The sequence below is a fragment of the Malaclemys terrapin genome, chromosome 1 (assembly GCF_027887155.1).
Source record: "Malaclemys terrapin pileata isolate rMalTer1 chromosome 1, rMalTer1.hap1, whole genome shotgun sequence".
NCBI lineage: Eukaryota > Metazoa > Chordata > Testudines > Emydidae > Malaclemys > Malaclemys terrapin.
The window spans coordinates 211155451-211260851 of record NC_071505.1 but is presented as its reverse complement, the minus strand read 5'-3'; the positions used below and the strand labels follow the sequence as shown (position 1 = coordinate 211260851).

The 105401-nt window shown below is 41.7% G+C and overlaps 2 protein-coding genes across 7 annotated transcripts; one reads left to right on the top strand and one right to left on the bottom strand.

Annotated features, from left to right (window-relative positions):
* Positions 1–5917: 5917 nt before the first annotated feature.
* Positions 5918–46775, bottom strand: KLHL15 (kelch like family member 15). 6 transcript variants are annotated; one of them, XM_054005972.1, is made up of 5 exons: positions 46701–46730; positions 45819–45899; positions 40103–40171; positions 34549–35260; positions 5918–13202 (listed from the first exon to the last, which is right to left on the bottom strand). In XM_054005972.1, the coding sequence occupies exons 4-5, from the start codon at positions 35251–35253 to the stop codon at positions 12093–12095; spliced, it is 1815 nt and encodes a 604-aa protein (XP_053861947.1). In that variant the 5' UTR covers positions 35254–35260; positions 40103–40171; positions 45819–45899; positions 46701–46730; the 3' UTR covers positions 5918–12092. The 6 variants fall into 6 exon arrangements, with proteins under 6 accessions (XP_053861947.1, XP_053861938.1, XP_053861955.1 ...); XM_054005963.1 differs by lacking the exon at positions 46701–46730 and adding an exon at positions 46402–46624; XM_054005980.1 differs by lacking the exons at positions 40103–40171; positions 46701–46730 and adding an exon at positions 46402–46624.
* Positions 46776–52254: 5479 nt separating this feature from the next.
* On the top strand, positions 52255–73628 carry EIF2S3 (eukaryotic translation initiation factor 2 subunit gamma). The gene is made up of 12 exons (XM_054005948.1): positions 52255–52362; positions 56721–56784; positions 57456–57583; positions 57702–57823; positions 59405–59499; positions 61486–61644; positions 64298–64432; positions 66940–67034; positions 67787–67931; positions 68467–68636; positions 70172–70344; positions 73117–73628. Exons 1-12 carry the CDS (start codon positions 52294–52296, stop codon positions 73178–73180), a joined length of 1419 nt encoding a protein of 472 aa, XP_053861923.1. The 5' UTR covers positions 52255–52293; the 3' UTR covers positions 73181–73628.
* Positions 73629–105401: the final 31773 nt, after the last annotated feature.

The window sequence follows — 105401 nt, the reverse complement described above, 5'->3', positions numbered from 1 at the left end:
GCAACCCCATCCATGCGGCCTTAATACTAAAACACACACCTAAAACCAACATTAACCAGTGGCAAAGCAAGCTGTGGGATCCACATGTTGCGGGAAATGTTACCAGCACTGGCAACTGCCGAGTGCTCTGCTTATTCTATCTATTGTATGTAGAGCAGCACTGACATCTAGCCCTCACTGCTTGCCTCAGTTAACTGCAAAAGAGTTGTGCTTACCCCCCCGGAGGGAAAAATTAGCAAAGGATACTGATTTTTTGAAAGTGCCAAAATACACACACAGCTGTAGAAAATAATATGCAGTTTCTGAAAAACTACATCTTCAAGTACAGTAATTCCTCACTTAAAGTCGTCCTGGTCAGCATTGTTTCGTTCCTGATCAATTAGGGAACATGCTCGTTTAAAGTTGTGTAATGCTCCCTTCTGAGGTCATTTGGCAGCCGCCTGCTTTGTCCACTGCTTGCAGGAAGAGCAGCCCATTGCAGCTAGCTGGTGGGGGCTTGGAACCAGGGTGGACCGGCAGCCCCCTATCAGCTCCCCGCTCCCCTAAGTTCCCTGTGCAGCAGCTGCCTGCAGTTCAGCTGTACCCTCCCCCCACTGCCATGTGCTGCTCCTGCCCTCTGCCTTGGAGCTGCTCCCTGAGACTCCTGCTTGCTGTGCCAGGGGGGGAGGGAAGGAAGAGGGGGCCTAATGTCAGGGTGTCCCCCTCCCCCCTGCTCCTGCACCCCACTTACCCCATCTTCCATAGAGCAGGGCTCAGGATAGAGGGAGCTTGCAGCAGCTGTGGTCTCAGCAAGCTGATCTAATTAACAAGTCAGTGTACTTAAAGGGAAATGCGCATGTCTCCCTCCATTCCTGCTGCCTTGCAGAGTGAGAGAGTTAACCTTTGAGGGCTCAGCCAATTGCTAGTTCATCATTTAGCAGTAAGGGAAATATCCCACCCTCTGACTCCTCCACCTCAACCAAGCGTTACAATCATCATCACTGTGTACCAGTATTAAATTGTTTGTTTAAAACTTTCTGTGTGTGTGTATATATATATATATATATACACACACACACACACACACAAACATACACACACACACACAAGTCTTTTGTCTGGTGAAAAAAATTTCCCTGGAACCTAACCCTCTCATTTACATTAATTCTTATGGGAAAATTGGATTCGCTTAACATCGTTTCGCTTAAAGTTGCATTTTTCAGGAACATAACTACAATGTTAAGTGAGGAGTTAGTGTAGGTGCCTGTCTCATATACAACAGAAAGTATCTGAGGTCTTTTGTATTAGCTATGAAAACAATCTAAGGGAGCTCTAGCAAAAGACTTTACCACTTTATAGTTTGCTTTTCTGTATCTTCCCTCCCTTCCAAATAATTTCACTGGTTCTTATTTTGAATGAGGTTAGGGTTACCATATTTCAGCAAGCAAAAAAGATGGGAGGAGCCCCGCCCTAGCCCCACCCCCATCCTGCCCTAGCCCCGCCCCTGCCCCTCCCACTTTCCACCCCCCTCAGAGCCCCCAACCCCCCCTGCTCCTAACTGCCCCCCAGAACCCCACCCCCTACCTAAGCCTCCCTATTCCTTGTTCCCTAACTGCCCCACCCTAACTGCCCCCCAGCACCCTACCTCCTACCTGTACCCTGACTGCCCAAAACCTTATTCACACTGCCTCCCCAGAAAGCCCCCCCCCGAACTTCCGGACCCCCCCCCGTCTCTTGACTGCCCCCTCCAAAACCTCCCTGCCCCTTCTCCGACCCCCTGGCCCCCTTGTTGTTGGCCTTCGCCTAACGTCTCTGTGAGCCATTCGTCCCAGCAGGCTGGCTGGCAAGGGAGGAGGAGCGGGGGAGGAGCTCCAGACTGCCGGTGCGAACTGCCGGAGGCGATCTGCAAATGCAGGGAGGGAGGGATCTCTGCTGCAGGAGAGGTGGAGGACGTGCTCTCTCTGGCTGTCAGAGCCCCATGTAAGTGACACCATCCGGCCGGCTGCTCTGTTAGCCGCACACGCTCTGCATGGGGGGAAGTCCGGACATTTACAAATTCCCCCCGGACGCTATTTTTAGCTCAAAAAGCTGGACATGTCCGGGGGAATCGGATGAATGGTAACCCTAAATGAGGTAGTATTATTTAATAGCGTAGTTATGCAAATTTCTCTTCTCTTTCAGAGGGGGAATAGCAGAAGGGTAGGACTCATTATGTCGGTTTCTAATTTCAGAATTCTAGTCTCAGCCACATATAAACAATATACTGGAGTTGTGCAGGCATAGTTGAAAGAAGTTAGTCAATTAAATTTATGTTCAGTATCAGAGGGGTAGCCATGTTAGTCTGGATCAGTAAAAAGCGACAGTGTCCTGAGGCACCTTATAGACAGACGTACTGGAGCATAAGCATTCGTGGGTGAATACTAGGGTTACCATATCTAAAAAATAAAAAAAGAGGACACTCCACGGGGCCCCGCCCCTTTCCCACCCCCAGCCCCACCCCAACCCCACCCAATCCCCGCCCCTTCCCCAAAGTCCCCATCTTAACTCCCCCTCCTCCCTCCCAGCCACACGAAAAGGGCTGCCCGAGCGCTACCAGCTTCACGGTTTGCCAGGCAGCCCCCAGACCTTGTGCCCCCAGCTGGCGTTTCCCCAGCGCAGCTGGCGCCCGGGAGGGAAAGCGCCCAGCCGGGGCCGCAGGGTCTGGAGGCTGCCCGGCAAACCGTGAAGCCAGTAGCGCTAGGGCTTCGGGCAGCCCCTATGCCTCTGGATCCTGCACCCCCGGCCGGGCACTTCCCCTCCGGGGCTCCGGCTGCTGTGCTCCTCCCCTGACTCTTTGGCTCTGTTTAAGAGCCGAGCTGCCCGAGCGCTACCGGCTTCGGGCAGTCCCCTTGCCTCTGGACCTTGCGCCCCCAGAGCCCAGGAGGGGAAGTGCCCAGCCAGTGGCTCAGGGTCTGGAGGCATGGGGGCTGCCCGAAGCCGGTAGCGCTCGGGCAGCTCGGCTCTTAAACAGAGCCGAAGAGGAGCACAGCAGCCACGGGAGGGGAAGTGCCCGGCCAGCGGTATTTTTCCCGGACGGGGGTTTGATTACCAAAAAGCCAGACATGTCCGGGAAAAACCGGATGTATGATAACCCTAGTGAATACCCACTTTGTTCATCTGACGAAGTGGGCATTCATCCACAAAAGCTTATGCTCCAATAAGTCTGTTAATCTATAAGGTGCCACAGGACTCTTTATATTTATGTTGTTACTAATAATAGATAATGCAGCATTGTCTCTGAAGTTGCATTACCACTAAAATAAGTACGGCTATAAGAAGTGGCTCTGACCACTCAGCTTTGTTTTTCCACCTGCAGTCTACAACTTTTAAGTAACTAGATATGGAAATAAAGGCAGTAGATTAGTGTTTGTCACAAGACATCCAAATATTCTCTCCTGTATTCTATTTATAGCAGTATTGTTATTGTTCAAAGATTCCCTTCTACATTATAACTAATGATTATTCCACCTCTGAGTTCTTAAATTTTAAAAATTAACCTTTCAGTTCTTTTGTTGAGATTGTGATTCTATGAACAAACAATTAATGTTCCCAACAGCATGGAAAAGAGCAGAGATGGAGTGAGCCAGATTGCTTGGATGCAGAAAGCATCAGGGCCTGTCTCAGGGGATTCACATTTTTTCCTGCATAGACAAAATCTGCACTGTTGAAGGTAGCTGGTGGAGTTCAGAGAGAGTGAACCGAGTGAGTTAGAAGTATGTCTGATCTAGGCTATATTTGTAGCATAGTCTCTGTGTGTGGCTGAGAGTGTCTGCCCTTGAAGTAGAAAGACACATGCAAAGGTGTAATATCACATCTATTTAAATAAAGGAGACAAGTAATGATGCCCCTGATAAAGCACAGCGTGATATGGAGAGGGGAAGAGAGCTGACAATTGTATATACAAACTTATCAAATATGAGTTTCCTACAAATAGAACATTTCTATTACCGTTTCTTGATATTTGCTCAGCATTTCTGGAAATCCCTAACTAACACGTGTTATCAAGATTGTCTTTATACAGCTTAGCAGTCCTTGAGGAACATAAACTAACCTTGCAATGTTGGTCACACAATACAATCCTTTGAGTTTCTCTTACAATCTCACTTCATTCTAGTTTATCAATGCAAAACAGATCAGTGGGGATAAACAGGTGCCCATAGATGCATTGGGCAGGGCAGCACCCACAGCCTAAGGTAGAGAGCTGAAGTGCTCTTTGGGGCTGTAGCTCCCTTTCCGACTTTATGTATGACATACATGGAGTGGGAAACAGAGTGCTAATCACAAGAATCGCTGATGGACCAGATTGGGTGGTTTTGGAATAGCATGGAGTATTCCCAAGTAGGGAATAAATACTGATCATGAGTGTGAAGTATTGTATAGAAGAGAGGAAAAGCAGCATTCAGTTCAGACACTGCACTTTATTGTACTGGAGATTGGGGTTACATCTACTGAGCTGCTGCAGTAGGGTAAATATACCAAGTAGCTGAATGAGACTAGCAGGCAGAATGAAATTAAGAAATGAGTGGGATAAGACAAAAGGGGAAGAATAAATCCCAAGAGGGTAGGAGAGAGTAAAGCTAAAGAGAAAGGGAGAGTTCATCCTGCTACATGTCAATCACAAACAGGTGCGTGCCCTCCTTAAGAGGCAATTCAGATATCTAAATGACATGAAAGATCCAAGGGAAGAACATCGGAAAAATTAAAATGGAAAAAGTTAAGATGAAAAAGAAGGATGAGGAGAAAGGAAAGGGGGCAAACAGAAGGGACACAGACAAAAAAAGGAGTTGAACAGAGTCTGGTAAAATACTGTGGGGTTTGTTTTGGTTTTGGACAGGGAGAGATAAGGTTTGGAAAGTGAAGTGAACAAGACTGACAGGGAAGGCCCCTAATCAGGCTACCTGAGCAGACAAAATGGCGAGACCATGATCTTTACTTTTAGTAAAGTAAATTTTGATCCTTATTTTCCAACACTGACAGAACATTGACCTACTTTAACAAATTTATTAAATTAATGCTGAAATGTACATGGAATATTGCTGATGGAAAATCTTCAGTTCTTTTAAATCAATTAGACCTCTGTGATCTTTGGGGCTCCAAAAACTTGGTATCCTAAACCAGACTGAGCATATTGATAACTAAGAACATTGTTAAGTGATAGATTCTCTTCCCCTCTTGGCCTCTGGTTTGAATATCCAGGTTGGCTTTATTTATTTATTTAAGTTATTAAAGTACTTACAGGTCTAGACATTTAGTTACAAATGTAGTCCTTGATAACTCTTTTTAGATATTGTTGTTCAATATATCTTATTCAGATAGATTCCTGTATATTGTCCAAACCCAGGATACAATTTTTGTTTAAACAAAAAACCCCAAAGGCAATAATGAGCCATGACGACAGTCAAGAGAGCTGGGCTCTAGAAAATTTCAGCAGTCACATCCTACAGGAGCAATCAGGGATGAGGAAACAGCAACTATGAAAGACACATTAGTCTACACTTGAAAAAGCTGGTCTGAACTGGTAGAGCTTTTGACACAGTAGAGGCCTGATCCAGTGCCTACTGAAGTCAACTGAAAGGCACTATTGTCTCAAATGGGGATTAGACTAGGCCCTAGAGCACATGAACACACTGGAGTACGTCTTGGGTTGTGGGGAGGATTTGAAAGGGGAGAATTATAAAAAAATTGCCAAAAGGCAACGCCTGTACTCTGTACAAACATATCCAACTTGACTTATTGAAACTTCTTAGGGTGTTAATACAGCTTTGTGAATTGCATTTTCCTCTCTCTCTCTTTTTTAAGATAGTACTTACCCAATTGGATCCATAAGTCTTGTGGGCAAAAAAAAAAGATCTCCGGGTATACTGCATTTAGATATTGCAGAGATTACGCAACTGTGTGCTTAAAGATGAAAAATATTTTATTTACACTTTTCTTATACACACTTTGTACATTTTTTCAGTTTAAAAACAGAACAGAGCACATACACGTCTGAACATATTGTATCCATAGCTAGGAAAAGTTACCTTCTGCCAAAAACCAAAGGCTTTTTAAAATAGTTATAAAAGGCAAACCTTAAATTATTCTAAGAATGTTATAGCAGCCTTGGGGTGAATATTAGACAATTAACCAAAAATGTACATAAAAACTCTCTATATTTGTTTTAAATAGGCAGAATACTTCCAATTGCTAAAGCACACACAGAAGAATTTGCAAATAACTTTCCATTAACTTACAGAAACATTCTTTTAAAAACACAACCATCTCAAACAGGACTGGAAAGTAATGAAACTACAGTGGAATTACATTCTTCAACTTATGAGAATTCATTTTTTAAAGCTCTGCAAAATAATACATAGGAAAAGAGAAAATCAGACTGGGAGGTTTGCTCCATCTAGTCCCATAACCTGCATTAAATGTTAGTTAGGTGGGTTCACTGAGGAAATAAAAACCTTCTATAAAATATAGCTACCACTGCAGTTCTATGTAACATTTCATTTTTTATGCTTACACCAATCTTTCTTCCCCCCCCCTCCCCGTGCACTATATAAGGAATAGCACTTGCAAGTAGAAAGTGGTTTTCTCCCAGCTACTAACTCAATTATAATCTAAATATTATTTGAATTTGATCCTTAAATTTTTTTTAAAAAGCACAGAAACATGAACTGAAATTTGGGGAGAGGGGAAGTCCAGGGAAGCAGTGCTCAACAGTCTATTTTTCTGCCAGCTGTTTAACAGTACTATATTTTGTTAAGATTACAGATGCCATCAACATAATTTCTTTAGGTTTACTTCAAACACAGTATGTACTTATTTTAACATCTTACACATGCTGAAATTGTAGATTATTTAGCAATCCAAGAAAAATAAAATACAGATGCCATAACAAAAGTAGTCACTAGTGTTTATTTTAAACATTTTCAGATTGTCTTACAAACATTAAAATCTCAAACTGTTACTTATAAAACATTGGTAAACTTAGTTTTACATAGCTGACATCTCTTTCCTTTTGTGTTTCCTTCTTTACCCTTTCCACACTACTTGAGTGAGTGTTGCAACTGTGACATAACATGCTTATTAGAATAAATTCACAAGATACTATATTGGATAGAGGTGGGGAGAAAGCAAGTTTTCTCTAAGGCCCCAATCCTACCGACATTTTAGCACACACTTAACTTTACATGTGAATAGACTTTTAAATAGTTGGCACAGCTTTTCATTTTATTTCAATGGACAACTCATCTATGTAAAGCTAAAAACATGCCCATGTCTGAAGAATTGGAGCCCAATTCCCTATTTTTTTTGACAAGAAAAAAATATTTCAATAAAGGCAAAACATTCCTGTAAATGACATTCCTATTTTAAAAATGCATGATTTTTCTTCAGTTAGTCCTTTATGAAACAAAAGACATAAGGTGCAGAATTGTGTATTTCAGAAAGAGCAGCTGATATACCCTCAAGCCAACTCTCACTTTATGAAGAAGTGGTCACGTTGAGTTAAAGACCAGTATTGGTATATGTATGGTTTTTAACCTAATTTAATTTGTACTTGTTTAATCCTTTGCTTCGTGAGTGTACGGAGAAGCTCCATCTATGATGTGGATGATTATTATAGTATCAGTAAAAAGGCAGCATTTGCTGCTGCAGAAAAAAGGTCTCAAGAGCAAGACGACAGGACTGCAACTCTCAGGGGCCAAACGGTATGTCTATGCAGGGATAAAAAAACCTCACAACTGGCCCAGGTCAGCTGACTTGGACTTGCGGGGCTCAGGTTCCAGAGCTGAACAAAATCTCTGTGTAGAGTGGAAGGTCCTAGAGCTCGGGCTTCATCCTGAGCCCAGATGAATGATTTTTACACAATGATTTTTAGCCCCGCAGCCTGACCCCGAGTCAGCTGACCTGGGCTAGCTGCGGCCATGCTATGGGTCTTTTATCCCTATGTAGACATCCTCCAAGAGTGTTAAAGTCACAAATCACCAGGACTAGGAATTACTGACTGCTATACATCACTGAAAAAGCAGGGATTCTGTTTTCCAATGGCATAAAGCATATGGAAGTAGACAGCAAATCATCAGGCCTTGAATTGCCACAGGTCCCTGAGGCTAGTGAGCTTTCTGAAATAGTAGCTGCCTCTTTCTGCAGTATCAGTAATTGCCTCCCTTCAGCTGAATCTATACAGCCAGACTTTCAAAAATGCTCAACGCACCCAGTGTGAATGGCTTAATTTTGAAAATCTGGCCACTTACTTTGGTGCTTAACTAGGTGCTGAGTTCTTTTGCAAATCTGCCTGAACTGGCAAGGGACTGCGCATGCTGGGCTCCCCATGAGAACTGATGGTGCTCAGCACATTTCATGAAGTGCTCAGCACTCTGCAGCTTCTGACCCCTAACAAGGAAACAGGGTTCCTCTTAGGACCAGGAAGGAAACGGAGATAGCTAGACAAGAACCCAACACTGACTTTTTTTTAAACTGAGAAACAGAGATTGGACTAAGTATGTCTATCCCTTTTTACAACACGAGTACTGTTGCTGTTTAAAAGCAGGCTGTGTGCCAAGTTTTAAAAAGTATAAAAAAAAGGAATGGGAGAGATAAACGAGCAAATTTACTAGAAAGGGTTAGGGTTTACCTTTTTCCTCATTAACTAGGAGTACATTTAAGTGGTAAAAAATCCTCAAGTTAATATAATAATCATATTCAAAAGATCTCATAGGTGATATGCAAGTCTCTGATTAGCTAGCCTTGATTTTTTGTTCGGTTGGTTTGTTATTGTTTAAACACTGACTACGGAGCATAGCTACTAAAGGCAAATGCACACAAAATGGTTTAGTGAAAAAGAAAACATCCCTCTAAGCTATCTCAAAAATGTAACCTTTTTTTTTTTTCAAAAGCTACATCACAATTTTAGATAATGTGGATTAATTATGTATTTATTGACTGAAATAATGAGCATGGTAGAAATGTACATTACAAAACATTCCCAGCCTTCCAGACATTATGAACCAAGCAAATTCCAATAATTCTTAATGCGCAAAATGGTTACGGCCAACACATCAGCTGAAGCTGAAACCAATAATTAGTTCAAGTTAGAGTTTCACCAAGTAACTAGTATTACAGGCCTTAAGCAAGATTTTTAAAACTGGGTTCCTGAAGTTAAAGGGGGCATAGGCACCTAAATAACAAGCCTTGTTTTCAAGAGTACCAAGCATCCAGCATTCCCTTTCCCTTTAGTGGGAGCTGCTGGGTGTTCAGTACTTTAGAAAAATCAGGTCACTTACGTAGGTGCTGAAGTACAGATTTAGGAACATAACTTTAGACACCCATTTTTGTAAAATCTTGGCCTTCTCTCTTTAATCTGTTATACTTAAATCATGGAAGACCAAATTTCCAGATCAGCAATGGTTCCCCAGCTCACCCCTAAATAGCAGGGTGAAATGCTCAATATTACTCATGATAGGCTTGCATAAGCCTACCTAGACTGCAGGACTACTAATCTTTGCTGCCCAATTCACGTAACATGCCAGAAAATGGGCTAGTAACAAAAAGAGCAAAACAGGAGTAAAAATAAGATAACTTGTCTTGAACCCTGATTCTGCAATGAAATATACAAACACAGAAGCCCTGCACCTGAGCAGGGCCCATCAAAGTAAACGGTGCCCCAACTGGCTGCAGGGATCCATCTGCACACATCTCATGGTAAGGTTGGTGCCTTGTCTTATATCAAAAAGATTGTAGTTCAGATTACTAAAATAAAACAAATTAAATTCTGTACTTGTAAATTGAAAAATATAGGAAAATAATAAACAAAGAATTACATTGAACTGCAACCTGTGGTCTGCACCAGAAGACTGAATGTGATCATTTGGTCCAGCCATCTCTGGCTTAGACATCCTTTATCATTCCAGCTATGGTGGTGTAAATTCTCTCTTTTGAACAAAGATTACAGTAATCAACTCTGCTTTGCTATATTATTGCTAATTAAAAAAATAAAATCTGCTAACTTGCAATACAACTCCATGTCCTCCCATCTCTCTCAATCCAGAATTTGAAAGAACATTACTGCAAGAAAACAAAGATACCATTAAATGTGAGCATGGTGCATTTCGCAAAACATTTTAATATCCATTATTAATTTCTAATTTTGTTTAGCCCAACAAACTTGTTACCATTTATCATAGCAAATTTAGGGTGTATTTGGTCCCTTATAAGTGCATTCTTTTGAACTCCCTGAGTACTGTACATTCCTTTTCTACAGTGACTTCTGGCTGGGAGATGCTGAAACAGAAATGGATTCTCAACCATTACTGCATATCTTGTAAAATCTAATGCTAGAGTTTCACGTAAGCAGATGATTTTGCAAGCTTATATCTCAGCAGTTTGTCCCTGCATATTTGAGCTCAGTGTTGGCCTCAAATTTTAGAGAGGAAATCTTTTCCCTCTTGACTCCAGAAGAGGCTAATTTCACACCAGTGTGAAAGAACTAGGATTTTAATGCTTTACTTTTATAATTGTGTTTATCTTGGTGGATTGTCTCACCAATCTACAGTCAGTAAAAGTCAACAAGTTAACAAAGTGCTCAAACATGGTGCAGTTATTCAAGCCCTCTTGGATCACAAGTCTTATTTCAGGAAGTATGAGGTCAGTAGCTATAGTTTTGTAGGATTCTATTTTAAAGATTACAGAAATGGTAAACATTGTCCCCAACTGCCTAACCCCACATTTTTAGAACACAGCAGTTCATATCAGTTGATGCTTCAAAAATAATATTAGATTACATCACTTCAACACAACTACAAGCGATGCCATTGCTAAAAATAATAGTATATCCAGGTCTGACAAAAAAACTGCATGTTAGTGCAGTGTTCATGCTTGCTTACTGATACATTTCTGATTTTTATTAAAAACAAGGCAACACATTCAAAAGTGAAGAACTGTTACTGGGTAAGATGTATTTACTTTTTTAAAATAATATATAAAATGTCAAACTGTTAACAGTTCATTACATATTATTAATATAAAGAGTTTAAATATTACTGAATGAATCAGTGTATACCAAAGATAGGCTTCTTTGATACCAAACTAGGCCTCCAGTTACTTAAGAATTTTGTAATATTTAATTCAAGAAAGAATGCTACTATATCTAAAATTCAACAGATATGGCTGAATCTGTGCCCTAGTTAAAAATATAATATCCTAATTGCACATAAAAAGATGCATTATATATAGATCTTACAGTGTATGCATGTGTGTGTATATATCTTACTCACCAACAAACACAATGCAGACAATAGAAGGCAGCATAGAAATAATGTTGGAATATAAAAATGCTTCATTTTCAATGTAATAGAAAATGTATAACTTGCATTTTTTGGCAGACTTACTGATACTACTGTACAAATCCAGGGAAAAGCCATGCACAAAGGTTAAGATAATTTTAAAATGTATTTACGGGAAAACAAAAAACAAACAAAAAAAAATACCAAACTGGACTGTGAGTACTCATAAATGGAGAAAATAAAAATGTCCACCACAACTTAAAGGAACAAAATGAAACCCTTGTCATTAGAGTTTAATTCAGGTATTTCCCCCAGTAAGGCTGCTGAATCCTATCTTGACACTTAATGAAAATGCACAATATATATTTTTCTGTCCCCCTTCTCCCCATAAGTAGATCATTATATTCAACTGGTTCCAAGAAGGATGCTGCTGTGATGGCCATTATACAGAATAAACTTATTGCAGGGACATAAAAGGCCACAAAGAAAAAGGGAAAACAAGTAAACACAATGAAAAATAGATTTTTCTGCCCCCTCTCCCCCACTCCACCCCACATACAGCAATATTTGTTTAAAAAAAAATAAAAAGCAAAACTTTTACATTACCAGACCACAGTTATTGGCATTTCTAATAAACTTGGTAGGTGCATTCCCTGTACATCCCGTTTCTCTATGCATCTAATAGCTGTTTTACCTACAAGTCAACGTCTTTAAATGAATTAAATCTGCTTTGTTTTCCTGTCAAATTAGAGATAGTTTTTTGTGTTTCATTGGGGTTAGAAGCGGTTTTTTTTGTTTGTTTTTTTAGTTGCAACGTCTAACATGCTCCAGTACATATTCAGGAAAGTGCAGGCTGCAAACTTGTAAACCATCCAGCTTGCAGGGCATTCTTGGGTATTCATCTTCTTTCCATTTGTTTTCCTCTGGATCAAAGGTGAGAATTGAATCACTGTAATGACCATTGTAACAAAGGCCTCCAAGAACCATTATCTGTTTGTCCAAAACAGCTACACCATGACCACTTCTTCCAATTGGCATAGAAGCCAAAATAGTCCACTGATCAGTGTCTGGGTCGTAAACCTCTGTAGAAGGACACCCTTGCGACTCAAAGGAAGCCCTCAAGATCACACAAACACCACCAAAGACATAAAGCTTACCATTATAGGAAATCATTTTGTGAAAGCATCTTGCATAATTCATTTTGCATTTGTTCTCCCAACAGTTAGTGACCACTTGAGTTCTCCTCGTTCGCTGTTCTACCGTCCCTTCTTTACTGGGGTCAAACACACACACTTGCTTAGAAGTGGAAGATGAAGTAATTCCCCCAGTGATATACAACTTGTTACTGAGTACAGTTCCTTCATGTCCATATTTATTGACTGGATAGGGATCCACAAATTCCCATTTGTCTGCAGTGATATCATACCGTTCAGTCGAGTAAAATGTTTCATCCCTTGTTCTCCCAGCCACCGCATAGATGTATCTCCCAATAACACCAACAGCAAACTCTGAGCGTGGAACAGACATGTCTGCCATTCGCAACCAAGTATTTTGTCTAGGGTCGTATCTAAATACTTTGGAGGAAGCATGAAACTCACCATCTGGGCCCAGTTCTTCCCCGCCTAACAAGAATACAAAGTTATTGACAATGGCAAGGCAGTCTGGTCGTAAAGGTACTTGAGGGCCCTCTAGCTCCCACCAGACCCTTGGTTTGTGCAAGAGAAGAATTTTGCTATTTACCATGCTGTGTCCTATCATTCCTCTAAATACTGCAGTCTGGGGTTTGGCAGAACGAATACGGTTGGATTTCATTTCCATCAAAGGCTGTTGGTGAACACTATGAAAGTAATTCATGGCTTGGTCAACTTCATGCCGCAGCTGCCGAGAGTATCGATAAAACTCTGATGTTTTTACCTATGGATACATTTTTAAAAAAAAGTTAAAATTTTGACCAAGGAAAAACTGCATAGAGAACCATCTAATTACTGTAAGTCGTTAAAAGATTATAATGCTTAATTTTATTCTGAGAAACCTGAAGGACAATTATGTTCAAGTATTAAGACAGATAAGCTACATAAACTGTGTTCTTAAAATGTATGCAGAGGCAACACATTATTTCTTCCCCAAGATATTATTGAGGTTGGGGCAGAGGCCAAAGATTTCAAACCTACTCCCTAAATCCCAGGTGCATACCTAAATAAAATTGAGTTGATTTTCAAAAATTCTGACCACCTTCAATCCCACTGACTTTGACTGGAGCTCTGGAAAAAAAGGCAGCCCACTTTTATTTAAGTGCCTAAATATAGGAGATAAGCATCTAAATTTGAAAATGTTGATAGTTCCAAGCTTCAAATTTTTCTTACATAAATAACTGCAAGGCAGTGCTATACTTCACGCCAGACTAGAAAGGAAGAAAAAAATCAGTGTCACCACTGGATTACATGACATGAAATGCAATTTGGAGACAAATGTTGTTATATCTTGAGAATCAAGTAGATGTTCACTTCATAATTTTGTTAGCTTTATATTACTATTGTATCTCTTCCTTTCATTGTAAATAAAAAATGCCACTACAAGGGGCATAATTGTTTTTTCCAATCTTTTGGGTCTTTAATAGATTAAATTATATGGACATAGGTTTCAAGTGTCTGTATAATATACATATGAGTAAATTATTAATATTGAAATGCATGCACACAAACATCTGTAAAATAGCAATATTACTTGCCTGCTTTTGTAAAGCACTTTCAGATCTAAGAACTATAAAGTGCTGAGTTTTTCTACTTATGCACACTTTTTTATCAAAGAAAAACAACCTACATTAAAAGAAAGTTAAGGTTGCAAAGTCAAGCCCTGAAAAATTAGAAAGTGCCATAATTGAAGTTTCCTGTTCAACTCTAATTCACTCTCACTGTGAGTGTGCATTATGATATAGTCTGTAATTACATGTTCACACTTTTTTCCTCCCCAGAGACAACCTTAATTCTGGCTTTTCTTAACTTTTGCATATTTGACTTTGCAAACATAATAATGTTCTTGTAACACGTGTTTTTTTTTTTTTTTGGGTGAGTTCCAATGATTTTTAAAGAAGACTGGAGAAAAAAAAAAAAAAAAAACACACCTTCCATCATGTGACATAATACATGGGTCTTCAGAAGGGTTAGAACTTTCATACCCACAGCAGAGATCTCTACCACTTCAGCAACTAGTAAAGATTAATATATACTTCTACTGCTATGTGGACCACCCATTAGAAAGAGATGAGACACACTTTGCCAGTGGGTTTCATGGCTATTTGCTGATAACAAAGGAATGTTGGAACTCAGGAAATCTTGATTCTATTCCAAGTTCTGGAAGAGAGTATTCTAGTGGTTACAGACCCTACTGTCCTGCCTCAGCCTGTCCTCTTTTCTTCTATCCTTGCTTCCTCTGCTGTATCACGCCTACAGCCTATGCCTGTCCCACTTGTTCCTATCTCCCCAAAGCCTGCACCTACTACCCTATCTATCCATGTTCTCCTCTCACCTATGCATTTGAGCAAGTCAGTCTGACTCCTTCTCCCTGTCGCTGCCTAGGCATCAGCAGGGGTAGCCTTAAGGGCATAAGACAGTCATTCTCCCTGTTCTCAGTTTTAAGGCCTGCCACCACTGTGGCCCTCAGTTGTTGGAAAGATCAACTGCAGAAAAAGTCTCGCTCAGCCTGGCAGCCCTGGAATGGACTGTGCTCAGTCACTTTGTGGGGATGGTGCATTCTCAGTCTGGTCAGCACATAGAAGCCATGTGGGAATGAAGCATGTTCAGTGCTGATAATCTTAGGAAAATAATGCTGCCAACCTTTCACAAACTTCTATTGAGCATCTCCAAACATTTTTCAGAAGCCAAGCCTGACCAAGTATAGGTGGATTTTTATGGGGACTGCAAAAAGCACATCCCATGTACCAGAATGACCCCTCTGCTAAGTCTCATGTCCCTCCTCTCCTAAGTATGGAGGCTTGAGGCCTTCCTTAATGAAATGGCTGTATAATGTACTTTTACCTAATCTCATTGTTGGAAACAGATGAACTATTTTTGTTAAAACATTCCAAACAAATTTAGCCTGGGGCAGATATACAACATGGAAAACAGTTTGTCAAAGTTATAAGCAACTAAAAAGCAAGGTCTTACAATGGAAAATGTTAGCTAAACTCAACTATGAGCAGTGCTACCAGCTCTACCTATAATTTATATATAACACATGTATGTAACATATAGACACATGATGACTAGATCCATATGATAAACTGCATTTATCATGCATCTTCACCCGCCTCACCTTCACTTTGCCATTTCCATCACTACTTCTACTGAGATTTCAAACTCTGAGCAGCTTCAAACAGAAATTAAAAAGTCAGCCTAACATAGAATTTTCTCTATCCCTTCCAAAATTATACTAACCCAAAGCGGGCAATTTTCAGTCCACAATCAGAGACAGATTTAAGGGTTTAAGGTCTGATACTTGCAAGCCCCTTCAGGGCCGGAAATCGGAGAGATTCCCAGCTTTCCATTGAGGGACACAGCACTTGCAAGGTCCCAAAATATCAGACTTAAAAGTTGTGACTTGTTTTTCCTGTAAATAAGTTAGTTTAGATTAGAGTATTTCATAGACATTTTAAGCGTACTTGTTTTATTTTTTCCTCTCCCTCTGTGCTGTGTATAATTAGACTCATGGTAACTGAGGCACCAATAAAAATAGTGCCAATACAATTTTTAAAATCCTCTCCAAAATTGTTTTTCAGCAACAGATGTGGAATATAGAGAATACATTATGACAGGATAAAGATTTTATCAGTACTCATTTGGATGACCTGCATAGCTCACCTGTAGTTTCCTCATATTCCTGAGTAATGTGACCATTCCAAGTTAATGAAACCTTTATACCACAATGCCATGTATGCCATTTTACATAAGCACATATTTATAATATGCATACATAAAATAACTGAACATGAACATTATGCCCATTACAGAAGAATTTAACTTAAAAATGCTATTCAGAGAGATGGATAATACAAAGAACAAAGGCCCAGATTTTTAAAGATATTCAGATGTTGCTCTATTTGGCGCTGTAACATTTAACTGACTTAGAAGCCCAATTCCCATTTTCAAAAGGAGGCTAAGTCTCAATGAAAGTACCTTAGTCCCCAAGTCACTTTTAAAAGTGAGACAGGCCCCTAAATCAATTAAGCAATGCAATACTAAAAGGAGCAATGCCTAAATACCTTGAAAAAAATCTTGGTCAAAGAAACTTTATTACGAAACTCCTTTGCTTGTTTCTATAGTAAGTAATTATTATCTCCAAGCTGCATGTCCAATCATCTTGTGACTACAGAATTACAGAATGCAGAAGCTACAAAACTTACATTTAGATAAATTCAAGAACTTGGATCCATGCTGATCCTACCTAACTCAGTATGAATAATCTGACATCTAAATGTAAGATATGAGATTTTATAAAAGCTAATATATATAAAGTCAGATCTAGAAAATGCTACAGATTTGTATAGAGTACACAGAATAGCTATATTTTGTACCAAAGCTTAACCTCAAAGAAGCAGTTTTTCAAAACCAATATTTCAATACCAAGTTATCTTTGCTATTTTAAAAATGTAAAAAGACCAAAAAAATGAAACTCTCAGATACTTCCCTCATTCTTTCAGTACTATGGCTGAGTTTAAAAAAATAATTTTTCAGGTAAAATGAATATATAATGTGCATTAGTTGCTCCTAATAATTTTAAAAGAAAGCTGAGAAACAACAAAATTTGATTAGCAATGCATTTTTTAACAAAACCACAATTATGCTGGAGTAGTTAGTGTACTTACTATGAGAATTTGAAGAAAGGTAAAAATAAGTTAATACCAACAGTAGGTATTATTGTTGTTGTATTTAAAAACACAGTGCTATCAGATTATCCAATGTTTGGATAATTGCACACTGATAAAAGATCACAAGAAATAAAACACCTAGGAATACTACATTTTCTTCTTATTTCCTCTCTGACCCTCATTATTTCCTTTTAAGCAATGGAATAAAAATACTCAAAGGATATTGTAAAAGCAGCATCTTGTTTAACAGATTGTAAATTGTGAGGTCTGTTACAGAAAATATACCTTCCTCCCATTCATCTAAACAAGAGGCTGGATTATGAGAACAGTTTGGATTGATGATGTAAAATGGTCTGTGGTGACACTAGCTTCCACAGAAGATACCTCCCTCCCCTAAATTTCAGTATAGATCTAGATAATTACAGTGCTACTTTTGATCAATAAGTCAAGAGAAAGGAATATTTGGGAAAAAATTAGTATCAGAAATAAAACAGGAAAAGGAAGACCCTGCAGGATCAACACATATGGATTAAAAGCTGCAAAGCAAAGACTGACAAAAATAAAACCAGACAAAGGTTAATAAATTTGTCATACTTATACTATAGAGTAAGTCGAGAAAATAGGACATACTTGGGAAAACCTTCATTTAGCCACTCTCTTAAAAGGAAACAAATTACAGGTATACATAACCTACAAGATGGCTTTACCATATTTTAAAAATACTTTTGTATATAGTTAAAAAAGGAAAGCGCTGTACAAGTATTAATTAATTTATCCTACCACTACTCTGAGAAGAATTATTATCATTTTACACATATGGAAACAGAGGCAGAGATAATTAAGGGTATGTCTACACTGCAACGCAAGCCTGCACTTAAGCTCTGACTCAAGCCTAACCCCCCTGGCATCAATACCACAATTGCGCTAACCCAGGTCTCGGACTCAGGGTCTAAGGACCCTGCAGGGCTGGAGGGTCGAAGCTCAAGTTAGCCAGGAGCCAGGGTTCAAGCCCTTTCGCTTTGTAGCGTAGATGCAGCTTGCTTGACTCAGATTCTGGGAGTCAGCCAAAAGTAACCCAAAATTCTATGGGACAACTCTCTTAGTCCTCTCTAGCCCAACAATCCGCAATCCACTCAATTGAATACCGCAGCCACTCCCCTTTGCCAACAGCAGAAGCTCAGGTCAGCGTTAACCCATCCTCTTCTGATCACACCTAGATACTTAAAATAAATAAGGAATTGAAGATTGAGTCAAGTTTCTGGAAAATTAGTTTTCCTTACACTTGCAATGAACTCTCAGATTTACTACAGATGAATCTGAATCAAAACTCCAGATCCAAATAAGCCACTAACTGTGAAAATGTTTGGGTCTGGATCCTATCTGTGTGTCTCAGGCCAAACTCTAGATGCACTTATTAACTTTGATGTCACAATAATACGGGAATTGTTAACATACCTATTTAAGTTTAAATTCAGTTAAAAAAAAAAAGTCTCTAAAAATATAGTGTCCAATATTCTCTTGCAACCACAACTGTCAACCTAAGGGGCTTTGGGCAAGTCACTTCACCTCACTTTCCCCATTTGCAAAATGGGAATACTTACCGTCTTCACAGGAGTCCTATGAGGATTAGTCAATGTTTGTACAGGGTTTTGAACAGAAAAAAATTACAGCATTTTGTCACTGTTAAGCACTATCATCGTTGTTGCCAAGTGTCCCAGCTTGAGGACAATGCACATTGTAATACCATCTCCTCCCCATTCCTTTCCTTAAAACTTATGGAGTTCTGGACATCTTCCAAATAAATAACATTTAGAACATATATAATTCATAACAATAAGTAAGCCAAAAGTTGTGATTTCCCACCCTCTCAATTTTTCTTTAATTTTCCTCTCGAACCCCAATCTTTGTTTCATGTCTTGCCACTTCTTTTCTGCCTCCCTTATGTTTATTTTATCTTTCCAGCCTTTTGTTTATTCTCTCCCTGAGAATAATTTTTATTACTATTAATTAGTTATATTACAGGAGCACCTAGATGCCTCAACGGAGATCAAGGCCCCATTGTGCTAATTCCTGTAGAAACACATAGTAAAAGTCTCTGCCTTGAAAAGCTTACAGTCTAAATAAGTGAGGGGGGAGGAGAATAGAAACTAAGGCACAGTGAGGTGAAGTGACTTGCCCACAGTCAAACAGGATGTCAGCAGCAGAGTCAGAAGTAGATCCCTGGTCTCCTGAATCCAAATCCACTGAATGCTGCTGCCTCCCCACTCTTATTTTAAAAAGGATTCCCCCCCCCACCCCTTTTAAAGACAGAGTGGCATCACCATTTCAATTTTTGTCTCTACCCCTTTCTCCTCAGTAATCTTATCTCCTTCCCTCATTCTTAGGCCTTGTCCACGCTACCAAGTTTTGTCACCAAAAAAACCTGCCCTTTGTCTACCAAACAGTGCATGCGTACACACTGCAACACGACTTTTGTTGGGAAAGATGACCGGTTTTGATGACTAAATACATCCACCCCAATGAGAGACTTAAGCCTTTTTCCTCTACGTTTTACTCGACAAAGTGCCAGTGTAAACACCACACTTGATTTCATTGCTTTAATTGGCCTCCAGGAGGTGTCCCACAATGCCCATCCCAATCATGACCGTCCTGGTCAGCGGTTTGAACTCCACTGCCCTGCAGCCAGGTAAACAACCATCTATTCCTCCCCCTTAGAAGTCCTGGGAATTTTTGAAATTCCATTTCTTGCTGGCTCAGCATGGAGAGGTCTCATCGCATCTTCCCAGGTGACCATGGCGGGTTATCGCACCAAACGCTCTCCCGCTTGGATCACTGTGGAGCTGTTGGATCTGATCAGTATATGGGGAGAGGAGACTGCAGTCTGAGCTGCGCTTGAGCAGTAGGAATTGGGATACCTACGGGCACATTTCTCAAGGCTTCTGTGAAAAAGGGCTGTGATCGGGATTCACTGCAGTGCAGAATGAAGATAAAGGAGCTGAGGCAGGCGTATCATAAGGTGAGGGATGCAAACCGTCGCTCCGGTGCTTCACTTAAGACCTGCCAGTTCTATAAGGAGCTGGACGCTATCCTCAGTGGTGACCCCATCTCCATCGCCAAGAGCCTTGTGGATACTTCAGAGGGAATGGAGGCAGCGGAAAAGGACCTAACCCAGTGGACGAAGTTATTGAAGAAGAGGTGGAGTTAGATGAGGATGTGCAGCTCCTGGCGGGGTATTTTTAAGTAAATCATGGTTCTCTTTTCAAGAGGATATAAATTGAGTTTTAAAAAAAATGGTTTCCCACCAATGGGGGTGGCCCTTCCAGGAACAGTTCTTCACTCCAGAGGTATCTAGCCAGTCTCAGCAGTCACTCTCTGGGGAGCAAGAAGCAGGAGATGAAACACCTGGTAAGTGGCTGTAGCTTGTGTAGTGCAAGAGTGGCTTCAGGGCATAGAAATGTGGGAGGCTGGCTGTGTTTCTGTGAGGTGGGCATTTCCCTGTGTAGCTAATCAAAACAGCGGAACAGGGTGTTGATGCATGCAGAGATCACACGGGAATCCTCCAGACAGATCTCCAGGAAAGTTTCCTGGAGGTACTCGGTAATCCTCTGCCGAAGGTTCCGCGGCAGAGCAGCTTTGTTCCTTCCCCCATTGTAGGAAACTTTCCCACACCATTCAGCATTATAATCATTTCTTACAGGAATACGAGACCCAAAATGACACCATTGCGTCCTAGGAAATCTAACACCAGTGACGGAGATATACATTACTGGTACTCATTATAAAAGGGCTGACTCAAAGCCTCCCTGATTCGAAAAGCCCCCCTCTGGGCTCCTCTGACAGCCCTGGTATCTGGCTGCTCAAAATCAGCGGCTAAGGGTCTGCCTCAGCCCTGCACCCCTGAGCAAACCTTTCACCCTTAGCTTCACAGAGTTTATGCAACGTACAACACACAGCTATGACCATTGGAATATTATCCTCATTAAGGTCTAGCCTGCCATAAAGGCATCGCCAGCATGCCTTTAATCTGCCAAAGGCACATTCAACTGTCATCCGGCAATTACTTCGCCTGTTGTTGAACCGCTCCTTACTGCTCTCTAGGTGTTCTGTGTAAGGTTTCATGAGCCACTGCCATAAGAGGTACACCAGACCTCCAAGGATCACTATGGGCATTTTTAAACATCCCCTTCGGTAATCTTCTGGTTTGGAAAGGAAGTCCCTGCTTGCAGCTTTCTGTACAGGCTGGTGTTCCTAAAGATGCGTTCGTCATCCACCTTCCCAAACTACCCCGCGTTGATGCCAGTGTAACGTCCTCGGTGATCCACAAGCACGTGCAATACCGTGGAGAATTACCCCTTCCTATTGATGTACTCTGTTACAAGGTGGTCTGGTGCCAAAATTGGAATGTGTGCGCCATCTATCGCTTCTCCACAGTTAGAGAACCTCATTTCTACAAAGCTGTCCACTATTTCATGCATATTTCCCAGAGTCAGGCCTTGGCTACACTTGTGCTTTATAGTGCAATAAAGCCGCCAAGAGTGCTCTACCTCACTCCCCGTCCACACTGGCAAGGCACGTAGAGCGCTCTGACTCCGCGGCTGGAGCACTCCTGGTACTCCACCTCCCCGAGAGGAATAACGCTTGTTGTGCTCTCGCTGGAGTGCCACGGTGCCAGTGTGGACACCTAATGCGCTCTGATTGGCCTTCGGAAGTGTCCCACAATGCCTGTTCTAGTCACTCTGGTCATCACTTTTGAACTCTGCTGCCTTGTTCTCAGGTGACCGAGCGTCAGACCAGCCCTTTAAATTCCCTGGGAATTTTGAAAATCCCCTTCCTGTTTGTTCAGCCAGGCATGGAGTGCTCTCAGCGCATTTTTCCAGGTGGCCATGCCTCCACACGCCAGGCGATCCCCAGTATGGAGCAATGGCGAGGTGCTAGACCTCATCAGTGTTTGGGGGGAGGAAGCTGTGCAGTCCCAGCTGCGCTCCAGCCATAGGAATTATGATACCTTTGGGCACATATCAAGGGCCACGATGGACAGGGGCCATGACCAGGATGCGGTGCAGTGTCAGGTTAAAGTAAAGGAGCTGCAGAATGTCTACCGCAAAGCCCGCGATGCAAACGGCCACTCCGGTGCTGCCCCTGCAACCTGCAAATTATACAAAGAGCTGGATGCGATACTTGGGGGCTATCCCACCTCCACTGCAACGACCACCATGGACGTTCCGAGCCCAGCACAGCGGGGGGGGGGGGGGGGGGGAAGGGGAGGAAGAGGAAAGCGCAAGCAATGGTGCTGAGGTGGGGGGAGACACCCCAGAATCCCTAGATGCATGCAGCCAGGAGCTCTTCTCAAGACAGGAGGAAGGCAGCCAGTTGCGGCGTCCGGTGCTTGGGGAAGGACAAACAACAGAGGAGGTTACTGGTAAGCGGCTTTCTTTTCGGGAAGCAAGTTTTTAGGTACGGGCTCTTTGGGCGACGAGGGGGGACCATTGCTGCACACAGGTAAGCTGCGTATGGGCCAGGGCGGAAGCCGCATTGTAGGAGAAGACCGTCTCTTGCTTCCCTGGGTCACCCTCAGCAGTGAGATATCTTCCAGGACGAACTCCTGTAGAGAATGTTGAGACAGTGTTCAGTGTAGGTGCCCCCTGCAGCTGTTGGCTCTCCCCAAGACACAGAAACCCAGACGACAGTACAGCCATGAAACAGTCAGTCCCCATGAACCCTGTGCTTACTCATCATTTCTGGGGCTCCCGTGGGTTATGTGCGCTTGCTTTGGGACAGGCAAAGTATGGTGTTTGTGATTGCCCTCCTTAAGTGCGGGGGAATCATTGCTCTGTTTGGTGTGTACAATGCTGCCTCTGTTAAGTGTTGCATTTTGCCTGTATAGGTGCAACCTTGAGATCTCAGCCATCATTCTTATCACCAGCCGACAGACTGGGAAGACTCAGGAAGAGGCCGCGTAAAAGCAAAGAACACATGCTGCATGAAGTCATGCAACAGTCTGTAAATGAGAATCGAAAGGCACAGAAGTAGAAGGAGAGCGAAAGGAGGATCTGCCAGGAAAACACGATGCACCGGAGGCAAAGCACGGAACGGTTGATTAGCATAATGGAGCGCCAAGCAGACTCTATCCAGGCGCTCATCGCAATGCAGGCGGAACACTACTGCGCTCGCCCCCCCTGCAGCCCTTGTCCCAAAACTCTTCCCCTTGTGCCCGCATGTCCCCTCCAACCCACTTTCCCCAACATCTAGGTTCTTACCACCCCCTGCTGCCTCCTACACCCATACCTTCACCACCCACCCACGAAAACTACAACCCTTATCCACTGCACTCAACCTCCCCCCCGCCCCAACCCCAACATGCCTTATAGCCAGTTCTTCTGGGCAGGATGCGATTAATGGCCCTGCAAACTTGCATCAACACAATTCCAACTGTCGACTTTCCCACTCCAAACTGGTTAGCGACTCATTGGTAGCTGTGTGGAGTTGCCAGGTTTCAGATTGCAATAGCCACCTGCTTCTCCACTGGCAGAGCAGCTCTCAATCTCGTGTCCTTGCGCCGCAGGGTGGGGGCAAGCTCAGCACACAGTCCCATGAAAGTGGCTTTTCTCATCCGAAAGTTCTGCAGCCACTGCTCGTCATCCCAGACTTGCAGGACGATGTGATCCCACCACTCAGTGCTTGTTTCCAGAGGCCAAAAGCGGCGTTCCACCGTGGAGAGCATGTCTGTGAATGAGACAAGCAATTACTTGTCGTATGCGTTACGCGACTCGATATCATCTTCGGACTCCTCACTGTCATTTTGGAATTTAAGCAATAGCTCGACTGCCAAACGAGATGTGCTGGCGAGACTCGTCAGCATGTTCCGCAGCAGCTCAGGCTCCATTCTCGCAAACCAAAAGGGAAGACAAAGCACGCTCTGCACAGAAACTGTTGAAAGATGGCGCCAAATATGGACAGAAACACAGGGATTGCTGGGATGCAAAGCGATACATCACGGGGCATTGGGACAGGATCCAGAATGTCCCGCACCCCACAACCCCTTCCCACAAGCCACAATGCCAGAATGGGAAGAGATGCTCTGTGGGATAGCTGCCCGTAATGCATCACTCCAAATGCCGCTTCAAGTGCACGAATGTGGCCACACCAGTGCGCTTGCAGCTGTCAGTGTGGACAGACTGGAGCGCTTTCCCTGGTGCGCTCTCCGAAGGCTGGTTTAACCCAAAGCGCTCTACATCTGCAAGTGTAGCCATGGCCTCAGTGTCCTTCATAGCAGGATGCCACTTATTGCCTTGCACACTTGCATTAATGCAGCCCCAACAGTCGACTTCCACACTCCAAATTGATTTGCGACCGACCAGGAGCAGTCTGGAGTCGCCAGCATCCACACAGTGATTGCCACATGCTTCTCTACTGAGAGGGCAGCTCTCATTATGGTGTCCTTGCGCCACAGGTCTGGGGCAAGCTCCACACACAGTTCCAGGAAGGTGGCTTTCCGCATCTGAAAGTTCTGTAGCTACTGCTCTTCATCCCACACCTGCATGACGATACGATCCCACCATTCAATGCTTGTTTCCCAAGCTCAAAAATGGCAGTCTACCTTATGCAGCTGCTCTGTGAATGCCAAAAGCAATCTAAAGTTGCTCCTATCCATGTCACTCAGAATGTCGGGCGCCTGCAAGTCTTCTTCAGTTAGGAACTTGACGATTAACTGCACTGCCATCCACGATGTCTTCATGACAGTTAACAGAGCCTAGGAGGGCAGTGCAGGGTCTATCCCTTCTCACAAAGATGCCAGGGTGCATCACATTTAGCCAGGTCCCAAGATCCACCTTTCCACAACACCTAGTGACAGAAGGTGTCAAGCTGGACTGTGGATAGGTGCCCACAGTGCAATGCTCACACTGTTGATGATGATGCCCCCAATGTGTACGCAATCTGCCAACAGAGGGAGCAAGCGTGAACATGACATTCCGATTTTTATTATGTCACCTTTTGGGTGTCAGCATCACTTTTGTCGACAAAAATTGGTAGTGTAGACATGGCCTTAGTCATTGTTCCCTTCTTTGTTGCTTGTTTCTCTTTCTTCCAATATTCCGCCCTCATATCTTTAGTTCTCTCATGCCCCTATTTTCTGTGGTTGTTCAAGCCACTCTGCCCTGAATGCCTAAGATAACAGGGACAGGAGAGCTGAAGAAAGGCAAAGAAGGAAAAAGGGGCTATTAAAATTAAGTGAGTTTTTACTAAGATGCTCTTCTGGACAAAAATATTTTAAAATAGGCAACTTGCTAAAAAACACTTAAAACTGAAGCATCTAGTTCACAAGAATGCTAGGCCCTGGAATTACTGTTAATATTTACATTTGCAATGCTGGCCAAGTATCTTTATAAAGAAAGGAAGATTTCATTAGGTTATTTTCTAAATCATGGTAAAGTCTCTAGTTATATAAATAGATAGCATATCTCTCAACACAAACTATAAACTGCGACATTTGGGAAGAAAAACAGGGACACATTTTTTAGTTCTATCAAAACATATTGGGCTGGGAGAGGTTCTCTTGAAGGCGTAGACTGGGTTAAATGATTAGTGTTCTGCTTGTAACATGGGACTGAGACTTAAATAGAAGATGTTGGAGAGCAGATATGCATGAGAATTGACACAGTTGCTTTGACGTTATAGCTTCCATATTCATCCCATTTTAGGGTACTACCACCAAATAAATCATAATTTTCCTGGCCATGAAATTTCAGTATCTAATTGACATCATCCTTTGAAACACTGTATATGTTACTCATACATTAGTTAATACAACAGAAGAATATTTTCATTCATAGTTGTAATATTCCTAACAGTGACCTGACTATTAAGCTTTTTAAAAATCCATTCTAAGGATATTCATCTCCTGTATGTATAAATATTGGATATTAATATTTGCACATAATACACAGAAAAAACAACATCTATACTGAACTGAATGACATCCTGCTTACTCTAAGAACATTTCTCATTGTCAACTAAGTTTCCTGCAACTAGTCTGTTTTATCAATTACAATCTTAGAAACGCACTAACTGAATGATATCTCCGCTTTATCTACGAGAAATCAGTAATGAGATGCATCAGTTTGTACTTCCAGATTGCCTGTTTCATGTCCATCCCAAGTCAATGGTGAGCTAAAGTTGCTGCCATCTAACGACTGTTTTGTCATCTGTGTGTAATGAGATGATGGGTGGATTCATTTCAGCTCCTATAGGTGCACACCAAAAAATAATCACCATTGTTTGTACTATTTGCCTTCTTTTTAGCATACAGGCCAATGGTTTAGTGGGTACAGAACTACCTTTCTCATACTAAAAGGTGGTCCTCCAGGACAGGGTCTAGCCACATTAACAGGTTAGAATGGGAAAACACGCCACACCTGTTCCGTGGGGAAACAAAAGAATGTCAAGCCAGAGTTCTTCAAAGCATTAGAAAACTTAAAACAAACAAACAAACAAACAAAACAAAAAAAACCCTACATTACTAGAGATCTGTTATTCTAGAAATACTGATGACATAAGAAGAATAAGTAGGGCTGGTGGGGCCACTTTACCAAGTATCCTAACTGAAACTTACATAATTGAGTTACATAATTATATTTTTACATACTACAGAGATAAGAACTTGGGGAGAGGGATAGCTCAGTGGTTTGAGCATTGGCCTGCTAAACCCAGGGTTGTGAGTTCAATCCTTGAGGGGACCACTTAGGAATCTGGGGCAGAAATCAGTACTTGGTCCTGCTAGTGAAGGCAGGGGGCTGGACTCGAGGACCTTCCAGGTCTATGAGATAGGTATATCTCCATATATTTTTATATTTATATAACTCTAGAAATGCATATAGTGACAACAAATTAATTTCAGACAACTGTACTGTTGTGTAATGTATAATAAGGAGCTCCATGTATGAGATTATGTTGGTTGGTCAAAGCTTCAAGAGGAAACTGTGCAAGCTGTATTTGCCCCCTCCACATAAGAGTTTCCTTTCTTTTGTTTCGAGGGGTGTTTCGTTAGATCCTTTGATGCTTTCTGGATGTTCTGATAGAACAGTGGCCATTTTTTTCATGTATGCATAGGTAAAAAATTGTCCTAAGTCGGGTGGATAAAAATTAATGATTTAAAAAAAAAATATTTTTTTTTTTATTTAAATCTGATTTTTTTGTTAAAATGCTTTTTGAGGAAAAAACCTATCTAAAGATATATTATAGCTCAAAGATATCTCATCATGGAATCGGGATTATAAATTCTAATTCTATAGTATGACACAATATATTCATGTAATGTTTAAGAAAAGTTTTGTAAATGAGTTCCAATAGTTCATGGATTAGGGACCCAATCTTATGGGGTTCCACAGGCTTCATTATAGATTATTTCGGTTAATCTTTCTATCTACCCAATGGGACTCAGTGCTCAGTCTAGAAGATACCATCAGAGATGCTTAGTTTTGCAGTTCTCAAACTGTGGATTTGTGTCTCCAGAGGTAACTTGCTTGTTAACAGCAAATATGTTTTAAAATAAATAAATAATATATAGAGGTGAGAAATAACAGACCTCAACTCTATTGTCCCTCTGCAAATTTGTGTATACAGAGTCAATCCCTTATCTCTCTCTAAAAGTGTAAAGTTTCAAAATGTTCAATGAATAGAAGATTATTGGGGGTGGAATAGATCTGGACAAGGAGAAGTCTAGAGATAAATGTGAGAAGGGAGGGACATATGCTTGTTTTGTTAAAATATTATATGTTTGCTGTTGAAGAAAAAATTCAGAATACATAATAATGTTGTTTTAGTTAAATAAAACAATTTAAATGTCTCCTCCTAATACAGCATGGCAAGAAAATCCTCCAAATATTAATGATTAATCTGTTGAATTGGAGATAGTTTACCTCCCAGTAATTTCATAAATATCGGCTTCAATTACCTTTGGTACATGAAATAACCAAACAATCATTCATTTTCTGATATAGCTGTAAAGCTAATCTGAAAAGTTTTCAAAATAAATCACTGTTTAAAAAATGTATAGTGTGTACCTTCTAAAACGGAAACCTCCATCTATCTCTGAATTGTGAAGAATATGTATTAAGGTTATAACAACCAACAAGAATGCAATTTTATGTAAAAAAACATGATTAAATCGAGTCTTCCTGACTCATGATTTAAATAATGATTTAAATCAATTTGATTTAAATCAAATCCACCCTGGTTCTAAGCCATTAATATAACAATATAAATTTACATTTTTTTTTACACATAAAAGATTGCAACTTATTTTTTACAGATGTCAACCTCGTCATAATTAGCTGAACCTTTGTCACTTGCCTGCTGGATTATTCACTGTTATCTAATTGGTGCTACAGACAACTAAAACTCCAGCTGATAGGTAAGAATGCCACTGTATTGTCTAACAGTGAAAAAAAGATGTTAGGTTGTATTCTGGAAATTTACATTAGTTTCTAGATGCAGTTCATGGAGTTGGTTTCCATGAAAAACTATAAAGCGCGTTATTATGCTGTCATGAATGCCTTGGAGATGGCCTCTTTCCTTGTATTTTATTATGGCAGGCGTTTGTCAACTGACAAGGTAAAATATAAAGAGGTCATATCTACAGTATGCAGAACACATACCATGAAAGTCTTTATAGATCACAACTACCAGCAGCAGTTACATCTATAAATGTATTTGAAGGCATGTAAACTCTGGGGCACAGGTGTAAGGTGCTCTCTGAGGGCCACATGCTACTCAAACGTACTTCCCTGAAAGAGTTTGATTGGGGGAAGAGCAATTTCAGTGGTGAGCCCTCAAATCTAGTATTTACTTTCCCTGGGTCTGACAAAGCCCAATTCTGCTGACTTACAGGGTATACAAGGCTTGACAAAGCCCTGACTGGTATGCTTTAGTTGGGGTTGGTCCTGCTTTGAGCAGGGGATTGGACTAGATGACTTCCTGAGGTCTCTTCCAACTCTAATCTTCTATGATTCTATGTCTACACAGAAGCTAGACACCTGCGGCTGGCCTGTGCCAGCCAATTCGAGATTTGAAACTGTTTCATTGCCGTGTAGACTTTCAGGCTTGGGCTGGAGCCTGAGGTCTGGGACCCTCCCACTTCGCAGGACCCGAAAGCCTGCGCTCCAGCCTGAGCCCAGAAGTCTACACAGCAATGAAACAGCCCTGCAACCTGAACCCCACAAGCCCAAGTCGGTTGGCATTAGCCAACTGCAGGTTTTTCTTTGGTGTGTAGATATACCCATAGAGCACACTGCAAACCCTATCAGTTGGTAATCAATGGGACAACTCGTAATTAAAGTTAGGCTTGTACATAAGTGCTTTGCAATATCAAGACCAGACTGCTCAGCAAATTGTAGAATCTGACCCTTAGTCTTCAGTATTAGTGGGGTGGAAATGCATTAATCTAACATGGTTTTACAGTGTTGTTGTAACAATGTTAGTCCCAGGATATTACAGCGACAAGGTAGGTGAGGTAATATCTTTTATTGGACATCCTGAAAGAAATCTTTCCTGAACCCACTCTTTTGGCCTTCAAATAATCCCCCCCCAACCTTGCCAAGCTCATCATCAGAAGCAAGCTCCCCACATACCAGGACACACCAATTCAAAACGGCACCAGACCCTACCATAATGGATGTAAAACACGAACACATATCTACATTGCTATGAAATTCAATACCTCCCATAACGTATCTTTCAAGATCCATGGGTCCTACACATACTTATCAACCTGTGGTATACCTTATCCAGTGCACTAAATGCCCCAATAACAACCAGACAATTATTACACTCTTGAATGAACTCACAGAAAAATAATAAAAGACAAAAAAACACACCCTATCACCCGTGGGTGAGTACTTTTCACAAAACATTCACTCCATCTCTGTCCTCTCAGTTCTCATTTTCAAAGAAAACCTGCACAACACCTTCAAAAGAAGAGCCTGGGAGCTGAAATCCATAACGTCGTTAGGGTTTGTACACACTAGCGCTTACTTCGGTATAACTTAAGTTCTTCAGGGTTGTGGAAACGCCACCCCTGGCCCCCGAGTGACATAAGTTACACTAACCTAAGCGCCAGTGTGGACTATGCTATGTTGGTGGGAGAAGCTCTCCTGCCGATATACCTACCACCTCTTGGGGAGGCTGAGTAATTATGTCAATGGGAGGGAGAGCTGTCTCCCACTGGCATAGTGCATCTGCACTAGCAGTGCTATAGCTGCACCGCTGTAGCGATTCTAGTGTAGACTAGCCCTTAGACACTGGAGTAATAAAAAACACCCCCCACGAGGGAAGTAGTTACCAGCATTGGGTGCACTGTCTATACTGCCACTTTACAGCACTGAAACTTGCAGCACACGGGGGTGGGGGTGGGGGGTGTTTTTCACCCGCACCCGAGCGAGAAAGTTTCAGCGCTGTAAAGTGGCAGTGTAGACAAGGCCTAAGGCTTTGTCTACACTGGTAAGTGAAAGACAAAACTTCTGTTGTTCAGAGGTGTTAAAAAACAAAACAAAACAAAAAAACACCCACCCACCTGTGAAAGACAAAAGTTTTGCCAATGTTTGAACAGCGCTTTGTCAGCAGGAGCCCTCACCTGAGGACAATGCAAACGCCGCTCATTGGGGGTGGAAGTTTTTTTTTTGTCAGCGGGAGAGCTCTCTCCTGCCGACAAACAGCAGCTACACCGAGTGCCTTTTAGCGGCACGGCTGTAGCTGTTGCTAAAAGCTGCGTAGTGTAGACGGATAGCCTAAAAATCATGGACTTAATAAAGGACACTGGATTTATGGCTCCTTACAACAATCTATAACCCACTAACCCTCCTTTGGGCTACAATTGCAGATGTGTTAACTGCCCACTTCACCTTGAATTGTCTTTTATAATCTGTTAACTCCTTATGCTAAACAATCTGTTCCACCTTGTATTTAGCTGCCACGCTCTGTTTCCCAGACCTGATGAAGAGCTCTGGGTAAAATCCAAAACTTGTCATTTGGTCCAATAAAAGGTATTACCTCACCCACCTTGTCTCTTTAATCTAATGCAACATTTAAGTCATTTTTAAAAAACTGTATTTAAGTTATATTTATTCTATATATGCCTACAGGTTAGTATAGGCACATGCATCCGACGAAGTGGGCATTCACCCACGAAAGCTTATGCTCCAATACATCTGTTAGTCTTAAAGGTGCCACAGGACTCTCTGTTGCTTTTTAATGTAAAGTAAGTAAACTACACAATTATTACAATCCGTTCAGAAGAAAACAAAATGAAAATGTAGCAAACATCTCTAATGTAATTAGCTGCTTCTTATACATAAAAAAAAAATTCTGATAAATTTAGGTATTAGTGCTTAAATATACATTTTTACACAGAAAGGGCCAAATCCTGCAAACCTCTGTTCACCCATGTACCTCCACTAAAATTTTGGAACTACTTAAGTGAGATAGCCTAACTCAGAACAGGTCTACTGGATAAATACTGTATTTACCAGATGCCAATACCAAAGCTGAACTACAAAGCAAATTACATACCCCCCCCCCCCCCAAAAAAAAACCACCCCAAAACACCACATTTAAATATATTAATCCAAGGAGAATTTGGCAAAAACAACGAAACTCAAAGTTATGACAGACCGTACAAAATTCATGTCATGGTGAAGAACAAAAACCCTCACATTAGCTTAATTAAAGGATTCTTGTTTTGCATACCTGTGCTTTCACTAACTTGTGTCCCTTGGCTACACTGAGATGCTTTTTTGGGGGGTAATTTTCTATTATTGATAAATACTTGCTCTTTCAGAAGCTTGAAATGTTTTTTACACTATTTATTTGGCAATTGACGGATCCTCTTCTGATCTTTGAGGCTATATAGGATATCTGATTTGATCAGTGAAGCACTTTTGGGATCCAAGGAACTATAAGTAATTTATAGACAAACAACAAAATTGTTAGCAAATGTCAATGGGACTACATGTAGCGTGCAAAATTAAGCGTGTGTGTAAGTCTTTGCAGGATCAGGACTCTTACTCCCGATTTCTGAATATTTACTACAGGTGCTGATGCACAAGACAAAAAACCCACTGCAAGTGTTAGTTTTAAATTGCAGGTTAAAAAAAAAAAAAAATCTACATTTTATTTGTAAATTGAACAAATCCAATATGGAAAGGAACACCAACTTGTTATTTCAAAGTTTGTTTTCAGAACTGTACACACTTTGTGCAGACAACAAAAGTTTCAATATTAATGAAGACCCATTCTGTATATACATTTTTATACAGCAATACAAAAGAATATTGACTTTAACTGCATAAAAAGTATAGATTAAGAAAAATATTTTTTACTGTTATGGAGTAGAATAATAAGTATTTTGAAATTAAAATCTGGCTGTAAGAACAGTGTTTATTCTGTACTGGACCCTTTAGGCTGATAAGTGGTGACTGAATTTGGAAGAAGTTGCTCCTTGCTGCTTGTTTACCCAAAATTTTATTTCCTGAGCATGCATAACTGTGTTTATAGTGAAATAAAAATCAACAGAGCAAAGTGGCAGCAGGAACAGATATCACTCTATAGATCAAATTCTACTCACTACATTAAAATTGCACTTGCGTAACCAAGAGGAGAATAAGAGCCCAAGAATATCAGTTAATTGTTGAAATAGGAGCTCTCTAAGTATTTTTTCTGCCCAATCAAAGCAATGGCTTTTTAAAATTCTCTCAGTAAATGAATTTTTTTTTGAAGTTATGCTAGTCCAGATCTACTGTCAATCTCTCCAGCTCCATTGAAGTTTGTGGAGTTATACAAAAGAGGAGGATCAGACATTTGCATGCATGCATGCATACAATCTCAAAGATATTCTCCTACAAGAAGTGCCTTAGTGACTTTGGAGCCTAAATACCATTGCCTTTCAATGAGACTTAGGAACTTCTGAAAATTTCACCTTACTATTTTAACATAAACCAAATGTTGAGTAATAGGTATACAGTTTTCTTCTTTTATAACATTCATTTATAGCACCCATCACCAAAGTATCTAGTGACCTCAATTAAAGTGTAGATTTTTAAAAAACATGTACACAATATCTATCTAAAACTAAAAGTCAGTGAGAATTGATTTTGATTATGCTGATGCCCAATTACAATAAAATACCGTATATACTCACTCATAAGCCGAATTCTTTTAGTAAAAAAAGGGAAGCACCAGAGAAGGGGGTCGGCTTCTGAACGGGTATAGAGAGGGAGAGGTGGGACATGGCCCCTCCCCCCAACAGAGGGAGCAAGGAGAGGCAGCACAGCCAGCAAAGACAGAAGGGAAGAGGCGGGGCCAGAGTCTCTCCGCTTCTGGCCACACTGCTCTCCCCACAGCCTAGGAAGCAGCTGCAGCTCCGGGGCTGGCACGCTGCAGCCGTGCCGCTCGGCCCTGCCCCCCAGAGCAGCTGTGGCCGTGCCACCCGGCCCAGTCCGCTGGAACATGCTGCGGCCGCACCGCCCAGTCTGGCCTGCCGGAGCAGGCTGCATCTGCGCGGCCCAGCCTGCCAGAGCAGCTCCAGCCAGGCCAGAGACATCCTCCCCTGGCCCTCCCCAGATAAGGTGGAAAGGGATGGGATGGGGAGAGCGTGGGGGTCCCGGGCTAGGGTCACGTGGGGGGTGGTCACAGGGGTTACTCCCCTGACCTCCAACTTCTCCCCCCCAAAAAATTTCCCCGCCAGTTGCTGTCCCGGCCCGTCAGGGTAAGAAGCTGGCGCACTGGGACACTTTGTTTATTTAGGTTTACCCCGGTGCCTTCGGACGCTCGAGATAAACAAACCATCTTGGCCCACCAACAGCTTATCCTGATGGCCTGGGAGCCAAAGTTTGCTGACCCCTGAATTATAGGGTCAGCTTATGAACGGGTCATAAAATTTTTCCATTTTTACTTATCCATCTTGGGGGGGGTGTCGGCTTATAAACAAACCACATTATGATCAAGCATATACACACTAGGTCCTATCCACTTTGGGCCTCCCAAGACTTTTTAAAAAAAAAAAATATATCAAGATGTGGACAGCAATAAGAATGACTGAAATAAACTGAACTTCATATGGATGAACTTACTTAAAATGTCCTCATTATAAGAAATCATTTACAAACAAACACGATAAACCTACAAGTTCTCCAGTTATAAAACATGCTATTTTCTAAAAGTAGAAGACATTACTTTCAGATATTAGATCCTCTATATATGTTATTTGCCAGAGAAAAAAAATATATATATATATCAATGCTCTGTCTTTTTTTCCCCCTCCTAACAGGTTTGGGAATCTTACCTATTTAACGGCATGCTGCCCTAGCTAAATGATGAATCCTGCCTATTGCTTTCAAATGCACCAACCTTCTCAAAAACACTGGATGGTGTCATCAAACAAAACCTGATGTTCTGAATGATGGTGTCGGTATGTCTCCAGCGTCTTCTATCATGCCGCAGCCAAGCCTGAACAGCCTCGTACAGCTCTATCTCTGGAAACCTGCTCAGATGATCATTATCCAAATAAGACATAAGCTTTTCAAAGCTCAGATAGGACAAGAAGTCAGGTCTGGACATGAGTGGCACAAAATTTTCTAGAAGAAAAGAGTCCAACTTTTCCCTGACTCCATCGATGTTTACACCAAAATCATCTAATAGTCTCATAATTTCTGCACAGTTTTCTAAGCAGATTTTTGCTAAAAGAAAAGAGCAGCAGAACTTCACCACCTCTATAAGCTGAACATACATGGCAGCCTGCAGAATCTCATGAACAGTGTTCATGCTCAGTTCAATGTTTCCGTAGTACATGAATTGGAGGACGTGACTGAAGCCTGTGGCAGTCAGACCTTTCAAATGGATTTTATCTTGATCTCGTTCCCTCATGTCGGCTGTGAACATAATCCTGAAGTAATCACTCTGGGTGGCAAGCAGGGCTTTATGGGCCTGAAACTGGTGGTCTTCAATGACAAGAGTGACGTCAAGAAGCAATCCCTCCTCATACAGTGCTCTGAACCCAGCAGAGACACTGGTATCATGGATGGCGGAGCTAAACCCTTCCACGTCCCCTGCCATGAATCACCTGAAAAAAAAGGAATCAAAGCAGAAAGTATTATTTCTAAGAGTTTACAGAATACAAGCTTTTCCAGACCAGATGAACCTTAACATTAATATCAATTTGTTAAATGTTAATGAAAATAAATTATCTACAAAAAAAACCCTTCGGTGGGCCACCCTTTGCAGAAAACATCCCGTTTTAAATCACTTGTTTTGTTTTACAGCCTTGAAAATCAATTTAACCAACAAAAATGCAGCTAGAACAAGTTTCTAGATATCAAGTGTAAGATGATACATTTATTTCAAATTTCTGGTGCTAAAAGCAGATTAATGTGCAAATGAGATAATACTATATATATTCTATTGATTTTATATCACTCTATGGTCAGATAATTATGTAATGCCTCCAAAAGCTAGTCACATTGCATGTTTCTTTCCATAGTGATCCCCATAAGAACATATAACTGGAGAGCACAAAACAAACACTTAAGATATTAAAGGCATCTGAAAGGAAGAGAAACTTCTTTATCTTAAAAAAAAAAATAAGACTCAAAAGGCCTTTATAAAGCAATAATTTTTAAAAGCTTGTTATAGTAGAAGGTGAAAGTATTTCAATTCTCTCTAGTAGGTTGTTCATGGAAACAAAGCATTTTGATCAAGTGACTTAGTCTATATCTTCCCCCACTGTAAAATGGTGATAATTATTTTTTATCTACATCATAGTGCTATTTGTGAGGCCTAACTAGATAACAAGTCTGATGAAGTGCAAAATATACATGGGAGTGCAAAATATTAAGGCCATCAGAAGCACAGTTGAGCAAATACTTCCGTACGTGTTGGGGGGTTGTTAAGGTTCAACTGCATATTAAGCACTTGGTGCTTCTCAGATGGAAGGCATTACATATGTGCTAACTATTTAATGGCAAAATATACATGAGAGTAGGAAATTGAAAAATAAGAGTATGATGGGACACCACCTTATATGGATTTGGGAAGACACCTAATCAGGAAAAAAAAAAAAAAAAGAGACCTTATTCAATATCTAGGATTTACTTAAATGGGTAAGCGTTTCAGCCTTAACACTGAAATTTCTGGCTTTTTCCAGTTTAAGCCAAGCCATTAACTTTGAGGTGTGAATGTTTTTATATTAATTTAATAAAATTGCCTTTAACTCTGAATTTCCTGCAACAGTCATTACATTAAATTAGTTTTCTGTATTTAATTTAAAAACTAAATGGGTTGTTGGCACAAAGTATTTAAAACTTAAATATATTACAGTGGTGATAAATTTAAGAAACCACTAATTTTCGAAAATCATTTCTATAAAACTTAAAAATTACCAAACTGATTATATTTAAATATTATGAAGACACAAAAATGGCTCATACCTGGTATGCCAAGTGTCACAGGTTTAAGACAGTGGTCATAATTAGGGCCCTACTAAATTCGTGGCCATGAAAAATGCATCATGGACCATGAAATCTGGTCTCCCCTGTGAAATCTGACTATTTTAGGGGGTTGCAGTATTCCCACCTTTCCTTCTCTGCTGCTGGTGGTGGTAATGCCGCCTTCACAGCTGGGCGTCCGGCCAGCAGCCGCCATGTACTGGCCACCCAGCTCTGAGGTCAGTGCAGAAGTAAGAGTGACAATACTGCAATCCCGCTACATTAGCCTTGTGATAGCCCCCTCTTTCCCCCCACCCCATATACCGTCTTTTGGGTCAGGACCCCCTCAGTTACACCACCGGGAAATTTAAGATTTTTTAAATCCTTTCTTTGTGAAATTTACCAAATGGATTGTAATCTGATAGGGCTCTAGTCATAATGTTGTCCCCACTCTAAGCCTCACATCTTGACAACTATCATTTTAACTGAAAATTACTAGAGGGGATTCTGTATGCAGCTCATTCTCCTCATTCCTTAACTGATAGCACAGAAAGGAAAAAAAATGCAGCCTACCTCAAGTTCAAATGATGAGTGGGCATTTACAGCCCTGTCCAAAAACATTAGTGCCATTCCCACATTGTTGGATCCTGCTGGCAATCTTCAGGCACAGCAGTACTGACACAGAAGTGTGCTCTACATGAAGTACAGGTTAATCCCTGAACCCTACTAAAATTTCCATAAACAGGAGTAGCAGCAGCAGAGTGAAAATAGCAATTATTTCAGTAAGTTTCCTTCCACATTCATGTTGGGGACAGGCTACATTCAGGGTCAATCTAGAGAGAGAAGAGAAACTGTCCATCGTCACCCCAACACCTATAACTGTGAGACATCATACCTCTGCCGCTCCTGCATACAGCATGTCCCTACCAGCAGAATGAAAACAACTGAAGTCATGTTATTTTCCCTCCTCTGCTGCTCCTACTAAGGAAAACTACTATGACAAGCACTTGAGAATGAGCACTATTGGGCGTGGGAAGGGGGGAGAAAGAACCATGCCCCAAGCTCCTCACCCCCAGCATCACCAACACCTCAAAAGAAAAGGAGTAGAAAATAGAAACAACAGAAGTCCTCTTCCCAATGAGGGAAAAGGATTTGCCTAGCAAAAATTAAGGAAAGTTCCACTGGATGGTCAATGGCAGCACATATTTGTCTGGTAACAACCTAATCTGGGGCAGGCAAACTACATCCCGCAAGCCTAACCGTTTTCAGTCGGCCCGCGAGCTCCCGCTGGGGAGCAGGATCTGCGGCTTGCCCCGCTTCAGGGTGTCGAGTCGTGGGTTGCACCATGTCACTCGGCCCCGCTTCAGCGCTCTAGCATGGTCAGAGGCCGCTCCATGCGTAGGAGCCAGAGAAGGGACGCCACTGCTTCCGGGAGCCACTTGAGGTAAGCGTTGCTTGGAGCCTGCACTCCTGAGCCTCTCCCCACGCCCCAACCGTCTGCCCCAACCCTGATCCCCTTCCCGCTCTCCAAACCCCTCGATCCCAGCACGGAGCACCCTCCTGCATCCCAAACCTCTCATCCCCAGCCCCATCCCAGAGCCCACACCTCCAACCAGAGCCCTCACCCCCTAGTAGGCTCTACGGCTGCATCAGGCTCACCCTCCATGGTTTAATATATAGGTATCATGATGTAGGGTCTCTGGAGTTAGAAAAGGAAAGAAATGGGTAACAACAGGGTGCCTTGAAAGACTGCTTCATAATGCTCTAAAGAAAGTTGGAAGACAATTAAACAAGAAGGGTGAAAATGCACAGGAAGAGATTGGCAGAAAGAGGAGGGACAAAAAATGCACCACGTTCAAAGGAGCATTTGCTGATTTGCACTGCTGCTCTTTAGACAGAGAGATTCAGAGAAGAAAAGAGGGAAACATGCTCCTTACATTTTAGCATAGTGATTACATTCAAGATTTTCATCCATCCATCCCACTGTGACTGTTAAATAGTTAAGTAACTGAAAGCACTTGGAAATAAAGTACCCCCCCTTAAAATTCTGAATTTACTCTATTTGAAGAATAGGATGGCTGAAGGTGAGGTGGAAAACATCCTCACAATACATTAAAAAATAACCCTGTCTTCAAAGAGTAATTGCTAAAATTCCACTGACATCTTTGGGTCTCCAAAACATCTGCCATCCTGTGAAAATTAGAGGGTTCATTTCCATTTCTAGCCTAAGACTCAATAATGTTAATGCAAGCTGCCAAACACTAACGTTTCAAAAAGAGTTTAACATTATGAGTGCTGCTTTTAAAAGAAAAAAAAGTAGAGCATTTAACAAAGACAGATGAAGGATTATTTTTAGTAAATCTTCATTTACCTATCCCAAAATACTTTGCCTTCTGCGTGTCAGATACTATTAAACTCACTTGTCAAGTTTGTAACCAGATTTTTAAGAAATGTGGGAGAAAAGATATTGAAGGAGACTCCTCCATCTTAACACAATGTAAAGAATCCTCAGAGCCCCTCTAGTCTCACACAATTTGTACTGAGAGAGTGGAAAGAAAAAAAAACGAAAGCTATACATCTTCTACCCTATTAAATACATCTCTTGCCACATAAAGACACAAGTCAGCAGCACTGCTATGAGTACCCGCATGGCCCCAAAGTATACCAACATTTTTATGGCTGACTTAGAACAACACTCCCTCAGCTCTTGTCCCCTAACGCCCCTACTCTACTTGTGCTACATTGATGACATCTTCATCATCTGGACCCATGGAAAAGAAGCCCTTGCGGAATTCCACCATGATTTCAACAATTTCCATCCCACCCTCAACCTCAGCCTGGATCAGTCCACACAAAGAGGTCCACTTCATGGACACTACAGTGATAATAAGCAATGGCCACATAACCACCACCCTATACCGGAATCCTACTGATTGCTATACTTACCTACATGCCTCCATCTTTCATCCAGACCACATCACATGATCCATTGTCTACAGCCAAGCTCTAAGATACAACCGCATTTGCTCCGATCCTTCTGACAGAGACAAACATCTACGAGATCTCTATCAAGCATTCTTAAAACTACAATACCCATCTGCTGAAGTGAAGAAACAGATTGACAGAGCCAGAAGAATACCCAGAAGTCACCTACTCCAGGACAAAGAAAGTAACAGAACGCCACTAGCCTAGCCCCCAACTAAAACCTCTCCAGCACATCATCAAGGATCTACAATCTATCCTGAAGGACGATCCCTCACTCTCACAGATCTTGGGAGACAGACCTGTCCTCGCTTACAGACAGCCCCCCAACCTGAAGCAAATACTCACCAGCAACCATACACACACCACACAACAAAAAACACTAACCCAGGAACCTATCCTTGCAACAAAGCCTGTTGTCAACTCTGTCCACATATCTATTCAAGGGACACCATCATAGGACCTAATCACATCAGCCACACCATTAGAGGCTCGTTCACCTGCACATCTTCCAATGTGATATATGCCATCATGTGCCAGCAATGCTCCTCTGCCAAACCAGACAGTCTCTATGCAAAAGAATAAATGGACACAAATCAGACATCAAGAATTAGAACATTCAAAAACTAGTTGGAGAACACTTCAACCACCCTGGTCACTCAATTACAGACCTAACAGTCGCAATTCTTCAACAACAAAAAACCTCAAAAAACAGACTCCAACGAGAAACTGCAGAACTGGAATTGATTTGCAAACTGGACATCATTAAATTAGGCTTGAATAAAGACTGGGAGTGATGGATCATTACACAAAGTAAAAACTATTTCCCCATGCTAATTTTCCCCCTACTGTTACTCACACCTTCTTGTCAACTATTTGCAATGGGCCATCCTGATTATCACTACAAAATTTTTTTTTCTCCTTCTGATAATAGCCCACCTTCATTGATTAGTCTCGTTAGAATTGTTATGGCAACACCCATTTTTTCATGTTCTCTGTGTATATGTATCTTCCTACTGTATTTTCCACTACATGCATCCGATGAAGGGGGTTTTAGCCCACGAAAGCTTATGCCCAAATAACTGTGTTAGTCTCTAAGGTGCCACAAGTACTCCTCGTTCTTTTTGCTGATACAGACTAACAGAGCTACCACTCTGAAACCTGTCACATTTGAATAGGTATCTAGAGACCTATTTTTTTAGCACAAGACCTACAAAAAAAATTCTCTGTACCACTAACTTATAAATAGCAATAAACATGGGGTGGACTAATGGGTGGAGTCAGGGACAATTCAAAGACAGTGAAATTGCTAAAAATTTCATTTATATTGCTGATAGTCTCAATCTAAAGCAAAGAGCAATAATATACCGTATATATTTGTTCATAAACCGAATATTTTTGGTAAAAAGGTGACGCATCAAAAAGCGGGGGGCAGCTTATAAATGGGTCTACACCAAAATTTGATGATTTTAAACTCTATGGAATCACTGAATTGAATATCTAATACATTGTCATTTTGTTTACCTGGAGCGTTTGCAGGCATGGAGCCCCTCAGCTCCCTGTGGCCGCGGTTCGCCATTCCCAGCCAATGGGAGCTGCCTCTGAGGGGCTCCATGCCTGCAGATGCTCCAGGTAAACAAAACGTCCCGACCCACCAGCGGCTTACCCGGACGGTCGGGAGCCAAAGTTTGCCAACCCCTGAAATATAGGGTCAGTTTATGAAAGGGTCATACAATTTTTTGCTATTTTTACCTAACCATCTTGGGGGGGTTGGCTTATAAACGAACGGGCTAATGAATGAGTATATATGGTAGTTTAATTATAACAAAGTGATATAAAAATTCCAGATGCAAGTATTTTTCAAAATAATTTTTCCATTCCTCCCACACACATACTTGCAAACTTATATATAATTCTATATGCTATTAAAGTGCTACAGCCAATTTCTCAGAAGACAATGACAAAATGATCTTTTTCACATTTTCAATAAAAATGCAAAAACTTAGATTTCACATTTCCTCCACCTAAACAAATTGCTCTGTAATGTGAATAGGTAGCGGGGAGCTTTCTTTTCCCCCCCATGAAACTAGTGTGCTTCTGTCTAAAGGCAATATGTAGTCTAATATATTCCAATATCATTTTATCACATCAAATAATTAATCCTCTTTTCTGAAGTAATTTCTTCCCTTTCCCAGTTATTTACAAAGGTGCAATTTTCAATTCCCCCATCAAAGAGGGGTCTGTGCTATCACAGCAACTGACCTCTAAATGTAGCACAGGAAGTAAGAAAATCAAAAGGGAAAAACCCTTCACCTTATTAGGTTTTCAGACATTTTTCTCCTTTTGCACATTATTCAATACATGGACTAGTTCACTGTGACTGGAAAAGCATTGTCTTTCTTGGTACACCTATCACAGCTGTAGAATATAGATGAGAAGTCAAGCACTGAAGGCATTGCTCCAGATTTTAAATTATTTTGCTGCTGATTGTAGACAATTTCCCTTCATCCCAATGACTCTGGAGCTCATAGTCACAAGTGAAAGAAGAAATGGAGATTAATTCCATAGAGTCTACTGACAAGGGAGTTCAACCAAGGATGAATTTGGCCTACAATTTGTTTTGTCTTCAAATCCTTCAAAAACCAAAGTATTTTTTCCTAGAAGTCAGTTTACAATAATAAAGGTTCATGTTTTTTAAAAATTTGTAATCCTGAATGTATTTTCCAGGGAAATTTCTTGTTTTAGAAAGGTGCTAACAATGGCCAGTGTAGGATTGTAACGCTTCAGTTGAAGGGCAGATTTGCTTTCCCCTTACTTATGTATTTTATAACAGTTCAGTTGAGTGAGGCTAAGGAAGAACTAGTAAATTTCCAGTTTATAAATTAAGAGGGAATGTTTCTTCTTTCTACCGCTAACAAATTCTGAAAAAGCATCAATTTGAACACTTGAATATGATTAACACCAAAACTCCCTTTTATTATAACATTATGCCCAAAACCACTACACAGAAAGATATTTTACTAGTCATACTGTTAACCATATTTGTTGGAAAACTGAGTGGTACAACAGATTTAGAGTCTGTTCTATATTTCTCCACCTTCCATCAAAAGCCATCTAGTAAAATTTAAATATACTTTATGATATACACACAGTGAAACTGCTTTTGGACTAACAAATTTATTTGGGTATAAGCTTTCGTGGGCTAGAACCCATGTCATCTAATGAATGAAGTGAAAAATACAGGAGCAGGTATAAATATATGAAAGGATGGAGTTGCTTTATGTATTTATACCTGCTCCTGCATTTTTCACTTCATTCATCTGATGACGTGGGTTCTAGCCCACGAAAGCTTATGGCCAAATAAAACTGTTAGTCTCTAAGGTTCCACAAGGTTGCCTCGTTGTTTTTGCTGATAAAGACTAACATGGCTACCACTCTGAAACCTGCTTTTGGACTTAAGACTTGGGCCCAGTTTTCAAAAATCAATGCATTTGCCTAATTTGTCAGCACAAATGCAGTATTTCCTTGAGTGAGTGGTCAGATGTATACAAATGTATGTGAAAATAGGATGTGTACAGTTATATTTGTATGTGCAAATTAGGCATTCACAATTACATACATCTTTGAAAAGGAAGCTTGCGTCTGCTGTAAACTAATAAACATTAAAAATCCAATTACAAGTACATAAAAATTAAGAATTGATCTGTATTTTATCATTGGTGTATTTGTCACTATAAAGCATTGTCTACACTACAATTTTTCTTCAAAATTTCTCACTGGTGGCAGCAATAGCTGGAGTGACATAGTAGGAAAAAGACGGTAACTGGTCTACACTAGTGCTCTTCATTGCTACACAACTGAAGAACTGCACTATTTACAGTGGCAGGAAAATTGAATTAAAATGTTGCATATACACAGCCTAAGAACCTGTGAAAATTAATTTACATTTCAGGGACAGTTCAGCCTGCACGCAATAGGGTTCTCTAATAGATTTTGGCAAAATACACATTGACCATGTGTAAAATTTTCAAATGTGCCTAAGTGACTTAGGAGCCTACAATCCCATTTTTAAAAGCAACTTAAGTATTTAGGAGCCTAGATCTCACTAAAAGCCAGTGAGACTAATGCTCCTAAATGCCTAAGTCACTTTTGAAAATGGGACTTAGGTGCTTTTGAAAATTTTACCCCCATCTTATAACACAGATTCAGCCGAATTAAAGTTAGTAACGGTGGAAAATGTTCAGATAATTGCCCAACTGCACATGGGACCATTAGGCTTATGTCTGAAGTACTTCCAAAACTCATTACATAAACTTAACATGGATTGTGTCCAACATGGTTATGTATCATAAAACTACTATACTAGAACCCTGCTGAGGGAGGGAATAGTCTTTGATATTATCTGAACAACTGTAAGAACTGGGGGGAAAAAAGTTGTTTAAAAATAACGTTGGTTGCAATGGACACAAAATGCTACATTCCTAGGGGTAAAGTTTTCAAAAGACAAGCAACTTAAACATTTTAAAAAATTTTACACATTGAAATACTTGGAGTTTCATATTATAACCCAGTTTGGTCTTGCCTGCACAGCTGAAACTAAACCATGTTATAGTCCCAAAAAAATCAGAACTGCAATACTGTTTGATAATATGGTTCTAATAAGTCTGGACTTCGGGTAAGAGAAAGCATATGCCCTCCCATCTTATAACATGATTCACAGTGCATTAACATTTGCTGCAATAGATTGGCCTTTCAACCCATACTTTAAGATTATAATAAAAAGAATGAACCATTTCTATCACAACCAAAACACAGCTGTAGCTATGGGCCAAACAATCAGCTGTAGTTACCAGTCCAGTCAGAACTTCCCCGAACTCTGCACCTTGATCACCCAGAGCTTCTGTCTCATTAACTTGTATTACAAGAGCTTGGCAGATATGAAATTTTAACTTGAAATGACCATGTTATTAATCTCCAACAGTGAAATACTGATCCAACTGAAGTCAATAGGAGTTTTGCCATTGATTTCAATGGGGACAGGATTTCATCCTAAATAACACGTTGTATATTACAGCCAATGGTATGTGCATTCCTTTAAATAATTTAGGTATTGGACATGGCATAAAACTGTCCAGCAATTTATTTATTTAGTGTTTGCAAATTCGCCAAGCCAGGCAATGAACATCACAATCAGATCTAACAGTACATTAGTGATAGTCAAAAAGTGATCCTTTCAATGTGAAGTTGTCATTATTAACAACAAATTATTAAAATTGCAACATTTAACTATGAAATTTGATCTAACATTAATAAAGTAGCAAGACAAACCTCTGATACCTAGTAGCCCTGAACATCTAAATTGATCAGTTTATACTGACAAACGTAAGGGTCTGAATTGTTAACATATGGAAATGTAGCATTATAATAAAAACCACAAAATTCTGAATACTACTGAAAACTCACTTTACAAAGTGCAGAACAAAATAAAGGACATTCATTCCATCTTAATTTAATGCAAACTTTGTACATAGTTTTTTCTTCATACTATAGTAGTTTTATATTTCCAATAAACTACTCTGGTATTTCTTTACATGTTTTGATAATATTTGCTAATCCTACAAGTCACATGATATAAACTAATACAATTTGTACTCCCTCACTGATTACTGAGCAGACTTTTTTTTTTTTAAAACATTTACATTTTTGGGAGACTCCTACAATTTATGTAACTGGTGTATTTAACACAATTCCTGAATCAAACCGCAAATATCAAGTTGCCCCAATGTATAGAGTAGCAGTTTTCAGAGCCAGGAGATGGGTTACTTACTGATATAAAAGTCTTTGGAGTCTTCCATCAAGGGGCAAGCATCAGACTAAATGCTAATTAGTGATCTCAGTCATGGACAAATTTTTGGAACACAAAGCCCTTCACCAGAATTGACACGAGCGGGCAACCCTGTTGCTTACTTCAGCACACAGGCCTGGACTGAATGAACATGGAAACTTAACTAGAACAGACTGCCCCAAAAGAGGATGCACATAAGAAGGATGAGCATGGGAAGCTTATACTGTATATTGCTGTTGGCCACGTGTGTTTCGTGGAAAAAAAGGTTCAGTCTATATGACTTTTCCTGTCGCTCACTAACCTCACTTTAAAACAGGGAAGGATTTAAAGCAAAAACACAAACTCAGCCTGAACACAAACTCAGCACTAACCACTTCATATCCTCCCCACGCGTTGTGCTCGCCATTGACGATTTTCCGGGAAAAAGGACTGATCACCAGGCCAGTCTCCCTCTGGAAATAAAAGGTATGGGGGAGGGGTGGGAGAAAAGAGAAAGCCCTAGAAGGGGGTATCTAGTCTCTCGCGACACCTTCTAGGTGGCAGAAGAGCCAGGTCAGAGGTAAAAAAACACCAGAGGCCGGGCGGGACGTGCGCCCACCACGCAGGCCAGAGACGCACGTACCCTGCAGCAGCCGGTTACACAACCCCGAGCATCCCCCCGCTGCCAGAGTTACACTAGAAACCCCCACCCGGATGATCCCCTTCCCTTGCGCAGCTGCTGGAGACACGCAACAAGCCTCCCGCCACCCCTCGCATGGGGCGGCAAAGGCGGCTGAGCGAGCGGGGTGTCCGCCTTTGCCCATCAGGGACGGGGTGGGGGGGGGGGAGGAGAGAAAACGGGGGCGGGTGGGGGTGTGCAAACCGGCGCGGAAGCGGCTCTATCCCTCGGGCCGCCAGCAGCGGCGGGTGGCGGGGGAGGGTGAGAAGGGGGGTCCCGGCAGCGGCGTCACCTACCTCTCAGCAGCAGCAGCACTGAAGACGCAGCTCCGCCCGCCCAGCCTGCAGAGCGGGGGGTCTCGGTGTGACATAAAGACAGGGGAGGAGGCGGCGCGCCCCGGGAGGCTGAAGTGCGGGACAAGGGCTGAGGTGACGCCCGCGGGAGGGTGGGGGGCGCGGCTGGGCCCCTCCTCCCCGCTGCGCCTGCGAGGGAGACGCCGCCGGCACTGCCCAGGCACCAGCGCTCCCGGCCCCTGGCTCGGCCCCGGCCTCGCCCCCCGGACCCCTGGCTCGCCCCCCCGCTCACACTTGTTTACCTTCTTCGCTGCCTAGCACAGCCACGGGCGCCATCTTCCCCCAACGACAGGCCCCCCGCGCCTCGCGTCACTTCCGCCGCCGCCACCTGCGGGAGAGAGAGAGCGGGAGGGGGCGGGATCAGCGGGCGACAGTGGCAGCCCCCTCCCCCCTGCGCCTCCTGCTCCGTCATTGCCCACCCCACCCTCTTCACTGCCTCTCACTGCACCGTCACTCTCACCCCTTTACTGCACCCCCACCCTCTTCACTGCCTCTCACTGCACCGTCACTCTCACCCCTTTACTGCACCCCCACCCTCTTCACTGCCTCTCACTGCACCGTCACTCTCACCCCTTTACTGCACCCCCACCCTCTTCACTGCCTCTCACTGCACCGTCACTCTCACCCCTTTACTGCACCCCCCACCCTCTTCACTGCCTCTCACTGCACCGACACTGCCACCCCCACCCATTTACTGCCTCTCACTGCACCGTCACTCTCACCCCTTTACTGCACCCCCACCCTCTTCACTGCCTCTCACTGCACCGTCACTCTCACCCCTTTACTGCACCCCCACCCTCTTCACTGCCTCTCACTGCACCGTCACTCTCACCCCTTTACTGCACCCCCCACCCTCTTCACTGCCTCTCACTGCACCGTCACTCTCACCCCTTTACTGCACCCCCACCCTCTTCACTGCCTCTCACTGCACCGACACTGCCACCCCCACCCATTTACTGCCTCTCACTGCACCCCCACCCTCTTCACTGCCTTACTGCACCGACACTGTCACCCCTTTACTGCACCCCCACCCTCTCCACTGCCTCTCACTGCACCATCACTGCCACCCCCACCCCTTTACTGCCTCTCACTGCACCCCCATCCTCTTCACTGCCTTACTGCACCGACACTGCCACCCCCACCCTCTTCATGGCCTCACTGCACCGACACTGTCATCCCCACCCCTTTACTGCCTCTCACTGCACCCCCATCCTCTTCACTGCCTTACTGCCACCCACCCTCTTCACTGCCTTACTGCACCGACACTGTTATCCCCACCCCTTCACTGCCTCTCACTGCACCATCTGTCACCCCTTTACTGCACACCCACCCTCTTCACTGGCTCATTGCACCGACACTGTCATCCCCACCCCTTCACGGCCTCTCACTGCACCATCAGTCACCCCTTTACTGCACACCCACCCTCTTCACTGGCTCATTGCACCGACACTGCCACCCCCACCCCCTTCACGGCCCCACTGCACCAACACTGTCATCCCCATCCCTTCACTGCCTCTCACTGCACCCTCACCCTCTTTACTGCTTCTTACTGCGCCCCCGGCCCCACCCTCTTCACTGCCTCACTGCACCGACACTGTCATCCCCACCCTTTCACTCATATCACTGCACACCCACCTTTCATTACCTCACTACACGGCCTCCCACACTGCATCGCTTATTGACACAACTACCCCATTCACTGCTTCACCCACTGCACCCCATCTACTTCATTGCACCACCACTTCCATCCCCACCCCTTCGCTGCCTCTCTCTTCACTGGCACCCCCGATTCCTTCACTGCCTCTCACTTCAGCCCCACCCCCTTGCCTTTTACTGCACTGTCACTGTCATCCCCACCCCTTCCATGCGATGCGCTGCACCTCCTACTACTACCCCATCCCCTTCACTGCCTCACAATGCACCTCCTACTACCACCCCACCCCATTCATTGCCTCACACAGTTTGCCCCTTTATATGCCATACTTCCTACTGCCATCTCATTATTGCTTCATACAATGAACTTGCCCCACACATCCCATTCACTGTCTCTGAGTCTGCTACTGCTGTACCTGCCCCATTTTCTGCTTCACACAATGAAGCTACTGACCCTTACTCCATTCACTCTCTCATGCAGTGATGCAGGACTCCTACCCCACTCTCAGTGTCACAGAAGGAAGCTACTGTTTCTCACATTCACTGTTTTACAATAAATCTGCTGCATCCAGCACAGACCCACATACGTTCAGTACCTCAGCAAAGGGAGACTGGAATAGAAAAGAAATAAACAGGAACTAAACAACAGAGCTGTTTCCCTTCTTCTTGCTCCTGGTACTCCTTAAATTTTGTAAGCAGGTGCATAGGAAAAACTAATTTTTTAATCTGCCTCTTACTAAGATTTTTCCAGTATCTGTAAGCTGAGATGTGAGATGCTTTTTCTGTGTCTCTCCTATATAATATGAAGGAAGAAGACCTCAAACTAGAAGAAAAAAATCTGATAAACTTTGACAAACTTCACTCATCTTTTTTTAAAATAGCTTCTCCTTCGTATTGGAAAATCCTGGACAAATGTGTGTCTCCACTTTCAAAATTCAAATATATCATTGTAACAGAGTAATATTTAAAAAGTGCCTCAAAATGAGTATTCTCAGCAATATCGGAGACTGGGCAGGTCAGGTCAGCCTATTTGGGGCCCTATCTAGCTACCAGTGAAGTCAATCTGAGCATTCTGGGCTACACTAGTGGAGGGGTTCGAACTAAGATACGCAACTTCAGATATACTATTCACGTAGCTGAAGTCGAAGTATCTTAGTTCGACTTACCTGGCCGTCCTCATGGCAGCGAGTCGACTGCTGCAGCTCCCCTGTCGACTCCACTTACTCCTGCCGAGGTGAAGTACAGGCGTCGATTTGGGGATCGATCCGGCGGCTAGTATAGACGTACAGGTTAGACTTAAGCACGTGTGTAACTTTACTAAGGTGAGTAGTCCGATTAATTTAAATGGGACTATTCAGGTGAGTAAAGTTACAGACATGTAAAGTGCTTATAGATTGAACATAACCGATTAATTCTAAAGAAGTGTTAACAAAAAAGTTTCGGGTGATGAGGAGTTTATTTGGCGTCAATGAACATTTATAGTCTCAGAATTTCTTTTTCTCTGTATTTCTTCATACTGTCAACCTCCCACAATACAATGAATCAACAATAACAAAGCAAGAATATTTAATAGTTTTACTGTTACTATGACATCTACAATATATTCATCCTTAATATATGATAACTATTTTGTACGTCCATTCCAAAATTTGATAGATACATTGACAGGGATTAAATTATTTATAATGTCTCCTTTATTCCACCAAAAATGCAGCATGTGATTGTTTCTGGAATTTTCATGCTCTATTTGCATCATTGTATAAACTATACTGTTAAATGATTTAAGAGGCAATTTTATCCATTTAGAATAGAATTCTACACCATCTGTAATATTGCAAAACAATGATTACACGTGCATGGAAATACACATTGGTAATGCAACAACAATCAAGTGTAGCATCATATTCCCACTACATTTTATGCATCCCACTTACATGTTTCAACTGTGGTTCTCCTAGCAGTGAGATCGTTTAAAGAAAGTAATATTTGCACCATATAGATTGATGAAATGTTAGATATGAAACAATAATATTTTCCATTTTTTGTACAAAATTATCCAAATGTATTGCAGGATAATATACATTTTATTATCAGTAGCAAGATCTTCACTTGTTATGATGATCATTGCTACATTTTCATTTGTTTTCTTTAAAGAAAGACTATCAACAATACACTTCCTCTATGTATAAAAGAATTAAATTTCCCACACTTATTATGGGAAAGGAGAGTGTTAAAGGGGGAGATTAAAACTTGGCTAAAGCCAGGTAATGTACACCAGCAGTTTGTGGTAGCTTCCACCACATCTCAATTTTAGAGCCTGACTGTGTATTCTCAACATATCCATATCGTCTCCATTTACTTCAGTTAGTTACACACGTGGGCCCCAATCTTATGTATGTGAGTAGTCCCATTGACTTCAAGTTAAAACATGTGTGTATGCAAAATTGGGATACAGAATACATGCAGAATCAAATTTTTCTGACTGCCAGTATAGCTAAATTATATGGTAGTCATGTAATGTAAACAAATGTCCACCTGGAATTTAAATCTCTTAGGGCCTCCCACAGAAAACCATGCAATGGTCCCTAGTTTTTGCTTAATAAAGAATGCAGGATTAGGATCTAGATTAAATTAACAGTATATATAGATCATACACAAGATGACGTGTGTACACTGCACTAATTTAAAGGCAGTGCATAAGGTTTTAATTTTCCATTCTGTACTTCTTACTGTGGTGGATTAAGAAAATGGGGTTTGAGGGGAAAAGGAGAAGTCAGTTATTTCACAAGAGAAAGGCAAGAGTTCTAAGTGTAAGGATTGCCAGCTTTGGCGTCAATCTTGCAATCAGATCTGTTTAGGCAGACCCTTGTGTTTGTATGAAACCTCCTGGACAGATCCTATTGCAAGATCAAGGCCTTAGTTTGTTTTTATTTTTCAGCATCTGAGTTGCTGTACTCAATTCTAAAAAGGTTTGGGGGTTTTTGAGATTGTTTTTTAAATAGTCCATATGAAAGACACTGTTAGTATGTAAGATGTTTATTCCTGGGGTAGGAACGTTTTCTCTTATGTTCTATATATTACTAACTGCATACAAGTAATAATTGAAATAGTAAAAAAAAAAGTTGAAATTTAAAAGTAGTATCAATAGCTGGCCAGTAGAAATTACTAATATATATTTGTTTAAATGTATCTCATAATTACAACAAATAAAATGATACAGTCTGGACGTGCACATAGCTATGATGTGTGTAACCACCTGCTGCTATCATTTTTATCATCATGATACTCCAACAGTTTATCCTATTGTTTGTTATGCCCATTCTGTTGAGTCTAGACCTAACACTTGCCACAGTCACATCTCTACATCACATTGATCTAATTGAAGAATAGGGGCTTATTTGTATGCAGCACACAACAAAATAGGTCTTCAATCCTCTGGGTGCTAAAGTAATATTAATAAATAGTAAAGTGCCCAATCAGTAAGGAATTAAATACAAATGACAATCCCTTTTGAAATAATAGTCTTTTAACTGGAATGTTTAACAATGCTCATTTAATAAACATCAGTTATGTAATGTAATGTAGAACTGTATATATAACCAAACTAAAAACCATACACGTTCATTTACTGTATAAGAAAATTAGCTTATTTCCTGTCAAATGCTGCCCTTTTACTGCATTAGATATTTTCACCATATGTGATTTTTAATACAAATTTGACACATTCCATTGCAATTGGTTTTAAAAAGAGCAACATCACATACTTAGATGGTAAACTCCATGGGGCACGGACTATGTGTTGTACCGCACCTAGCACAAGCTGTGGTCCTGCTCTGACTGAACTCCCTAGGTGTTACAAATACGCCTGCTCAGCCAGCCGGCGCCCCGCGCATGCGGAGTTAGCCTACCTCTTGCGACGCGCACGTGGGCCGGCTCTCTCCTGATGCCGGTTGCATCACCCGGCTTCGGGGTCCTTCCTGGGGCTGCCCCGTCGCTCGCCTGCGCCACTTCCCCGCTCCCCTGGTGCCCCCATTGGAGCAGCGAAGAGCAGAGCGGGACGAGGCTGGGCCGGGTGCTCCCCGCGTAGCCCGCGGCGCCGGACTCGGAGCGGACGGCGCCCCCAGTCCGTGTAGCGCCGGGCTCAGGCGGACGCGCAGGGCTCCTCACTTCCTCTTGGGCAAGATGGCGGGGGACGAGGCGGGAGTGACTCTGGGGCAGCCGCACCTCTCCCGGCAGGACCTGGCCACCCTGGTGAGACCCGAACCCGAGGGTGCGGGGCCTGTTCGCCCGGCGGCGGCAGCGGGTCGGGGAAGCCCAGCGCGCGCTCGGGCGGCGGAGTCTCCGCTCGGCCTGTCCGGGGATGCGCGAGGAACCGTCCCCTCACCGAGCCGCCGGGCTGCGGGAGGGGACCCGGGGTCGGGCAACGGGGGGAAGGGGGAATTCATGCCACTGTCTGGGCCCTCCTGTGGGGAGTGGGGACGCGCCGCGTGGGCGCTGCTGCGGCGTGAGGCGGAGGCAGCGTGTGGGGAGGGGAGCTGAGAGCAGCTCCCCGTAGTGTGGGAGCGGGGCGGCGAGCGTGGATCCTGCTGGTGATGACTCTTGGCCGGGCGTGGGGGGGGGTTGTAAAAACATCGGAGACCAGAGTTCAGCCCTACCCCTCCACCCCCGAGAAATCTGCAGTTTTTGGTGTTTCTGAGGCTTGATGCCCGATGTTAGGCCTAATGTAGGTGTTTAGATAGGCGTGATGGAGACCGTAGATAACGAGGAAGGCTGCGTGTTGCTGAGCTTGTGTTTTGTCTTGTGTAAGCATCGTCGGTACCTTTTATCTTCCAACATGTGTGAGTATGGTGCTCTTGGATAGTGCTGACTTGACAGTAATGAAAATGGAAGTTCTCTACCCCGACAAAATACAGTATTTAGTGGTGCTAAAAATTCTCCTTTACCCTAATTTACTGGGAGCATTGTTTCTGTGGGCATAGTATAGACCAGTCCTTTGACCCTCTGTTGAGACTTCCGAAATGACCAGTTATAGTCTCCTTTCAATGTGGCAATCCGTCTATTAATTGATTAACCAAGATTATCCAACTTATTTCATATAGGTTACAATAGATACATCAGAAGACCTTTCAGTTGCTTTCTACCTGGGCTTTAATTTAGCTGGTGGCCTTCCTATTTACCCCTTGAGCTAGTCTCTCTTATTATAGAATAGTCTTCAGTAGTTCATAAGGACATATCCATAAGCTCTTTGGAGCAAGGATTCTTTATTTTATGTTATATACAGCCCAGAGCATGCTGGTGCTCAACAAATAATGCTAGTGTAGTGATGATCCCTTTACAAGGGTCCTATATTTTCCCCAGTCCTCACTGATAATGACATTGTGGGCTGAAAAGAGGGATGATAGGCATAGCTGGGAGATCAGATTGGAAAGGGTCTTGAAATTTCAAGTCCTTTACTAAATTTTGGTTTCATATTTGTACTCAGATTTGTAAAGGGCTAAGTTAAGTCCAGTTCTAGGCTCCAGTGTTGGCAAAATTTACACACATGCTTAATTTTATGCACTGTGAGCAGTTGTAGTGACTACACATTTTACCTCACTTCAACTTGTCATCTTCCTACACAGTGCTATCTGCAGGGCACTTATGCTTACTGACTTAAATGGGACTAGTCATGGCATGTTAAGTAAGCATGTGAGTGTTTCTTTGAACAGGCTCATTAAATGGCTTTTACAGTGAAGAAGAAAACTTACTAAATGGGTGACTTCCTTTAAAATGTTATGAGTAAATTCAAGTTATTGCGCAATTAACGCTAAGCATAAATTTATTTTCATACTGTACACAGAGCTTACGTACCTTCCCGTATAAACAACCTCTGTGCCCACAATGTACAATCCACATCAGCATTCTCATTTGTGTGCATATAATTCATTGCACTAACATAAGAACAGAGGCCTCAATCCTGCACTGAGATTTGCTCATACAGAGCTCTGTTGACTTCAGTGGAGCTCTGCATGGGTACACCAGTCCACCTGGAGGGCCAAGTATCAGAAGGGTAGCCATGTTAGTCTGTATCCACAAAAATAACGAGGAGTCCAGTGACACTTTAAAGACTACAGATTTATTTGGGCATAAGCTTTTGTGGTTTGCCCACATGGAACACAGTAGTGGGTCAGGACCTCATCAGTTATAAACAGTTTCAAAAGTAAAATAAGAGGACACTCACTTGGATGTCAGCATTTGCCTAATACAGTTCATAGATATTTTATCGGTAAATATTATTTTTGGACTGTGTAAAAACAGCATTTTTAAGATAAAAGGCTTTGTTATAGAGACAGGAGATTTTGGATGACAGAACTTTTCCATGCTACACCAGGTGGGAATAAACAGATTGATTTTAAATAGCTGTTTTTCCCCCAATCTAAATTTACATTTGTTTTACTTGTAGGCAATGTTCCCTCTAATTTTTTACATCCATGTGTGCAATTAATTTTGCTATGTGCACAAATATGGAGGTGATGTGGGGTGGGAGTGGGGCTGAGGGGTTTGGAATGTGGGAGGGGGCTCAGGGCTGGGGAGTGGGGGCTCTGGCTGGGGGGATGGGCTCTGGAGTGGGGCCAGAGATGAGGGGTTCAGGTTAAGGGAGGGGGTTCAGGACTAGGGCAGAGGGTTGGGATGTGGGGGGGGATGAGGGGCTTGGAGTGCAGGCTGTCTTGGGGCTGCAGCGGGGAGAGAGGACTCCCTCCCCAGCAACTCTGGGGCCAGGATGGGGATCAAGGGAGAGGCGCCTCTCCCCGCCTGCTGCGCGGCCATGCAGCTTGGAGGAAACTTAGCTTGTAGCTTAAAAGTTTGCTTGCTAATTTTGTCCTCTTTAATTTGTGTATACTGGGTAGCATATATGGTGTAGCCCTTTTTGTAGTTCCCTTTCTTCCTTTCCTATTTTATGTACTGTAAAAAAAGGGGGGGGATCCCTAATATTATGAGCACTTAGTGCTATTATAAAGAGTTTTGTTAACAGAATAATTACTAGATAAATACTATATCTATCTTTTGGGAGGTCCCTCACCAAAGGCTCTTAAACAAAGTATGCTGTCATGAGATAAGAGGAAAGGTCCTCTCGTGGATTGGTAATTCCTAAAAAGATAGGAAACAAAGGGTAAGAATAAATGATGAGTTTTCAGAATGGAGAGAGGTAAATAGTGGTGTCCCCTCGGGCAGTGGTTCTCAAACTAGGGACGCTGCTTGTTCAGGGAAAGCCCCTGGCGGACTGGGCTGGTTTGTTTACCTGCCGTATCCGCAGGTTTGGACGATTGCAGCTCCCTCTGGCTGCGTTTCGCCACTCCAAGCCAATGGGGCTGCACGAAAGGCGGCCAGCACATCCCTTGGCCCGCGCCGCTTCCTGCAGCCCCCATTGGCCTGGAACGGTGAACCGCGGCCAGTGGGAGGCACGATCAGCTGAACCTGCGGACGTGGCCGGTAAATAAACCGGCTCGGCCGCCATGGGCTTTCCCTGAACAAGCGGCGGCCCTAGTTTGAGAACCACTGCCCTAGGGGTCTGTACTGGGACCAGTCCTATTCAACATATTTATAAATGATCTGGAAAAAGGGGTAAAGAGTGAGGTGGCAAAAATTTGCAGATGATACAAAACTACTCAAGATAGTTTAGTCCCAAGCAGACTGCAAAGAGCTACCAAAAGATGTCTCAAAACTGGATACTGGGCAACAAAATGGCAGATTAAATTAAATGTTGATAAATGCAAAGTAATGCTGTTACCACTCAAGAAAGAGATCTTGGAATCATTGTGGATAGTTCTCTGAAAACATCCACTTAATGTGTGCGGCAGTCAAAAAAGCGAGCAGAATGTTGGGAATCATTTAGAAAGGGATAGATAAGAAGACAGAAAATATCATATTGCCTCTATATAAATCCATGGTATGCTCACATCTTGAATACCATCTGCAGATGTGGTTGCCGCATCTGAAAATAGCAATATTGGTTGAGAAAGGTTCAGAAAAAGGCAACAAAAATGATTAGGGGTATGGAACGGCTTCTAAATGAGGAGAGATTAATAAGACTGGGACTTTTCAGCTGGGAAAAGAAACGACTAAGGGGGGATATAATAGAGGTCTATAAAGTCGTGACGGGTGTGGAGACAGTAAATAAGGAAGTGTTATTTACTTTTCATAACACAAGAAGTAGAGGTCACCAAATGAAATTAATGGGCAGCAGATTTAAAACAAACAAAAGAAAGTATTTTTTTCATAGAACACACAGTTAACCTTTGGAACTCCTTGCCAGAGGATGTTGTGAAGGCCAAGACTATAAAAGGGTTCAAAAAAGAACCAGATAAGTTCATGGAGGATAGGTCCATCGATGGTTATTAGTCAGGATGGGCAGGGATGGTGTCCCTAGCCTCTGTTTGCCAGAAGCTGGGGATGGGTGACAAGGGAGGATCAATTGATGATTACCTGTTCTGTTCATTCCATCTGGGGCACCTGGCATTTGCCACTATTGGAAGACAGGATACTAGGGTAGATGGACCTTTGCTCTGACCCACTATGGCTGTTCTTATTTAGGAATATTGTAAATAAACTATGAAATCTGTTTCATATAGAATGTTACCAAGCTGACACCTCTCTCACCAGAAGTCATAAGCCGACAAGCTACAATTAATATAGGTAAGAAAAACAAAGTTAATCACAAATGCTTTTGTAACACATTCTTGTTGTCCTGCATCATGCTGAAAAGTCTTAGTTAAAAATTCTACTAGGAATATCCAAACAAAAAACTGTTCTAATGAAACAGAGAAAATTAATAAATGCTTGTATTGAAAGTTTTTATAAAAACAACCATTGGGCCTAAACTAACAGGCAGTATTCTTTTAAATAGTGTTAATCACAAAAAGAGACAAGTCAAGTCCTTATTACATTGAAAGAAGGCCACTACGGTACAAGATGACTACTGCAGTATAAGATCTTGGGAATGAAATGTTTTTAGTTAAAGGGGAAGTGTACTTTGGTGGGTGCTCTCAAGCAAAAGGTGCGTTGCCTGAATAAAACCCTGGTCTTGTAATGAGCTCCATGTGGATGCAAGGGTCTGTCCATATGGAGCTCATTTCAAGAACAGTTGGTTACTGTAGTAAGTTGCTGTGAAAAGCTAGTTAAGAAATCTGTACATGCTTACAATGGAAGTTCTGGACCCACAGGCTCCAAGGGCTTACAGGTGTCCTGTGCAAACTGGGTCCTTGATATTGATGTTGAAAGTTTGACAAGTGTCTGTAACTGTGTGCGTTACTTGTAGAAGAATGTTGCACAAACTTCATTGATTAATGTTTGCTTTTAAAATGTAGGCACAATTGGTCATGTGGCCCATGGAAAGTCAACAGTAGTAAAAGCTATTTCTGGAGTTCACACTGTTAGATTCAAAAATGAACTGGAAAGAAATATCACTATCAAGCTGGGTTATGCCAACGCTAAGGTTAGTCATTACTATAAATCTAAATGTACCTATTTTTACTCTTTTGTTAACTGTATGAAAGTACTTAAATGGCCACTGCTAGGTTAAGCCTGTTTTTCACCTTTTTTTATACTTGCAGATTTACAAACTTGATGACCCCAGTTGCTCCCGACCAGAGTGTTACCGGTCCTGTGGAAGTAGTACACCAGATGAGTTCCCTACAGATATTCCTGGGACCAAAGGGAATTTTAAACTAATCAGGTGACTGATCTGAATTGAGTGATTTCAATTGCTCTTGCTTTGTCCATAGTTCCCTCAATATAGTTGAAGTACTCTTCAAACGATTGTTTAAAAATGGTACTTTGTTTTTCCATAAGTCTGTTTGTATATTCAGTCCTCTGTTTACTTAAGTGATAAATACTTTTTACTCCTATTACCTCTGAGGAGCCAGTACAGTTGAGAGGAGGTGCCATATTTTATTTTGGCTTACTCATCATTTACTAAATTGCAGTTTGCTGAGCCCAACTTCTATGCTGGCATTTCTAATATACCCGTCACTGTAGTATCTAGAGATCTTGAAGAGTATGAGGTTGCACAGATGTGACTGAAGACCTAATTTGATCCACAGAATCTTTTACCGGTGGTGAGACACAACAGAAAAAAAGTCAAATTTTCCAATACCATATTGCTTACAGGGCTGTTTAAATAAAAAAGCCACCCTTTAGCTTGTAACCTGAATTAAATTTAAGTCAGAGGTGTGAACAAATTTAAAGTTTATTTTTAGACTGTAACCTAATGTAAACTGTATATCTTTGTCATTTTTTCCCCAGAGATAGAAAAATAAGGGTTTTTAAACTGGACCTATGAAAACTTGAGATCGGCTTTGTGTTAGGAGAACGATGAGAAAGAGACTTGTTTATACAATTCCTGATAAAGTGTAACATCAGAATGCAAGTTTAAAAGTTTCAGGAGTTATTTGTGATGCTTCATTGGGATTATTCAGATGAAAATGGTCACAAGGGTGGTTATAAAATAAAACCTTAGTCTGTATTTAAGTGTAGAGGACAGTTTCTCATAACCAAATTTCCTTGCTTCTGTCAGATTCCCATCAACCTGAACACTCGTTCTAATAGAGTATTTTGGTGGGTTGTGACAGTTAGAAAGCTAGCACTAAACAAATAATTAAACACTGGTTTCTTTGATGTACTGCTTATTTTACCTACAGTAATTTTTGAAAATATTATTGCTGAAGTGGCAAACAATCCTTTTTTTGTGGCATGTTGTCAAATAATAATTCCCCCATTAAATGCAGACAAGAACTTGAAATGCCCCGATTATTGTAGCCTACACAATGTAAACCCAAAGATTGAGTCTGGACAGTTACAGGTCAATCTTAGAGATGTGGTGCAGTTCTGACTAGGCTCAGAATGAACATGCATAACCTTGCAAAGAGGGAAATGAAGACAGACAGCTCTTAGAAGAGATAAGAAGTGAAAAAGGGGAATGTGCTATGTCCAGCATGGATCTTGATAGTCTGACACATTTAAACTATGCATGGCTGGTTTGTAAGTTTCTGAAAGACAGAAATATTACATCCCATAAAATACATGTAGAACTGTCCATTTTTCTGAATCTTAACATTTCAACAAGTAGTTCGTTCATTTAGCTATGTTCATATGAACATAGTTCCAAAATGTCACCTTTCCATGTTTGTCTTGAAATAATGAGTAGTTTTTTTACATACTTTAACTGTGTGCCTACTGATCACTTCATGCAAACCAGTCAGTTTAATTGGCAATAACTTGCTTTTGTTATTTTGTGTTTACCCTCCATATGCAACAGGCATGTCTCTTTTGTTGATTGTCCGGGCCATGATATCTTGATGGCTACTATGCTGAACGGTGCCGCAGTCATGGATGCAGCGCTGCTTTTGATAGGTAATATTTGGGGTGGGGAAGCTGAGCCTCTTTTATAACATAATACAACAACCTAATATTAACATTAAAATAATACAAAGGGTAATGAGCGACCAGCTTTACAAAAATTGTGAATTTCATTGAGTCTTGTGTAAAGAGATAAGATTTTAAAGCTACAATGGTAGGAAGAGTTGGGGATGATTTAGTTGGGGATTGGTCCTGCTTTGAGCACAGGGTTGGACTAGATGACCTCCTGAGGTCCCTTCCAACCCTGATATTCTATGAAAGAGAATATCGTGCCCTTTAAATAGATACGTTTGAAATAGTGCAACAGAATTTGAGCACTCTGACTCGTCCAATAGCTGAAGCGATATTTGACCTTTTGGATGATGGCAGAGGAGCGGTTGGTTGAGATGAAAGTTTGGGATGGTTTTTACTTGTACAATAAAGCTAGATTTTCATCTTGGAGATGCTTAGGCCTATTTGAGCAGGCTTGCTTTTCTCTCAGTTGTTTTATCTGCCATTTCTATTACTTTAAATATGTAGTATTGATGATCGTGAGAGAGTGGGGTGAGGTGGGAAGCAATGGTAAATCCATTGTGATGTGGACTGAATCAAAGGACCCCGTCTGGGCCAGTCTTTCTGTTGATAGACTGACTTAGGAAGAACTTTCACTAATCTGACTTGAGCAGGTGTGTAAAGGGTGTGAAATAAATTAAACTTCATTTTTATAAATGCTCAGAATAGTATAATAATGCAACACCAAAATAAATTCAACTATGAATTATGTTACGTCTGGTCAGACCACATATTATTTGGGAAACAAAACAAAAGAATAATATACTCAAGTTAGCATTGTTTTAAGTGTCTGAGATAGCCATGAAATATTTAATAATAAGTAGTAATTAGTCTTTTTCATCTATAGCTCACCAAGGCACTTCAGAAATGGCGATGATCACTGTCTTTCTTTACACAGGCGGTAACTGAGGCACAGAGAGGTTAAATGACTTTCCCGTAGCCAGACAGCAAGTCAATGGCAGAAGTAGATACAGCAGAACCCAGTTTATCGATCTGACCCCAGTCCCAATTAGATCGGATAATCAAAAATTCAGATAATCCAGAGAATGGGAAAGTGCGAGGTTGCAGTGCCATCTGGCGGCCACAAGAGAGATTGCCCACTTCTTATCTATCAGGGGGTAGCCGTAATAGTCTTTATCTACAAAAACAAAAAGGAGTCTGGTGGCACCTTAAAGACTAACAGATTTATTTGGGCATACGCTTTCGTGGGTAAAAACCTCACTTCTTCAGATGCACTTCTTATCTTTGTGCCCTGGTTGTTGGGTTAATACAGAGAGCCGGATAATGGAGGGTCGGATAAATGGGCCTCTACTGTATATGTTTTAGTAGATCTCACTCACCGTGTGTGTGTGTGTGTGTGTACACACACAATCTGCCAAATAAAACTGCCCAGTGTCAAACTACATACAACTCAAATGTAAAGTTGAGATATATTTTTAAACATACAGTAGTTCCCAATCACCTTTTCTGACAAAAACATGAGTGGATGGATATCTATATACCCCTGAAATCCAATGAACTTTAGTATTTTCAAACCAAAGAGATAGGAGAATTAATTTCTAGTTATCAGAGCCCTCTACTAATGCCTCTTTCTTCTGCCTCCCCGCTCACCCCTCTCTCCCCCCCCCCCCCACGTTAGAGGAAAGGTGACTTCCTGGGAAGTAGAACCCAAACAGTATTGATAACCTTAATAGCCATGTGCTTTATGAATTTTTGGTTTGTCATTAAATTTAGGGCTCTTGGCATTTTTGTGTCTGTGATGAAGAAAATGCATGAAACCATACACAATTAAAAAAAATAGAGACTTGTTGATTTTTAAGCAAGCAATATTTTTTTCAAGCACACAATGAGGTGGTAGATGTCCACACTGTTTTGTGTATCCTTGTTATAGATGACTGTACGTAATCACTTTTTCCCCTCCCCTTCCAGCTGGTAATGAGTCATGCCCTCAGCCCCAGACCTCTGAACATCTAGCTGCTATAGAAATCATGAAATTGAAACACATTCTAATTCTACAGAATAAGATTGACTTGGTAAAGGAGAGCCAGGCTAAAGAACAGTATGAACAGATTCTTGCATTTGTACAAGGTAAGTTTCCGGAAGCAGAAATGCAGTATTGCTGGGAGTTCTATGTAATTCTTCAATGCTGGGAGTTAGGCTGACATGAAAAGCATTATCTGGTCAGGACAACCTGACTAACAGCTCAAAGAATTAGCAGATGAGTCAGGCTTTTGTAGCTTTAAAAAAAAAAAAAAAAAAAAAAAGAGTTGTGTGTAATGTTTTGTTTTCTAGCTATTTCAATAAGATTTTTCTTTCAAATATGAATTTAGGAGCATTATACTCTGCTTCCCCGCTGCTACAATTAATGGATTTTAAGGGTTGTTCCCAAACACACAAATGGGACCCTCATCACTGGTTGTAAAATGGCTTGACTTGAACCTGAGTCTCCCACATCCCAGATAAGTGTCCTAACCATGGGGCTGGAGAGTCAGTCTCTTTCTCAATACATATTTAATTATACAAATGAAACCGCTCCAGCGGGATCAGGCAGAGCAGGGACTTGAACCTGGGTCTTCCATGTCCCAGGCAGGTTCTCTAACCAACAGTTTTGTTGAAAAATTCCCAATGGACTCTATTAATCAAGTTCCCCCTCTCAGCTACTTCTGTTCCACTGTTGATAGCCTGTCTATCTCCACTCTCCTTGCCTCAACCATTGGGCACCTTGAATTCTAGCCAGTCCTCACTTCTTCTCCCCATATTCTTTCTCACACCTTTCCTTGGGTCTTCCTTTACGCACAGTCCATTCACTGCCAAATGTCAGAGTTGAGCTACTCCCCTGCTTCAGGCCCACCAAGCTAAACTATGTATCTCGGGGTTTTATATTGCTATTCATCACTGTAGTATCTGAGCATCTTCCACATAGAACCATCGCAATCGCTAAATCTCTAGTGGATTTCACAGAGGCTCTGGCTCCTCTTCCTTTATTCCCATGCTTCCTCTCAATGCCATGAGCTTTCTATCATGCTGTTACTGTGGTATGCTGGGGACCAAGGCAGCAGTTCTAGGGGATCTTTTCAGGTGTAGGAACATTGGCTCAGAAATATTGTGCTTCCACCCCATTAGCCTTAGACCCAAACTCCACACACCCCTGCAAACCACCCCATCCCTCTGCTTTCCCAACGCCCTTCTGATTTTTATTTCCAATTTCCCCAGAACCTCTGCTGCTTTGCCTCATTCCCTGGCTCAATGGGGGTACATGCAAAATCCATCTATGGAGGCAAGTTAGTAGCATCAGAAAATGGAAGTGGTTGACCGGTCTGAGCAGTCCTGTTATATAACCTTTGCGTAGCTCAAAATTGTTGGCTTGTGCAAGGAACACAACTTCTCATGTGTTTAAAATCTCATAAGTGGCCTACGTCCAAGGTACTTTTGTGTGTGAATTTTGAAGTTTGTGGAGACTGAGGTTATTTAGCTAGAGAAAGTCAAGCAAATGTGATTGAGCCAGGGAGAAACTTCAAAAAGGGAGTAATTTTTAAATATCTTTTTCAAATTTAATATTATTTCACTAAAAAAACTGTAGAACATACAGTTGTCTGAAGAATTATTGTGCGGAATTTGAAAGCTAAATTAAATCAGTAAAGTATGAATCAAGGATTTTAGTCTTACTTCAAGCGTAAATCTCATTACAATCTGAAGTATGGAATTGCTACTGATGCATCAAATATTTTAGATCTCTCATCCTCTCTAGGATATCTTAACTCTGTTTTCTCACTGCATCTTGGCCCTAACTGCGTGTTCTGTTTCCTCTCATTTTTCACAAACCTCACGCAGAGAGAGGTTTCCCAGTTGTGGTCTGCTTACAGTCCCCACAAGTTACTGTGTTTCTGTTAGAATGCAGTTTGACCAGGTCATAAAAACTAAAACTTTAGGGCTTGTACACACTAGTGCTTATATCAGTATAACTTCAGTTGCTCAGGGGTGTGTAAAAGCCACCCCCGTCAGCGACGTAAGTTACACCGACCTAAGCGCCAGTGTGGACAGCGCTATGTCGGCAGGAGAAGCTCTCCCACCGACATAGCTACTGCCACTTGGGGAGGTAAAATAATTATGCCGATGGGAGAGCTCTCTCTCGTCTTTATAGAGCGTCTGCACTAGCTGCGCCGTTGTAGCGATTCTAATGTAAACTAGCCCTTAAAGTCTAGTGGTCATGGGGCTAAGGGATCTAAGTCCAAATTTGTTTTCATGAAAGATCTGGTTTTTATCCTCTTTGTGGTAACTCTGCCCCTTCAGTGCATGTACAACTCTATTCCTCCCCTCCAGTACATACACTGTTTATCTCAGGTTAAGGGGCTGAAACTCATGTCATGCCTCTCTTGATCATCAAGCATGAAGCAGCTTGTTCCTAGAGTAAAACACTGCCTCCAGAGCTCACTTGGAGAACAAACTGTATAGGCCTCCCACTTGAAACACACAGAACTACCCATAAGCAATGTACAAGCCATATTGTACTACCTTGAAGAGTAGTTGTGGCTTAATTTGGAAAAAAAAAAAAATGAAAAGAAATATGACCTGACACTTTTGTCATGTTGTTTTTATGGACTTCTGGTTTGGGAAAATATGTAGAAATCGTCCCTGAATTTTCATTTGTAGTTTTAATGTGGCATGGATACTCATATACGCTTTGGTATATGCTACCATAAAGTCTAATGTAAGACTACTCCATTTTTGGTTGTTGTTGTAGGTACAGTTGCAGAAGGAGCTCCTATTATTCCAATCTCAGCACAGCTGAAATACAACATTGAGGTGGTTTGTGAGTATATAGTAAAGAAAATTCCAGTCCCATTGCGAGACTTCACATCAGAACCAAGACTTATTGGTATGTAAATGTTTAAAGCTTATCTATGTGTTTAACCACCCTTTCAGACAATGCTAATATTGGGAGGGTATGCTACAAAGAGGGTCTGAGGAGCATTTAGCATTTAACTAGGAATTTCAAGCTTCTCTATTTCCTGAAATCTTAAATATGAGTGGGATGTGTGTGTGTGTATACACAATATGACTACAGTAACTTCTCACGTAACATTGTAGTTATGTTCCTGAACATAACTTTAAGCGAAACAATGTTAAGTGAATCCAATTTCCCCATAAGAATTAATGTAAATGGGGTGTGTGTGGGGGGGGTTAGGTTCCAGGGGAATTTTGTAAGTTTTAAACAATTAAATACTGTACACAGCAGTGATGATTGTGAAGCTTGGTTGAGGTGGTGGAGTCAGAGGGTGGCATATTTCCCAGGAAATGCCTTACTGCTAAATGATGAACTAGCACTCGATTGAGCCCTCAAGGGTTAACACACTGTTAATGTAGCCTCACACTCTACAAGGCAGCATGAATGGAGGGAGGAGACACAGCATGGCAGAGAGAGAGAGACACACACCCTGTGTGTGAGAGACAGAGACACGCATAGCCCTTTTAAGTGCGCTGACCCCACTCTAAGTACACTGCCTTTTTAAGTAGATCAGCAAGTTGAGGCAGTTGCTGCTGCCAGAAAGCCCGCTCTATCCTGAGCCCTGTCGTATCTTCTCCCCCCCCCGCCTCTCTGTAGAAATGGGGTACAGGAGCGGGGGGGATGACGCCCTGACATTAGCACCCCTCTGTACAGCAAGCAGGAGGTTCCCGGGAACAGCTCCAAGGCAGAGGGTGGGAGCAGCACACAGCAGTGGGGAGAAGGACAGCTGAACTGCTCGGCAATTGATAGCCTGCTGGGTGGCTGCTACACAGGGAACTTAGGGGCGTTGATAGGGGGGCTGCTGGTCCACCCTGGTTCCAATCTCCCCCTCTCTCCCCCCCCCCCGCCCCAGCTCCATCGGGCTGCTCTTTCTCCAAGCAGTGGACAAAGTAGGTGGCTGACAAACAAGGGGAGCATTGTGCAACTTTAAATGAGCATGTTCTCTAATTGATCAGCAATGAAACAGTGTTAACCGGGACAACGTTAAATGAGGAGTTACTGTATATATAAATGAACCACTTTGATTTGGGCATTTTAATGTGGATATAATATGAAAACAGCAGTGAAAGTGACTAATTTATCTTAGAAATAAGGTAGATGAGGTAATGTCTTTTATTTGACCAACTTCTGTTTGTGGAAGGTACAAGCTTTCAGGCTACACAGTGCTCTTCTTCTTCTTCAGGTCTGCGGAAAGAAGCAGAGTGATTTCTAAATCAGATTTGCTCTTTATACATTAGATTACTCTGCTAAGCACTGACAACTTTGTGATGTCTGAAAATCAAGCTGCATTCTATTGCAGTTAAAACTCTTGGCAGTAAATAGATATGGCTTGAAGACGCAAGGAGTGGATATGCTGGCACCCATTTTTTTCCCCAGTCAGTTTTCCAAGTGGCACGCTTCAGTATTCTGTTATGTCACTTGGGCATAAATGTTAAAGCATTGGATTTTGTTCATTTCTAGACCATCTTCCTATTCAGTTCATCCATTCTAGATGTATTTTACATAAAACGCTGAAATCTAGAGTGTATCTGTATGTAGAACTTAACAAAGTCGGTCTGTTACAAATGAGGATAAAAGTAAAGGTCATTTTCTCTTACAAGTGCTAGGATTTCCTTCAGTAGTCTCAAAGTGGTCAGCCTTTTTAAAAAGGATCTGATATATAATTCAGTTTTTTAATTAAACAGATAAGTCTGTAATAGAATTTAGAAAAAGCTTTTCCTGTTGAAGTCCGTGGCAAAACTCCCATTTCAACGGGACTGTGATTAGGTCTTTAATTTTAAAGCACAAATTTATTTCATTACTTCTACCTAAATCGTAAGCATGCAGGAGTTTAAATATTGTTGTGCTTTCATTTCTGAACACTATAAATTGTAGAATAGTGCTTAAAGAATATTTTTTCCTTTATTTTACTTTCTTAAAAACTGGCAAATATTTTTCTCTGATTTAGTCCTCTTCCACTTGGTGAATAGTCTTTCTGATAAAGTTGGATGTAGCATTACCTCCTCCTTTATGCACTGATATCTGTTTGCATGTCTCTGAGAATAATTTTTAAATACTAATTAGTTTGTGATAAATATATTTACTGAGAATTAAATTAATTAAAATGGTAGTTAAAGAACAGTGGATATTCCTTGCCAGAATGTGTTAACATGTTTTGGGTTTAACCAACTTAATCTGACCCATGGTTCATGTAGTATTTTAAAAACTTGTGAAAAAATTGCATGCAACAGACTGCATAGCATGGTGAATACAGTGAGGTATTTTCATTGTTTGATGCAAGTAGATTTAAAAAAAAAAGACAAGAATTGTAAACATCATATAAGTGTCACTAGTCAAGCTTCTATATATCTTAATAATGGGCTTTGTGTTCTTTTCAGTAATTAGATCTTTTGATGTCAACAAGCCTGGATGTGAAGTAGATGACCTTAAGGGTGGTGTAGCTGGTGGTAGTATTCTAAAAGGTGTATTAAAGGTAATAGCTACTCTTCTTTCCCCCCTCAGTTCCCCTCCCCCCCCCCACACACACACACACTTTCCTCCAAACACCTCATTAGTTATAATAATGAGTAGGTGCATAATAGGTGTTTCTTCATTGTCCATACAAAGCAATTTAAAGGTATATAGTCAGTTTAAAAAAATTTAATTAAAAGTAGTTTCAGGTACTACCTGCTCCTGAGTTTATCTTTGTTATAGTTAACTTAGGGTTTTACTAGTAACGATTTTTTTTTAATTGACAAGTGATTTTTTTCCAAAGTTGATGGTGGTGTCCCTCTCTATTCCTTGCAATGAATGAGGGTGCAGTTTCCCCTTCTTGCATGTGCATACTTATTTACTAAATATCATTTCAAAAAGTTGAAGTTTGAGAAGTGCTGATAAATCTAAATAAAGATAAGGAGTGTGTGCTATCTATGCACTCAGTCTCCACATTAAAAGTGCATATGACTGAATACTCTGCTTTGGTATGGAGTACTATCATCAGAACAAGTTTTCAAGTCTTTTCTGTCTATTAATAATAACATCCTTGATTATTAAATGGAAAGTTAAAAAATCAAGTTTATGTACCACTTATACAATTTGATCTACATTCTTTTGCTTAGACAGTGAAACTATATTGTTACACTGTCTGGTTTTTCATACACTAGCTCAGTAATATAGCGTTTCGGCTTGCAGTACTATTAAGCTGGTGAAACAAACATCTGACCACTTCTTCTCCATTATACTTAGGTAGGCCAGGAACTTGAAGTCAGACCTGGTATTGTCTCCAAGGACAGTGAAGGAAAACTCATGTGCAAACCAATCTTTTCCAAAATTGTGTCACTTTTTGCAGAACACAACGATCTACAGTATGCTGCTCCTGGAGGCTTAATCGGTAAGAATGTTTTTTTAATGAAGAGATTTTTTTCTCCTAATGCCTATTTTTGAAAATTTTGATGGTTTCAGATAACAGTACACTTCCTAGAAGGGGGGAGGGTGGGAGGGTTTTATTACAATTTACATGAAATTCTAATGTGTGACTACCACAGCAAGTGTGTACCTTTTAATATGTATATATGTAATGAAGCTTTTTAAAACAGTACCATATAGTGTTAAATTTAGTTACTTATCTAAATTACATTGGTTAGCTCCAGCAGGCTTCTGTATTATCTGTGCTGCCACCAGCATGATGAATTCTGGGGCATTGTATCATAGCTGGCTAGAGTTCACAGATCCTAAAAAAGAGTAACTAGGAGTTCAGTTCTTAATGTGCTGAATGCCCATCTCCAGCTGGGTAGTGGGGACGTTCAGTATGTCACAAAGAATAACGGTTAATTTCATTTGTAGGTCTCCTTTAAATGTATTTGAAAAGTAAACATCATATTTATACGCATCAATTATTCCTCATACGTTGTCTTGTTCTGTAATAGGTGTTGGCACTAAAATTGACCCAACTTTATGTCGGGCTGACCGAATGGTGGGGCAGGTTCTTGGTGCAGTTGGAGCACTCCCTGAAATATTCACAGAGCTGGAAATTTCCTATTTCCTGCTTAGGCGACTGCTAGGTGTGCGCACTGAAGGAGACAAGAAAGCTGCAAAGGTTAGTATATTTGTACCTGTTCTGTTAAAAGGACATTATCATGGTATTTGTCAGACTTTTTTTTTGTTTTGCAGCTTTTACTCTCTTAACCCCCTGGAAATTAATTCCATTGAGATGTAAGTGTTTATGCATACTTTCATCTTTCTTTTCTTCCTGGTTTCCATACACAATGTTCCCATCTCAGAGGGGAAAAAACAATGGCACATGTCAACTTACATAGTATTTAAGAGTGCCTTAAACAGGGGGAGGAAATTCATTTCCTGGTAACATTAAAGAAATTTGAAGCCTTGTGATTCAAAGTTGGCTTGTCTTCCAAAGATGCTGGTAATCCTTGTTCCTTCTCCTTGCTATTCTCTTCTCCATTCATCAGCTGCAAAAGTAGTCATGCATGAACACGCTAGTTTCATGTACATCCTAATACTTTGCCAATCTAGGGATGTGTCGGATTCTCCATCACTTGATGTTTCTAATCCTAAACTAGATATTTTTCCAAAAGGTATGCTATAGTTGGCAACCTTTATCACGTGGCCCATCAGGGTAATCTGCTGACAGGCTGCGAGATATTTTGTTTACGTCGACCGCCCACAGGCACGGCTCCCCTGCAGCTCCCAGTGGCCGCGGTTCACAGTTCCTGGCCAATGGGAGCTGCGGGAAGTAGCAGCAAGCGCATCCCAGCAGCCCGCTCTGCTTCCCACAGCTCCCATTGGCCAGGAATGGTGAACTTGCGCCATAGGGAGCTGCGGGTGGCCGTGCCCACGGGCAGTCGACGTAAACAAAATGTCTCGCAGCCTGCCAGCGGATCACCCTGATGGGCGGCGAGCCGAAGGTTGCCAACCCCTGCTATAGCTCAGAAGTTGTGGGCTTGATACAGGAATTACTGGATGAGGTTCCATGGTCTGTGTTGTGAAAGAAGTCAGACTAGTTGATCATCATGATTCCTTCTGGCCTTAAAAGCTATGAAAACTGCTTCATGCTGATTTATTTAGTGGTGGATTAAGTGTTGCCGCCATTTTGGATTTTCTCTTTGTGACTAACTCTGGATTGAGCAGTTATTTTGGTGGTTGTATTTGGTGAAAGGAAAGAAAGGCATAAGGATCTGTTTTATATTGATGTCAGTTATGACCTAAAAAACTTTAGCTTTCTATATAGTATATGCAACCTTAAAACAATTATTTCCCAGAAAAAGGCAGACTGATTTTTGTAGGTGGGTCTGAGGCAAGTAATCTGGAATATTATTTGTGCTGAGCCTTTTTATATTTCTCCTACTTTCATATGAAAATGAGAAACACTTTATCATGTGTCTAAAAATGGACATCGTTTCAGCATATTCATGTGTGGCATGGTCCTAGACATTTGGTGCTTGCCTCCCTTTCTGTTGTTTTTTTTCTTTGGTAATCTGGCTGTAGTAGTCAGATATAAAATCTTTTTTTTTTTTTCTTCTTCATTTTAGGTATTGGCTGCAAAATGCTATTAACTTTATAAGTTACTTGCATATTTAAAGGAAAACTTACAGAATTCTTTATATCTTATTTCAGGTGCAGAAACTATCCAAGAATGAAGTTCTAATGGTAAATATAGGATCCTTGTCTACTGGAGGAAGAGTTAGCGCGGTGAAGGCTGATTTGGGCAAGATAGTGCTAACTAACCCTGTGTGCACAGAAGTAGGAGAAAAAATTGCCCTTAGTCGAAGAGTTGAGAAACACTGGCGGTAAGTTGGCAATACAATGACAAAATAATCCCTTGATACTAGTGTGTTGCACTGACACCACTACTATCTGCCTCTACTGTAGAATTTCTTTTTGTTCCTCTAAATTCTCTAAGCACCTAATCACTATTTCTGTGGGACACTTTTTTCAAAAATGTTAAAAGTAGAATAGTGAAAAATTCAAAATTCAATACTTGATAGACTGTGCGCTGCTTAACATAAATGCACGATAAACCTTTTGATGTCATGAGTTGTGACTTGACAACAGTCATACCAGAGTAATATTAACAGCAGGAACTCTTAACCCAGTGATGCCAAAGACCAAATAAAAATTAAGGATACATTTTAAGACTGGGTTTATCTTAAAACAGTAATTCTCAGCCTGTGGGCCTGGGCTCAGCAGTTCCATCTGCATGTCACTGTCAATGCTGCTTTGCAAAGTATGTGTCGTGGGGAGGACAAGGGAACAAAGGGACACTGACCTCCAAGGACCTTTTTCTCTGGCCCCCATGAGACTGAAGGTATCAATTTTATTGGTCAGCACAGATTACAAGAATAATGTGGCTGGTGGGTTACCCAAAAACATCCTGTAGCAGGATATAATATAATTATATATAATATGGAGATATACCTATCTCATAGAACTGGAAGGGACCTTGAAAGGTCATCGACTTCAGTCATCTGCCTTCTCAGCAGGACCAAGTACTGTCCCTGGCAGATTTTTTTTTTTTTTTTTTGCCCCAGATCCCTGAATGGCCCCCTCAAGGCTTGAACTCATAACCCTGGGTTTAGCAGGCCAATGCTCAAACCACTGAGCTATCCCTCCCTAAAGTTGGGGAACAGTATGGCTGGAGGCTCCTTTTTAAGCTTATTGCCTGGCTTCTTTTCAAGCAACTGCCCACCTAGAATGTATATTCTCTGTTCCCATAAGAATAAAGTTAGCACAGAAACACTAAGCAATCCTATTCCCTACACCCCTGTGTGGACCTCACACTGAGGGAAGGAGAAAAAGGTATGTTAACGTACTTCCCAGTAGTCCTGATCTGGCTGAGACATAATGGGTTTTGAACACCTATTCTGGGAAATAATCATGTCCAGTTTTCTGGATCACTGTGGCAGGCAGTTACACCTTATTAGCTGTTTCCGTAACTGTCTCTGCACATCAGCTCAACAGCAGGCAGAGCTGGGAGCTAAATGCCTTCAGTTGAGAGGTAGCTAGTGGGGATTACTGGAGTGGCTACTAAGTAGCAAGGAGAGGAGCACACACTTTCTGGCAGATAAGGAAGGAATGAGCACCAAGAGAGAAATGGGGGAAGCTGAGGGGGAGCTATGTGAATAGAAGATAAGCAACATTTTCCAGCAATGACTTGTCAAATCTGTGGTTTGTTAGCCACTGGGTGTTTTATGCATTTTGGTGCATTTTTTTCTCTGTTTTTTCTTCCCTCCTTTGAAACAAACCTTTATTTCACCAAAATGCTCACAGATCTCTCTTGCTGTTGGGGCTGGCACTCTTAGGTGCCCTTTTACTAGAATTGTTTGTGGCACAGTTTTTCACGTGTTGCCAACTATACTGTAGGAGAAGGGAAAGGAGAAAAATACAAAGGAAAGGAACTGAGAGGGATTGGGTCAAGAACAAAGAAATTGGGAAGGATCTAATTAGGAAGAAAAGAGTGGGACAGCTGGTACAGAGGTAGGCGAAGAGAACTCTGCCTCTTACACTCCCTTCCTCAGACTTTCTAGGAAAATGAATGAGAGAACAAGGGGAGGGGCAGTTGGGATATAGTGGAAAATAAAATATCCTACAGAAAGAGGCACAGGGGTTAAAACTGGGAGAATGGACATATAGGCAAAATGCAGCAACACCACCAGGGACATGTAGCGCCTGAGTGTGGCTTTGCCCCAGCTGTGGGGTCCAGCCTAGAAAGGCTTGAAATGATGGATTAATTACTTCAATTCAATTTTTATCAATGTACGCTGTTCTTCCGGGAATTGTGTTCTGAGAGGTGTGAGAGCCCAGAGTTATGGCAGACAAGTTCAAGACTAACATCAGATTCTGACACGGCTCCCTTCAAGGAGTTGGGAAAGTCTTAAAGGCAGTTTCATCGATTATATGCACTCTTCCACCTCTTGGCTGGAAAGATGATATTGCAGTCTTTTTAAAAGCTTTCTCTGAAGCTGCATCTTGAGCTAGTGGAAAGAATTAGTGAATTTTTTAAAAAGCAGTGGGTGTGTTGGGGAAGTAGTAAGAGAGAAGATTTTTCCATTACCCCAGTACAAGTGGTAAAAACAATTTGAGAATTATGTCAACTTAGTGTTCAGGTTACACCCTCCATGAGAAATGTTGACCTCAAAAATTGAACTATTATATTCTTTTTTAAGGTGTTTTCATTTCCCTTTAAAAGGATTGCTTTCCAACCTGCATAAAGCTTTGCATCAAAGCTATCAACACATTGTCATTTGCAGTTAACTAGACAATTATGGGCAAGTAAAACCTTTGTGTGTGCACTTATGTTTAACAGCACATTTTAAAAAATGGTCCCATAGCTTAAGAAAAAGTCCTGTTTGCTTATGGTCTCTCCATTACTCTCCCCTCTCCTATGTTTCCAGCAGCCAGTCTTCTTTAAGATTTTGCAGTGCAGGGGAGGGAAGGGGGGAGTTCAGAAACTTCTGAAACCTGTGTGAGTACTCCTAATACAAACACGGCTAAAGGGTATGCATTTTGGATATTTTCTAAACACAATTACAGATAACGTCAACTTGTTTTTCATTTTGCAGTTTAATCGGCTGGGGTCAAATAAGAAGAGGAGTGACAATCAAGCCAACAGTTGATGATGACTGAGAAGTAAAAACGAGTGCTTCATTTTGAGAGATGGAATGCCTATTTCCATATACTTGGGGGTACATTTTTGGAGTGAAATTTGTTACACAACTCCCATTGCCCCAGACATTTTACTGGATATTTACCCTATTACTAAAATACTAGTCAGTATGTCCAATGAAAGGGTAAAAAATTGTCATAGAGATGGATCTAATAATCCACATTTTAGCAGAAACTAATTGTATGTGTTTCATGCCATATCTAATTTATGTTAATTTGTGTTTGAGAAGATCTGTTTAATATCGCTCAAGCCACCCCCAATGTAAAACACAAACCATAAAACCTGTTTTGAAATAAAACATTGCTTCTTATTTTTTCATTAATTCTTATCCTTTGATAGTGAAAGGCTGCAAAGATTGTTCAACAAGTACAAGAATTTAAAAAGAAAATAAACTCTACTTGAAGACCAGTTCCCTGTTTTTGTGCTGCACCTAGTTTTAAGTCTCTGAGCTCTTTACAGCAGACGCTTTCTTAACGTTTTTCAGTTCTTGCTTCGTGAATGGTGACTTCTTTTTATATTTTACAATTAGGCTGCTAACAGTGATGACTGATTAGTCCTGGAAGACACACATTCAAGAGGAATTACTATTGAAACACACGAAGGGGAAAACACAAGAAACTCATAGGAAGTGGAAATACTATTTTTAATCTTTTTTTCAGAATGTTTCCAGTGGTCAGACAACCGATGTAAAACAGCTATTGTTTGACATGATAAAGCTCTATATAGATTGACACATCCTTCTACAGGTGCTTACCTCCTATCTCAGTGGTTTTCAACCTTTTTTTCATATGCGGACCTCTAAAAAAATTCAAATGGAAGTGCAGGCCCCTTTGGAAATTCAACCTGTGGTCTGTGGACCCCTATCATAGAAGTCTTAGACTGAAAACTGACTGAACAGAATTCAGCTATAAACGTTGCACGTGCTTGGCAAGACATTTGACGCGGTGTCAGAAAGGGCACTAAACTAGGGGCTTCTAAGGTAATAACAACACTTCTGGGTTTTGACCTGTAGGGGTATTCACATACTTTTGATTGATCAGAAAAACGGAATGCCTTTTCTGGGGTCTGAAACTTTATTTTCATAGTCACCCCTTAGACATAGTCTGTGGACCCCGAGGGGTCTGTGGCCCACAGGTCGAAAACTACTGTTGTAATTTATTCAGCTGTTAAACTAGCCTGTTCTATTGGGTAAATATTTGATATGATCTGAAATTATTAGAAATGTCTAGGAAGGCTAGTAGAAATGGATGTTTGTTTAAAAAATACCAGGTTGGTGCAGATAAAATTGCAAATGTCAATTGAATGAGAAGTATAAAATCACTTTCTCAATTAGCCAGTTGAAGTTTGACACATTCGGGAGAAAACACGTGTAGTGAAGTTTAAAGTTGGTTAATCTGATTCTTTGAGACACCAAATAATTCTTCTGACACTTCATCCATTTAGGTATTATTGCTTTTCTTCATTTTGATTTCACTTGCAATAAAGTGCATAATGCTAGGTTTAAGTTATATAATATAGTAAAATCTCATTAGTAGCAACATATCAGTGCCTTTTTGCTATATTGCTCCTACGTGACTTGCTGTTATGGCGTGTCTAACCAAAGGCATATGAAGAGGTAAGGGTGTTTTGGAAGGAGTGGGGCAGCCATGTTGTGCGGGAAGGAGTTGTGGAGTGGGGAACCCCACGTTTGGGGGCAATGGGCAGGGGAGCCCCCAGTTGGCAAAACAGCTGAGTGAGCTCAGCTGCCGGGGACAGGCTGAGGATGCTCCCGCTTGCAGTTTCATGCTCCACCTTGGCAAGAGATGGATGCCTGGAGAGGGCATCATGCGAAACCTGCAATGGAGGGGGGTGACTCCTAGCACAGACAGCAGAGACCGGAGTTGGGGGAGAGGACAGGTCAGTCCCCTGGAGTGGAGACTGAAGGGGGGGTGGTTCCTGAACCCCCATTGCAAAATAGCTTACCCTCACCCTGCTGCTGGCAACAGAGATGGAGGGAATAGCTCAGTGCATGGGGGTTGGGAGTGTGTCCCAAGTACCACTACACAATAGCAATCTTCCCCCACCCACATCTGCAAGCCAGATGCTGAGGAAGGGAGGAGGAAACTCAGCTGCACCTCTGCTGCTCCCTCCACCCCAGTTCCCCTCTTCCCCAAAAAATCCCTCTTTCAGACCCTGCCCACAAATGCCCTCCTACACATGCTGTCCATACAGGCTCTGTCAGGCAGAGCAAGTGGACAGGTCTCTGTGCCCTAGAGGTGTGCTGAAGGGCCAGGGTCGGGAGGGGAGTGAAAAGATGCAGTTTGGGGTGCAATGCACCACCACACTTTCCACCCCTGGATGTGACATCATAACAGCACAAATGTTGCTATGCAGCGGCTATTTTGCTGTTACCAAGTGGACAATTCATGTTAGGGAAAGTGGTCCCAGGGGAAATGTTGCTTGTAAGAAGCAGCATCTACTCTATTAGCTAGGCAAGTCAGTCCTATTTGATTTGCTTTCTTGGTTTTGATACCTTTGTGTTTGAAAAAAATAATCGTCTTACTAGTTAAACTGGACTGTGAGGATGCAATTTGGGTTCTATTCCTGGTCTGCCACATACGTGCTTGTAGCCTTGGCCCAAATAATCAAATATTTTTTACTTCGTTTCTAATTTTGTAAAACATTCCTCTACCTCACTGGTTGTTGAAACTAAATTTACTAATTTTTGTACCGTATTTTGAGAGCCTCAAATGAAGAACACAAGATTAATGTAAAGTGTTACTTGACTCTCCGTGCTCTTGCCCAACAGGTGGTTCTACACAACAGTAACAGTCACTGTTTCAGGCTGTTTCAAAGACTGACACAGCATTTTTTACCCATGGGAGTTATTTCTGCAACCATAAGAACTGAAACTTGGTTGTTAGTGTGGGGGAAAGAAACTCCAAAAAGTGGAATATGCCACCAGCACTTTGTAAGTACACCATATCAGTTGTGAACACATTCAGCTCTATTGTACAGGTGGAAAGAACTCAGGGCCAGATTTTTAAAGGTATTTAGTAGGGCTGTCAAGCAATAAAAAAGATTAAACAGATTAATTGCGCGATTAAACAATAATAGAATACCATTTATTTAAATATTTTTGGATGTTTTCTACATTTTCAAATATATTGATTTCAATTACAAAACAATACAAAGTATTGTGCTCACTTTATATTTTTGATTACAAGTATTTGCACTGTAATAAAAAGAAATAGTATTTTTCAATTAACCTAATACAAGTACTGTAGTGCAATCTCTTTATCATGAAAGTTGAATTTACAAATGTAGAATTATGTACAAAAAACTGCATTCAAAAATTAAACAATGTAAAATTGTAGGGCCTGAAAGTCCTACTTCCTGTTCAGCCAGTCGCTCAGACAAACAAGTTTGTTTAGGTTTGCGGGAGATAATGCTGCCCGCTTCTTATTTATGGTGTCACCTGAAAGTGAGAATAGGCATTCTCATGGCACTGTTGTAGCTGACATCGCAAGATTTTTATGTGCCAGATGCGCTAAAGATTCATATGTTGCTTCATGTGTGTTCATGCTAATAATGGGTTCTGCTCGATAAAAATCCAAAGCCGTTCAGACTGACGCATTTTCATTATCTGAGTCAGATGCCACCAGCAGAAGTTTGATTTTCTTTTTTAGTGGTTCATGTTCTGTAGTTTCTGCATGGGAATGTTGCTCTTTTAAGACTTCGGAAAGCATGCTCCACGCCTCGTCTGTCTCAGATTTTGGATGGCACGTCCGATTCTTAAACCTTGGGTCAAGTGGTTTAGCTATCTTTAGAAATCTCACATCGGTACCTTCCTTGCGTTTTGTCAAATCTGCGGTGAAAGTGTTCTTAAATTGGACAACATGTGCTGGGTCGTCATCTGAGATTGCTATAACAATAAATATATGGCAGAATGTGGGTAAAACAGAGCAAGAGACATACAGTTCTCCAAGGAGTTCAGTCACAAATTTAATTAACGCATTATTTTTTTAATGAGCATCATTGGCATGGAAGCATGTCCTCCGGAATGGTGGCCAAAGAATGAAGGGGCATACGAATGTTTAACATATCTGGCATGTAAATACCTACAAAAGTGACATGCAAATGCCTTTTCTCGCTTTCTGGTGACATTGTAAATAAGAAGAGGGCAGCATTATCTCTTGTAAATGTAAACAAACTTGTTTGTCTTAGCAATTGGCTGAACAACAAGTAGGACTGAGTGGACTTGTAGGCTCTGAAGTTTTACATTGTTTTGTTTTTGAGTGCGTTATATAACAAAAAAAAATGTACATTTGTAAGTTACGCTTTCACAACAAAGAGATTGCACTACAATACTTGTATGAGGTGAATTGAAAAATACTCTATCATTTTTACAGTGCAAATATTTATAATATACACTTTGATTTCAATTGCAACACTGAAAATTTAGAAAAACAATATTTAATTTCAATTGGTATTTTATTGTTTAACAGTGTGATTTAAAACTGCAATTGTGATTAATTTTTTTTGAGTTAATCACGTGAGTTAACTGCGATTAATCAACAGCCCTGTTATTTAGGAATCTAGCAATGCAGGTAACTGTGTAGTGGGATTTTCAAAAGCACCTAGGTGCCGGACTAATTGATTTCAGTAGGAGTTGGATGCATAGACATATTTGAAAATTCCTTTAAAAATCTGGCCTTTTTAGTAACTACTTAATCCCTGCCTTTCTCCCCCCTGCCGCCCGTGAAAAATTTAAACAAAAACTTGTCGATACCTTGATGGCTAAAAGACTCTCTTCTATAAAATCAAAATTAACATGTCTCAACACCTTCAATTTAAAAAATATATTGAAAATGATTATTAAAGTAGTTACTAATGTTCAAGACGTTGTAGCATAGTACTGCCTAATTTATCCACACAAGGATAAATTCAGAGTATTGGTATTTTTCAGATACTACAATCACGGGTTAGTGCTGTGCTTCAAATACATGTATTTTTTTCTTTAGGTTAGTGCTGCAGGTTTTAGATCTAAATTTCTTGACATTATTCCTGCTAATACTGGGTTTTACTTGAAAGTCAGTGGGCATTTTTTTTATATTACTGATCAGTTTTTATTCTCCCTCGCATGCGGCTGTAAAGAAACAAGGTAGTCCCTTGTTGATTTGCATGGCTAGGAACAGGATGGAGTGGAGAAGGAGGTGAAGTTTGATGTGCTGCCATGAGACATTTGTATGCAAATAAGATGAGCTTGCCTCTAAAAGAGGCAACCAGTTTGCAGTGTCAGAGCTGAGCCTAATATAAGTAGAGACAATGTAGCTCTTGACATTAAATCCAAATGTAAGTCTCATTCTTTTTATTTATTTATTTCAGGTGATACTGAAAATACGCCAATTCCAGTATGTTTACAATGATTGAGGCTGTTTTAAGCAATGCTTGCTTTTCTGGGTGCCTTGTGATTTCTGGAAAGGCATTAAATCTTTTAAAAGGTTTGGTAGAAGATATTGAAGCTGTTAGGAACATTGCATTTTGAAAGCAATAAGGTGTCATGCTGAGGATGGAAGTTATATTTCTATACTGTATTTCAAACTATGCTCACAGCATTCCTGATCTATGTTTTGTGGATCATCTTTATCCATGGTCCCAGAATATGTGGAACATAGAACTTTATTTTAGGATCTAAATCTTGCAGACTGCTAGACTCCAAAAATAATTTTTTGGGGCTTCTCACATACCCAAGTAAAAGTGGTTTAGGTTTGTCACTTCATAGGCAGGTCTGTATTTGAGATTAATAATTTATTTATAATAAATACTCAATATTACCTACTAAGTATTTTAGACCATCTCTTTGTAAGAAGACCTACTTTGTACCCTTAATCTGTATCAGATCATGGGATTTTTCTCCTTAAACTATCAAATGCTTACTGTAATCCATATAGTTACATCTGTTTTCTTTGCCCATTACTTCTCTAATGCTTTTTAGAGAATAATAGGTTTTGCCGCAGCGGGTTTGTATAAATCCATAGTTTTCATTACTTCATTACTTGATATAAAAGTCTTTAGCAGAAGTTATGGTATAATTATTCTTTAACCGATGAGCAAGAGAAAGTTGACTCCTTTAAATACCAATAGGTACGCTGTGTTTAACAGCCAGAAAATGCAAAGTTGCAAAGTATTATTGCCTATGGCATCTGGCAAACTTCAAATATACTGTAGCCAAACATAATTAAGATTCAGATAATTGTCTGCCATTATCATCTATGTGGATAGTTTTGAGAATTTGTAATGTTCCATAGGAGAAAGAGATGTTTGTTTAAAATATAAATCTGTTTTTTATCCCTTCCGCGTGGTTCTTCTATGAATAATAGTTTTGTCTGTATGCTGAGGAAAAAGTGTAGCAAAGCAGGTTCCAATATAGAAAAAAATCTTTAATCTTACCCTTTGTCTACATCACAGGATATGTCTACACTACGGGATTAATCCGAATTTATATAATTCGGATTTGAAAAACAGGTTGTATAAAGTCGAAATGTATGCGGCCACACTAAGCACATTAATTCGGTGGTGTGCGTCCAAGTACCGGGGCTAGCGTCGATTTCTGCACCGTTGCACTGTGGGTAGCTATCCCATAGCTATCCCATAGTTCCCGCAGTCTCCCGCGCCCATTGGGATTGTGGGTTAAGATCCCAGTGCCTGATGGGACAAAAAACATCGTTGCAGGTGGTTCTGGGTACAGCCTCACCTCCTCCCTTCCTCCTCCCTCCCTGCATGAAAGCAACGGACGGCAGACAACCATTTTCGCGCCTTTTTTCCTGGGTGAGTGAACACTGCAGACTCCATACCACGGCAAGCATGGAGCCCGCTGAGCTCAAGACAGCAGTCATGAACATTGTAAACACCTCACGCGTTCTCGTGGAGTTTATGCTCAGCCAGGACCAGAAAAACGAGGTGAGGAGGCAGCAGCGGCAGCAACGCAGCGACAAGCATGATGAGGACATGGACATGGACATGGACACGGACACGGATACAGAATTCTGTGAAACCACGGGTCCCGGTGCTTTGGAGATCATGTTGTTAATGGGGCAGATTCTATCCATGGAACGCCGATTCTGGGCAAGGGAAACAAGCACAGACTGGTGGGACCGCATAGTGTTGCAGGTCTGGGACGATTCCCAGTGGCTGCGGAACTTTCGCATGCGTAAGGGCACTTTCATGGAACTTTGTGACTTGCTGTCCCCTGCCCTGAAACGCCAGAATACCAAGATGAGAGCAGCCCTCATAGTTGAGAAGCGCGTGGCGATAGCCCTGTGGAAGCTTGCAACGCCAGACAGCTACCGGTCAGTCGGGAATCAATTTGGAGTGGGCAAATCTACGGTGGGGGCTGCTGTGATGCAAGTAGCCAAAGCAATCACTCAGGTGCTGCTACGACAGTTAGTGACTCTGGGAAATGTGCAGGCTATAGTGGATGGTTTTGCTGCAATGGGATTCCCTAACTGTGGTGGGGCGATAGACAGAACCCATATCCCTATCTTGGCAATGGAGCACCAAGCCACCGAGTACATAAACCGCAAGGGGTACTTTTCAATGGTGCTGCAAACACTTGTGGATCACAAGGGACGTTTCACTAACATCAACGCGGGCTGGGCGGGAAGGGTTCATGACGCTCGCGTTTTCAGGAACACTACTCTGTTTAAAGGGCTGCAGCAAGGGACTTACTTTCCGGACCAGAAAATAACCGTTGGGGATGTTGAAATGCCAATAGTTATTCTTGGGGACCCCGCCTACCCCTTAATGCCATGGCTCATGAAGCCGTACACAGGCAGCCTGGACAGGAGTCAGGAGCTGTTTAACTACAGGCTAAGCAAGTGCAGAATGGTGGTAGAATGTGCATTTGGCCGTTTAAAAGGTCGCTGGCGATCGTTATTGACTCGCTCTGACCTCAGCCAAAGAAATCTCCCCATTGTTATTTCTGCTTGCTGTGTGCTCCACAATCTCTGTGAAAGTAAGGGGGAGACCTTTATGGCGGGGTGGGAGGCTGAGGCAAATCGCCTGGCTGCTGATTACGCGCAGCCAGATACCAGGGCGATTAGAAGAGCACACCAGGAAGCGCTGTGCATCAGAGAAGCTTTAAAAACCAGTTTCATGACTGGACAGGCTACAGTGTGAAATATCTGTTTGTTTCTCCTTCATGAAAACCCGCCCCCTTTATTGACTCATTTTCTGTAAGGAACCCACCCTCCCCCTTCCCCCAGCTTTCTTTCAAACCAAATAAAGTCACTATCATTTAAAAATCATTTATTCTTTATTAATAGATTAGAAAAAGAGGGAGGGAACCCGGGTGGGATTTGGGAGGAGGATTGCTGGGAAGGAAAAAGCCACAAAGAAAAGGTTAAAAAAATGACAGCCTTTTGCTTGGGCTGTCTACTGGGGTGGAATGGGAAGGTGTACGGAGCCTCCCCCCCCCCGTGTTCTTACACGTCTGGGTGAGGAGGATACGGAACATGGGGAGGGGGGAGGGTGGAACAGGGGCTGAAGCGGCAGTCTGTTTTCCAGCAGCCGTTCCTGAAGCTCCACCAGACGCCGGAGCATGTCTGTTTGCTCACGCAGCAGCCCCAGCGTTGCATCCTGCCTCCTCTGGTCTTCCTGCCGCCACCTCTCATCTCGAGCGTCTCTTCTCTCCTCACGTTGGTCCCTCCTGTCCTCACGTTCACTGGCTTCTTTCCTATACTTTGAAACTGTTTCCTTCCACTCATTCAGATGAGCTCTGTCACTGCGGCTGGATTCCATAATTTCAGAAAACATCTCGTCTCGCGTTCTCTTCTTACGACGCCTTATCTGTGATAACCTTCGGGATGGAGGAGGGAGGCTTGAGGAATTTGCAGCTGCTGTAGGGAGGGGAAAAAAGAGAGAATTGTTTAAAAAGCTACATTTTGCAGAACAATGCTTATACTCTATCACGGTGACCAACACTATTCACATTACATAGCACATGTGATTTCTGTGCAAGGTCGCATTTTGCCTCTTAATGCTGAGTGCCTGTGGCTTTGCTGCTAGAGATCACAGGTCTGGGCAACAGAATTCGGCTTGCATGTGGCCATGGTAAGCCATTGTCTTACAGCTTCTGCGGCCTCCTTTCCCACATACCAAGCATAGCCTGTAGAGTGCTGCGGTTTTTCTGTTAACATTCAGCAGCAGCAGAAAACAAACTAACCACCCCCCCTCTCGCCATGAATTCTCTGGGATGATCGCTGTACCCCTCCCCCCCACCGCGTGGCTGGTATCAGGGAAGATCCCTGCAGGCACCAAACTAACCACCACCCCCCCGCCGCCGCCCCCCTCCCGCCATGAATTCTCTGGGATGATCGCTGTACCCCTCCCCCCCACCGCGTGGCTGGTAACAGGGAAGATCCCTGCTAGCCAAACGCGAAAAACTCAGGGCCAATTTCCCATCTGCGCTTGGCTAACTGCAGGGAAGGATTTATTTTCCGCCACAGACAAACAGCCCAGTAGGAACGGCCACCTCTGTCCCCTTAATTAAGTTCCCGTATTTCAACCAGGTTACCAGGAGTGATATCACTCTCCTGAGGATTACACAACAAGATAAAGAACGGATGTTGCTTGAATGCCAGCAAACACCGGGACCATACGCTGCCAGGCTTTGTCAGGCAATGATACCAGATTACTTGCTGCAAGCATGGCGTGGTCAAGTGTCATACCATGGAGGAGGGAATAAGGATGCACTGCCCAGAAACCTTCTGGCAAGGCTTTCGGAGTACCTCCAGGAGAGCTTCATGGAGATGTCCCTGGAGGATTTCCGCTCCATCCCCGGACACGTTAACAGACTTTTCCAGTAGCTGAACTGACCGCGAATGCATCCCAAGTCCTCAGGGCAAAGTAATCATTAAAAACCGTTTGCTTTTACAACAAGTTTTATATTTTAAAAGGTAAACTCACCTGAGGTCCCTTCCATGGGGTCAGAGTCTTGGGTACTGGCTTGGGAGGGTACTTCAGTCAGGGTGAGAAAAAGATCCTGGCTGTTGGGGAGAACGGAGTGCTGTGTGCTCTCTGCAAGCTCATCCTCATACTCCTCCTCCTCCTCTCCCCCATCGGCAGAATCCTCAGGCGTCGCTGATGAGACTATCCACGATCACAGGTGGGGTAGAATTGCATGCAGCTCGGCGTAGAAGCGGCATGTCCGCGGCTCTGACCCGGAGCGACCGTTTGCCTCCTTTGTTTTTTGATACGCTTGTCTGAGCTCCTTGACTTTCACGCGGCACTGCTCAGAGTCCCTATTGTGGCCTCTCTCCATCATGCCCTTGGAGATTTTTTCAAAAGTTTTTGCATTTCGTCTTTTAGAACGAAGTTGTGCAAGCACTGAATCCTCTCCCCATACAGCGATCAGATCCAGTACCTCCCTCACGGTCCATGCTGGTGCTCTTTTTCGATTATCAGCCTGCATGGTTACCTGTGCTGATGAACTATCTGTGGTCACCTGTGCTCTCCACGTTGGGCAAACAGGAAATGAAATTCAAATGTTCGCGGGGCTTTTCCTGTCTACCTGGCCAGTGCATCCGAGTTTAGATTGCTGTCCAGAGCGGTCACAATGATGCACTGTGGGATAGCTCCCGGAGGCCAATACCATCGAATTGCAGCCACACTATCCCTAATTCGAAATGTTAAAATCGATTTTGGCGCTACTCCGCTCGTCGGGGTGGAGTACAGAAATCGATTTAAAGGGCCCTTTATATCGAAATAAATAGCGTCGTTGTGTGGACGGTTACAGGGTACATTCGAATTAAAGTTGATAAATCCGAATTAAAGTCGTAGTGTAGACCAGGTCAAAGAGTGAAATCCTGGCCCCACTGAAATAAAGATTTCACTCCAGATCTAGAATATGGGCAGAGAGGTCTGCAGAACCAAGGGAGTTGAAAATTACATTACCTCTTATTGGCCAGGTGAAGACCAGAGAAAAAGATGCACATGTGTTGAAGGATGCTTTTGGGTGGAAAATATATATTTTAGAAAGACATTTAGGTTCTGTAATAATAAAATACTTTTAGATATTTGGTTTTGGGAGGGTGCCATGGTAGTGGTATTTTGCTCCCCCTATAATGTGTAGCGGGAGAAAGCCATCCACAGGAGGTCACCTTCCTACGTGTACGCTGAAGGGTTGCTCCTGGCCAGGAAATCTACCAGGCCAGTCGAGGCTAATAGGATCCTGCCCCCCACCATCAACCAACTAACAGTAGTTCTAACACTGATGGAGCCACTGAACATAATGTGTCCTTACTTAAGGTTGGGTTCAGTTTTTACTTAGAGGAAGAAAACACTAGACTGGCACTGTGGTTTACAAGAGAGAGGAGTATTCCTCTCCTTAGTCTGCTCCCTGGCACGTGAGCTCCTCTCTCTCTCCAAATGCTGCTACTCCACAGAGGTAGCTGAAAGGAGGGCAGCCTCCTGCTCCCTTCCTAAACCTGCCATGTTTAAAAATGTAGAAAATCCTACTAAACGAAGACTTTACTTTAAAGCAGTTAAGGTTGCTTAAGTGTGACTTCCATTGCATGCAAATCCTTAAATGTGAAGAAGTGGCAGGTTGCCCTCTTGCTCCCTCAGTCTCAGCTTAACTCCACACTTACCATCTTGTCCCCTCCCGTCCCCCTTCCCTGCCCTTTTCTTTCCATGTAGCCAATCCCTTTCTAACTAAACCCCTACCCCACAAACAAGTGGAACTAACATGTTTGCTGACATCACACTGTTCATTTTGTGTGTTATACTCCTTCCCTTACCCTGTCTGTCTTGTCTACTGTATTTAGATTGTAAGCTTTTCAGTGTGTAGCACAATGGGGGCCTATTTTTGGTTGGCCCTTAGGTACTACTGCAATAAAGATGATTATTAATCATTTAGCTGTACCCTGATGTCTACCATCCCATTTCCAATGAGAGACTCCAGGTTTTCACAAGGAACTTCATTTTGTCTTTCCCCGGATAAGGAAACACACTACACCCAAATCTCTGTGTTATAATGCAACCTACAACCTTTACAATGATCTTGTACTACTTCTCCCTCAGATAACACATGACCCTAACCTGTGTACATATGTCAATATTATATATTTGCAAATGTTGCTTTAGTTGTAGTTAAGGCAGAAACTTTCTCCATCACTCATTTGCCCTTTAACAGTACACTCCACAATATTGCAAAGTAAAAATGACCACTGGACCATGATTCTTCTTCTTAATCATTTCCCTTAAGCTGGAGATCACCATCTTGGCAGAGTGATGTATTCTAAACTAAAAGGGACCAGATTTAAGGATCTCTGTGGGAGTCAGTAACTGCATTTACTGGTTTTCTGACTTTTGTGGTTTGTATTTTCTAGCCCTGAATGTTTTGGGGAGCATTCCTTGATATTTTTTTTTAAAGGTTTGAGTTCAATGTTATGAAATCCTGTGTTTAAGAAAGATACAGGGAGAAGAAGGTACTATTGTGTGATATCACTGAACTCCACCTTAATGAAGCTTTCTGTAAATGACAGTATCAGGAACAGAGCTATTCAACATATTTATCAATGGTTTTGAGTTTAAAGTGGATAACAAGGCGGTGAAACCTGCCACTAACACAAACCTATTTACAATAATATTTAAGAAGTATGATGAGAGTCAACTGACCAAATCAAACTGTAGGATTTTGCAGCATGACAGGTTAAATTTTAATTTGGAAAAATGAAAGGCAATATACATTGTGAATAAACTTCTTTACATACAGCTAGCACCAGCACTCCTCTAGAAAAAGATATAGGAGTCATCATGGAGAGCATCAATAGAAATGAGCATAATATATATACCAAGGGAGAGAAAACAGCTCAATGAGTAGGCCTCCAAATGATATGCAGAAACTAAATAAGCAAATGGAATGCTTACCTGATGTAGAAAAGAGAGAGGAGGTAACTTTATATAAAATACTACGTGTGCATTTTGTGTATGGTGTTTATTGCTGACTACCTTACCTCAAAAAAGACAAGTAGATACTGAGAAAGGGAGGGTAAATGATTAATAGAATGGCTGGCTGGGCTTTATGAAAAGATTGTATACATTTTTGGATTAGAGTTGTATTTGAGAACTATTTAGCCTTGAAAAGAGAAGCATGAGAGATGATTGTAATAATAATGAAGAGAAAACAAGACAGTTGTTCCTTTTATTGAGTTGGTTCCACAATACAAGAATAAAGGAAAACCTGAAGAACAAAGTATGTACATGTCACTGAAGCTGCTTAAAACAAATATACCTCTAGAGTTATGCATCTGAGGAAGTGGGCTGTAATCCACGAAAGCTTATGCTCTAATAAATTTGTTAGTCTCTAAGGTGCCACAAGTACTCCTGTTCTTTTTCTAGAGTCAAAGTATGAGATTCAGTGTCATAGGAGATATTTCCTTTATTTGATTCCGTCTGCATTAAGAGACACAGGACTTTGTATATTCCTTATAAAGAAACAAAATTACACTTAAGAAATACCTGTCACCAATTTCTCCTTCTAAGTCCCTGAAGTTTTGGCTTGCTGCTTGGGTCAAAAGGGTTAACTATGCATGGGGCGAAACAAGCAGCTGTTTGAGCAAGATTAAATTCAATTTCTTCCTTAAAAGGATGGACCTACATACTTCCCTTCTTTTATGGGAGATTCATTTGTTAAACTAGTCAGAGTGGAATACATTTGAAAGTAATCTGAAAGTTATGGATGAACAGCAATTCTGAGTGACTAACTTTATAAATAGTTACCATTGCCTTGTCTCTGACTCCATTTTTCTTGGCTTAGGGTCACAGAACTTGCTAGAGTGGTATACACTGGGTCATTATAAGTGGAGATTGGTGGCGGTGGTAGGATTTGAGATGTTGTGCAATATTTACTGCTGGCTCATATTAAACAGCGCATTGTTAATGGAAACAATGCAGACTGGAAATGTTGTGCCAGTCGGCATTACTTACAGATGTATCACAAGATAATATGACGTAACAGAGGCTTTCATTACAATGGATTTGCACAAATCTTTTGCACTGATATATGGTAAGGGTCCATCAGTCAGCATTTCTCTCAAACGCCAATATTTAGAGTTTTGATTTATATGGGAAACAAAATATTTCTAACCAAAACTCACACCATGAACTGACAGAGTCCAGACTGGATTTTTAATAGACGTTTTAAGCGATTCTGTTAAATATATTCAAAGTTAAAAGCATTTTAAAATTTCTTATTTTTAAAAAGTTGCACTAGTTTTGTATTTTTCATGTTCCTCTGGTTTAATATTAACACAAGTGGAAATGTAAACTTTCCACACTTTTATGCATCTTGATAATATCTCCATTAGTGGCTGGGTGAAAAAGTGAACTTTATCCAATATGTTATTTGCATGCTGGTTTCACAGCGGTTCTCCCACTGCTTAACCTATACATACTCAGTGAGTTCTAGATCAGTTCCCTGTACTGCAGTGCTAGGACTAAATACAGGCTGGGTTTAATATCAGCTTCTCTTCCTTACAGGTTTCACACCAGCTCTCTCCTTAGCATTACATGGGGTGTATGCATCTGTGATTACATTCATATCAGCTGTCTCATTGAAATGCACAGTCTATATGTGTACAACAAGTCTTACATGAGTTCTTCCATTACTATAATTATACTGGCACAGCTGGTTTAATATCTGATGTTCTCTTACTGAATGCAGGAGTTACAAATGTATACTAGTTTCACATCACCCCTCCCATTATTGAGAGGTCTGTACATGTGCAATAGGTTTCACATAGACTCTCCAGCTCCATTATATGGCACAATATATTAATGCTTGTTTCATATCAGCCTCTCATACAGAAGCTCTGTATAATAAGTTTATAAATCACTTTCATATATAATAGATGTCCGTCACAACACTCAAATCCAAGTAAAAAGAACAGGAGTACTTGTGGCACCTTAGAGACTAACACATTTATTAGAGCACCACGAAAGCTTATGCTCTAATAAATTTGTTAGTCTCTAAGGTGCCACAAGTACTCCTGTTCTTCTTTTTGTGGATACAGACTAACACGGCTGCTACTCTGAAACCTGCTAAAAAGCCTGTGGCACCAAGTCTCAGAGCCTGGGTCAGATCACTTGGGCTTGCAGAGCTTGGGCCCAGGCTCCTTCCCCCATCCTTGGGACTCGGAACTTGGGCTCCAGCCCAAGCCCCAGTGTCTACACTGTAATATTATAGCTTCACACCCTGATCCCTTCTGAGGACCTGTGCCAGCTGTAGCCATACCACAGGTCTTTTTATGACTGTAATTGTATCCTAAGAGGTTAGGTGCCTTGGGCAACGTGTGTGTGGGGGGGGCATGTGGGTGCCCCCCACCCATATTTGCTGCTTGGTTTGTACTGAGCATGCAACATTACTGAAGTCAGCTGCCCTCACTCTGCTCACCTCTCCCCTCCTCGCCTCTCCCCTCCTCACCCCCCCCCCCCAAATCAGCAAACAGGGGTTGTCTCTGGTTGTGTAACTAACTCCCATTGACTTCGCTTTGAAAATCTGGCCCTTAAGTGACTCTAAAAACGTTCAGAGCTCTCCTAGGCTAGTGGGGGAAGGGAGAAACAAGCTGGTTTCCTCTAAGAGCCCTATATTGCTATGGTTTTATACTTGAAAAACTCTTTTGGATTGATTGTGCTCTTTGCTTTGGCCATGCCTTCTGGTCCTCCAGACACAGAAAAGAATCTGAGTTCCTGCAAGACTTCAAAACTTATTATATTGGAGGTTATCAAGCCAACATGCTGTGTTTACTCAATAGCTTACCCAAAGTATTGTCTTCCCTTATGCTTGCTAAGCTCAGTCCCTGACTTCAACAGCATTTGAAAGATTGTAGGGAAAGGATATCAGTGTTAGCACTAAAGAAACTGACACTGTTTGCACTTTCATAGCACCTTTCATCTGCGGATCTCAAAGCACTACTGCATCTAATACCAATAGTGTCAGGCTGATGTTATTGGAGAAAAATTCTATGAGAGATAAATTATAACAGGGTATTGCAATAATGAAGAGTTATCAAAATTAAGATACAGTTGTCAGCTTAAGCCATACCTAATGCTATTTTATGATCAAATTCTGTTCCCATTAAACTCCCATTGGAAACAGGATCTGTCCATTAATGTAATATTTGTTTTGTAATGTCTAGCTGTCTTGCTAAATCATTTATTAATGAAGCTGGGAGGGACTAACACAATTGTATTTCATAACACAACCTTTATGCAGTCATCCAAGCAGATAGCCCTTGGGGCGATTTATTACTTTCTCAGCCAGGTATAGAAAAGAAAAATACATTTAACTGCTGGAACTTTCTCTGGGTTTTCTTTCTGAATACCTGGTGTCTATTAGTTTGTCAAAGACAATATTGTCTTGCAGTAATTCACTTGATTAAATAAGCATTCATGCTTTCAACTTTAGATGTGCATACTCACCATGATCAAACTTTGAAAGAATACCACGTTACACTTGAGTTACTGCTGACAAGCAGGCAAACACGGTAGGGGAGATCAAACCTGAGTCAACTGAACAATTATATTTTTCTGAATTTTTCTGTTAGATTTTAAAGAAATAGATAATTTAAAACTGGAGGACATTCTTGCCAATATTTTATATATCTATATGATCTCTCACACACATACAAACCCTACTTTCAAAGAACATGACAGTTGCAAAATCAAGCATTCAGAAGTTGGGAAGTACCAGAATTCAGGTTGTCTGTGCAACCTTAAATTGGCCCCCTTGTGCGTATTCATTATTATATCGTCTTTAATTACATGATCACATACTAGTTTTTCCACAGGAGCCCTCGGGACATTCCGTGCACAGGACAGATGGTGCTCAGTTAAGGAGCAGCTATTCAATATTGTTTTTTCTCCTCATTGTGCAATATATGTCCCAGGCCTTATTTATTGCACACTGTTCAAACCTTGCTCTGAAGACAGCATTATTAATGTACTCATGGGCTTTTCTAGGGTGCTTATCACTGTAGCATCTGAGGCTCAGCCTCACAATAATACTTAGGTGCCTCACTGTCTCTTTAGGCCCCTAAGTTCAATGTTTGGGCACCACTGAGATTTTCAAAACCACCGTTCAGCAGCCACCTAATGGTATAGGTGCCTACAGTCTTCTAGGTGCCTATGGGTATACCTACACTACAGATGCTAAAGTGCTGTCACACCTCTGAGTGACACAGCTAGGATGACCTAATTTTTAGGTGTAGGCAAGACCTAAGTTTCCACCAGCAGGTATATGCAAAGCCATCTCGGTCCTGCCACTGCTCCCAGCTAACAAGCTGCTTGGCACCCTTGCTCATGCCTAAGCCCTGATGGAATTCTCAAAGTGGGCCTTCCCGGCCTAGCTTACCTGTGGGGCCTGATTCACTAGGCATGCTCTGAGCAGCTTGCCTAACCTGCACAAAGGACAGCACAGGTGAGCACATGAGGAATTGCTGGAGTGACTATAGCTGGCTGTATCCCAGCATACCCAATAGACCTCTGGTTAGGGCACTCGCCTGGGAGACCCAAGTTCAAATCCCTGCTTTGCAGCAGGGATTTCAACGCAGCTCTCTCATATCCCAAGTGACTTCCCTAATCAGCAAGCTGTTTAGTAACCTGGGGTGGAGCTCTCTGTCTCTTGCATTGAAGCTGTTCTGCTTTGTATAATTGGTTAAATATTTATTGGAGTTAGAGACTTGATAAACCTGGCTTGCTCACATCCCCAGTGATTGCCTTAGCCACCAGGTTATAGAACCATTCTCTTGCTTGTCCTTTCTCTCTCTGGCCTAATGTATATTTAATATTTTAAAGTGTAACGGGTCCAACAGGAGAGACTGAGAAAGCTCCATCGTAGAATAGCCAATAGCCTGGGGAATAGGGCACTGAGAGAGCAGACCTGGTTCAAGGACGTACTCCATATCAGGCAGAACAGAGATTTTAATCACGGGAGTGCCTTAACCCCTGGGTTATTGGATCTGGGTATGTGCCTTTCTTTTGAGAGAAAGGGCTGACCTGATTTGGCATCTACCTCCAGAAGAGGGTTCATGGCTGAGAATCCTGAGCAGAGATAAGTGCCTCTCTTCAGTCTGTAATGCAAATAATTAATAAATACCTTTGTGAGTCCTAAGGTCCTTTCCTCTGCATTTCTCGCCCAGCTAGCTCAAGCAGCTCCTCATTCAGCCTGCTCGTTTCTGAAAATCCCTATCTTGGGCACCTAACTTTTCCCATACTTTGTAGGGAGAGCCTGGGCGCCTGCATTTCAATGGACAGCCGGGAACCTAGGATTAAGTATTCTAATGCTCACCATTGCAACACCTAAGTATCTTGTGGATTTAGTCCTAAGTCTCTTTTGAAAATCCCACGCAACCAAAAAAAAAAAAAAAAAATGCAAATACATGTGTATATAATGAATATATATGATTATATCCCTCTCCTCAGCACCCATCATATATCACTTATCTTTTTATATTGTGTAAGGCCTTCAGGCTGGGGTGTTATATATATATATATATGTGTGTGTGTTTGTACAGTGCCTAGCACAGTGGGACCCAGTTTTACTGGGGCTTCTGGGATCTACAATATGTAGATAGGACAATACTTACATACTTGCTAATGGTCAGCAGGTTCAGCCATTAAAGTCAGGAGATTTGCTGTTGATTTCTGGTTATTGTCAGGCCCTATATGGTTATTGGCACATACACTGCGGTTCCCAGAACTAATAGAAAATGCATGCAGATCAACAAAATACATGGCTTGCTATTGCAGCTTTGAAAACTTCTGTATTGACTCGTTCTTAGTTAGAAGAACGTTTGTAAATTGGAGCAGGTTAACATAGGATAGTTTCTGAACAGGCTGTGGGCAACATCCTATTTCCCATTACAGGCAAAGCATGACTCATCTGTTTGACTTTTCAAAGCCTCTAACAGAGATCCTAAATGTTGTCTGTCTAGCACAGCCCCCGTCCTGTGAAAGAACCAAAAGGAATTTATTTCCCCAGAGTATATATATATATATATATATATATATATATATATATATATATATATATATGCATTTGCCATGCTGAGAGATTCCCTTCTGAGCTTTCTTAGTGTGCTCTTCTGAGTCCCACAGACAGACTGATAGTAAAATAACCAAGAAAAGCTTTCTTGATTTTCCTCCTCCTCCTGGAACTTTATAAAATAACATTTACTGTATTTGAGCTTTCATTCATCTAAATTTGGCCAGGCATAATGTAAACTGCCCATACCACTTTCCATCAAAAATACAAATGCACAAATATGGGATATTATAACCCGATGCACTCTTCATCAATGTTTCTCATGTGGCAAGAAGGCATCCACAAATGGTCCAATTATATTACATTTGAATAGTGGGGAGGAGGTTGGAGAAGGAACATTTTTATAACTACTGTGATCTTTAGCCAAAATTTTAAAGCTTGGATGCCTAAAATCCCTTTGTGAATCTGAATGTATCACTAATATTAATGAATTTATTTTCACAACATTCCATGAAATGAGAGGTTTGTATTATCCCCATTTTACAGATAGGGAATTGAGGCACAGAGAGATTAAGGTCAAAAGTATCCATTAATTTTGGGGGCCTAACTTAAAATGCCTAGGACCTGATTTTTTAGAATACATTACATAGCACTTTATATACTGAAAGAACAGCTTCCATTGATTTCAGTTGCTGTTGTGAGTGCTCTTCACTTCTGCAAATCAGGCCCCAGGGTCTCAAGTCAGACACCCAGAAAATGAGGCGTACTCAGTTAGTGACTGCCTCTGAAATGTTTGGGTTAAGTGACTTTGGTAGTATCACACGGGAACTCTGTGGCAGAGGTAGAATCCAATTCTCCAGAGCAGTATTCAACGGTCTTAACCACAAGACCATCTTTTCTCTTCCTGCAATCCTTCACCTCATTCACTACACACCCTCCAAATTCTGCAGATTAATTAGGTAGGGGTCTTACAAACAATATCTTTCCTAGACAGCCCTGATACATCCCCAGATCAGATCAATCCTGTGAGTGAATGAGGCCAGGGTCCTGTGAAAAAAATAGTATGTGATCATGTAATTAAAGACGGTTTCATAATACATACACACTAGGGGGCCAAATTAAGGTTGCACAGGCAAGTTCAATATTGGCATTTCCTAAGTTCTGAATGCCTGACTTTGCAACCTTAATGTTCTTTTAACATATATATTTGTGTGTGTATGTGAGTGATTTACTAATTTAAAAAAAAATGGATTACAAATTCCATCATGAGGCATGATATTGACACCCCCTTGGGTCATCAGTAGGGTTGGAACCTTTAGATCCACCACACAGACCTCTGCCACTTGAGCTGATGGAGTAACTGATAGCAATAGTAGACAGTTGTTATCCTCTCTGTGGACCAGCGCTAAAGCGGGATGAGATGCACATACTTTGACAGTGGGGTTCACAGATATTTACTGACAGCAGAGGAATGGTGAGACTCAGGCCAGGACTACACTGCATACTTATGTCAGTATAACTATGTTGCACAGGCATGTGAAAAATCCACACTCCTGAGCGTGGTTATACTGACCTTAAGCTCCCATGTAGACAGCACTATGCCAGTGGGAGAACTTCTCCTGTCAATATAGCTACCACCCCTTAAGGTGGTGGGTTAACTACGCCAAAGGGATAGCTCTCTCCCGTTGGCGTAGGAGCGCCTTCACTTAAGTGCTACAGCGGTGCAGCTGCACCAATGCATAATTATACGTGTAGACTTGCCTTCAGGAATCTTGGGTTCCATTCCAGGCTCTGTAGTGGGCACAGACTTTTCTGCCCATTCTCCCCAAGCTTGACCCCTTCTGTTCTATTCCCTCAAACCTGTTCCTGTCTCAGTCCTTTCTGATCCCCACCCGGGCTCCTCCTCCCAGTCCAATAGTCCCAGTCTCATTTCCCAGCAAGTCCTAGTCTCACCCCTCCAGATTTCTCACCCTGGTCCCAGTTTCCCCCCTAACTCCCAGTGCCAGTCTCCTTGCTCAGCCAGTTCCTATTCCTCCCCTCCCAGCTTCTCATCTGATCTCTCTCCCACACCCAGGCTTCCAGTCAACCACACCACAACCCCACTGGCTCCCACTTCCAATCTCCCTCCCCAGGCTTTTCGTCCAATTTCAGTGTGCCCTCCCCCACCCATCCCATGCTCCTTATCCTAGTCTCTTTGCCCAGCTAGTGCCAGTTTCCCCCTGCACCCTGGATCTTCATCAGATCTTTCTTTCCTCTCCTGTTCCTCCCCCTGCCCCCACTCATTCTCAGTCCCAGTCTCTCCCAACCCTAACTCCCAGTCCCAGTTTCAGTCTTCCCCGCTGCAAGCCTCCAGTGCCAGCCTCCCACCCCAGATTCCTTGTTCCAATCTATTCCCCGTCATCCCTCCCTCAAGTCTGGCACTTGTCCCCTTTCCATTTCAATCAGGCAGCTTGGTCCTCCACTCTGCCTGGGCCCAACAGGGACATCACAAAGAGCACAGAGCAGTCGCCCTGCTCTGAGTTCAGGTGCCAGCATCAGGAGCTGAAAGGGTCACAGAAGCCTAGAGCTGCAATTGCAAGGAAAGTCCTGCTCAGCCCTCTGCTGTTCCAGGCTGGAGCATGCCCAGTGTGGATGGAATCTTCAGAGATTTTAGCTACTAAAAACTAGCCATTCTTACAGAGGCTGAGCAAACTACAATTTCTCAAAAGTCTTGTAATTTGGCCAAGTTTAGGTGGAGTTCAATGGGGATAGTAAAGGCGTATCCCTGACACAATGCCCCCCCTACCAAATTTTAAGTCCCCTCTCAAAAGCATGGGGGCACTTGAGCTTTTCAAAGAAATGTTGCCAGTGTTTTTAAACATTGGCAAAACAATTTATTTCCCCCTAGGCTCATTCTCTGAAACATCTGAACCATTTTGGTTGAAATTTTCTAGAAAAATTCAGTCTAAGGCAGACATCCAATATCTGAAATTTCAGCCCCAGCAGTTAAAATTTGGCAAAATTATAAGCAACTGAAAAAACAGTCTTATAATAGGAAGTGTCTGGCAAACTTAAATAGGTGTGCCATGCCAATAATAATTTTATACACAGAGATCAAGTGGCTTGTGCAAGGTCACAGAGGAAGTTTGTGACAGAGACTTGTGTGACACTATGCCCACATAGTCTTCATAAATATATTGTTATGATATGATTATGGCATAAATATGATGTATTTTATACAAGATAGGTTATGTGAGGTATCATTGAAAAGGTTATGATTTACTGAATATGATTATCCTACTTGTATGCATGTATCATTTTGGTATCTGAAGTTAGGAATATTGTCTATGCATCTATTACAAATATGTTTACACCTGGGGAATGCCCACTAGACAGAATGCAATCAGTCTAGATGGCTGGCTGGGAAGGGCCATTAGGGAAAACTGTAGGACTTTGAAGATGCTAATCCCCCACCTGGGAACCTTCCTGAGGATGTTACAAACAGCTGCTGTCTCATGGCTGCTATGCCCCTACAGAGGCATGTGACCAAGTCACTTGGTACTGGACTCCATCATAATACTAGTGTTTTTCCACTGACCAGGCATGGGAATCAAATGGTGAGACAAAGGGTTCCCACCATATGCTAAAGCTACTTAAGGCAGGGGAGTGACATCATTGTGGTTCATTCTTCACTGACTCCCCACCCAAGATGACTGTTGTAAACACCTAAGAAACAAAGCATGAACTGGGGGAGAAGGGCTGAACCCAGGCTAGATAGTTTGTGAAAGGAGTACCTGGAGTTTTAAGCTGCAAGCAAGTGTAGCTTGCCCTCAAGAATCAATGCAAACTGCCTAAAAACAACATTTATGGTGAGAATTAGCTACTTATAACCAATTTCTTTAGTATATTAAGCTTAGATTGCATTTTGTTTTATTTGCTAGGTAATCTGCTTTGGATCTGTTTGCTATTTCTTATAATCACTTAAAATCTATTTTTTGTAGTTAATAAAATTGTTTTGTTTTGTCTAAGACCAGTTAAGAACATAAGAAAGGCCGTACCGGGTCAGACCAAAGGTCCATCTAGCCCAGTATCCTGTCTACTGACAGTGGCCAATGCCATTAATGGACTTAACCACCATGAATTTATCCAGTTCTCTTTTAAACTCTGTTATAGTCCTAGCCTTCACAACCTCCTCAGGTAAGGAGTTCCACAAGTTGACTGTGCGCTGCATAAAGAAGAACTTCCTTTTATTTGTTTTAAACCTACTGCCTATTAATTTAATTTGATGACCCCTAGTTCTTGTATTATGGGAATAACTTTCTCCACATCACTCATGATTTTATATACCTCTATCATATCCCCCCTTAGTCTCCTCTTTTCCACGCTGAAGAGTCCTAGCCTCTTTAATTTCTCCTCATATGGGACCCGTTCCAAATCCTTAATCATTTTAGTTGCCCTTTTCTGAAACTTTTCTAGTGTCAGTATATCTTTTTTGAGATGAGGAGACCTCATCTGTACGCAGTATTCGAGATGAGGGCGTACCATCGATTTATATAAGGGCAATAATATATTCTCAGTCTTATTCTCTATCCCCTTTTTAATGATTCCTAACAGACCTGTTTGCTTTTTTGACCGCCTCTGCACACTGCATGGACATTTTCAGAGAACTATCCACAATGACTCCAAGATCTTTTTCCTGACTTGTAGCTAAATTAGCCCCCATCATATTGTATGTATAGTTGGGGTTATTTTTTCCAATGTGCATTACTTTACATTTATCCACATTAAATTTCATTTGCCATTTTGTTGCCCAATCACTTAGTTTTGTGAGATCTTTTTGAAGTTCTTCACAGTCTGCTTTGGTCTTAACTATCTTTAGCAGTTTAGTATCATCTGCAAACTTTGCCACCTCACTGTTTACCCCTTTCTCCAGATCATTTATGAATAAGTTGAATAGGATGTTTTGTGGTAAAACATTACTGGGGAGGGGCAGGGGGAAAGCTGTTGCATATCTTCCTCCAGATTGAGGGAGGGGGCGAATTTCATGAGCTTACGCTCTACAGTTCCCTGTGCAGCCCAAGACAGCATAATTTTGGGTTTACCCTCCAGAGGGTTTGTGTGCACTTGAGTAACTGGGCAGTTCCTTAGCTGAACCTTCCCATGCGGAGCTGATCTCAGCATCTGTGTGTGTAGCTGCAGCTGGGTGTGTCCCTACCTGTATGTGTGCTGGTAAACTGCAGTCTGAAGCCTGGGAAACGGCTTGGGAGGTTTGCCTCAGCATTACAGGTTGGTGGGTCAGGTGGGCTCAGTGGTACCCACTTCCAAGTGGCATCCCGAGGGTGAGAAAACCCATCACAACTTGAATAGTATTTATTTATATCTGACAGTGTGCTTGGTACTTTACAGTATACAACAATAAAGACCACAGTGAAAGACGGTGTCTTTGATCCCCTCTGAAATTAAAGCCAAGTACCTGTCTTAAAGATTGTATAACTAAAAAATATACTTCTGATGGGGATTATTTTTGCTATCTCAGGATTTTATAATGAGTATCTAAGCAGATATGGCCCAGATCCACAAAGGTATTTAGGTGCCTAATTCTGATGGATTCCAATGGGAGTTAGATGCCTAAATACCTTGAGGAGCTGGGCGAAAGTATTTTTGCAGGGAATTCTGTGTGGGCACTATCTAATCTAGCTATGTCATATAAGCAATCTGCAGAACATTGTGACAGTCTGTTGAAAAGTGCAGTGGTATCAAGTAGTATTAGCACGGAGATGGGGCCTCCATCCATTGCCACTGCTGTATTGTGAACCTCAACATTTCAAAAATCCTGAGTCAGGCCTAAAGATGTAATGAGAGTGGCTTATAAATCACGAGAATGAGTAACAATAATAAAAATTGCGTTATCTTATGGTTTCTGAGCCTTTAGGGTTCATGCATTCAGGTTTTTCCTATACAACCATGAGGATTAGCAATTTACTTAAACAAGAGGAAAGCTGAGATTCTCATGTAATCCCTGGAGTTCAGGAGCTGGGACATTAAGAAAGAAACCAAATATCAGGAGCCTCGTAATAAACTTGCAAGAGCGGCAATGCTGCATTATATGATGCTTTAGTGCTACTAGGATTGTCTCCACAGAGACTTACAAATTATTATTTTTTATTTCTGACTGTGATAAGGAAATTAGACAGTTTCTATTTCAACTACCTAAACTTTCTATATGAGGAAAGATCTCTATTTCTTCTTACCCAAGGACCTAAAACCTTGTGAGGTCTTTTTTAAATATTCCAGTTATTAAAATCTGGTAAAGTCTCTAGCGCTTACCTGGAATAATCTGATACACAGTAAAAGTCCACAAGTATGTAACCACAAGTATGTATTTAATATAAGTCTGTCAATTAATCGTAGTTAACTCACACAATTAACTCAAAAAAATAAATTATAACAATAGAATACCAATTGAAATTTATTCAATATTATTGGATGTTTTTCTACATTTTCAATATTGATTTCTAGTACAACACAGAATACAAAGTGCACAGTACTCACTTTATATTATTTTTTATTACAAATATATGTACTGTAAAAATGATAAACAAAAGAAATAGTATTTTTCAATTCACCTCATACAAGTACTGAAGTGCAATCTCTTTATCGCAAAAGTGTAATTTACAAATGCAGATTTTTTTTGGTTACATAACTACACTCAAAAACAAAACTGTAAAACTATAGAGTCCACTCAGTCCTACTTCTTATTCTGCCAGTCACTAAGACAAACAAGTTTGTTTACATAGGTGGGAGATACTACTGCCTGCTTCTTATTTACAATGTCACATGAACCTGAGAACAGGCATTCGCATGGCACTTTTGTAGCCACCATTGCAAGGTATTTACATGCCAGATATGTTAAAACATTCATAAGCCCCTTCATGCTTCGGTCACCATTCCAGAGGACATGCTTCCATGTTGATGATGCTCGTTAAAAAAAATGAAAAAAATTAAATTTGTGACTGGCTCCTTGAGGGGAGAATTGTATGTCTCCTGCTCTGTTTTACCTGCATTCTGCATATATTTCATGTTATAGCAGTCTCGCATGATGACCCAGCACATATTCATTTTAAGAACACTTTCACAGCAGATTTGACAAAATGCAAAAGAAGATACCGATGTGAGATTTCTAAAAATAGCTACAGCACTCAACCCAAGGTTTAAGAATCTGAAGTGCCGTCCAAAATCTGAGAGGGACGAGGTGTGGAGCATGCTTTCAGAAGTCCTAAAAGAGCAATACTCTGATGCGGAAACTACAGAACCCAAACCACCAAAAAGGAAAATCAACCTTCTGTTGGTGGCCTCTGACTCAGATGATGAAAATGAACATGTGTCAGTCCACACTGCTTTCTATCATTATCAAACAGAACCCATCATCAACATGGATGCATGTCCTCTGGAATGGTGGTTGAAGCACGAAGGGACATATGAATCTTTAGCTCATCTGGCACATAAATATCTTGCAACGCCAGCTACAACAGTGCCATGCGTACACGTGTTCTCACTTTCAGGTGACATTGTAAACAAGAAGCAGGCAGCATTATCTGCAGCAAATTGTAACCAACCTTGTTTCTCTGAGTGATTAGCTGACCAAGAAGTAGACTGAGTGAACTTGTGGGCTCTAAAGTTTTAGACTGTTTTATTTTTGAATGCAGTTTTTTTGCATATAATTCTACATTTGTAAGTTCAACTTTCATGATAAAGAGATTGCATTACAGTACTTGTATGAGGTGAATTGAAAAATCCTTTTTGTGTGTGTTTTACAGTGCAAATATTTGTAATCAAAAATATAAAGTGAGCACTGTATACTTTCTATTATGTTGTAATTGAAGTTAATATATTTGAAAATGTAGAAAGCATCCAAAAATATTTAAATAAATGGTTTTCTATTGTTGTTTAACAGCACGATTAATCTTTTTAATCGCGCGATTAATAACAATTAATTTTTTTAATCACTTGTCAACCCTAATTTAACACACAGTGAAAATTATTCTACTATTACAAAGTATAGTTACTTCATATTCATTCTAGTTGTTGCATGTGTGCGTGCATGTGTGTGTGTATTTGGCATTTGGGGGGGAAGAGGAGTTTCAGGGAGAGCCAGCCTTCCATTATTTGCCTGGATTTTTTTAAGTATATTAGGAACAAAAGCAACCCTAGGAATGGTATAGGTTCATTACTAGATGGCAATGGAAACATTATGAATAATGATGCAGAAAAAGCAGCAGTGTTCAATAAATATTTGTTCTGTATTTTGGAAAGAAGCTGGTTGAGGTATTCGTATCACATGAGGATGATGAAGAACTTGCCAGTGCATTAGTACCTGAGCCCAGGTCTACACTGCAAACTTTTGCTGGCATAGCTATATCAGTGTGATCCCTGATTGACAGAGCTGTGCTGGCCAAAGCCCCTAGTGTAGATGCAGTTACACCAGCCAAATTGCCCACCACGGAACAGCTGGGAGGGATGGGAGGAGCTGGCTGCCCTACAGAATGGAGAATTGTATCCTGGAAAGCAGTGACTCTAAAAAGGATTTAGAGGTCATGGTGGACAAGCAACCCACCATGAGCTCTCTGTGTGATGTGGCAAAAAGGATTAATATGATCCTTGGATGCATAAACAGGCGAGTAGTGAGTATGAGTAGGGAGATGATTTTACCTCTGTATATGGCATTGGTAAGACCATACAATTTTGATGTCCTTTTTTTTTTAGAACGTTAAAAATTTGGGAGGGTGCAGAAAATATTAACAAAAATGATTTGAGGGATGGAGAAAATGCCTTACAGTTAGAGACTGAAAGAGCTCAATCTGTTTATCAAAAAGAAGATTGAGAAGTGACTCGATTATAGTGTATAAATACCTTAATGGGGAGAAAATAGTGAGTACTAAAGGACTTTTTAATCTAGTGAAGAATGCATAACAAGAATCAATGGCTGGATGCTGTAGCCCCATTAGTCTTTGCGGGTTGAATTGCCATCTCACCAGTTTACACAGGGTTACAGTATTAAAACTAATCCATCTGGCACTGATTACTTGGCAACTTGGGTAAATATAATGCTGTGCAATGTCTGAAGCCCCTTGAAAGTCTCAAATTTACAACAGTGACCATCACTACACCACCAGTGTAATCACTGGAACCAACTACCAAAGGAAGGTGTAGATGCTCCATCTCTTGAGGTTTTCTTCCAAGTTTGGATACCTTTTTCGAAGATATGCTTAACAAAATACAAGCTTTGGTTTAGTTAAACATGAGTTATTGGGTTCAATACCGGGGTAAGTGTATGAAAATTTAATGGCCTATGGTATATAGGTCAGACTAGGTCATATATTGGTCTCTTCTAGCCTTAAACTTTATGAAATCTATTCTGGGAAGGAAGCTGTTTATATGGTAAACTCTCCACCCTCTGTTGTAACCATAGCTTGCCACAGGCAGGTCTGCAAAGATAGCTACCATAGGTCAGTACATTAATCCTTACATCACTTAGGGGGACATGAAGACATGTTCTGGGTGATACCAACAGAAGAGGGGATGGAATTCTGGAATCAGAAGGTTCCATAGTAGTTGGTGATGACAATTAGGGGGTACCCCAACCCCACCAGAAGAGCTCCAGTGGGAGGAAGGGGGCAGGTTCCTCTGCAGGAAACAAGCTGCTGCTTGTGGGTTGCTAGGTAGCGGCTAGTGTTAATGTTCTCTTACCAGGGCTGGGGGTTTCACTTGGTCTCTTTCATTACTGTGAGAAAGTTCAGGCAGGTGAAAGGGGCTTATTCCAGAACAGCCAATCTCTCCATGGCATGCAGAATAAATGCAGCATAAATGCAGCAAAGGGGTTACAGGAAAATACCCACAGGTGAACAGGGACCTGGATTCAGGTTCCCACTACACTTCTAGCATTCAGGGTTCTGCATGGCACCCATGTATCCAGCATAAGGGTAGGTTGCTCACTAGGTGTCCATCCCTGCCATGACCCAATCATTTGTGCCTTCTGCCTCTGTGAGGATATAACCCTGATCTGCATCTTGGGCTGTGGCATGGTGACACTCACCATCATAGCACCTCCTGCTGGTTGTTCAGGGAATTAGCTCTTTTCCAGCTCCAGAGCACCCTCTGCCAGCTGATGTCTCGCCTGCTGCTGGCCTGTGTCCCTCCCAGAACCCAGTGCCCTCTGCCCAGAGGTTCTGTCCACCACAGTACCCCCTCACTCTGTGTCTCCCCTCCGAGGGGAACCTCCAACCCCCTATCCCCACCTTGCCTCAGTGGCTACTGCCAGTCTCCATTTAGCCCCCACTCACTGGGGCAGACGAACGTCTGTAAATCATTCATCATCAGCAAGGGAGGTTGGACCAGCTGCCTCTGCCTATTCCTGGGCTGCCTCAGTACCCTTTTGTGGGCCCTTAAGTCAGCCTGCAGCCTGGGGCTTTGCTAGGCTGGAGCTCCCCAGCTCCCTCTGCTCTTCCCCAGCACTACTCCATCCTAGGTACCCTCTTCAGCTTCCCAGCCAGGTCCTTCTCTCTCAAGAGCCAGAGATTGTCTCTGTCTCTCAGCCCTCTTATAGGGCCAGCTGTGGTCTGATTGGGGCATGGCCCCACCTGTGGCTGCTTCCCCCTTCAGCCTAGCTTCTCCCCCCCACCGCAGCCCTTTCCCAGGGCTGTTTTAAGCCCTTCAGGGCAGGAGCAGGGTGACTACCCCACTACATGGACACTTAAGTGGAAATGGTAGGGCAACTTAAACATCCTCTTTAGACTGCAGACTTTATGACCTAAACACTAGGCAGGGGGAGGGTCATATTGCTGTTCATTGTTATAAAGCTTTTGATACCAGAGCCACATATATTAGAATCTGTAAGAAAATGTAAAAAAAAAATTTTTTTTATGTTTGCAAATTTCCCCCACTTTGTCATTTTGTTTAAGTAGGCATTTTCTGACCAGCTTTATTGCGCGTGGTTCATTTTAGGGGGAGTTGCTTTAGTGAACTGTCCAGTTAACTATCGGTTACTGATTTAAGGTAGAGCAGTGGGTCTCAAACTTTTTTACTGGCAACCCCTTTCACATCGCAAGCCTCTGAGTGCAACCCCCCTAATAAGTTAAACACACTGTTTAATATATTTAACACCATTATAAATGCTGGAGGCAAGTGGGGTTTGGGGTGGAGGTTGACAGCTCGCAACTCCCCATGTAATGAACTTGTGACCCCCTGAGGGGTCCCGACCCCCAGTTTGAGAACCCCTGAGGTAGAGCAATACCAAATCCTCTTAGTGGCAGATTAGTAAATCTAAGATCATCTCTTTCAAAAATTGTCCTGGTATTCTGACCTCTCCCATCCAAACAATATTACCTGTGCAGAAAGCAGGGTTAGTTTACATATACACATTATCCTTCAGCACCTATTGCCAAAATAGGCTTTAAAAAACAACAACAATTAGCTTAGGCCCCAGTACCACAATTTATTGTAAGCAGGTGCAGCAGTCCAGCTACATGGAACAAGTAGAATTGGTACATTAATGCAATTTAAAGGAACTATTTCTATGAAGTATTGTGCTTTCACCTCCATTTTTTTCCTTGTGACTTTCACATATTTGGATCTTATACAGTTCAAAGTACATATCCACTGTATACTAAACTGAGAAATTAATTTGCAAATGTTATTTAAACTGTTTTTGAAGCTTGCATCTTGATATGTGAAAGACTAGTGCACAGTTAAATTGCAACAAAATGGAAAAAGCCAAAAATATCAAAGTTAAGGGCAGCATCAACTGTCTCTATTCTAGCAAGCATATTGCCTAATAGTGTCTCTGGTATTTCCTGGTTTGTATCACTTGCATCACCACCAACTTAAAAATTTCAATTGTTTAAATTTTTTAAACTATCGTTAAAAGTAGCATTTGTAGTACTGGATTACTATAACAGACAAATGTATTTGCATGACTGTCCTACCAGTTTCTTTACTTTGTGCATGGTCCATTTCAGGTAGTCAAGCCCTTTATATACCTGAATACTCCCACTGAGTTCAGAGGGCCTACTCATGGGCATAGAGTATGTCCACACTACAAACAAAAGACTCATGGCAGTGAATTTTAGAGCCTGGGTTAACTGACTTGGGAGTGCGGGGCTAGCACTATAAGACAAAAATAGCAGTATAGACATTGGGGCTTAGGTGGGAGCCTGGCTTTCTGAAAAGCTAGGGCAGCGGGTCTCAGAGCCTAGACTGTCCTGAATGTCTACATTGCTATTTTTAGCCCTGTAGCAGCCCATCAGTGGACCAGGCTCTGAGACTTGCTATCTCAGTTCTTTTTTGCAGTGTAGAGGTACCCAAAGTTATTCATATGGGTAAATATTTACAGGGTTGGGGACTTTGCTTACTCATTTTTGACACAGCAGCAGTGCATTTTTTTTAAACAAGAACAGCATTTTAATAAATATAATTGTAAAACTAAAATTGGCAGTACTCCAAATTACATTTAACTCGTTTTTGCTTTGACAGTGTTCTTTAACCTTTTTCTCCTCATACAAGTTTAAAAAATGAACAGTAATAGTGTTTTTAGATTTTTTTTTCTTCTGTTCTTATATGGGACACCACCACCTGAAGCTATGCCAGTTCTTTACAGGAGGATACAGAACACATACCATGTGTATTAAAAATCCTCAAGGAAAGTAACTATACTATTACGTGTGCAAGAAGCCACTTTCAATATGTAAAGGTCGGGGTTCGGTTTCAGTCCTATTTACAAGACACCAGATCACACCAATCCCATTATACAAGTGAACTGATCGATTTGTTTTCCACTAGGGCTCGCTTGGAATTATCCCGGGCCACCCCCGTCCTCCCGAGATTCGCTACTCAATCCGATTTTATTTCCACATGCAAAAAAATACAGACCCCCCCCCCCCCAAATAATAAAACACAAAACCAAAACCGCTTTAATTCCCCCCCAAAAGCGGCGGCGGCAGTTTCCAGGATGCGTTGAAAATATATGTTGGGGGACGGGGGAGCCAGGCCACCCCGTGGGTCAGTGTCACCGACTGGAGCGGGGGTGCCTAGGCCCCGCCAGGCAGGGGGCCCCGGCCACCAGCAGCTCCCTTCTCCCCGGACCGCGCTGAGCGGCTCTGAGCCCGGAGCGGAATTTTACG

Coding starts and splice junctions, on each gene's coding strand:
- KLHL15 (XM_054005954.1), bottom strand. CDS start 35,253: ATGGCAGGGGACGTGGAAGGGTTTAGCTCCGCCATCCATGATACCAGT. Junction 13,203..34,548: donor CATCCAGTGTTTTTGAGAAG/GTTGGTGCATTT, acceptor ATGTATCCATAG/GTAAAAACATCAGAGTTTTA.
- EIF2S3 (XM_054005948.1), top strand. CDS start 52,294: ATGGCGGGGGACGAGGCGGGAGTGACTCTGGGGCAGCCGCACCTCTCC. Junction 56,785..57,455: donor ACAAGCTACAATTAATATAG/GTAAGAAAAACA, acceptor TTTAAAATGTAG/GCACAATTGGTCATGTGGCC. Junction 70,345..73,116: donor AGAGTTGAGAAACACTGGCG/GTAAGTTGGCAA, acceptor TTCATTTTGCAG/TTTAATCGGCTGGGGTCAAA.